Source organism: Eucalyptus grandis, chromosome 1 (assembly GCF_016545825.1).
Source record: "Eucalyptus grandis isolate ANBG69807.140 chromosome 1, ASM1654582v1, whole genome shotgun sequence".
NCBI classification, from domain to species: domain Eukaryota; kingdom Viridiplantae; phylum Streptophyta; class Magnoliopsida; order Myrtales; family Myrtaceae; genus Eucalyptus; species Eucalyptus grandis.
In genome coordinates this window covers 37,166,537-37,308,840 of record NC_052612.1, presented here as the reverse complement: position 1 = coordinate 37,308,840, position 142,304 = coordinate 37,166,537, and the positions used below count along the sequence as shown (strand labels likewise).

The 142,304-nt window shown below is 40.1% G+C and overlaps 13 protein-coding genes, 2 long non-coding RNA genes and 1 pseudogene across 19 annotated transcripts; 6 read left to right on the top strand and 10 right to left on the bottom strand.

Annotated features, from left to right (window-relative positions):
* Positions 1-14,385: 14,385 nt before the first annotated feature.
* Positions 14,386-15,615, top strand: LOC104456921 (annotated as a pseudogene).
* Positions 15,616-16,211: 596 nt separating this feature from the next.
* LOC120290294 lies at positions 16,212-16,989 on the bottom strand. Its single transcript, XR_005548160.1, has 3 exons — positions 16,950-16,989; positions 16,694-16,836; positions 16,212-16,461 (listed from the first exon to the last, which is right to left on the bottom strand). It is a non-coding gene; the product is annotated as an uncharacterized LOC120290294 (long non-coding RNA).
* A 2,882-nt stretch (positions 16,990-19,871) lies between these two features.
* Positions 19,872-22,273, bottom strand: LOC108960413 (U-box domain-containing protein 32-like). Its single transcript, XM_039298914.1, has 5 exons — positions 22,190-22,273; positions 21,247-21,270; positions 20,764-21,114; positions 20,369-20,668; positions 19,872-20,054 (listed from the first exon to the last, which is right to left on the bottom strand). Exons 1-5 carry the CDS (start codon positions 22,271-22,273, stop codon positions 19,872-19,874), a joined length of 942 nt encoding a protein of 313 aa, XP_039154848.1.
* A 2,263-nt stretch (positions 22,274-24,536) lies between these two features.
* On the bottom strand, positions 24,537-26,053 carry LOC104441017 (probable O-methyltransferase 3). The gene is given in 3 exon segments (XM_010054016.3): positions 24,537-24,854; positions 25,276-25,445; positions 25,448-26,053. Coding segments are annotated over 3 exon segments (1,071 nt in total). The 5' UTR covers positions 26,037-26,053; the 3' UTR covers positions 24,537-24,542.
* A 6,482-nt stretch (positions 26,054-32,535) lies between these two features.
* On the top strand, positions 32,536-35,856 carry LOC104441001 (protein N-lysine methyltransferase METTL21A). 2 transcript variants are annotated; one of them, XM_010054004.3, is made up of 2 exons: positions 32,536-33,268; positions 35,565-35,856. In XM_010054004.3, the coding sequence occupies exons 1-2, from the start codon at positions 32,571-32,573 to the stop codon at positions 35,566-35,568; spliced, it is 702 nt and encodes a 233-aa protein (XP_010052306.1). In that variant the 5' UTR covers positions 32,536-32,570; the 3' UTR covers positions 35,569-35,856. The 2 variants fall into 2 exon arrangements, with proteins under 2 accessions (XP_010052306.1, XP_018731244.1); XM_018875699.2 differs by lacking the exon at positions 35,565-35,856 and adding an exon at positions 33,926-34,306.
* A 2,167-nt stretch (positions 35,857-38,023) lies between these two features.
* On the bottom strand, positions 38,024-41,587 carry LOC104440986 (dnaJ homolog subfamily B member 1). The gene is made up of 3 exons (XM_010053966.3): positions 41,258-41,587; positions 40,471-40,892; positions 38,024-38,693 (listed from the first exon to the last, which is right to left on the bottom strand). The coding sequence occupies exons 1-3, from the start codon at positions 41,351-41,353 to the stop codon at positions 38,228-38,230; spliced, it is 984 nt and encodes a 327-aa protein (XP_010052268.2). The 5' UTR covers positions 41,354-41,587; the 3' UTR covers positions 38,024-38,227.
* Positions 41,588-45,459: 3,872 nt separating this feature from the next.
* On the top strand, positions 45,460-46,053 carry LOC104456912 (protein DMP7). Its single transcript, XM_010071817.3, has one exon. It carries the CDS (start codon positions 45,460-45,462, stop codon positions 46,051-46,053), a length of 594 nt encoding a protein of 197 aa, XP_010070119.1.
* A 798-nt stretch (positions 46,054-46,851) lies between these two features.
* On the bottom strand, positions 46,852-50,372 carry LOC104440975 (dnaJ protein homolog 1). The gene is made up of 3 exons (XM_010053955.3): positions 49,919-50,372; positions 49,166-49,626; positions 46,852-47,629 (listed from the first exon to the last, which is right to left on the bottom strand). The coding sequence occupies exons 1-3, from the start codon at positions 50,081-50,083 to the stop codon at positions 47,191-47,193; spliced, it is 1,065 nt and encodes a 354-aa protein (XP_010052257.1). The 5' UTR covers positions 50,084-50,372; the 3' UTR covers positions 46,852-47,190.
* An 18,166-nt stretch (positions 50,373-68,538) lies between these two features.
* Positions 68,539-73,021, top strand: LOC104440966 (transcription activator GLK1). The gene is made up of 6 exons (XM_010053945.3): positions 68,539-69,337; positions 69,737-69,877; positions 70,546-70,905; positions 71,347-71,406; positions 71,598-71,756; positions 72,442-73,021. The coding sequence occupies exons 1-6, from the start codon at positions 68,825-68,827 to the stop codon at positions 72,610-72,612; spliced, it is 1,404 nt and encodes a 467-aa protein (XP_010052247.1). The 5' UTR covers positions 68,539-68,824; the 3' UTR covers positions 72,613-73,021.
* Positions 73,022-77,767: 4,746 nt separating this feature from the next.
* LOC104440954 (protein E6) lies at positions 77,768-79,058 on the top strand. The gene has a single exon (XM_010053936.3). It carries the CDS (start codon positions 77,876-77,878, stop codon positions 78,779-78,781), a length of 906 nt encoding a protein of 301 aa, XP_010052238.1. The 5' UTR covers positions 77,768-77,875; the 3' UTR covers positions 78,782-79,058.
* A 1,032-nt stretch (positions 79,059-80,090) lies between these two features.
* On the bottom strand, positions 80,091-82,709 carry LOC104440946 (uncharacterized protein At4g28440). Its single transcript, XM_010053934.3, has 2 exons — positions 82,266-82,709; positions 80,091-80,668 (listed from the first exon to the last, which is right to left on the bottom strand). Exons 1-2 carry the CDS (start codon positions 82,579-82,581, stop codon positions 80,478-80,480), a joined length of 507 nt encoding a protein of 168 aa, XP_010052236.1. The 5' UTR covers positions 82,582-82,709; the 3' UTR covers positions 80,091-80,477.
* A 601-nt stretch (positions 82,710-83,310) lies between these two features.
* On the bottom strand, positions 83,311-86,032 carry LOC104440936 (reticulon-like protein B18). Its single transcript, XM_010053929.3, is given in 9 exon segments — positions 83,311-83,969; positions 84,105-84,227; positions 84,305-84,370; positions 84,464-84,533; positions 84,633-84,774; positions 84,851-84,925; positions 85,040-85,199; positions 85,315-85,746; positions 85,749-86,032. Coding segments are annotated over 9 exon segments (1,248 nt in total). The 5' UTR covers positions 85,840-86,032; the 3' UTR covers positions 83,311-83,880.
* A 2,920-nt stretch (positions 86,033-88,952) lies between these two features.
* Positions 88,953-93,492, bottom strand: LOC104440877 (probable aminotransferase TAT2). The gene is given in 9 exon segments (XM_010053866.3): positions 88,953-89,587; positions 89,983-90,076; positions 90,201-90,331; positions 90,334-90,355; positions 90,877-90,936; positions 91,152-91,370; positions 91,644-91,983; positions 93,077-93,203; positions 93,206-93,492. Coding segments are annotated over 9 exon segments (1,248 nt in total). The 5' UTR covers positions 93,345-93,492; the 3' UTR covers positions 88,953-89,471.
* Positions 93,493-103,773: 10,281 nt separating this feature from the next.
* LOC104430485 (CRM-domain containing factor CFM3, chloroplastic/mitochondrial) lies at positions 103,774-108,670 on the top strand. The gene is made up of 11 exons (XM_039298903.1): positions 103,774-103,800; positions 104,038-104,262; positions 104,530-104,983; positions 105,107-105,237; positions 105,723-106,073; positions 106,172-106,328; positions 106,418-106,710; positions 106,806-106,865; positions 106,948-107,034; positions 107,355-107,445; positions 107,938-108,670. The coding sequence occupies exons 1-10, from the start codon at positions 103,774-103,776 to the stop codon at positions 107,409-107,411; spliced, it is 1,842 nt and encodes a 613-aa protein (XP_039154837.1). The 3' UTR covers positions 107,412-107,445; positions 107,938-108,670.
* A 1,200-nt stretch (positions 108,671-109,870) lies between these two features.
* LOC104440896 lies at positions 109,871-113,686 on the bottom strand. Of its 4 annotated transcripts, none has more exons than XR_005551558.1 (8): positions 113,672-113,686; positions 112,354-113,446; positions 111,867-111,935; positions 111,689-111,769; positions 111,527-111,599; positions 110,981-111,127; positions 110,691-110,814; positions 109,871-110,540 (listed from the first exon to the last, which is right to left on the bottom strand). It is a non-coding gene; the product is annotated as an uncharacterized LOC104440896 (long non-coding RNA). The 4 variants fall into 4 exon arrangements; XR_005551559.1 differs by having other exon boundaries at positions 110,691-111,127; positions 112,354-112,528; positions 113,080-113,446; XR_005551555.1 differs by having other exon boundaries at positions 110,691-111,127.
* A 43-nt stretch (positions 113,687-113,729) lies between these two features.
* On the bottom strand, positions 113,730-115,569 carry LOC120293548. Its single transcript, XM_039313198.1, has 4 exons — positions 115,199-115,569; positions 114,846-115,083; positions 114,226-114,296; positions 113,730-114,008 (listed from the first exon to the last, which is right to left on the bottom strand). Exons 1-4 carry the CDS (start codon positions 115,216-115,218, stop codon positions 113,861-113,863), a joined length of 477 nt encoding a protein of 158 aa, XP_039169132.1. The 5' UTR covers positions 115,219-115,569; the 3' UTR covers positions 113,730-113,860.
* Between the last annotated feature and the right edge of the window lie 26,735 nt (positions 115,570-142,304).

The following is a 142,304-nucleotide window of genomic DNA, read 5'->3' as shown; positions in this document are numbered from 1 at the left end:
AAGAAAGAATAGATCTCTTCAAGAAATGGCTAGAACACTTTTAATTGAAAGTAAAATTTCTTCACGATTTTGGGCTGAAGCTGTTTCAACCGCTTGCTATATTATAAATAGAGTCTTTCTAAGACCTATTCTTGACAAAACCCCTATGAATTGTTCAAAGGTAAGAAGCCTATTGTTTCATACTTTCATGTGTTCAGTTGCAAATGCTTTATTTTGAAAATGCAAATGATCGAGTTGGTAAGTTTGAAGAAAGATCGATGAAGGCATCTTCCTTGGATATTCTACATCAAGCAAAGCCTACAGAGTCTACAACAAAAAAGCCACCATGGAAGAATCAATGAATGTCAAATTCCAAGACTCAAGTGCAAGATGAATCCGCCGTACTTAGTACGAAGAGACTCGAATCCGCTCTAGATCTTCAAATGTCTACATCTCAAGAAGCATCTCGATTCCGGGAAGTCCATCATCAAGACGCTCATGGAGAATCAAATAAAGAAAGAGATCATCAACCCGGTAACCGGAAGCACAAATCCAGTCATCCCAAAGATCTTATTATTGGCGAACTTAATGAAGGAATCCGCACTGATCAAAAAGGCATGAAGAATCTAGTGCTGTGGCTCTCATCTCCGAAATTGAACCAAAAGCATAGAAGAAGCTTTATCTCGATGAAAGCTGGATCGAAGCTATGCAAGAAGAGCTAAGACAGTTCAAAATCAATGATGTCCGGGAATTGACATCCAAACCAAAAGGTAAAACCATTATTGGAACCAAATGGGTATTCAGAACAAAATGAACGAAAAGGAAAAGTCGTACGAAACAAAGCAAGACTCGTGGCCAAAGGGTATACGCAAGAAGAAGGAATAGACTATGACGAGACTTACGCACCCGTTGCAAGGTTAGAAGCTATTCGTCTATTACTTGCGTTTGCTTGTTACAAAAATTTCAGGTTATTCCAAATGGACGTCAAAAGTGCTTTCCTAAATGGATTTATCCATGAGGAAGTTTATGTGGAACAACCGCCTGGATTTGAAGACCCAAAGAAGCGACTCGCCCTTGACCGAAAAAGGCTCGTATGGTCTAAAGCAAGCACCTCGAGCTTGGTACGACGACTAAGTAAGTTTTTATTACAAAATGGTTTTGTCAAAGGTAAAGTAGATACTACTTTGTTTATCAAAAAGGAAAACAAAAACTTTTTACTTGTTCAAATATATGTTGATGACATTATTTTTGGATCCTCTAATGAAAGTCTTTGCAAGAAATTTTCTAAGTCTATGCAGGGATGAATTTGAAATGAGTATGATGGGAGAGTTAACATTCTTTCTTGGACTCCAAGTGAAACAAATGAAGGAAGGAACTTTCATCCATCAAGAAAAATAATGATCTTGTCAAAAGGTTTGATTGGAAAAATGCAAAAGATCGACATACCAATGTCAAAAGATAGTGAAGAAGGGAAGAAAGTTGGATTGATCGGTTCACTTTTAAAATGCAAATTTTGTTTAGTGTTTGTATTCTGTGCTAGGTTTCAATCGGATCCTGAGAATCACATCTCATTGCCGTGAAACGAATTATCAAATACGTTGCTTCATCTTCAAGCATCGGTCTTTGGTATCCAAAGAGGGGAGACTTTAATCTTCTAGGATACTCGTATGCGGATCTCGGCTGGTTGCGAGTCGATAGAAAGAGCACTTCTCGAACTTGTCAACTACTTGGAAACAGAACGGTGTCTTGGTTTTCGAGGAAGCAAAGCACTAGCTCTTTCAACGATGAAGCGAGTATGTAGCTCTTGGAAGTCAGCTGCTCGCAAATTCTATGGATAAAACAACAGCTACAAGACTTTGGCATTGAAGACTCATGCACGAAATCGAGATGTGACAACACCGGTGCGATAAATCTCACCAAAAATCCAATCCTTCATTCAAGAGCAAAGCATATTGAGATTCGACATCACTTTATTAGAGATCATATTCAAAAATGGAGAAATCTCGATTCAATTTGTTGATTCACAAAGTCAACTAGCGGACATATTCACAAAGCCTTTGGAGAAGAATCGGTTGACTTTATCCGCTCGAGACTCAACATTTTGAAGCTTGAAGAAGTTAAAGTCTAGAGACTCACCAACTCTAAGACTCGATCTCTTAGACTCTAAGTCCCGAGACTCGGACATTCATGGCTAAAGATCGTAAGTTGTATTTCATCTAAAAGGTACTAATTATCATTTAGTTATAATTAACTCGAAAAGGTACGATCTTTTGCTTAATAATTTTGGCAGTTATCGATTTTGAAAGAAGTAATCGTTCACTTTCCTTGCACCGATTGAACTTCCTTTTCAAAAACTCGACAAAGTCTATGTGGTAGATGTGAATATGTTGGCAAATCAATTTTCAAGAGGGAATATGTTATCGGGCACCATCAACATTGTGCTTCAAAGACTTTTTTGTCACCATCAAAAAGGGGGAGATTGTTGGAGAAATCTTTCGGAATATTTTGAAGCCGACAAAACATTTCATTCATGGGCCGAAGACATGGAAATATCTACCTCTTGGATGTGAAACCAGATGAATCGCAATGTCTAATCTCAATTCAAGATGAAGCAAGCTTATGGCACAAAAAGCTTGGGCACATCAATATGAAGTAGATAGCCAAAATTTCGGCAAAGAAGCTTGTTCGTGGTCTACCCAAATTATCATACCAAAAGTCTTATCTATGTACACCATGCATATTGGGAAAGCAGGTAAGAAATTCCTTTAAACCAATAAATCAGGTTTCCACTAATCGTGTTTTTTTTATATACTATTCACCCCCCTCTAGCAGCAGCAATTTTCTCTAGCATATGGACCTTTTTTCAAGGGCATACCGTAACTTCGGGCCGAGTATTGGAGGTAAGAAATATTGCCTAGTAATTGTGGATGATTACTCACGATTTACTTGGGTATATTTCCTGACAAGTAAGTCTGAAACTTTCTCTTACTTTGAAATGTTTGCAAAAAAGGTTCAAAATGAAAAATTGTATGTTATCTTGAGTATAAGAACATACCATGGAGGTGAATTTGAAAATCAAGATTTTACAAAATTCTGTGATGAATCTGGTTTTCAGCATGTGTTCTCCTCTCCATATACTCCAGAGCAAAATGGAGTTGTGGAAAGAAAGAACAGATCGCTTCAAGAAATGGCTAGAACTCTTTTAATTGAAAGTAATATCTCTTCACGTTTTTGGGCTGAAGCAGTTTCAACAGCATGTTACATTATAAATAGAGTTTTTCTAAGGTCTATTCTGAAAAAACCCCCTATGAGTTATTCAAAGGAAAGAAGCCTATCGTTTCATATTTTCATGTGTTCGGATGCAAATGCTTTATATTGAAAAATGCAAATGATAGAGTTGGTAAGTTTGAAGAAAAATCAGATGAAGGAATCTTCCTTGGATATTCTATCTCAAGAAAAACCTATAGAGTCTATAACAAGAAGAGTCAATCTGTGGAGGAATCAATGAATATTAAATTCCAGGATTCTATGCAAGCTGAATCTGCTCAGACTCATCTTGAAGAATCTGAACCTACTCTAGACTTTACAAAGTCTAAATCTCAAGAAGCAACTCAGACTCTGAAAGACCAGCAACAAATGGTTATTGAAGATTCAAATTAAGGAAGTGATCATCAACCTGACAAATCAACTAGTAATTGGAAGCATAAGTCCAGTCATCCCAAAGACCTCATTATTGGCGACATTAATGAAGGAATTCGCACAAGATCCAAAAGGCGCGAAGAGTCTAGCGTTGTGGCTCTTATTTCTGAAATAAAACCAAAAAGCATAGAAGAAACTTTATCTGATGAAAGCTGGATTGAAGCTATGCAAGAAGAACTCAGACAATTCAGTATTAATGATGTCTGGGAGTTAACTCCTAAACAAAAAGGTAAATCTATTATTGGAGCTAAATGGGTTTTCAGGAACAAGATGAACGAAAAAGGTAAAGTCTTAAGAAACAAAGCAAGACTCGTGGCCAAGGGATATACGCAAAAAGAAGGGATAGACTATGACGAGACTTACGCACCAGTAGTAAGGTTAGAAGCAATTCGATTATTACTTGCTTTTGCTTGTTATAAGAATTTCAGGTTATTCCAAATGGACGTCAAAAGTGCTTTCCTGAATGGATTTATCCATGAGGAAGTCTATGTGGAACAACCACCCGGTTTGAAGACCCAAGGAAGCCGAGACTTCGATTCGAGACTAAAAAAGCCTTGTATGGATTAAAGCAAGCACCTCGAGCTTGGTACGACAGGCTGAGTAAGTTTTTAATTCAAAATGGCTTTGAAAAATGTAAAGTAGACACTACTCTGTTTATCAAAAGAGAAAGCAAACGTTTTTTGCTTGTTCAAAAATATGTTGATGATATCATTTTTGGATTATCTAATGAAAGTTTGTGCAAGAAATTCTTTAAGTCTATGCAGAATGAATTTGAAATGAGCATGATGGGTGAACTAACCTTCTTTCTTGGGCTTCAAGTGAAACAATTGAAGGAAGGGACTTTTATTCATCAAGAAAAATATGCTAATGATCTTGTCAAAAAGTTTGGACTGAAAAACTGCAAAAAGACTGATATACCAATGTCAAGTTCCTTGAAGATAGACAAAGATGAAGGATGAAAGAAAGTTGACCAGAAGCTATACAAGAGTATCATCGGTTCACTTCTCTATCTTACTGCTTCTAGACCTGATATTTTGTTTAGTGTTTGCATTTGTGCCAGATTTCAAGTAGACCCTAAAGAATCTCATCTAAGTGCTGCAAAGCGTATTATCAAATACATTGCTTCAACTTCAAGCATCGGCCTTTGGTATCCTAAAAAGGGAGGCTTTACTCTTCTTGGATATTCAAACGCAGATCTAACCGGTTGCAGAGTTGATAGAAAGAGCACCTCGGGTACCTATCAGTTACTTGGAAGCAGGACAGTGTCTTGGTTTTCAAGGAAGCAAAATACAGTAGCTCTTTCTACAGCAGAAGCAGAATATGTAGCTCTCGGAAGTTGTTGTTCACAAATTCTGTGGATAAAACAACAATTAAGAGATTTTGGAATTGAAGATTCATGCACGGAGATTAACTGTGACAACACCAGTGCAATCAATCTTACCAAAAATCCAATTCTTCACTCAAGAGCAAAGCATATAGAGATTCGACATCACTTCATTAGAGATCGTGTTCAAAATGGAGAAGTTTCGATTCAGTTTGTTGACTCAAAGAACCAACTGGCAGATATATTTACGAAGCCTTTGGAGAAGAATCAATTTGAAATCATCCGTTCCAAACTCAACATCTTGAAGCTTGAAGAAGTTAAAGTCTAGAGACTCTCAGTCTCAGACAATCATGGTTCTTGCCTGTAAGTCATTTTATTTTCTCTTTTATTAAATCTCATAAAGGTACGATCATTTATCCATTCATAATTGATTTATGCTATCTTCAATTTCCGTGAAAAGTGCAATTTTTCCTTTTCAAAAGAGTTAATGGCAGTTATCTATTTTTTGAAAAAGGCAGTTATTTTTTTTTCAAATGTATCTTTTAACATTCCTTTACGACGTTTGGCATTCCCCCGTTTCGACTAAGTTATATACAATCGATTTCTCTTCACTTAACTCCAAAACCCTAAAAAAGCATCGATCTTCCATTCATGTCTTTCTCCCTTGTTTAATCTTCGAAAAAGTTGTCATCTTTCTTGGGAAAGTCAAGCAAGGAATCTCTTAAAAACTGAGGAAGATGTCATCTTCAAGAAAGTCTTCGATGATTGCAAGCAGGGGACCACGACGAATGAGTAAGGGGCCTACTCACTTTGATCTCACCGAGGAAGAGGAGTCACCAAGTCAACAGCAGAGCCCACAACATTCTCAGCAGTTTCATTCTCCATCATCTAGTCCACAGAATGATGTTCATCAACAAGAGGAAGAAATCGTCGAAGATGCAGATCTTGTAAGAGTTCAAAAGCCCTCTTTTATTTATAAGCTTTACCGTGCTTTAAAGAGCATTGGTACTCCATTGAACTACATCGATGAGTTTCTTAAGGACAAGGGATATGGGAATGAGTACATCTTTTTGCGAAAAATGGAGAGTTTGGAAATTGCTCCTAAGGGGTTGGCAGAAAAACCCTTGCAAATATCCCAAGTGATCCGCGTGTTGGGGGATTTAATCCGATAGATGGAAATGATGATGACAGATTGTACAAAGAATTTCAACCGAGAATGGGTGTTGCGTCGAAAATTCGAGGAAAAAGAACAAAGTTGTTTAGATCAAAGGAACATAAGGATTTATACTCCAAATTGTTGAAACGTGGGGTAATAAACCCTAGGAGTGTAGATTTTGATTTCCTTGATGCTGTGAATGTCAATTTAAGGGAAAAGTTTAGTTTTCTTCAACTTGAACAGTTCTATTCTAACACCACAGAAGGCTATGCTCAATTAACTGCATATTTCTATTCAAATATTAGTTTCTTGGATGCAAATAGAATCTTCTTCAGTGTCCGAGATCAAGACTTTGTAGTGGATGTGGATATGTTGGCAGATGTTATTGGGGTTGAGAGAGGGAGATATCAACCCATCAGTGTCTCTATAGCTCGTGCCACATTGGAACTTGTTAAAGACAGAATGACAAAGGGAAGGATTTTCTACTCAAGGATGCATGCGTTCAACATTCTGCTTCACAAGATTGTTATCAATTGCCTCAGACCCAAATCAACTTCCAAGACTAATGTTTCTAACTCAAAGGCAAAGCTGATGTACGCCATCAATGCTGGGAAAAAGTTTTCTCTTCCTCACACTATTCTGTTTCACATGTATAGAGCAGTGGTGAAGGACAAGGGTCAACTTCCTTATCCAAGTCTTGTGTCAAAGATATTCAAACATTTGAATATTCAGCCTCCACAAATTCTCTGAGTTCGACCCTGTGACAAAATGGTGGTAGGACTGAAAATGGTGTCCAAAATGCGTCTGAAAGAACTTGACAAGGCGTTGGAGAAATTTAAGGAGAAAACCCTTGTCAAATCTCATCAAGTCTCTTTAGCAGCAAAAAGAAAAGGGAAGGAACCCATGGTTGCTCAATCTAAGAAGAGAAAAGCTCTCATTACTGATGAAGATGATGAGGATGACCTCACAATTTCTGCTATAGCATTAAAGAATCTTAGTCGTTCTGTTCCAGAATCAATGGAACGACAGGAGAAAGAAGCAGAGGAGAGAGAAGAACATGAGAAAGAAGAAGAAGAAACAAAAATAGAGAAGCAAGAAGCAGAGGAGAAGGAAGAAGAGGAGAGAGAAGCTAGAGAAAGAGAAGCAGAGAAGGAAAGGTTTGAAGAAGAAAAAGACAAAGAAAATCAACAGGAAGGAGAGCATGAGGAAATCTCTTCTCCACCTAAAGCCATAGAAACAGGGGGAGATGGTGAAAACAAAGAAATGTCCTCATATCCTGTTACCAGTGAAAGAGTCAATCGCTCCTCCAGCAGATCCAGAAGACATTCATGCCTCTCAATTTCCTGAGGAGGGACATGGCGCTTCATCGCCAAATCCGCGTGATTATGCTGATATACCATCATCTGCCTTTACTCCATCGATCGTGCCGAAGCCGATGCATCGATATAACTCAGCAGATTTTCGCAGAATTATTGATGTTCTTTTGGAAATGCGGGGTCAGATATATGCTTTGGAAAGCGAAGTTCATAACTTGAAGAATGCAGGACAAGCTTCCTCCGTTTCATGGTCTGATCAGATCCAAGCCCTTGCTCTTCAGATTCAAGCAAATGCTAAAGGTGAAGAGGTGGATCATCTAAAGGAAGAATTAAAAAAGCTTGAAGGCATCATCTAGTCCATGGGAGATTTCCAGCTTGTTCGCATTCCCAAGCAAACTTGACTCCATTCTATTCCCATCTCAACCTTTTTTTTTATCATGACAAAAAGGGGGATAGATGCGAGATTTGAAATCTTTGAACTTAAACTTGTTGAATTTTTAGTTTGTTTTGATGTTTGACTTGTGTGTCTGTGTCTGGATGAGGATTGACTGAACGTGGATTTGGATTTGACTGCTGTTTATATTAAGTACTATTGATATCTTATGAATGGTTAAGCTCTCACGAAAGACTAACATATTTTCTGTGGTTGCAGACTCTAGTGTTATCATTAAGCTATTAATCTTTATGAGATATCCATATTTGCTTGAGTAATGTTTTGCAAGTCAAAGTTATTCAAATCTGCAGGAAAGTTTTGTCACCATCAAAAAGGGGGAGATTGTTGGAGAAATCTTTCTGGAGCATTTTGAAGCTGACAAAACGTTTTTATCAGTCTAGTCTGAAGTTTTGCAGACTCTACTATTAAAGTCTGAAGACCTCCGGATCTACCAGACTCAAGACTCAAAGTCTATTCTCATTGACAGTCTCTAATCCGTTGAAGAAAGGTTATCCAAATCTACTTCATTAAGGATTTGGCCTTATCGACTGGAGAAGATCTCGTGGCTGGATATGACATAACGAATTCCTTTGTTCAAATTTAAAATGATTAAAGATCCGATGATTGGCGAAGTATTCTTGGAAGGTTCTACTTATGGAAACCAAGATCCTGATTGTATGGGCGAGCAGGATTGATGGGCTATCAACATGTTCCTTTAATAGCTCGAATAATCTTCCTAATTGATTCTGTCCAACGGGAGGATTGGAAGAATTCCTTTGGTAAGTGCCAACGGGTATGATGGCACAAAGGAGTATAAAAGGAAGACGTTCCAGGTGTTCGAGGTGTGTACGATAGAAGAATTCCAAAATTTGAAGCTCTTTGATTCTTAGTCAATTCATTTGCTGAGCGAAATCTTGTACGCAAAAGAGAGTCTATACTTTGAGATACCTTGAGGAAGTGTGATAGAATATCTACACTGTGGAATCAAGGGAAATCAGTGCTGTAACATCTCTTTTATTCATAGTGAAATCTAGCCAGTGGGCTGTCAGTGCAGAAGAGTGGACGTAGGCTTGAAATAAGTCGAACCACTATAAACCTTGTGTTCAACTTTTCTCTTCCCTACTCTCTATTTTACTTTAATCGTAGTTCGATTTGTTAACCAAAGGAGAGCTTCCTTTCTGATTTGTCTAGTATTGCTTTCATACCTCGAGAAATTATTTAAACACCTATTCACCCCCTCTAGGTGCTATTACTAGCTATATCAAAAACAACGACATAACTTAGCAGCGTCAGCGTGAAACTATAACATCAGAGCAACATTGGGTGGGATCGTCGGTTTCCTTTCCCCAAACCTTACATTCTCTTTCAGATCTCTCTTACCTAATCTCTCTTAGGTCTCTCTTTCTCTCGGCCTTATTTTTTCTTTCTAGTTATTCCCTCTTTCTCACTCACAGCCCCAGATCTTGCTCGCTCTTCTCCAATGTCTCTCCTCTCCGGCTTGCTCACTCTTGGACCTCCCCTGAAGTCTCTTAGGGGAAGTCTTTTGAGCTCGTTACCCTTTCCGTCTATGTGTGTTCTTTGGCCTCCACCCGATGCCCTATTTATAGGCAAGGAGGCTGATCGGCAAGGTGCTCGGACTGCCGATCCTTGGCACATCGATAAGCCTTATTGCGGTCAAACCGGCGTCCCCTCAACTGCCTACCTGCTCTACTCTACACTGCCTACTCTACTACATTGAAGGCCTGCCCCCTTCGTCATTGGTTTATGCACGTTGGTTGTAGGGAAGAGGAAAGAATGAGGAAGGAGGGGAAGAGAGGTCGGGCCGGGCTAAGGAAAAAAGGCTAGGCCTTGGGCTAGCGTGGGGGGAGAAAAAGAAGAAGAGGGGTGGGCATGAAGGCCCGGCCCCCATGGGATTTGTTTTTAATTATCCAAAAATAGAATAAGAAAAAAAAAAAAAAACTTAGTAGATGCAAATAATGTCCATACCTAAGTGAAGTGAAAATAATTTTTGTTAGGGTTAAATTGATCCATAATCTTCTGTGCAATTTAATCCTAAATACTTAGACAAAATTTAAGTGTCAACAAACACTGATGATGTATTGGTGACGATAATGAAGTTGAAGAAGAGATAGGAACAGGGACAATCACTGATTAGACAGAGGAAGTCATTGCTGAAAAACAACAAAAGGATGCTGAAGATCAACTCAAAACAATATATGATTAGACAAATTTGGTAAATGTTGATCTGACTAATGATTAAGAGAGTGATGATATTGGTGCTGAGCATCAGGAGCCTACCAGGGATCAGGACATCACTAAGCATTAAGAACCTGCTCAGGATCAAATCGTAGCCGGTGAGCAGGGTTCAGTATCAAATGTAGGCGTTGCTGAAGCTGACTCTTCCCAAGTGAAAGCACCTATTAAGGGGGAGCTTAATCATATAGAAGATACTATGGAATCTCTAACTAAAAACATTCCCATGGAATTAAATCATGTAGAAGATCCTAATCATGCTGACAAAGAAGCCATTGATAGTACTAATGTTGTTCAAGAATATTAAGAAATATCTGACGTAATGACTAGAGTTCTTCCTAATCTTCTAGTTACTCAGGAAATTCATGCGAACACTCCTCTAGCTCTAGAACCTACTGTGGAAAATGCCCTTGCAACTGAATTACCTTCCATCCCTATTGGAACTCCTAGCATAACTGGTGAGCAAATTGCTGATCCTGATCATTCTTCTGACTTAGTTATGCTAGATAAAGGGAAATGAGTTGCAAGTATTGAAGAGGAGTCCGAAACTGCTAGACAGAGGTAAGAGGACATTGATATGGTGATGAAACTTAGGGTAGAAACTGACCCTTCAAGAATTCCTGTCATTGATAGCATTGGAGACATGTTATTTCTGCGTACTCTACTTAGAATGATGGAGTATAAGGATAGGATGGAGAGAGATTTGAAGAACTTAAATGTCTTCCTACCAACTTAGCTTGAAGCACTAGACATCGTGGAGCGTACTTTAGAAAATATGCAATACTATGTTCTTGTTCAATTGCCTCTTGTTTATAGAGTTCCATCTCCTGCTCCAATTCCGTCTCTAGCTCTCATTCCAGACCCTAACCTAAACTAACCATCCTCTTCTAAATAATTTTCTATGATTGCATTATTTCTCGAAGTTTAGATTGTTTTGTCGTTTGGTTTGTAATGATTGTGGATTGTTTTGTTAAACTAATCTTCTTACTTTGGTTTGCTCATAATATTGTACTTTATCTAGTGTATTTTTTATTGTTGACAAAAAGGGGGAGAAAGTGGACCAGCAGAATTAAGATTGCAAACTTTACTACACTAACACTTTTTTGCAGATTCTCAAAAGACTCCAAGCATCGCAAAAGCTAAGGGGATTGGTTAAATTGTTCTTATCCCTTATCTTTAAATTCAGAATATTAGCTATAAGAGTTTCGCTAAAATTCTTTTGATCCAGATATTCTTATAATTTGATAGCGCCTCATTTCAAAATTGGCTTTATTCAAGGGCTATTTAAGTTTCACAATTTTTTTATCTTCTTAAAAATTCTGCTCGTGCAAGTTTTGTCATCATAAAAAAATGGGGAGATTATTGAGAAAACATTCCTTAAATGCTTTCGATGATTGACAAAGCTTAGAGATCTTATTTCTAACAAAAAGTATTTTCCTATGGAAAGTTTGATGAAATAAGATCGGACGATATCAATTAGAATCAGAGTTGTGGTTTATTCTTCCTTCCTTATATATTTTGTCAAACAGCTAGGAATGAGTCAAATACATTCGTGCAACGGCTAATGGCGATTGGTTAGATTCCTTGCCATTTTTATAAGAAGTTTCAAAAGGAAAGTCTTCCTAATATCTATCAGAGATTCAATCTTCCTGGAATTTCTTATTAGAGGCGAAACATTCTTTCCATTTATAAACACTTAACTTTTGGAAACTCGAATTACCGTATGAGATGCAGATCATATGGGAAGCTTCACCATCGGTGATCCTGAGGCAATCAAATCTTCTCAACCAAATCTAAGATCAATAGGTAAATTGGCTGGATGATCCTTTTGGAGATATGTCCTATGGGTAGCTTGGACTAGAAGGAATATAAGAGGAGGTCTCGAAGCTGAGAGAATTGAAGCTTTTAAGTCCAAAGTTTGAAGAGCGTTTTGTGATCTTAGACATTTGCCTCTATTGAGCATATTGTGTAAACCTTTTAAAGGCTGAGAGTGTGAGGAGTTGTTTAAACAAACTTGAGTGTTCAAAGCTCAGGACTTGTAACCTCCGATCGGTTTTTCTAGTGGATTCTAGCCAATAGGCTGTAGTGCGAGAGAGTGGACCAAAAGCCAAACCACTATAATCTTGAGTGTACAATCCTCTATCCCTTACTCTTCTATTTATTGTAATAGAATTGTGTACTGGTAAGATTTGACAACTTCATAAAAAGTTGTCTCATTGCAATATTTGTTTAAAGTCTTTCATTTCCGCACAATCACCCATTCACTTCCCTCTAGGTGATAGTTATAGTTATAACATCTTGTACCTTACTCTGCTTCATTTGTGATCGAAGTACCTCATAATATATATGCATCTCTTTGAAAATTTGGTGCTTCTCTTTATACGTACAATCCGATGCAGCAGAGAAAATGAAGTTGGAGGATATACTTGGCCACAAACGAGTCACCACATCTAATCTTTCATCGATTCTCTGCAGGAAATTTTACAATGACAAATCGACTACCCGTCTATTTTCTTATACAAAAATCCCTAAACTGTTTGGATTGAAATTTGACTGCGTATAAATTAGCATGTCCTGATCATCCATGCAAGCTCACGCTCATGTCTAGTCCCATTTTGATAGATTAAGCCCAACAGACTTGACAATACTTGCAGTGTGAACTCATTTACGGCTAATCAAACAGGTACTGACGTTTGAATTGCTAAAGTTAGTGAGAAGCAATGAAATTTGCCGTTTGTCACTCGAAAACGAAAATGCAAGGTAAAGAAGCTTTTAGTTTTCTTGCAATTCTCGTTGTGTTGCCAACAACATCAAGTCCAGGGGGATGAGGACACTCTTCCTGGTGTTCTAAACTTTGAAGAAAGATCATTGATATTCGGATTTAGATTTGGAGACGGACGGCTCATTGCTGCTCAATGCAGCTAATTTCACTGGGGACCGGCACAAAATTAATTGTCCCTAAAAATGTAAGTCCATCAACCAATGTTTTAAAGACTGATGCCTCCTCCCTCAACGTGTAAATTGTTGGGGCTCCCTACTTGCTCTTTAGTGGATTTACCTTGGAAAATATCATACCGTAATACAGTTACCAAACCATGATCATGTTGCATGTTTAATGTCTTACTTTGCCACCGAACAACTCATCATTATTGCAACCCCTAATAAGATGAGAAAATTACAAAACATTGATAGAAGGATGACTAAAAATAATTCATTTTTTACTAAGACGTGATCCTACAAATAAAGTAATGTGACAATCGACCAAGGAAGAGATGGAGGGATCGAATTTAAGTGTTACTTGATTATTCATTAACAGAGCACACACTGAACTATATCATCGATATAAGTTCCAGGGACTTATTTAAGTCGCCATGTCCAATACAATCCAAACAAGGAATTAACGGCAAAAGTAGAACAAGGATTCACCAAACAAAGCAAATGAGCAGAAAGATAATAATCAAGGATAAATCTCAACGAGGGATCAGAGGTCCAAGCGAGAGATTATCTTAGTAGCATTGGACTTTCAATTTTTACAATGCTGATTTTTACTTGAAAGATACTTCAAAATGGTTGACAGACGGTCCATCATTTCTCCAAGGGACTTTGGAGGCTGAAAGCTCCTTAGGAATGCTAAACCAAATGCACCCATCTTGATCAGTAGGACTAGCATCTTCCCTCTGTCTAATCGGGTACTTCTTTTTTTTTTTTAGTAGAATACAGGCATTGATACGAACATGATACGTGGTAGACAGGAAACTTAAATACGATGCTGCGATTTTATTGTGATTCTCTTTTAAATTTGTATTGTAAAGATTTATATTAACGAATGTTGAGAACGAACTTATACGAGTTATGTGTACGGTTACAACACATCAACAACGCAAACTGCAAGCTCTACACATCTGGACTTAATAGCATGGAGACAAAACGGTAATGGGAAGTCCTGAGAATTTGCGTATCGTCTTGGTGATGTAGTCATGCAAAACAAATGATGGCAATAACGCCACGCTCCAACGAAACCCCACCAAAATACCGTGAACGACAATAATCCGCATATTGCTAGGTTGACCAAAGTTCATGTTTCAGCCAAACTCCAGGATTTGCACGCCCCATCAGATCGTCATACAAGCTGAACTTGACTTTGAACCATCAATTTTTGGAACGAGTACTTGAGCTTTTGGGACTGACTAAGCGTAGGAGGATTGATTTCATCTGATTCAGTCCGATGTTTAAGCAAATACTAGAGAGATGGAGGGAGTTAAGTGGTCAGAACAACTGGAAGAACCTCCTGACCTCCTCGACCTTGACCTGAGGCGGTACCTCATCCACTATGGCAAACGGGCCTAAGCAACTCACAACACATTCGATGCCGAGGTCAAGTTCAAGTACGCCGGCGACAGCCAGTACGGCTTGAAAGATTTGTTCTCGAAGGTCGGCTTGTCAATCGCCAACCCTTTCGAGTACACTACCACCAAGTGCTTATACGCGACATCTTCCGTCAAGGTTCCCGGATGTTTTTTTGCTGAGGTCCTGTCCAGGGAAGCCTGGAACAAGGAGTCCAACTGGGCCGGGTATGTTGCGGGGGCGACTGACCAAGGCAAGGCTGTGTTGGGACGAAGGGATATATTGATCGCCTAGAGAGGTACTATTTAGGTCCTGGAATGGGCTAGCGATTTCAATTTTCCGTTGACGCCTGCTACAAAGATACTTGGGGCAAACACCCCGATGCAGATGCAGACACCGCCGCAGATGCAGTCGCAAACGATGTTGATGGTATAATTCCTAAAGTGCACGGCAGGTTCCCCTCCATCTACACCTCGGACGATCCTCACTCAGAGTTCAATAGAACCAGGGCCAGGAAGCAGGTAAGTGTCGTCCTCATCAAAGCATTGAAGAGAGGATTTGGTGCAAAACTCATTATACCTCATGTAGCTCATGTTTTCTCTACTGTGTTTCTAGGCATTGCTCTCACAGTCGCGGTGTTTCTGATGGTTTCTTCACCCGAAATTCCAGGTCCTGACGGAAGTGCAGTGGTTGGTTGACCAATACAAGCAGGAGGAAAATCAGCATAACTATTGCGGGCCACAGCCTAGGAGCAGTGCTTGCATCGCTGAACGCTATCGACATAGCTTGGAACGGTTACAACGGGTCGTGCGGCATCCAATCACAACACCCTGCCCCGAGCCCCCGTGTAGGAGATCTCAAATTCTGCAATATTGCCAACTCCATCCCAAGCCTGCACCTCCTGCGCACTGCCAACTTGCCCGACATGGTCCTGAAGGTCCCAGTGACGGTACTTCAACGCCGGACAAGAGTTGCTTATCAACACTCAACTGTCCAAGTACCTCAAGTACCTCAAGAACATTTACAATTGGCATTCACTAGAGGCGTATTTGCATGGGTTGGCGGGGAGGCAAGGGACGAAAGGAGGATTCAAGTTGGAAGTGAAGAGTGACATGGCACTGGTGAACAAGCACCACTCGTTCCTTAGGGATGAGTATCTGGTGCCGGACGAGTGGTGGGTGATGATGAACAGAAGGATGGTTCAGATATAGGACGGCTCGTGGGAGCTAGAGGATCCTGAGATGGACGTACTATTCATCCAACGATGAGTCTTGAACCTGTGATCCTCTGATCATTTTCCCGTAGCCGGATATGAATCTCTAAAACCCAGGCACCCTAAGTGCCTGACTGCCTGCACAGAGCTAGGTTCGGGACACCTATCCTAATTCCTTATAGAGCAATGTTTGTGAGCTTTGTGAGCAGTGACAAGATGGTTGATGATACAACGAAGGGACTCTTGGTGAAGAATTACAATCAAGCGTGGAGACAATTGGTGCTTGCAAAAGGCAAACTATGCCGATCCATATGGTATTCAATCGTCAATCTCTTGTATGTTCATACATCCACAGGCAAAATCCTCGTACTTTGACGTCAGCTAAGAATTCTCGCTAACCTTTCCCTATCCACATTCCAAGTGAAGAACTTCGTGTGTAGAGAGGGCAGTTAAGTAGTGTATCAACCAACGGGAAGCTGCACACGATGGCCAAATTACTAGACATCTCCAACGTAGAAAATCAGATAAGCCTTGGCCAGAAGAGGGCAAGACTAAGTCAAAAACACATAATAAAACCAAATTTCAAGACGAAAGACATGGAAGGAGTTAATAAAACCAAATTTCAAGACGAAAGACATGGAAAGAGTTGGTTGGCCGAAACAACTGGAGAGGTCAACCTCTGGATCTTCGTAAAAGGACAGGGTCCACATAATTTCTCGGGCCACCTTAACAGCAGATAAATTTCTGCAAAAAGAGAAGGCGGCATAAAAAAATCAATTGCGGGCACAACACATTTCATAAGCAGGGCGCAATGGGTTTTACAACACCAATCAAACCGGCAGGCGCAGAAAATTTGCGAAAGCATTCCAATTCCATTGGTGTGACAACCATCATCTAAACCTTTTAAGTTATTCTATGCAGACTGCAGAATCCTAGTAAGAGAAATAATCATGACGCAATAAATAGAGGAAATTACCTAAAAATGTACCAAAAATTCTTGCTGGATCATTTAGCTGCTTCTAAGTCCGCAGCTTCAACCCCCAGCTTGTTATATATCTCCAGACCTTTCATAATGGATGCAACTCTCTCCATGGCTTTCTTTTGATACGTCATCTTCTCCTGCATAAACAGTAAGGCTGAATCAATATTGATTGTATTCAATCGAATTGGTTTTTATTCTTGGGCTTTACAGCTTTTATGAGCTAATATTGCATTGACAAGCGGTATCTTACCTCTTCAAGTAGGGAATCCCACTCCTTTGGAGAATCTTTTTGGAGCTGCATGCTACCAAGAATTGAGACTTAATCAGATCGACTCAATTCAATGATCGAGAGCTGAGAAAAATTAGAGTTCCGAAACTCACCGCAGATTCGAACTCCTCCATTCGACGTCTTAAAATCCTCCCTATATTTAAGAACAAACAGCCACTTAACACAAAAAAAAAAAAAAAAAAAAAAAAAAAAAACCATTATGTCAAAATCAATCCAACGCACTCACAAGAAAAGGGAAAAAGCTATGGGATGATACTTTCTGCTTCCTTCCATCTTCAATTGACGCTTGCGTGGACTCCTTCACAACAAAGAGATACGGATGGAAATTGAGACGACAGATAATTGATCACATAAATTCTACCTAATAAAGCAACATCTATGAAACGAAACGAAACGAAAGAGAAGCGATTGCGTAGCTCCTCGGAGTGAGCATGACCACCTTATGCTTCGTTGCTTGCTCTTGAAGGGTTTTTTTACACAGATCTGTACTCCAAATATGGTTGAAACGAAACGAAACGAAAGAGAAGCGATTGCGTAGACCACCTTATGCTTCGGGGTTTTTTTACACAGATCTGTACTCCAAATATGGTTGCTGTGTTCAAATCACAGTTTCGAAAAGCACAAATATATCCTAGCTAAAGTGAACAAATCCATTTACCACCAAACTTCTCAACCCAAATCACAAATATTTACAAACCCATTGGGAGAACCAATTTCTCAGATATAATTAAACAAGCGACTCTCGACAGAAAAGGAGAAAAAATATGCGTAACAGGAAAAGGCCCGAAACCTTTAAGAGCCATTGTATGTCCGGCAAACAAATTATGGCCCTCCCACATCATGACAACCTAAGATATGACCATCCATCAAATCTCCAAGACCAATTGGCACAATACCATATCTGCTCGAACGACAACTTACATACTTCATAAAGAAAATTTAAAATCACCCAATCTTATCTAAAATAACTCAAGCATCGATCTTTAACCAACGAACATCACATCAGTTTTTGCTTATAACACTATGAGATTGGAATTGGAAAAAAAAAAACACGGTCATATCTACATTAAGTAAAATCATTAACAATAAACCAGCCACGATTCAATCAAACTCCACACACGACGAAATTCATCGAATTGCAAAAATCTGAAAATCACATCACATAAAACCACCCAGCTTTATAGAATACAATAAGCACATATAACCTTCGTGAACATCACATCAGCAGTCTGTTATTGGAATTGGAAAAAGAAACAATATCTACATTAAGTAACATCATTAACAATGAACCAGCCGCGATTCAATCAACCTCCACAAATGAAAACTCATAGAATTGCAAAAATTTGGAAATTTGGAGAATCTCTAATTCCTCCCCTCTAATCATCCCCTTATTTCGTTCTCCTGACCGGCCGCGGAGGGCATGGAATTGATCGGAAAATCGTCGAAACCAGATTACCGCAGAGCGAGCTGAGATGAGACTATCCAAGTGCACGATCTATCGGAGATAATTGAAGGCGAAAACGGAAATAGCAGACGGGATCAATTCACTCACCAGTCCGTACGTAGGAAGGGGAGATCACTGAGCCGCGGGGGAGGCGACGGAGATCGGCGCCAAATTAGGCGACGGAGCCCCGTGCTGACGTGGAGCCCTGCCTCAATGGCCGCTTGCCATCACGTGGTCAAACGCTGACTCCGCGCTTGATAAATTGTCTGAGGGTTGAGAATTTGTTTAGAAAAGAGGAAAAAAGAGTGAATTTTTCCCCTTTTTTTCCGAAATTAATAAATAATTCCAGGGTGAATTTCGCATTTTTACTAATTCTTTTAAACCCCATTATCCGCTGACAAATGCATGGCCTTACAATCTAACATTTTATCTTGCACAAGTAAATGACGTCAGGATCATTATCCCTTGAGCAAACAAAATAAAAAAATCAATTAATTCAATGGCAATTCGAAAGAATCCTAATAAAATGCATTTCATTTAGAAATTATGGATGAAGAATTTTATCCAAAATTAAGCAAGAGGACTTGTTACGTTTTCATGATTTTTAGACAGAAATGAAAAGGGCATCCATATTTTGCATAATGATGAGGTTGGGCTAGAGAAAGTTGCCGCTTTCCCCTCTCCATCCCAGCGCATTCCAAATCACGGTGCTGCACATTAAATAGTCTAATGCATCATCAGCATGTATGTGCCTAATGTTCGTTACAGGAATGATGATGATGATGCTTATGTTTAACCATTGTCATTATTGTTTCCAGGTATGTTTGGTGCACTCATTATTCAGCTAATGTATCAAGTAATATTAACCAATATATGAGTGACATTGCTAGGAGGTACAAGAAAAAAAGAGAATAACGTTCAAGGAGATGTACTTGGAAGAACATTGCCGCTGAGAGGGAATTTATTTTGCTGTTCTTTTTCTAGAAAACATGAGGTTCTATTGCAGCCTTTAGACTAAAAAGGGAAATAACAGATTTCAAAAGGGGCTGCAGCTCGCACTCCTCATCCATATCTTTGCTCGTCTCTGCCACGCCTGACACAAATGTGATGCTGTAGTAACAGAGATATCCTACAACAAAGCGTCTGTGTTAAATGCCTCTACTGGCTCTTTGATTGCACTACGAAGTGGATATGAAGTTCGAAATTAGCTGTCCTAAGCCATAGTCCACTAGATCAACGTATAAATGACAGCAATTCCCAATGAAAACTCATTAACAGGAGGAAAATAACTATCCCATTGGCGGAACTAAAACAATTCTTTGTTCTGTTCAGCAAGGATTTATATGCAAATCAGCATAACTAATTGGCATCGAGGCTCAAGGGATCATATGAGAATATTTTGGGTAGACAAGTAGATGTACATGAAGGGAGGAACGATTTTACAGCAGCTCTTGCCATACTTGAATGGCATGGAGGAGGGCGTGGTTCGGGACTAAGTTGTTGTGCCCCAACATGAGATTGGTCATACGGGAAGTGTTGTGACCGCTTTGCAACCATCCTTGTATCACTTCTGCTTCGTATGTAATTCCATCAGCCGCTATAAGTGGATTTTTCATGACTTCCTGAAAACCCATGGAGAACCCATCACTCAGAAATTCACAAAGATATGTACTGATGTTTAATGCATATGCCATTTTATTACAGTGATTAAACTCATAAAAGCCCCATTTACTATACCCAACAACATGGCAAATTAGGTATCATGACCAGATAGAGCGTAGTTGGACTTCTGTGTTTCTCTCACCCTGTGCAATTGAAAATTCTAGCTTCTCTGCCTAAATGAGTCACTGTACCCTGTAAACTGGATGCAAATGGAACAAGAGCTGAGCTGCTCCATGACTAAATGTATGTAAAGAGAGAGAACCGAATCCTTTACCTGTAAAATGGGACAGACAAAATGAGCGGGCGCCTTGCTAGGCTCCTTCGAACGAGAACTTGAAGCTAATTCCATAGACAAAGTCCTTATTGACTCGATCACGCTGGAAATTTCCGATACAAGGTCTGGGCAGTCCAGCTTGTTCTGTTCACAGCACCTCAAGCCCAATTGAGCCAACCATTTGGCTTGATCGAGTGGCCAGTCCCCAGCTGAAAAATCGACTACTTTATTGAAATTTCCCTTATCTAGTGCACATTTCACTTCTTTCACAGTACTTAAAGCTGATCTTCCAGTAACAAGCTGTAACAAGATGATTCCAAAAGAATACACATCTGATTCAGGAGTAAGCTGTCCACACTCACTAAAAATTCTGGATCCTCGTAAAGTGAAGTTACCTCAGAATCTGATTTAGCAATGTTAGAATTTTCATACTTGGGAACTAAGCAATAGATGCCAAGGTTGCCAACTTTAGCAACAAAATTGGCATTGAGGAGGACTTTGGAGGATTTTAAATTCCCATGAATAATTGGAAGCTTATGGCAGTGAAGGTAGACAAGTGGAGAGCAAATGTCAGTGGCAATTTGGGTTCGAACTATCCACGGAAGCGGGGCAGTTTTGTTTTTGCCTTTGCACGATAGGCATTCTTCAAGGCTGCCTGCTTTTAGGTATTCGTATGCAAGTGACTGAGATTCTGGACATGCTCCGATAAGTGTGACCAAATTTGGATGCCTCCTTAACACCTCAACCTGCAGTTGAATCAAGAAGCATAATATAAAATCAGTATTAGTGCAAAATTTTAGGTTTAAATGCTCTTTTCTTTTCTTTTCTTTTCTTTCCAAAAAGGAAATAGATAATAGTTGTTCATGCGATCAATGTACCACACGTTTCGAAATCCACTGTTCCTGCAGAACCAAAAGAGAACAGAATCCTTATGGCGACATGTACATGTCAAAGTAGGCCTTTATAAACGGTTCCATATTTTCCTTCTCCAATCCTTTGGGATGGGTCAAAATTGTGCGTTGCCTCAATGATCTTGGCAAAAGAAAAGGAGAGGATCCATGGGCCACGCAAGCTTGGAGTTCTAACTTGTACTGATCTCCTCAGATCTCTTACATTTTTCAGGGCATCTTGATGCTCTACACGTAGTTTGTCTCGTTCTCTCCTTGAAAGTTATCAAGAGTTCTACAGCTAATAGGATCTTCTCCTCCAGCTCTTCACTGCCAACTTGGATTCTTCAACTTGTTTCTCAAGTATGGTGTTCTGTTCCCGAACTATTAGGAGTTCTCGTGTTGTCTCATGGCACTAGCTTTGAAATTCGAAAGTTCAAAATATGCACTTGTCTTTGTGATCTGTTATTAAAATATCTTAAGAGGCAATTGACTGTGTGAATTAGAGAAAACAATCACACATACTTGAGAAGTGAATACTCAGCTCTATAACCTCTTATTGATTTTCTAGTGAAATTCAGGCATTAAATAGTTAGCATGAGAAAGTGGATATAGTCTTGCAATAAGCCAAACTACTATAATTACGATGTGCAAATCCCTTTAATTTTCTATTGTTTTATGGGGAAAAGTAACAAAATAGTCATAAACATTTTATATCGGTATCAATTCAATATTAAACTTTTTATTTGGACCAATTTAGTTCTAAACATTTTCACATTAGTATCAATTCAGTCAATCCCGCTAATTTAAGCCAGAAATTGCTGATGTGGCCACCAGCAATCTTATAATTTTTTTATATTTTTTTCAGATTTTTTAAATTATTTTTTTCTTTTTTTTTCTTTTTCTTTTCTTTTCTCCTTAACCCTTGGCCAACGATGTTGCCGTGGCCGACCATCGTTGGCCATATGCTAGTTGAGGCGAGGGCCGCCGCGCCCTCGCTGGCCACAAGCAAGGGCATTGGCCCTCGCCCAAATCCAAGCGGGGGCCGAAACCCTCACCCATTGGCCGCGGCCCTCGCCCAAATCCGGACAAGGGCCACAGCGGCCTCACTGTGGCCAACGAGGGCGTTGAGCCGTCGCTTGTGGTGAGCGAGGGCCGCCACACCTCGCCTAGATCCAGTGAGGGCCACGGTGGCCAAACCACTATAATTACGATGTGCAAATCCCTTTAATTTTCTATTGTTTTATGGGGAAAAGTAACAAAATAGTCATAAACATTTTATATCGGTACCAATTCAATATTAAACTTTTTATTTGGACCAATTTGGTTCTAAACATTTTCACATTAGTATCAATTTAGTCAATCCGGCTAATTTAAGCCGAAATTGCTGATGTGGCCGCCAAATCTTATAATTTTTTTATATTTTTTTCAGATTTTTTAAATTATTTTTTTCTCTTTTTTTTTTTTTCTTTTTCTTTTCTCCTTAACCCTTGGCCAACGACGTCGCCGGCTGGCCGACCATCGTTGGCCATATGCTAGTCGAGGCGAGGGCCACCGCGCCCTCGCTGGCCACAAGCAAGGGCATTGGCCCTCGCCCAAATCCAAGCGGGGGCCGAAACCCTCACCTGTTGGCCGGCAGCCCTCACCCAAATCCAGACGAGGGCCACAGCAGCCTCACCTGTGGCCAACGAGGGCGTCGAGCCCTCGCTTGTGGTGAGCGAGGGCTGCCACACCCTCGCCTAGATCCAGGTGAGGGCCACGGTGGCCAAACCACTATAATTACAATGTGCAAATCCCTTTAATTTTCTATTGTTTTATGGGGAAAAGTAACAAAATAGTCATAAACATTTTATATTGGTATCAATTCAATATTAAACTTTTTATTTGGACCAATTTAGTTCTAAACATTTTCATATTAATATCAATTCAGTCAATCCGGCTAATTTAAGCCGAAATTGCTGATGTGGCCGCCGGCAATCTTATAATTTTTTTATATTTTTTCATATTTTTTAAATTATTTTTTTCTTTTTTTTCTTTTTCTTTTCTTTTCTCCTTAACCCTTGGCCAACGACGTCGCCGGCTGGCCGACCATCGTTGGCCATATGCTAGTCGAGGCGAGGGCCGCGCGCCCTCGGCCACAAGCAAGGGCATTGGCCCTCGCCCAAATCAAGCGGGGCCGAAACCCTTACCCGTTGGTGGCGGCCCTCGCCCAAATCCAAACAAGGGCCACGCGGCCTCACCTGTGGCCAACGAGGGCGTCGAGCCCTCGCTTGTGGTGAGCGAGGGCTGCCACACCCTCACCTAGATCCGGTGAGGGCCACGGTGGCCTCACCTGTGGCCGGCGATGGCGTTAGGCCCTCGCCTATGGCAAGCGAGCCGCCATGGCCCTCCCTTGGATCTGAGCGAGGGCCTAACGCCCTCATCAGCCACGGGCGAGGGCTATCGCGCCCTCACTGGCCAATGGGTGAGGGTTTAGGCCCTCGCTTGGATTTGGCCAGGGGCTGACGCCCTCGCTTGTGGCCGGTGAGGGCACGGCGACCCTCTCCTTGACCAGCTTGTGGCTGGTGATGGTTGGTCAACCGACAATGTCATCGGCCAAGGGTTAAGGAGAAAAGAAAAAGATTAAAAAAAAAGATAAAGAAAAGATTAAATAAAGGAAAAAATTAAAAAATCTGAAAAAAAAATTATAAAATTTGTCTACATGGTGCCACATAAGACCACCGATGGCCACATCAGCAATTTTCGACTTAATTTAGCTAGATGAACTGAATTAGTACCAATATGAAAAAGTTTAGAATTAAATTGGTTCAAATAAAAAGACTACGACTGAATTAGTACCGATACAAAAGGTTTAGAACTATTTTGGTACTTTTCCCTTGTTTTATGTAATAGCTTACTGCACACAAGAGAATCTGATCACAGCATAGTTTCTCTTCAGACTTTGTTCATTTGTAATTGGAATTTTGACCGTCTTAATTCCTTTTTGATTTGTTATGTTTGTGCATAATCACATATTCATCCTTCTCTAAGTGATAGTGTTAGCCACTCAAAAATAATTTTTGTCCTGACCAACCAAAAGTAGCTGTATTAAATTATATATGATTAGATTAATGTTAAAATAGTGAATACTTAGGCCTTGAATTATTAAACGGAATGCTGCATGTTTATTGCAACACTCACAAGAGTAGCATCAGTACACGATCACAAAAAGCCAACAGCCAAATCAAGTTATTACCCAGAACAACGACAAAGGGAAAAAAAGAAGAAGAACAACAACAACCCAATCATCAAGGATAAACCTCAATGAGGGACCGAAAACCTAATACAGGATACATCTTATAACCTCCAAAGCCGGCATCGAAAAAGAGCTCTGCCCATTCCTTTTCGGTCCTCTCTCTCGATGCATGGGCCATCATCATCGCTATGTCGACTGCAAGCTCCAATTCCATAAACTTCTCATCCTTGGCATTGTCATGGTTTTTCATAACTGTTTCCACGATGATCACCTTACCTACTTTGTCCTTGGTCGACGATATTGCTGATTTGCATTGCTTCAATATCTTAATGCAGTCTTCATCGTTCCAATCATGCAAGACCATCTGCAATGTTTCATTTTTATTGATGAGATTTACAAACTCGTTAGGTTTTTTTTTTTTTTTTAATGGACTTGTGACAGTCTAGTAATAACGCCCTTGCTATTTCCATTAAAGAAAATAAATGAGAGAACCATTAGTAGTTCGTGTTGACGGCGTTAACAGGATTTCGAGAAGAAGAGGAGCGTAACACAGCTTGACCCTCAGGCTCGGGAAGTATGGTCAGATTCGTAGGACCAAAACTATCTCAGCTCATAACGGTTGTTGTCAGCCGACTGAAAATGCTCTGTAATCACGAAGCCTATAAATTCTAAAGGAGTACTTGACATATTTCAAACCATTTGTAATTATTGTGCGATGTAATTAAAATATCTCCATTAAGTTAAATTCAATGAGGATATCAACAAATTATGCGTTCCTTACTTACCTTCAAAATGATTGCGTCAGCAGGTGGAATTCCCTTGAACATGTCTCCTCCAACATACTTCATGTTGTTACTTCCTGGTAAGTCGGCCACCACATGTGGAAGATCGAAGACGGTGCATTCCAACGTGAACGCATCAGCGATGGCCTTGGCCATCAGCCCCGTCCCTCCCCGACATCAACCAGCGAATTTATATCCTCAAACACCCCGGCGCACTCATTAATCACCACGGTCGCCAGTAATCGACTATCGCTAGCCATGGCATCGTTGAACAACTGGTTGAACTTGGGGTCTTGAGCAGTGTATTCCCAGACCTTCATTCCATATGCCGTCTCAAATGTGGTACGGTCGTTGTTCAAGAACCAAGCGCTCAGGCAATCGTACGCCTTCATGACGCTAGGGTCAAGCATGGCCAGTACCATAGCCGCTGAATTGAAGGGACTGTCCTTAACTAGGAGCTCGGATGCGTGGTTCAGCGCGTAACCAATTTGATCACTCGGCTCAAGCCTTCTCTCTTCAAAGAAGCCAGAGTGAACAAGAACACGCATCAGACGGTGGACGCAACCGGACTTTGTTGGTTGAATTTGAAGTGCGGCAACAAGCTCGGACACAGTCATGGGTTGGCCGTGTTTGTGGATAGCGTCTGGTATGTTTAGCTGAACGGCACATTTCAAGAACATGCCCGTGAGGTTGAATACGGAGTTCCATACGTGAGCTTGAGCTTTGAGAAGCTCTCCAGTGTGCTCTCCAGTAGGACAATCCATGTTCACTTCTCTCTTGGGTTTGCGCCTAATTCAGACACTATCGAGATCTGAAGAAAGTATGATGTTAAATATTGAAAGCTAACGCTAAACAAGAAAAATCTAAAATTAAAAGAAAAAAGGCGGAAAATGTTCGAGTTCCATTAGGATAACATGGGTCCTACTACTTACCGTTTAGGGTGCAGCTTAGCTGACCGCCCTCCGTCACAGCTAAGGACCGCACAATTTGGATTTCCATCTTTTACCGAATTTTTATTTTTTCTTTTTGTAAGCTTAAATTGAGAGATAAAATTGTAAGTGGGCCTACACAATCAATTTTCATGAATATGATGAAGGAAAAAATAAATTAGATACCGAAATATAAATTATTACTAGTAAAAAATATTATCACCTACAAAAAATAAATCCTTAGTGTTTTCATGTTCTCCAGTATCATGATGCTTTCATGATTAGCATCTTCAGTTGCATTGTTCATCTTGTCTTCATCACCACCATTATTTTCATTGGTGATGTTGCTTTCAATACAAACTCCATCCATTTGAATGAGAAGTCAACAAAAATTTAAGAAATTAATGAATCTTTTAAGAAATTAAATTTAAGAAAAATTTAAGAAATGAACTCCATCCATTTGAACTCCATATATCTAAAATATATAGATACAAACTAAAATTCAACAACAATAAGTACCTCTTACTTTCTTGCAATAGGAAAATTAGAAATTAATAAATCTTTCTCCATGGTTATGACTTATTCAATCACAAAATTGTATAACAATCGATGTTCAAAGCATACAAGATAATTACACATTCTACCAAAAAAAAAAAAAGTAATTACATTTCTATTTTTGAGTTATAAAGTTTTTTTTTATTTGGGAATAATATCTACATAATCTCTTCCTTTGGCTAGAGAATAATATCCACTATTTTAAAAGTTGCAACTATCTTCATATATTTCTTACTATTTAATAGTATTGTAGGATTTGTTTCTTATTGTGTGAATATTATTACTTTAATTTTGTTTCTCAATTTGAGCTTGCAGTAAAGAATTATACAAATCTAAAAAAAAAGTAGGGTAAAAATGAAATCGGTTGAGGAAAACATTTAATAGATGTATATAATGATATTAACAATTTCTTTTAGCATGTGATAATATTTTTTAACTTGACATTATTTATATTTCGGCATCTAATATATTTTTTCTTTAATCATATTCATGAAAAATTGATTCTGTAGGCCAATTTACAGTTTTATCTCTCAATTTAAGCTTGCAATAAGAAAACATTAAGAAAAAAAAAAGGTAGAAGACGGAAACCAGTTGAAAAAGAGCCGGTTTCCATCCAAAACGAGGGTCCTTAGCCGAACGTTACTCCATCGTTGACAAAGTGACGGTCAGTTAAGCTGTCACGTTTGCTCTGTGCTCTCCACCATTTGTGGCTGGATCTCCACAGATTTGAAAAAGTCGATGTTCAGATGAAAAATCAACTTCCTTGCCATTTCCAATAGGGCTGAGAAATTTCATCAACTGTCATCCGCTAAATACCGCGATTCATCCTAGCGGGGGCCAATAACCCAAGAAAATAGAAAAAGGCACAACAATATCCATCGTGACTAATCTAAGCCGACCCTTCAGACATGCAAGAGAGATGCAACATTTCACCAAAGTGACAAATTCAACAAAAATTTTCATACTCACAAAAGAAATACACGACCTTTGGTCCGTGTAAAATATATAGTAATTGTTAGTATTTCATCCATAATCGATAAGTTCAAACCTTCATTCAAAAAGTCTTATTCTAGAAAAAAGATTATAAGTACTTGTTATAGGGAAAGAGAAAGGGAGATGATTTTTTTTCACTTAAGTTTAGAGAAAATAATGTCATTTTAGTATCGAGAAAACACTATAAACTCACTATTAATTTTTTTTTTTTTTTTTGGGGTGTCAAGTTATTCAAACTCAGCATGATAACGTATTTTATTATTTTGAGTTGAAATACATGGCTTCTTTGGAAGACACTTTTCCACGAAGACCCAATCATCGTGGCTCTGCAAAGCTGAATCCCGTCTGGTATGTGTATAATCCAGCATGCCTTCAAAGGGAAAAGTAGATTTCCACTCTCTAAAATCATTACACATTCACCCCTAGATTAATTAGGTTGCGCATGTCAAAAGCACATTTTTATATTCTATTCTCTATACGAGTTTCTGAGTAAAGTAACACATTTGGTAATTGCATAAAAATTTTATCTTCGGAATAGAAATGCATTTGTTACGATCCCGATTTTTTTGTGACTTGGAATTTCTTTAAATTTTTAAAATAATTTTATTATATTTTTCTCTTTTTTATTTTAGAGTCAATACCCTAAAAAACCCCAAACTAGTACATGTGTACCAAATTTATCTCAAACTAATTTTTTATCATGAAAAATTCTAAACCGATACACTTGTGACAAATTTACCCCAACTAATCATAAAAAAAATCACAAACTGATATGTTTGTGATAAATTTATCCCAATAGTTTATTCGACCACCAAAAACCCTAAATTGGTACATTGTTAAATTGAATTAATACCACTAAAAATTACAAAAAAATGTATAATTGTGACAAATGGAAAGTAAAATCACAAACTAGTATGCACGCGAAAAGCAACTTGATATGGGCACCAAGGGCGGCCGTTTAGTTCTGCTTTGATGAAATGATTTTAGAAAAATATAAATATTTTTGAGGTAAAGGATTTTTCAAAATGCTATATAGTTTTGTAAATTGTAACTACATATAGCATTGGAAAATAGTTTTGGCGTAAATACCGTTTGGTAAACCCACATTTATAAAAGATTTTTGATATTTTTAATTTTTTTTTAATTTGAAAAATTAATCTGACAAAACTTGACCATTAACCAACCATCGGCGGTTAGATCTAGCTACTAGATGGCTAGATCTGATGGCCTGAGGTCGCATCTCCAGGCGACACCACTTGAGTTGCGGGTTGTGCCACCCCGGGCGATGGTCGCCGGGGATATACAACCCTTAGCAGTAGTGGTGGTTGCAAGAGAAGTTTGACTCTTAGGTGGCGGATTGAGGAAGACAAATGGTCATGGACAAAGGAGAAAGAAAATGAACATTGACGATGGACAGTGGACTTATATTTCAAAAATATAGCATTGGCTTTTTAGCATTTCAAAAACACTTGTCAAACGCTTTGAACCAAATGAGGCCCAAGTCATGGAAGGCAAGATCCAATAAGGTTTCTATCATCTATATGTCGATTACAAGGAAAAATAAAATGGGGTTCGACTTTTATGTGCCAACCAAAAAGGTCTTAGTTTTCTTGTAAGCTCTAACCCGTCAATTATTCTATTCCATGAATCGGATCCTTTATCAACTCTCAAAATGATCAAAAGATTCTCATTTTTTATGTAATTCTATTAAAAAAAAAAATCCCTAACACCCTCTTCCCCCGGCTTCCTCTCTCTTACTCCCCTCGACCTCCACTAACACCCGTCCCTCCCTCGACCGCCACCATTGCCAATCGCTAGCCTCTCTTTTTCCAACAACACACTTCGCTACGACACCAACCCCCCGGCCCCCGGGGGCCCTCTCTACCCCCGGCCTTCACCCTGTTAGAACTAATGCGTTAGCATGCAAAGGCAGTGAAGGATCGCAACCTCGAGTTGGTAGGCCATACCACAATGCGCGTAGCAGCACCGTGATAAAAGTGATGTCCGCATGAAGGAGGAGGTGGCATTATAAGGGCTTGCTCGGGGAATAAGAAAGAAAAAGGGGGGAAAAAGGGAAAAACATATCTCAATCTTTCATTTTAAGTTGATGATACGTCATTTATTTGGAAGGTAAATTGATGATATAAATTTACCCAACTAAATCGAGAAGATCCTAATCTTTGTTCAATGATCAATACATTCGTAATGTGACCCAAGACATGTAATGAACTCCTGCATAAGCTTTTTATTGATTCATTAAGCACAAACACAGCCCACACAAACTTAACTCGTCATTTTCTGAGAGTGACCTGATGTTGCATGTAGTCCATTGACTTTACATAAGAACAGTAGCGTGCCTTGATATTCTAGGATTCTCTCTTTCGCTCGGAGGATACTAACGACACGTAAATAAAGTCGAGAATTACTCGAAAATAAGGAGAAGGAGAATTGCCATGGCACCAAAACAAAGCTCGTGATCCAAGAAACGGAAAAAGTCTTGCCCACTGACTCCGTTCTCTTCATAATCTGTAAGCCAGATTGTATTAATGCAGAATTAATGTTTCTGCAGCAAACAGATTCAGAAGTTCACTCCCCGCCGAACTAAGCTACCAGATTTGATCTAAGCCTTGCCTCATTTCCCTCGTGAAGTCAACTCAACGGAGAACTCATTTCCCACATCCATCAGTCCGAAGACACGTAAGAATTGATATCGATCTGCAAAGCAGTTGACTACTAAAGTGGATATAGATGGGAGACTTTCGGTACAGGCAATTAATGGGTCTAATTAACTACATGTGCCTCTTCGACGTGGCTAGGGTTTGGTTCTCAATGGTTTAATTAGGTGTAGCTTATGTCAAATTGATAGAAAACGTGAGCTGCAACATACCACTAGGTTGATGGGAATGTCTATTTTCTTCTCCTAAACTTTGGTGAGGGAAGAAAATAATGGTTTGCAATGACGTTGTTCATGATGAAAGGTGTGGCTGCAGCAAGCATTTACTAGAGGTTTGGAGTCAAACCTAGCTGCCAACGCTCAAAAGGGAGGCAATTCGGCACATCATGAATAGAATTGTGGTCCCTCATAACTAGTCATGACGTAAATTTACGTCTTTGATTTGTTCCTTTTGACTATTTTTTCACATTGCACCGTTCAAAATCTTGACGGTCCAACTTTCTCTAACTCACTAATAACCACAAAAAATACTAAACTCAAATCATCAATTTATGTGGCAAAAAAGTAATCCCATATGACCACTATTTTCCGGCAACTGCATCCACAAGAGGTTGGATGAATGATCAGCGTAACAAGATCATTAGATCAATCAATTACTCATTTAATTGCTAAGGCTCTATATATTTAGCAAAAATGAATGATTTTAAAAATATTTCCAAAAAGTAATTGCTTGTATTGATTGGAACAATTAATTAATAAAAAATATTTTTATTATCAATAACAATTTATATATCTAATTATTTTTTGTAAGCAATGAAAATATTCTCCATTTATTCATATTTATAAGCAATATAACTGATCGTTTTTAGGAAAATATTATGCAAACTATTTATTTTCCATGAAAAAAAGAAAAACAAAGCAAGTTCAAACCAAGTTCCATGAATTGGCAAATCATTTTTAGGAAAATAGTGTTTTTTTTTTAATCTTTTTAAATGCCAACCAACGCAGTATTCTTATCCCTACCGATTGTGCAAAAGCAGACCCATGTCAGAAAGTCCAAACCAAGTTCCATGAATTGGCATATAAAATCATTATTTGGAGGAAAATCTTCCAAAAAATTCTAAACCTATTACACTTTTGCCTATTTGGTTGTAAACTTTACAATTTTGCTAATTAAATACTAAACATTTTTATGTTTTGCCAATTGAATCGATTCAACCAATTTTGTTTGGAAATTATTGATGTGGGTGATAGCCGTCTTATATGGCATGGCCGTCGCTTATGTAGATAATTTTTTGAATTTTTTCTTTCTTTTTTTTTTGCTTTTTTTTTCTTCCTTTTCTTTTTGTTTTTCTTAGATTGAGGGCCAACGACCCTTGCTAGCCAAAGCAAGGGTGTGGTAGCCCTCATTCAGACCTTGCAAGGACCACCAAGCCCTATCGCAACCATTGATTTGGCTAGTGAGGGCATCACAATAGTCACCTAGGCCCTCAACAGCCATAGGCGTGAACCCTCGTGGCAATTGCGAGGGCTATGACACCCTCACCTAGTGCTGGCAAGATTCGCTAGCTTTGGCAAGGGTCAACCTCCTCAAATCTAGTGAGGCCAAGCCTTATCGAAGTTGGCAAGGTCGCCCTTTACCAGATCTCGACAAGGTCAAGCCTCACCCCAAAAGTCTATGAGGCCAACCCTTGCTAGCCTTTGGTAAGGGGTGAGCCTTGCCAATCATCGCCTTTTATCAACGGACATAGATAGAAAGAAAAAAAAAAAAGTAGAAAGATAATAAAATTTGCAAAAATTGTCCACATTTGCATGGCTTTGCCACATGAGAAACCCGGCGTCCATGTTCCGGCAAAAAGTGGTTAGGTTAATTAAATTGAAAAAATTTCAAAAAATTTAGAACTAGATTGACACAAGTGTAATAAGTTTATATATATTTTTTCTGTTTTGTGATGTTCCTCATTATTGGCTGAAAACTTGAGTTTAGCATTTTTGCAAATGGATTTCCTATGAACGAATGCGAATGAAAGGTCCATGTCGAAGGCCCATTTTCAGATCCACGCCGGGAAGCCCATAAACAAAACCCTCGAGTCTCAACCCGACAAACACACACAATCGCAGAGGGAGAGAGAGTAGAGAGAGAGAGGATGAAGTTCACGGACTCGCCGGTGATCGAGCTCCCGGTGGGCGACGCCCGCCTCTCCGTCCAGCAAGACAACGGCTCCATGCACGTCGGCACCTCCGTCTGGCCCTGCTCCCTCGTCCTCGTCAAGTTCCTCGACCGCTGGGCCCGCCCCGACCCGGCCCACAACCCCTACGCCCACCTCCTCGACTTCCGCGGCAAGCGCGCCGTCGAGCTCGGCACCGGCTGCGGCGCCGCCGGCATGGGCCTCTACCTCCTCGGCCTCGCCGACATCGTCCTCACCGACATCGCCCCCGTCATGCCGGCCCTCCGCCACAACCTCAAGCGCAACAAGCCCGTCCTCCGCAAGACCCTGAAGACCGCCGTCCTCTACTGGAACAACGGCGACCAGATCAAATCCCTGAACCCGCCCTTCGACATCGTGGTCGCCACCGACGTGGTGTACATCGAAGAGTCGGTGGGGCACCTGGTGGGGGCGATGGCGGCGCTGGTGAAGAGCGACGGCTTGGTGCTGCTGGGGTACCAGTTGAGGTCGCCGGAGGCCGATAAGCGGTTCTGGGAGCTGTGTGAGGAGGTGTTCGTGAAGGAGAAGGTGAGGCACGAGGATCTGCATCCCGACTACGCGTACGAGGAGGCTGATGTTTTCATTCTTAGGAAGAAGAAGGAGGACAAGGACATGGACAAGGACAAGGAGGACGAGTTGTGAGTTCTCTTTGTTCTTCCGGAGATTCTGATACTGTTGTACCTTGCTTGTTGCTACCATTTTCCATTAGTGATACGCGATTGTATGTCGTCGGCTAGAAATATTGCAATGGTGTGTAAACACTCATAGATGGATTAAAAAAAAATTAGACTTTCTTCTGATAAATCTTGCTCTTGTGAATTTTTGGATTGCCTATTCTCTTGGTTCTTCTCGGGGACTTATCTGGTGGTTTCGGTGGATTGCTGGATCGTTGAAGTTGAAATGTAGGGTGCGTTAAGTTGATTCAGACGAGTTGATGGCTTCATTCCCTTGGTTCAAAAAACAATGACCAACCTTTGTTTGAATGTATAGGATTTAAGATATAGGGTAAGCTAGATTGTATAAAAGTAGCTAATACATGCCTGCCAATTTTGCTGACTGCAAATGCAAGTCTGGAACGACTTTAGCATTCAAATTGTCCTGTGCTTCGGAGAAATGGGTGGATCCTATACATAAGGTATTTCGTGTTTTCCCTGATGTTTTAGAATCTATGAACGAATGAAACATATCCTAATCAGTAGTTTGGTGAGTCGAGCTCTGGATTGCTTGTGTTTTAGAATCTTTGAACGAATGAAACATATCCTAATCAGTACTTTGGTGATGAATGGTTATTACAGGAATGATTATGGCCCGCAGGAAGGCAGTGAAAGTGTAGTGCCTGGTTGAACTATTCGTATTTCAGGTCAAGTTCTTAAAAGTGAAAAGGCAGATAGAAAATCATCTGGTGATGGTACTCATGATGCCAATTTGCTGTGATAATTCTTCACTTCTCACGGACCATCTATTATAAGTCCTAGTGCCAACTGCCAACTAAAGCTAGTATTGTCAGAGGGGTAGTTCCAGGATACGGATGCACAGATGAGCCAATGGGGGTGCTCCGCCTTGATTTCTAAATCAATGTCAATCAACGATGAAAGTTATGAGATCATGAATGTCATGTCAGATTTTACTAATGAAATGGCAGAAATGGTAATTCAATGTGTTATTATCTGTGGTGAGCCAGTGATATCATCCTATTATCACAATATTTTCACCCTTTCCTGAATGTACATTTTCATTCTTTCTCATAAAACTAAACTCTACTTAAGTAACACAGATCATTTTCATAGGGGAAGAGGAACATTGAAAGGGCTGAAAGAGTAGTGACAGGATGTAAATGTTGATATCTAAACAAAAGGAAAACAAAAGCTCTTACAAGAATTTGCTCCTGCTTCAGACCCAGAAATAAAAGTTAGATGGGACTAACAGAATATTGACCCTAGATAAAGTGAAGGTTTGGACGTTCAGCTTGGGGTAGGGCTGGTAGTTGGTCCATTGCCCCTCTCCCAAGCGCTGCGTTACCATGATACCCCCACTAAAACCCCCACTATTCTTTTTGACATCACCATGAGCTAAGATCATGTCTATGGCTTTTTGCTGTGAAACAAATGTAAAAACGTCAAGACCACCATCCAAGAGAACATTGGGGAAAAAAATTTATGATGATCATGATTTTGAATGCTCCGCCCATCACAAAGACTGGTGATGACCGTGGGGAAGAAAAATGATGTGTGATAAACATTGGAATTGACTGTGTTGCTTATGAACTCAGTTAAATAACTGTGTGTCTGTTGTTGTAAGCTACCATTCAGCTGCAGTCATTACCACAGCTTTCATATTTCTAAGTGAGATTAAGTCAACCTGTGTCTCTGTGAGAAGGTCTGGAAAGAGTAGTGTTAAACTAGTCATATCAGAAGTCACAAAGAGCAACCTCAGGAGATTTCATTATGAAGTAGATATGGACATTTTGCACGCGCTAGTGCTAATGGCTTCCTTTACAAAAGTTGACCTGCAGCTTAGTCTAGTCCAGGACAATCTGGGGACCAACGCACAAATGAAATCGTTAGTAGTCATGAGTCAGAAAAGCTCAAATGTCCACTTTGAAAACACATCCTGATGTTGCACAGAGGAAGTTTATTGCAATGGTTAATAATGTTCTTTTGCATATTAACTCGAGTTATTGAGTAGCCTAGCCCAGGCTTATGTGCTGCTCCATTTCTCTGTTAATTACTACCATATTTCTTTGTTAAATAAGAAAGACGCATCAAGTCCTCAGGTAGATTAGTCGAGCATGTCATCTATCAGACATGAAAGATTGATCAGGTTCCCTTCAAGTTAATCTATTATCATGCCTATCAATTTTGCTTCACCTCTGTCTTATCCTGTTCCACATGCTTGTCTTTGTCGAAGTAATGTTTCTTTTCCTTTTATGCCCAGGTAAGAGAACGATGAACTCATCCCACCATATCACATTCATCAAATTGTTATAGCTTCTGTGCACCACAGACATCATATATGTGCTTTTCTCTTTGTATATACAAGTATGGTATTAAGCAAGTTTTTCGATTTATCAACTATTCTCATACACAGGACTGAAAAATTATAACTAGATCAACTCTCTCGTATCTCCTTCCTACTGGCACAATATTCGTCTTCTTGCTTCTCTCTCCTATTTTCAATAGCAGAGGCCAATGCACCAGCTCTCTCACTCATATCCTCACCATAAGCCTTCTTTCAGTCTCTGCGATTGCATGTTCCCTTTTATGCTTAACTGACAGCATCAGGGACACAAAAGGCAAGGTCCGGTATGGATTTGCCAAAACTAAAGGGCTGTGGGCGATTGCTGCATCGGTGAAGCTCTCACGTGCTGATGCAGAGAAATATAAGTTGAAGGTGATGGACTCTTTTGCACGCATTCATGTCAGCACTGGTCTTTGCGGTGGCTGCGTGCTTTTTATCAGATTGTTATCAAGTGAGCTGGCCAAGTGGCTCCTAGAGGTCCGAGGTGTTTGTGCCGTTTTCCTTTTGCTGTGTCCGACCTTGCGCCATGGAATTGGCTTTCTTCTTTCACGCTGAGTAGTAGAACCAGTAACAATAACATCATAGTACATTCGATGCCTTATAGTGTGTGCATGTCTGGTACCTTACTCCGTGGTTCATCTGTGATCTATGTATCTCATAGTATGTATGTATCGCTTCAAAAATTCGGTGCTTCTCTTTTATACGTACAATGCAATGCAGCAGAGGAAAAATGGAGTTGGAGGGTATACTTGGCAACAACTCATTTACCAACAACTGAGTCACCATATATAATCTTCATCGATTCTCTGCAGGAAATTTTTCGATGATAAACCGACTACCCTTCTGTTTTCTTAAAGAAAAATCCCTGAACTGTATGGATTGAATTTTGGCTACGTATAAATTAGCCTGTTCTGATCATCCATGCAATGTCACGCTTATTTCTAATCACATTTTGATAGATTAAGCCCAACAGAAGCATGATCTGAAACTTGAAATATTTGCAGGGTAAACACTCGTTTAATTCTAATTCCATCACTCTCGTTAAACTTGACTTCTCAAACACGTACTATCGTCTGAATTACTACAAAGACAGTGAACAGGCAATGAAGTTTGCCGTTTTAAACAAAAATGAGCGAAGGTAAAGAAGCTTTTAGTTTTCTTTTTCCTTTTTTTTTCCTCCTTTTTCATCATACTTTTATTTTCTAAAATTCTAACGTGGCTGGCGAGGCTTGCGGCAGCGAGTGCGAGGCCATGGCTGCTTTTGCCGCCTTCACTTGCAGCTGGTGAGGTTGGCCTCACCCAGATTTAGCTTTGTAATGGTCTGGGCGGGCAAGGCCAGGGCCTTGCTGGTCATAGGCAAGGGTGGCCATGGCCTTGCCCAGATTTGGGGAGGCAACCTCGCCCGCGGCGGCAATAGCTGAATAAATTTAATTGACAAAATAAAAAAGATGTATAATTAAATTAGTACAATTAAAATACTGAAGACCGAGTTGACAGGAGTGCAATAAATTTAGAATTTTTTTTGTTATTTTTCTCAACAACATCAAGGGGGTGAGTGTCGCGGGTCAAACACCACCACGTCATTAATCTAAAGAAATGCCAAGTCATCAGTCCAAGAAGGCTCATCAAAGTCATTAGATTCTAAGGGGACTCCATCGGATTTGCTTGACAAGGATGGATTTACTTTATCTTTTGATAGAGCCAATCTCCATCGTCAGAATAATATGACAAGGATCGATGTCCTCTATCATTAGATCAAGTGGATCTCTACTGTCGGATTGATTAGACGAGAATTGACATCATCTACCGTTAGTTCGTGTAGAATATCAATTGTTGTAATCAGATGAACTTTTTTCATAAATAAGAGACCCTCTCTCTCATTTGTATTTTCTATTTCATTTGAGCAATAGAGGCATTTTAGAGCATCTCTCTCTACTTTCTATCTCTAAGACTTGAGTATGAGAATGAGAGCAAGGCTTACTGCCAAACAAAGCGATTCCGGGTTTAAGTGTCACACGGGTCATGATCAAAAGAATCGTCCGGTGTCATGAGGACATTCTTCCAATTGATAATGAAAATGCATCTCAATTGTTATTGTAAGAAAAATATCCGACTAATCAAGTTGCGCTCACAACATGACATATTCAGTTCGTGTCATGTAACCATTTACCAGTGTCGATCTTCATTCCTCAAATTTTGATTTAGCCTACACATCTCTTTTAGCTAAACACGAAGACTAACACGAATGAAAGGAACATGACAGCCTCACTATCACCGTTTCGTCTTGGCATCAGTGATTAAGTTATATAAAATAAGTCATGCATAGATACGTGGTACATTATTACATACATACAAGCAGCAGCATCAACCTTGTCTGCTTGAATCTACAGATATTGCCTCTTAGACACAACCGAAACTATCATTTTCCATAAACCTGTCTGTAACTCTTGATTAGGACTGCAACCTAAGTATACCAATAAACTAAACCCCAAATTGCTGCCAAAAAAAAAAAAAAAAAAAAACATCAGGTGCGATTTCTCTGACCTTGCAATACCAAGCACCTTGACCTGATATTCAAATTAGCTCCGTTGGACATCAACTACTTCTCGAGCCCCTAAAAGTTTCTTGATTCCAGCCTTCTGATCCGAGGTCAGCCTCTTTAGAAACTTGATGTTGAACTTGATCCTCAAGTTACCCTTCTTTGTTAGGTCCTTCTGGAGAGGCATCCCCTCCCTCGGAACCACCTCCTCATAGTTTGGATGGATCACACTGTTGATTGGGATGGTCAAATTCCTGCCATCTAAGGTTGTGAGATAGACTGTGAGGCCTGTTAAGCCCTCGACCATGGATATATGTTTCGTGACAATCAAGTCGTTTCCATCTCGAGTGAACACATTGTGAGGCTTTTCGTCAATTATGAAGACAAGATCGGCCGGTATGACGTTTGGTTGCTTATTACCTTTCTCAGGGAAGGTAATTTTGGTTCCAGTCTTCCAGCCTGGCTTTATGTCAATGGTTAAGATCTCCTCTACCTGCATAGTTCTTCTGCATCAATCCATAACATGCAAAAGTCAGAAGGATGGGTTAGAAAAAAAGCACCGAGGCAAAGTGGACCGCCTAAGTTCAAGACCTTCACAGAATGAAAGGCCACCCTGAAAAAATCATTATACGGGGTTCTCATAAACTTCACACGTTTCCAACATCACAACATGATCTGCATTTAAAAACCTCAGAAGAAATTAATTTTTGAAAGCAAGAGTACTCATGCAACAACGCCTATTCGAAGCTGAACGTGTCGCATAAATCTTTCCATATAGACTCAACACGTGATGTGATACTCTTGCAAGTTTAGATCATGGTCCCAGTTACTCTAACATGGAGTATAAGCCTCTAGCAGAGGAAACAAGACAGCAATACTTTCTTGCAAACATTCCCAAAGAAATCCTCCTGCAGAGCATGCACAAATCTTGTCGGTAACTCCCCTCGCACAAATTCCGATTTATTCGGGATACACAAATTCCGATTTATTCGGGATATGCAAATATATCGAAACAATCAACAAAGGCAAATTTTCTTGTTTGCGAATAACGTGCCATATTTGCATCATATAATTGCAGAAAATACTGGAGAATTATCAAAAAAAAAAAATTAAATCCATTACAATTGTATCAATTCAGTTCATCTGGCCAAATTTAGCCTTTGGCACTAATGTGGACAATATTTTAATATTCTTTTCTTTTCTTTCTTCCTCTTTTTTTTTCTCCCTTCTTCATCCTTTTTCCTTTGGCCAATTTGGCGATTGGCCCAACGACGGCAAGCTCGACTCAATCCGGCGACCGGCTTGAGGAAAGAGGAAAGAGGAAGAAGGAAAAAGAAAAGAATAAATAAATAATTCAAAAATATATATTATTAAATAATTGTCTATGTCAATCGGCCCAATAGCTAGTCCCCACTAGCCAAATTTGGCCGGTTTTTCTAAATTGATATAATTACAAAATGTTTATGACTCAATTGGCCAATAATAAGTTTATGATTAAATTAGCACAATTACAATAGATTTATGATTTTTTTTTTTGGTAACTTTTCTTAGAAAATACAGCTATCCCTATAGAAAGTTAGGAGTGGCAATAAGAACATGCCGTTTTATTCTTTTCACGAATATGTTCATTCGTAAGGGCATGGACTATCTCTCGCTACTGACGCCTATTTAACTAGTTCTCAACTATATGGAATCATATTGGCCGCATTTCCAATACCAATCCACAGCAGAAAGTTCATCGACAACTAGAGATTGCGGCTCCATGCCAAATGATGACCGGTAAACACCGAAACCTACACGTCCAGTCTACATATCCATGGCAAAGCGCTTAACTAGTAAATACAACTCTGTGCAGTGGCATAGAAAACATGAACTATCTACAGAAGGCGCATAAACCAATTACAGTAATATTTCATTTGTGGGTTGCACCAAGCTGCATTGTCTCAGCTAGGAAGAAGGAAAAAGTAGGCTAACCAAGGACACAACCACAGAAATTTGAGGTACCTCAAGGGCATGAGGCTAACAAGGGCACTGGCACAAAATTGTGTCCGTTATCGATGCTTTTCTTATTGAACCCGTTGTCTAGTTCTTAGTTCTATCCGAAAAGACGAACGAGCAGCACTAGACATTTGATGCATTCCTAAAATCGTTTCCATCTTTCAGTTATATTCTCTCACCCAATGCTGACCCAAAAGTCGTATAATTTCTGATGAACAAAGAAAAATACAGTATTTGACAAACCAACAAGTAATTTCTTGAAATGAGATAGCCTCTCCGACTTACCCGCTCGTGTCAGCAATCTCCCTGGAGATCTTCATCTTCTTGGTAGTCCCTCTATAGAGGTCTTCTAGACTGCCGGGCAACCTGTTCTGAACAGGAGGAGCTTTCCTGGGAGCTGCTTGTTGGAATAAGGAGATGAAGATATCGTCCCCAGGAGAAATACTGTAGGACCTTGACCCTCTAATTTGACCCCCGCTGCCGCCAGCCATCCCTCTCATGCCGCCGAGGGAGTTCACAAACTCAAAATACTCAACAAGATCGTCCACGTTTTGGGGGTTGAACAACGTTGGCTCCTCTCCTGTCGAGAAATGGGTAGCACCGCCAGGGGCACTGGCATTAGGTGGCGGCACTCGACCCTTTAGACCCTTTAAACCCTCCTCGCCATACTGATCATACACTGCTCTCTTCAAGGGGTCACTGAGGACCTACAAGCAATTCAATTGAAACAACACTACCATTCATCACGAGCTCAGAACGGTCATTAACGTGCAAAAGCATCAAAAGCAACGACACCAATTGTCTAGATGCATGAATTATACCGTCAGATTTTCAATCTAGAACGAAATTCGCTTAGAGAGAAACTTCAAATTCCAACTTCAATCAATCCCAACAGAGAAGCATACAAGATTAACTTCAAATCAGTATCATCCAAAAACATCAGAGCTCTCGACTAATGCCGACAAAAATAAAAAAGAATCTACCAATCAGATAGGGGGAAAAAGAACTTGCTGGAAACGAAACAAGTCAAAAAAACAAGAACGGCGATTATTGCAAGAATAACGGTTGTCACCTCATAAGCCTCGGAGATCTTTCTGTAGGCCTTCTTCAAGTGGTCGTCTTTGACGCTCCTATCCACCCCCAACATTTTGTAATAATCCATCCCCATCTTTCTAACCCACCAATCCCCTTGTCTTGAAGTTGAGGACTATACCAGGGGGTTCTTATATCCAAACAATCTGTGAAAGCTAGCTTGGCAAAAACGAAAAGAGAGAGAAAAATGAAAGAAAGAAAGTGCTAAAAGGTGATCCATTTTTGGGAAGTCCTTGAACAGACTAGCCTACACATGCTTAGGGAGGAAGTATGCTTACCAAGGAGAGAGTTGGCAGAAATAATTTGCCAAGTCGGGAACAAAGAAATGCAACAGGCAGGAGCAAGGGAAGTCGGTTAATATTTGCTGTGGGAATCTTGAAGTCATTAAGGAACTTCCAGCAGTAACATACAAAAAGACAACTTGCAAGTTGAAATTTCAAGTCTACAAATACACCTCAAGTAGTCAACCTATAGTCTACATCAACTTGAAACTAAGGGTGAATTTGGTGACATTTTTGTACCTGATAATAATTTTTGCTCAAAATATTTTTGTTCCCACCATCTAGCGTCGTCAATTAAGTTCCAGCATTGTGTCATGCCCATTTAAAGACAGTGCCTTCCCCATGTTGTTTGCATCATTCAGCGTCGTCGATTAGGTTCTGGCATTGTGTCCTCATACCCACCTAGGAGCAGTGCTCTCCCAATATTGTTTCCATCGGTCAGCATCGTTGATTAGATTCTAACTTTATGTTCACTAATCTACCTAGTCATAATTGACTCTCAATAGCATGTTGGAGTTGAGCCATTGATTAATTCTGGTGAAGTCTAAATTCGATATTGTTGATTCTAGATTCGTATTGAATGATTTCATTGGAATCAAAATATATGTATATGTGTCATTGCATTTGACCTTTCTGTCCAAAACTAGCCCAAAACCTAACTCTTTTTAAATAAAAACCAAAGATAATAGTTAGTAAAGATATTTTGTTGTGAGATCCAAAACCGGCGAAACACATCTTGAGAAAGAAGACAAGGACAAGGAGGACTAGTTGTCAGTTCTTTTTGTTCTTTCGGAGATTTTGATAGTTTTGTACTTCGCTTGTTGTCACGATTTTCCGATGGTAGAAATATTGCAATGGGTTGTATTCGTTCATTAACGGATAAAATAATTAGACTTTCCTCAGATAAATCTTGTTCCCATGAATTTTTGGATTGCCAATTCTCTTAGTTCTTCTTGGGGACTTGTCTGGTGGTTCCGTCTGATTGCTGGATCGTCGAAGTTGAAATGTTGGGTGCGTTAGTCGATTCAGATGAGTCGATGGCTTACTTCCCTTGGCGTCCATGAGTCTTACTTGGAAAGAAAGGCATGTTTTGTTTCAAAAAACAAAGGCCGACTTATGTTTGAATGTATAACATTTGACGTTGTTACTCCGTTCACCTTCCGCAATACTTTGCCAGCGGATCATCCGAAGCAGAGTTCTCTGATAATTTTCTTTCGGGGTTGGATGGAACCAATGATTCTAGATATTGACCTTGCATCATGTGATTTTGGGATAAATCCAGTGATTCTCCCTGAGATGTTCTCTCTTCAACTGTAGTAACCTTATCATCTTTCCCTGATGTTTTTTCATCTTTTGCCTATCTTGTAGAATGTTAAAGTCTTCCGGTTCGAACAATCCGTGCTTTAGTTGAAAAATATCTCTAGGAGTTCAGTGAGTGCAGAGTGTAGATTGGCAAGTGACATAAATCCCTTTATATTGCGCAACGCCCATTATGCTTGATTCTTGAAGACACGTCCTCCGATCTCATAATAGGTGCTCCATAGCCCTTTTTTTATTAGTTAATTCTTTTAATGAGATATAACGACATAGAGTAAGCTAGATTGTATAAGAGTAGCTAGTACATGCTTACCAATTTTGCTGACTGCACATGCAAGTCTGGAACAACTTTAGCGTTCAAATCATCCTGTACTTCAGAGAAATTGATGGATCCTATACATAAGCTATCTTATGTTTTCCCTGATATTTTAGAGTCTATGAGCGAATAAAACATATCCTAATCAGCAGTTTGGTTAGTCGACTCTCGATTGCTTATGTTTACTTTAGTGGTGAATGGTTATCGTAGGATTGATTGTGGGAAGGCAGTGAAAATGTTGTGCCTAGTTGAATTATTCATATTTCGCTAGGAAGGCCTCCTTTAAAATTTTCTTGTCAAGTTCTGAAAAGTGAAAAGGCAGATAGAATATCATGTGGTGATGGTGCTCATGCTACCAATTTGCTTTGATTAAATTTCGATTCTTATAGACCGTACTGGTGACAACCAAAGCAAGCATTCGTGCGATGCCTTAGTATTGATGGAGGTAGTACCAAGATAGAGATGCACGGATGAACCTATGAGGCACGCCACCTTAGTGTCTAAATCAACGTCAATTGTTGATGAAAGTCCTGACATCATGAATGTCATGTTAAATTTTACTTATTAAATGACAGAGTAATCATGTTCTGGAGAAACCATTTATTAGAGAATTATCTTGGCTAGGCTACCGAGCAAAAGATCCGGTTGCAAATTAGAAAATTTCTGCCTCTTTACTTTCCTTCGGCCAATTCATTATGTATACTAAGTAAATCATGCGATAAAATGGACAATTATTCCCGAGGCTAGCATGGTATGAAGTTAAAGTACTTGTCAGAGTGGCTTCCTTGAAGGTTTAATGGCAGTGTTGATACCCCCTTGCGTGGAAGCATCAGTTTTTCACAAAATGGGGATTGTTGAAGATGATAATAACTCGTCTTGTGAGTAATGGGCAGAAATAGTAATTAAATGTCTTATTATCTATGGTGAGCCAGTGATATCATCCTAGTACCAGAACATTTTCACCTTTTCCTGAACGTACTTTTTCATTCTTTCTCATAAAACTAAACTCTGCTTCGAGTAACACTGATCACTCTCATAGGGGAAGATGAACATTGAAAGGGCTGAAAGAGTGGTGACGGGATGTCAATGTTGATTTTTTGAACAAAAGAAAACGAAAATGCTCTTACAAGGACTTGCTCCTGATTCAGGCCCAGAAGTAAAAGTTAGATGGGAACTAAAAGAATTTTGACCCTAGAAAAAGTGAAGGCTTGGACGTTCAGCTTGGGGTTGGGCTGGTAGTTGGTCCTTTGCCAGTCTCTCTAGTGCTGCATTACCTCGATTCCCCCACTAAAATGTTGAGGCCATTGTCCAAGAGAACATTGGACATGATGATTTTGATTTTGATTTTGAATGCTCTGCCCATCACACGACAGGTGACCATTTTGGAAAAGGACACTTATGTCCGATAAACATTGGAGTGGACTATGATTGCTTTCCTGTAACTCAGTTACATGACTGTCCTTGTGTCGTTGTAAACTATCATCCCGCTGAAGTCATTACTACAGCTTTTGTATTGCTAAGTGAGATTAAATCATCCTGTTGCTCTGAGAGAATGTCCAGAAAGAGTAGTGTTAAACTAGTCAAATCAGAAGTAATGAAAATCAGTCTTATGGGATTTCAGTATAAAGTACTTTAGTAGATTTGCATGTGCTAGTGCTAATGACTTCCTTACTAAAGTTGCCCTGCAGCTTAATCTCATCCAGGACAATTTGGGGACCGATGCGCAGATGATATCGTTTGATGGTAGTGGGTTGTTATTTCTCAGAGAAGCTTGCATCCGGACGTTGCCCAGATGAAGTTCCTTAAAAAGGCTAATGTATCAAATTTTTGGCATAATAACTTGAGTTATCGAGTGGCCTAGCCTATGCTCATGTGCTGCTCTATCCCTTTGTTAACAACTACTCTATTTCTTTGTTAAATGGAAACAGAAAGATCGAGCCCTGAGATAGACTACTCAAGCATATTATCTATCGGCCGCTAAAGATGGGTCAGGTTCCATTCAATTTAATCAATTATCATGCCTATCAATTTTGTCACCTCAGTCTTATCCTGTTCCAGTGTGAGTCTTTGCCGAAGTAATTTTCCTTTCCCCTTTACGCACAAGAAAGAGACTGGTGAACTCATCCCATCATGTCACGTTCATCAAATTGTTAAGAGCTTTTGTGCGTCGCATACATCATATATGATGCTTTTCTACATCTATAAATAGTTCTTCGAATTTTTGACTATTCACATACACTGGACTGAAAAATTATACCTAGGCCAACCATGCCAGAAGGCCAAGATCATTTGCTACCCGTCCAAAAAGAACCAAAAACCCGGAGCCAGAAGACCTTGAGGAAAACCCTGAAAGGCACAGCAACTCTCTCCAATCTCCTTCCCACGGGCACGACCTTCGTCTTTTCGCTTCTCTCTCCTGTTTTCACTAACAAAGGCCAATGCACCAGCTTTCTCACCCACATCCTCACCATATGCCTTCTTGCAGTCTGTGCGACTGCATGTTCCCTTTTATGCTTCACTGACAGTGTCCGGGACGCAAAAGGCAAGGTCCGGTATGGATTCGCCACAACTAAGGGGCTGTGGGTGATTGCTGCGTCATTGAAGCTCTCACAAGCTGATGCAGATAAATATAAGTTGAAGGCGATCGACTATTGGCACGCATTCATGTCGGCGCTGGTCTTTATGGCCGTCGCGTTTTTTGATCAGAATGTGATCAAGTGCTTCTTCCCAGTGGAGTCGGAGCTGGCCAAGGGGCTCCTGGAGGCGGTGCCTTTGGCAGTCGGAGGTGTTTGTTCCATCTTCTTTTTGCTGTGTCCAACTACACGCCATGGAATTGGCTTTCCTCTTTCACGTGAGAAGTAGAAGCAGCAACAATAAGTGCCTGATGCCTCACATCGTGTGCATGTATCGTTACCTTACTCTCTGCTTCATTTGTGATCTATGTGTATCTGTATCTCGAAATGCGCGTGTATCGCTTCATATAATTTGATGCCCCTCTTTATACGAACAATGCAATGCAGCAGCGGAAAAATGAAGTTGGAGGGTGTACTTAGCAACAACTGAGTCACCAAATCTAATCTTCATTGATTCTCCGTTTGGTAATTTTACGGTGACAGAAATAATCGTACGGGTTGAAATTTGGCTGCGTAGAAATAGTGTGTCCTGGTCGTCCTTTCAATCTCGCTTATATGTCTAGTCACATTTTGATAGATTAAGCATAACAGAAGCTTGATCTGCAACTTGACCATACTTGCAGTGTAAACTCGTCCATAGCCAATTCCATCACTTACGCTCAACCAAACTCCTCAAACTTGGACTGAGGTTTGAATTACCGCAGAGATAGTGAGCAAGCAATGAAGTTTGCCGCTGTTCACTCATCGAATAAGAAAAGCGAGCAAGGCAAAGAAGCCTTCGCTTTTCTTGCAATTCTCGTCGTTGCCAACAAACATCAAGGGGGATTGAAGGATCTCGCAGCTCCCTATCTTCTTTGTCCAAGCTAAGTTCTGGACAGTCCCTTCAATCGGTAACCAAAATCCACACATAACATATTCATATCCGGTAACCATTTCCCACGGTCCCTCTTCATTCCATAAACTTTGACTCAGACCAGCACATCTCTTTTTGCTAAATGCAAGGACTAATACGGTTACAAGGAACATGTAAAGCCTCACTATCAGCAGATTGTGCCGGTATCAACAATTTAAGTAAAACATAATTTCTAATACATTGTTACATACATACAGGTAACAACATCAATCGACCGGACAGTAATCTGCTTGAATCTGCGGATACCGCCTCTAAAACACAACCGAGACTATTATTTTTATGTTTAAAGAACCTGTAACTCTCAATTAAGATTGTAATTCAAGTATAACAATAAACTAAACCCCAAATTAATGCCAGAAAGAACATCCCATATAATTTCGTTGACTTGCAAAACCAAGCAACTTGACCTAATATTCACATTAGCTCGTTTGGACTCCCATCAACTACATCTTCTCAAGCACCCAAAAGTTTCTTGATTCCAGCCTTCTGCTCCGATGTCAGCCTCGTTGGAAACTTGATGTTGAACTTCATCCTCAAGTTACCCTTCTTTGTTGGGTCCTTCTGGTGAGGCATCCCCTCCCTCGGAACTACCTCTTCATAGTTTGGATGGATCACATTGCTGATAGGGATGGTCAAACTCCTGCCATCTAACGTTGTGAGATGGACCGTGAGACCTGTTAAGGCCTCGGCCAGGGATATGGTTTTTGTGATGATCAAGTCGTTTCCATCGCGGGTGAACACACTGTGAGGCTTCTCATCAATTATGAAGACAAGATCGGCTGGTATGACATTTGGCTGCTCATTGCCTTTCTCAGGGAAGGTAATTTTGGTTCCCTTTTTCCAACCCGGCTTTATATCAATGGTTAAGATCTCCTCTACCTGCATAGTTCTTCTGCATCAATCCATAATATGCAGAAGTCAGAAGGATACATCATGGCCAAAAAAAGAAAAAAAGGCAGCAAGGTAATGTAAATCACCCAAAATGAAAGTGATTGCCTAAGTTCAAGAGTGTGAAGGCCATATCCCTATAAAATCATCATACAAGAAGCTCATAAACCTCACAAAATTCCAATATCACATGGTTCACATTTAAAAACCTAAGAGGGTGCAGGAGTAGTTATGCAATGACCCTATTCAGAGCTGAACATGCACCATCTAATCTCAGGATATCCATAGACTCAAATGTGATACTCTTTCATAAGCATAGCATAGATCAAAAGTTGATATGTTGCCAGCTTTCAGAATTCGTTGCCCCAGTTAATCAAACATGGAGCGTAAGAATTCAGCTGAGGAAAAAAGACAGCAATAGTTTCTTTCAAACATTCCCGACAAATCCTCATGCATCTGCATGCACAAAAGATTGTCTATCATGAATATGCCAGTAACCAAACAACCATCAGTAATTCCTCCCGCACAAACTCTGCCTTATTCAGGGTATGCAATTATATTGACACTAACAGATGCTTTTCCGCGAATAACGTGCCAAATTTGCATCATATAATTGCAGAAAATGCAGACATTCCTGCAAAGAGTTGAGAGTGGCAATGCAAGAACATGGCACTCAGCAATTGCTGTATATATTCCAAAAGACAGGATGTCTTTCGCTGCACACCCATTTAACTACTCAACTATATGGCATCATATTGGCAGCAAGTTCAATACTAATCCATAAAAGAAAGTTCATTGGACAACAAGAGATTGCGGCTCCATTCTAGAATGATGACCAATAATCATTGAAACCCACACGTCCACACTGCATATCCATGGCAAAGCACCTGTAGGAAATTTATTTACCGGTATTTTACCTTGTAAATACAACTCTGTACAGTGGCATAGACAACACGGACTATCTACAGAAGGTGCATAAACCAATTACAGTGATATTTCAAATTATATTAATATTACAGCTTTTAGCCAAAAACTTCTTCATGATGTCACTGAAGACAAAGTGCTCCAACTCAAGGATTTACCCTGCCAAGGTTCCTAGTCACCCAATATGTAAGATAGTATTTAACAGAAACTGTTTGATGAACCCAAGCAATCATTCGTGGGTTACACCAAGCTGCATTGTCTCAGTTGTGAAGAAGGAAAAAAGTAGGCTAACCAACAAAATGATCAGCCCTGGATACAACCACGTAAATTTAGGTACCCCAAGTGCATGAGGTTAACATGGACAACGTCACGAAATTAATTGTCTCCGATATCAAATTTCCTTATTAAGCCCGTTGTCGTGTTCTTAGTTCTATCCAAAAAGACAAATGAGTAGCACTAGACAATTAATGCATTCCTAAAATAGTTTCCAGCTTTCCGTCATATTCTCTCCGCCGACACTGAACAAAAACTCGTGGATTTCTCGTGAACAAAGAAATATACATTTTTGACAAACTAACAAGTAATTTCTTTAAATGAGATAGCCTCTCAGACTTACCCACTCATGTCAGCAATCTCCCTGGAAATCTTCATCTTCTTGGTAGTCCCTTTATAGAGATCCTCTAGACTACAGGGCAACCTGTTCTCAATAGGAGAAGCTTTCCTGGGAGCTACTTGGTGCATCGACCCTCCTCCTTCTCCAAAGGAGCCAAAGAAATCATCCCCAAAAATACTACTTGAGAACCTCGACCCTCTCATTCCACCACCGCTGCCACCACCCATCCCTCCCATGCCGCTACCCATCCCTCCCATGCCGCCAAAGGGGCCTGAGTACCCAAAAAACTCAGCGAAGATGTCGTCCGCGTTCCGGGGGTTGAACCGGAACGACATAGGCCCCTCTCCTGTTGAGAAGTAGGTAGCGCCGCCAGGGCCACCCGCATCAGGTGGCGGCACTTGACCCTTCAGACCCTCCTCGCCATACTGATCATACACTGCTCTCTTCTGTGGGTCACTGAGGACCTACAAGCAATTCAATTGAAACAACACCATCATTCATCACAAGCTCAGAAGCGTCATTGATTTGCAAAACCATCAAAACAACAACATCAATCATCTGGGTGCACGATCATACTGTCAAGACTTTTAATCTAGAAGGAAATTCGCATAGAGACACTTCAAATTTCCAACTTCAATCAATGCCGACAGAGAAGCAAACAAGATTAACTTCGAATCAGTCTCATGACCGAGACCGACCCAAATAAAAAAGAATCCACCAATCGAACTGGGGGCAAAAAGAGAACTTGCGGATCACCTCATAAGCCTCGGAGATCTGCTTGAACTTGGCCTCAGCTTCCTTCTTGTTGTTGGGGTTCTTGTCGGGATGCCACTTCATGGCCAGCTTCCTGTAGGCCTTCTTCAAGTCGTCGTCTTTGGCGCCCCTCTCCACCCCCAACATCTTGTAGTAATCCACCCCCATCTCTCCAAACCCAACCCAACCCAACCCACCAATCCCCCCTCGCCCTAGAAGTTAGCTCTTATGTCCAAAACAATCTGCCAAATCTGAACTGCTCCTGTTATGCCGGCGGTGGTCGTGGTCGTGGTCGTGGTCGTGGTCGTGGTGATTTTGTGCGGTGCCTGTTGCGGTGGAGCTCAGGACTTATGTCCGGTGATGAATTGAGAGAATGCAGCGGAAGCTTCCAGAACCCCCGCGCCTCCCCAATTGTCTATATCGTCACCCCGGTCTCTCAATCTCTATTGGCGACCCTGGTGCTCTGATTTCCCTTCCTTTTTACGACCTTCCCATAACTCTATTTCTCGTCCATTACTACTCACAATTCATGTCCTGATTTTGGCATCACCAGAATTTTAAATAAAGATAAGGTATCATTAGACATTAACGACAAGAAAAACATACCATACCAATTGGCGGCGCATAATATGTGGACACCAACACATTAAAATGAAAAATAGATTTGCGAAGCCCACCGTCATTTACATATTTAATGAACATGTAGAGAATAATTCTCATCAATAAATGAACACTCTCCTTGGATGTAAAATGAAGAGAGGATATTACTGAGCACAAGTTAAATAAATACATCGTGAGTATCAACACGTTAAAATAAAGAAGGCATACATATTAATTTCAGCCTGATACTTCACCTCCTCTGCTCACTGGACTTTAGCATTCCTCTGCCCACAAATATTCAAGCCAGAAGGATCGGTACACGTGGCTGTCGCTCCCGATGACAATCAATCATTGGTGCATACCCCCAGCGCCAGTGGCTAGATTTTTTACGACCCTCCCCTCCCCCTTGGTCGGATGGGATGGGGTCGAAGAGCTATCCGTGTCCGAGAAGAAAGCCACTGATTTTTGCCTTTTTCTTGTACAAAACAGTGCAATAGAAGCTGCGTCAGTTAAGATCCGACCAGTTCGCATGTTTCTACATACGAATCTTTGTCTTAGCTTTTAGTAGATAATCTCTTTGTAGGCTGATCATCGTCCTTAGGTTGCGATTTCTAATGTAGCAAGAAGAGCAAATCCCGAATTATCGCATCGCTCTGAATAAGGAAAAATTATTTGAAAAAAAAAATCATAACTTACATTTTTATCAATTCAATTATAAATATTTTAATATATTAATTAAAATTTTAAATATTTTCATATTTTATTAAATGAATTAAATTATGATCGAAATCGCTAATATGAACACCATCATCTCATATAAAACTTTCAATGTCAATGTCGACAATTTTAATAATATTTTCATTTTAAAAAGTATTTATTTTTTTCCTTTCTTTAATTTTTCCTCTTTTCTCTTCTTTTCTTTTTCTTGTTTAACTTTTTCCCTCAAGGACAATCCTTCGCCAGATTAAGAGAAGGCGAGGGTTGCCCACACCCCACCCCCTAGTAAGGAATGCCCTCACCTCAGGTTAGTGGAGGTGAGGTGAGGTGATGGCTAGCGGAAGGAAAAAGGAATAAAGACATAAGTTAAAAAGAAAAAAATTAATTGAAAAAATTATCAAAAGTTATTAAAATTTATCAACATCAATGTTAGTCATGTCAAGTAGGATAATTAGCATCTATGTTAACAATTTTCAGTCAAAATTAATGATATTGACTCGATTAATAAAATATGAAAATATTTAAAATTCAATTGACACAATTAAAATATTTGTAATTGAATTAGTAAAAATGTAATAAATTTAAGATTTTTAAATAATCTTTTTCTCTGAATAAAGAATTGTTGTCCTTGATTTACTTCTCCCTCAACTATTTGTTCATAGGATGTTGCTGACAGATTCCAAAAGGAGAAAAGCTAGCACAGAGATTGTCATGAACATGTTCGCATGTTCATAGTTCCATAGTGCAATTTACTACGCTATATATATATAGACACACATACACACATATATATATATGCACCCAAATCCAACGTATTCATGGGAATGAAGTTTTTTAGTGCTCTCGAAAGATCACGTCGCTGTCCACTTAATCAATTGCTAAGTATAAAATAATGAGCCTATAACACTTTTTTGGTGAAAGACACCATAATGCATAATGTTCTTTGCTGTGTCATTGATTAGTTAAATCGATGACAAGTATCTTCGCTCAAAGCGTTTAATTACCTCCACGAATCCGTCCCTATGCTTGTGAACACTTGGGATATCCACGCTAATCCCTTCAACTACGCATGGCATATAGCTCGGACATTAGATATATAAAGGATATCTATTTTATTTTTTTTGTTTTCCCTACTCTCGAGTTTTTAATGAATGGTAATTGTTTTTTCATTTTTATGATGATCATTTTTCCTTGTAAAGACAATTATCACTCTATGATCTAGTCTAGCACATCCAGACATGCCTTTTCTTTTATGGTCAAACATGCCTTCAAATAGAGGTGAACACGTCGGATCGCCCAAATCGAGAATTACCTGAACCAGACCAAATTGGAATGGACCGACTAAACGGCCCTTTTTTTTAAAAAAAAAAAATTCTTAATTTCTTTAAAATAGTAACAATTCTTGTGTTTTTCTTAATTTTTAGTTTTTTGGCTAAGAAATTGGTTCCATGGGACGGTCCAGTTCCCAATCCCAAAAATTGGGAACTGTTCTCCCTGTCCGGTTCCTAGTTCCTAGGTGAAGTTGGACCAGACTGGGAACCGATCACCCCTATCTTTGAAGTAGTGAACATTTTATACACTCTTCTATAGGTAGACCCCACATAGGCAAAGTTAAATCAAAATTAGCACTTTTTAGCAACATTTGTCCCTGGATATGGAAGATTGACTAGATCTTTAGTCGGTCTAAAAGAATCTTGATTCGTTCGGTCTTAAGTTCATTAGCAGCTCCATTAATGGCAAATTAGGCTATAGCAAGGACTTAATGTGCGACAAATCGGATCAAAATACATAGATCAAGCCTATTCTTAGTGATTATTTTTGGAGGACCACACTACTGTCTCTCTTCCCTTTTCTAATTGTTCATGAGGATAATAGATTGAGTGAGATAAAAATAAAAATTGCTAAATAAAATGGGTAAAAGGTGTCTGTTCTAACGATTCCGCCTCCTGACCAATGGGAAATCAAAATTGCATAAAGGGAAACAAAAATAAAAATTAAAAAAGAAATTGGATGTTAATAATGAGTTGCGAGTAATGGACGTAGTTGTCGTGCAGACAAAAATCTGTTATCGAAGTGAATGCCTCGACTCCTTTTTTTCGTATGATTATATTAGTATTAAAAAGATCCACTTTTCCTTTTTCTTGGCTCCACCTTGTCGCGACTAAACCCAGTTAATCACAAAAAGGAAATGGCACGCAAGTCAAGACAGCAGTTGGGCCTGGGTTGGACTGAACTTCTAATAACATTATGGACCCGGAAATGTTTTGGGCTAAGCCCTAAGCACTTGTGAACATTCTATTTTGGGAATCACATATATGGTCCATGAACTCCGGCCAAATATACAACGTCGTTCGTAAATTTTAATTTATTTAGTATGCCATTGAATTTTAGCTCAATGTGTAATACCTTCTTAGAACTTTTCATTTATTCAATGTGATTTTCTAAATTTTGGTACATGAGCCTAAACTATATAAAAATGCTCAATATTATCATTTTATTAATTTAAGTTCAGAAACAATATTGAATATTTTCATATAATATAGGAACTAGATTGCATATGTACCAAAATTTCAATGACTACATTGAACAAATTAAAAATTTAAGGACGACATTGCACATTTGGTCAAAATTGATGGATCATTTATGTAATTATTACTTTTATTTTACTTTAAAAACTGAACACTTTTGTTAGCATTTACCACACCTTAATGACTATTAAGCAAAATTTAAAAAGGAAAAAAAAAGCCTATTAAAAAAAACAAAATCTAGGACAAACGAAAGAGGCATTGACAATTTCTGATGCTTTTTTAGATCTGAATTGGGTATAGACCAATAGCGTAACAGACAAAATGTATCTTATAGCGATTGCCAATCGACACGCAGAAAACTTAAGTAGCTACGATTAATTTGTCATGGGTATGGAAATTCTATGAATAAATGTCGTGCATTCCGGTGTATCGCCATTCGTTCACTGTGATCCCAATAGCATGTTATGCTACATTAGAAGAACCAAAATGACGCAGTGGAAATGAAAAAAGTCACAAGTCGCAACCCATAAACACGCGTGCCCGAAGCACACAGATAAATATCCCGAATTTCTATACTTCTGAAATGAGGTTAACTGAGTGCTCCAACAAAAAATACATTACAAATAGTGTTGCCACCTTAACCCTAGGAATTACTAAACAAGAAAGTAGTAGGACAAGGAAATAAAGAGACAATAATGAAACCTTAGATAAAGCTAAAGAACAACTAGATTCCCCGGGATCTTCCAATCAACGATACACGCTTAACAAATTTGAAAACTTAGAATAATGATGACAATGTATTCAAATTTCCTTTACTATATAAATATCCTACACTTAACTTAGTTAAAGAAGAAAGTAACAAGTTTCCAGTATCTTAATTCTATCAAATATACAAATATCTGAGTATAACTCGTTTATTAACATTTACTTGCAACTTGTCATATAAATTTGACAAGCCGCTCGAGTCAAACTGAGGAGAGAGCTTTCATATCCCTTCCCGTGAAGACGAGACATGAAAGTCATCTCCGATGTGCTGCGGAAACCTGCCCCCACACAGGCAAGCTGAGAAAGAGAACAGCATCTAAGGACCACACCTAAACTAAATCCATGTTCATCTTTTCCTCTTCTGAATGGTCTGAACTTGTGCAAGATCCAAAAAAACATCAAGTAGCGAATAAATTATTGTTATTGTTAAATTTTGCTAGGCACTATGGTCTTATTTATTGTGTGCCCCACGATTCTCCTAAGGGTCTAACCAAACTGCTGCTCGCCACACAACCTTCTCTAGATTTTTGTTTTTTGGTGCGAGAGAGAGACAAAAAGTAGAAAGAAAGGGTTATTGGCACTTTCTTCCTCCTTAAAATATCAGTCTATTTCGTGCCCTAACTAGACAACGCTTTGATTTGGCACCATGCGAAGATGCTGGCAGCAATGGTAGATACCTTAGTTAAGGTCTTGAGTTGAGAGAGCTTGGCACGATCAGGCTGAAGACGCATGCCAGTCACATCCTCCGACCGCTGTGCCCGTAGTGATGATGGAGCTAGAGCTAATGTATATAGCAAAACTCCGCAGTAGAGTCGATTCATTTTGAATATTAAACTGAAATCTAAACAGAGTCTTAGCTCGTGAATTGATGTAATTTTGTGAAGTTCTTTGAACTTTCAAGACTATAGGTTGTTTGGCACTTCAAATTCTCTTAGCAATTCTCCTATTTGGATCTACACTGGAGTATAAAATTGGAAAAGTAAGGGTTTAGTGTCTATTAAAGGTTTCTCACTTTCGGAGGACGACATTCCTTGAGCAGATGCCGTATAAGCCTCGGCTCATAAAAAATTTCGGTCATGCTAAACAAAAAAGATGGGATGGTACAAGTGCAACTAGCGCGTCTACTATAAAATGCTCTAATTTAAGGCTAGGAAGCTCAACGCCCAACATTACTAGACGATTTTTGTCACCATAACCTCAAAATTAATCAAAACTTAGTAGGTGTAGGAAGGACAGAAAAGTAGAGGATGCTAAACGAACGAGCCAATCTTTCCATATGGAGATATGCTGGATCTACTTGAAAACACTCTTCAGAAAACAATGTGGCATACTCTCATGAGTGAATCAAACGATGTTGTCCACTTTTTTTAGATCACACATCTTAAGAAATCAATTCACGTGGGTCGGGTCACAGTATTTTGTATGTATTTCAGCAAATATCCAATATCCTAAAAATATTCGATTCTTTTAGGAGAAGTTATTATGTACACTTAATTTAGTACATTAAGCATGTCATATATCAACACATATCATATTTATCTATAAAAAAAAATAAAAAAAAAAGCTCACATAGTTCATATATCACAGATAAAGTAAATACTGTAGATAGTTTGTTTGTAAAACAAAAGGAGGGGCATCTTGTCCCACGTAAAAGAGATGAGTGTGTTCAATATATAAGTGTAGAAGTCTTCCAACCTAATAATTGAAGACTATGGGTTAAGTGGGCGGGACCCTATAGTAAAAGTGAACGTCTCTTGTTCAATATTTTCTTACTTTTAATTTTCAGTCTTCATTTTTTCTTTTGAGAATTCTTGAAGAAATACTACAATTAATATTTAGTATTCTTATTTTGAGATTTTGTTGATCATTGAGGCTTTTTTCCAGTACCAATAGCAATATTGTGAAGCAAACAATTCCTTAAAGGTAGTGTATTCATGTTTCAAAGTCCGATTCACTTCTTCCTTCTTTTTTTATCAGCTACCACATCAACTCTATATTATTTTCTTTTAAATAAGAGGAGTGATAAGACGGACATTCTTCCAATAATATATAGTTATGTTTTGCCAGTTTTGGTTCTCGCGAAAATGTTTCACCAAACTTTGCATTTTGGTTTTATTATAAGAGACTCAAGTTTTGTGTTGAGTTTGGACAGAACGTCAAATGCAAGGAAATTTTATTATCAACTTATATATACAACCTTGACAACTGATACTTAGATGGCTCAAAGACTAACTATTTTTTACCATGGATTACAACATAGTCTAATTAATGATGCAGTCTAAACACAAGTAGCTAGATAGTCTAAGCTTCGAACTCAAACTATGCTGAAATTTAATATACGACATAGCTTGTTTTAAGCGTAAAACTGTAATCTAATCAACAGCAATAATCCTGGATAGGAAACATAACGTCGGAATTTATTCAACAACATTGAGCTTGTGAAACAACACCGAAATCTAATCGACAATGTTGGACCGGATAGAGATGCATGTCGGAATTTAATCAACGACAAAAATCTTGAAAACTACAACTAAAATGCGAAAAAGTAAAGATAGTTGTTGTATGTTCGGGAGGGGCCTCCTCATTCGATAGGTTGTGGTATTTATAGGGCAGACTGGTAGCTATTAGTTGGTTACCTCTTCCTTGTCTTGACATTCTCCATGTTTTCCATTTCTTCTTAGCACTCTTATCCATAGGTAACTGCTTTCTAACATATCAACGATGCTCACGTGGCTTGCTCATCAAGTAAATAACAGCTCCCTATTTTTATGTGTATTTCACGTAGCAGTTATTCTTGCTTGAGCTTCAATACTAATTTCACTTAAACTTCAAATTTGATGCATTATCCCCATAGCTTGACATGTGGCAATTAACTACTTAGCCATCGACTTTGGAATTCGCTTCTAGAATTATGTTGACGATCAGCTCAAGTAACCTTCACGAACCCCATTTATCTTTAACTTTTATGAACAAAACGGGGCGTTTTGCTCTTATTATTTCCTCATGGCTAACATGTGATGTCAGTAGTAATTTTAGGTGTCAACAAGTTTAATAGAGCTCAACCTCTCGATAATAAATGACTTGCATTTGAAGCACCTTTTCAATTTTCTTTTTCCTTTTTTCCACATACATAGGAGTTTTCCTGAAGTTGAAATTTTTACTGCACAGCACGAAAAAAAGATCTGCCCGTTTAAGAGTAGAAACTTTTAATTAGGTGGCTGCTAGAGAGCTGTGTTCGTTCAATAGATTTGTCTAGGGCCAAAGGGTGGGGGGACCCCAGCACTGAAAAAGACTCATAGATTCTCTTACTCACGATCTCATCAAAGAAGCAATTATTGCTATTTTCGGGAGGACCCATCTGAAATAAAACATACAGTATATGATGCATGCCATTATCTTCTTCCATTGTAGGACCATCGCCAAGGACAACCAACCCTTGTCCTTTCTTGTTGGTACCAACAAATGCGTCACGAATCGTGTCGCGCGGATCGGAGAAGATGGTCCCTTTTGATCCACATGGCTGAAAATAAAAGCCCCATTTGTCCTGGCCCTTCGCGAGGTTGCAGAGATTTTGACTCCAAAATCCACAAAAACGTTTCGCAAAAGTGCCTCCGACATTGTATGGTGGTAGTGGCCACGCCCCAAGGCCTAAAAGCCAGAGGGACAGTGTGTACTTTGCACTGTTACTGCATTGAGCAGTCGGCGACTGCCTCTCTCATGAATTAATTTCCGGTCCGTAAAGAGAGAGAGGGAGGCCGACGTTAATACTTGTTTGAGTACTTCCCTTGCCAAGAACTTGCTAAGTGAAAAGTTTGATGTTATGCATGCAGCTGTGTTTGTGTTGGTTGTACAACTGTTTAAATGAGATATAACAGCCAAAAGGATGAAAACAACCTATAATTTTCAAAGCTTTAGAGTGATAAATTATTAAATGCTTGGTTTTGGTGATGTCCATCTGTGTTGAGATTGCAATATCATCCCTTCAGAGTAATCTTACTTTTGATGCATATAGACAGGATAGTTTGTATATGCATCTTTAGGGTTTGCCAAGTTGAAAGACTTCGATTGCCCCGATCATGTTATCACAAAACAAAACTTTATAATTCTTTGCTTCCTTCATATTTTGGTCAATACAAATATTTCTAAAATTCTTCCTGGTTCAGTAGGACCCACCACGAGTAGGATAGATTCTTTATACATATCGTTGTCACTTATCCAATAAAGTTAGTTTAAAATCTACTCCGACTCTATCGTTTGCATACCAAATATGCCTAGTTTATTAGCTAGCATGTAAGTGCACCTAAGGGTCTCCAAGTGCTTAACTACCAATAATTTTTTAAGTACAAACCTTTCCTATCCGCCTATAAAGACATCTTATAAAATCTAGGATAGGTATACTAAAAGTTTTGAAACTTGTCACAAAAGTACAATTATATTTAAAATTATCAAAAACTACAATTCATTCTTAAAACTTGTTATGAAAGTGTAATCAAGTCCTAAAATTTTTTAAAGTGTAATTGAGTCCTAAAAATTATCATGAAAGTACAATCAATGGAAATACTTAATTAGATTAATCTAACAAATTTTAAGACTTAATTACACTTTTTGAAATTTTTAAGACTTAATTGCACATTTTGAAATTTTTTTAATCCTTTTACACTTTTGTAAGAAGTCTTAAGACTCCCAAAGCACTCATCCTTAACATCCAATAGATTGAAAAGTTTTAAAAACTAAGACTCTATTTGTTTTATGGAAAATGAATGGTTACTTATATTGCTTACATAATTTACCCATAAAAGGGTTGGGCTCTCGGTTTTGGAGACCTTTAGCTTTTCTTTTTTCCATTAACGTTTAGAATGTAAATTATACATTCTTTCAGTATTTGCTCACTCACGATTTTTGAATCATGTAAGTGTTAAAGTGGCTTAAAGCGTATCATAGTTTCTTTACAAAACGAAATTTGCTTTACTTTAAACGTTACTAATTGGGTCCGGGCTCAAATCCATCCCAAACAAGCAGCTCTCGATATTTCTTGGTACATATAGGATTTGATGAGCGTGTTATGGGTATTACTTTCTTCCAAACTGTCTCGATAATCCATTTAAAAGCTATAGAGTTGATAAAAGGAAATAGAATATACTGTTTAAACTCTCTACTAAACTCGCATAGGTTCTCCTATGATTTCAACCACAAAATAGACTTAAATAGTAAAATATAATAGAAATTAAAAGATGATTCGGGAATGGCATTCTAGTCGAAAGAAAATGTTAAGGAAACGAATGTCTCTCAATAGAAAGAGTAAACTCTCTTGAAAAGAAGAGAATAAAAAATAATAAAAATCTGGAAAAAAATTAAAAATGATAAAATTTATCTATGTTAACACCTGTAATGCCCCGTTGATAAATTGATCAGACAAATTATATTGATAAATTGTTAAAAGATTTAAGATTCAATTTATATAATAAAAAGAGTTATGATTAAATTGATGTAAGTTTAACATGTTTAAGCCGTTTTGGATACTCCTTCCCACCTCTTCATGCACAATGGTGTAGAAACCGTTATATGGCCTTCAATTTTCCTTGTAAAAAAATTAAGTTTGAAAAGAATTGTTTCTTCCGCTCGTTGTCCTTCCATTTTTATGGTGAAACGCAAACTCAAATCCCTATTTCTTCTCAATTCCATGACCTAAGAGCGTTCTTCCTTTTGGATTCGTGCCCTTCGCACCGTACGTAACCCCAATCATCGGAGGTGATTCTCACGGTGGCCGTCATTGACCAACCACAAAAGCAGAGGCTTTCTGGAAGTGTTGAGCTGCGAAAACTTAAAAGCAAGTCAAGTCAAGAAAAGACAGCCTTATCCACAACCGGAACTCAATTCATCTCGTGCTAGCTTTACTCGTGATCCGACGTCGGCCTTATCTTTATGGCGCTATGTTTATCATCGTACCATCGAGCCGAGATACCTACGTTGATGTTGCTTGACGACTAGTAAGGTTTTGACATATGTTTTGCTTGAAGTTTCCTATATCAAAAGTCGAGACTTGATTTCGAAAATTGAATGGGCAAGAAAAGGTTTTGAAAGTTCAAACCTAAGAGAGGAGCATTAGCGAAGTCCATGTTTCCGACATAAAAGATGCGAAGGGTAATATTTTTATTTTGAAAAATAATTTCTTTTTATAAATATTTTTCTATTTTTACTTTTTGAAATAATATTTGAGTAAAATGGCACATTTAATAACTATATAAATTTTTATTTTCAAAATAAATAAATAGGAATGCATTTGATATGATTTATAATTTTTTTTAAACGTAGTTATTCTTTTTATTTTTTAAGATTTTTTTCTTTTCTTGTTCTTTTTTTGCCACCACCTGACGCCGGACGCTAGGCGGCGGGGTCAGGTGGCAGGTGGTGGTGAGAAAGAATAAGAAAAGAAAAAGAATGTTTTTAAAAATTGTTTCTAATAACAAGAAATCATTTTTTTGTAATTTTTATTTCTATTCCAAATCTATTTTTCGGCTACTTTTTTTTTAATTTTGATAATATAAAAATTAGTTGACGTTACCAAATGAATTTCTATTCTTTTTTATTTTTATTTCGAAGAGTAAAAAAATAGAGGAATAGATCCAATGCCATGTAAGTCCTAGGTCGGGGGCACGGACGATTTCATATGCCCAACACCAATTATTGGCTCGGATGCCCAACGTGTCAAAGAAAGGAGTACGAATCATTCACGAGGAAGGAAAACACACGTCAAAACGATGGCCATCGAAAAGACAAAATCTAAGTCGATCGAGGCCGAAAGACAAGTATTGCACATGCAATGTCAGGCTCAAGATCTCCGTATTTAGAATCTAAGTGATATCATCATCAGTTTAAGCCATTTTACCTTACTGACCCCAGCTTTCTAGACCTACAATGCTCATTTCCAGACAAAACCCGCAAGTTGTAAAGTCATCTAATTACTACTCTACCTCTCAAATACACCCAAACCCTCGCCAACTCACCATTCACTCGACCAATCCCGGGCAATCACCGAGGCCGTCGCCGACCTCGACCGACGCCAGTCCACCCCGGCCTATAGAAATCAGCCTACTTTGTCGAGCGCGGCCTCCTCTGTGTAAATGTGTCTCTCTCTTTCCTCTGTCCAGACTCGGCAACCGTGGCATCAAGCTTTCGACCAGGTTTGGCGTGGTCGACAAAGCGGCGAAGCTCAACCAGATCCAAAGGTGATAGCCCCAACTTGGCTGTCGAGATTAACATTGTGGCCAAGATCTTGACAGTCACGGAGGAGCCGCTGAGCTCGAGGCGTCGGACGATGATGAATGTGAGAGATAGGGGGAGGGAAAGACGAAACACTGTCGGGGGAGGCTATATGGGCAACGAGGCGGCGGCCCTGCTCGTGGCCGCGAGCCTCAGTGATGCCGAGGAGGGGAGGGAGTGAGTTGTGGGTAGGGTTTTGGATGAGCGGGTTTCCATGTTAAGATGGTTTGGAATGGTGGTAACATTCTCATGAAAAGAACCAAAACCATAATCATTGTCAGATGCAACTGGAAATGAAATCATGTAAGTAGCCGAGCTATTTGTAAATTTAAAAAAGAAAAAGAAAAACACAGGAGGAGGGTATTCGAATATTTTAATTTAAATAATATGTTGGCCTGGACCAATGAAAAATTAATGTTTTCGGACACACGTAATTAGACTTTTGGTGTGGTTTTGACCTAATTTCTCTTGTGCACACCACAGAACCACGAAAGGAGGAGTAGAAAGGCGTCGGCAAGAGCTTGTGAGCGACATGAACCGGATCTCTTGGATTAATATCTGCGAGTATTATTACTTGCAACCGTGGTTTGAAAAATACTTAAAGTGCAAATGATCACCATTATATTTCTTTATTTTTCTATTTTTCTATTCTCAAAAACAGATTTAGAACATAAATCCGTTTAGTAATACAATTTCATTTTTCTATTTCTGGAATAAATTTTAAATTCAGAAATAAGTTTAGAATAGAATTAAGAAATAGAAATTCTTACATATTTTATAAATAAATGAGAAATAAAAACTTTTCTCATCTTTGCCCTTATCGCCTGCTCAGCAGCCGTTGCTGGCAGTCCATCGTTCGCCACTACCATTGCACACCCCCCTGGGGAGCCGCTCAAGAAGGAGATATTTAAGAAGGTTTTTTAAACAAATTTCTATTCCGATGACAAAAAATTTGTATTATTATCAAACACATATTTTTCTCATAAACTTGTCCAAGAAATAGAAATAGGGTCTGGGAAGAGAATGATTATTACTTGCACCCTCATCATTCTCTTTCCTAGATAAAACCATTCGAACCACACAGATTGCAGCATGCATCTATTTTCTGCATTTATTTCTCGCTACTAATAATATATTTGTTCTATGCTTTAGCAACAACAATGTCTTTTATGTTTATTTGATACCTATTTGGTAAAAAGGAACACAATAAAAATTTTCCTAAATGTACTTCTTTTGTGCATAAATCTCTATTCACATTATTGAGATGGCAACTATTTGCTTCATTCCTAGTTAGAGGAAATTTCCTCTAGTCATATGTCTGGTTGGTGAGTTACAAGTTATGGACATCATACACATGCAAATTTAGGTATAATGTTAAACGTGATTGATATCATACTTGTAACCCATTAATTAGAGCCCTTCTCCAACTAAGGATGGATGATGCTATAAGATTTTGAGTCTAGCATAGCCGAGTTTATTACATAGTTATAGTTTTGTATTATGAAATAGTTTCATCTTTTTTAGGAAAAATTGTCCAAAATGTCATAAACATTTTAATTTTGCCAATTAAATCATAAAACTTTTTGCATTTTACGAATTGAGTCTATTTGATTAATTTTAGTTAAAAAGCATTGATGTAGATGCCAATAGTCTTACGAGACGTGACTAGCACTGATGTGGATAATTTTTAATATTTTTATTATTAAATTGATTTTTTTATTAAATTAATTTTTTATTAATTTTTATTTTCTTTTTCCTTTGCTTTTCTCTTTCTTTCTGTTTTTTTTTTCCTTTCATTCTTTCTCTAGCATGTCGTAGGGGCGATTGGCTTGATGTGAGCACTTTACTAGCCTCTAGCGAAGCTCGCCCTCGCCAGCCATTGACAAGGTCGAGCCTCACCTATCTTTGGTGAGGTTGACCTTGGCCAACAATGGCGAGGTCTCCTTAGCCCTTGCCCTTGACCGGTTGTCTGTCGTTGCCAAAGCATAGTGACTAACCAGAGGAAGATGAGAAGGCAAAAAAAAAGAAAAAAAAAAAGAAAAAATTAAAAATTAAAAAAATATATATTATTAAAAATTATCTATGTTAGCACTCATCGTGCAATGTAGGACGGCTGACATCTATGTTGGCAATTTTGACTAAAATTAGCTTGATTGATTCAATTGGTTAAATGTGAAAAGATTTAGGACTTAATTTGCAAAACTAAAAATGTTTAGGGTTTTCCCTCATTTTTTACAACTTAGTATGGTGTATCCTCCCTGTTGAAAAAGATGCTACAAGTACATATTTGAACCGTTTTCTAATAGTTTGAATTTTTAGCTTGTCTGACATGATATCAAATTACATGTCAAATGTTCAAATCTTGTTACTTTCTCTCAATTTTCTCCATCCTTTTATAATGCTTGTGTTTTGTTCCATCCCTGCTTATCCATGAGGGGAGTGTTAAGAAATATGCTATAAATATATTGGTGACCCGTTTTTCTAACGGTTTAGATTTTGGGGAAAAAGAGGTATTCTTAACAATTCCATGTCACAAACCAATAATTAGGAAGTAAACCTGGCTTCCACGCATGGAAAATAAAAGCAGTGAAACTGGATATGTTCTCAATATCACAGTACATCATCGTCTACTGCAATGGCAGGAAGTGCCCTTCAGAAATTCGAACGACATTGACAATGCGTCGGTCGGAGGGAGGGAGGGAGAGAGAGAGAGAGAGAGAGAGAATTTACCGTTAAAGGTAGAAAGCGATGGGTTTAGATAATTATAGAAAGAAAGACAACGAGAATTCAAGTCGCTAATGGGGAGAAAGAAACATGGCCCTACCTCGAATTGGTGGTTTCCTCAATTGACCTATGATTAAGACATTGGGGTCCCTCCCGTTTCGAAAGTGGTATATTCTAACATGCGGTATGACCCGCTAACACGGTTTCATAAATCAACCCGAAATTTGTTTTCATTCGCACTAGTCTTCGAACACGAGAAGAGCCTATGCATACTTTCATGATGTCCTGAAGTGAGAATTTTGACAGCCGATTGTGAAGTGACGTAAGTTTGCCTCCTTTGGTTCTTTTTTATTTTTTACTGTGTATCTATTTCCCATTAAGATAAATGATTAATATGAGTCGACAATGTTAACTTTTGATCCATTTGTATCAGGACAATTGCTTGTTCTCTTTTCTCGCTGTCGACCGGTTTATAACTGCATCAAGTAATATAGGTTATACATGGAAAGAATATACCTCATAAGACCAAACGAAAAAATGTTTGAATGGTCTTTGTATAGATTATATGTGGTGCATAAAAACTGATTCGAGAATCACTTGATCGCTAACCGAAAGAAAAAAAAATTACAATAATTGGTCACTTTAGATACCTTACTTAATATAAGGCAACAATGTGGAACATATAAGATGAACATGAGTGTGACCATGATCAAGGTGACAAGACCCGACAATATTAACATGCATTTTTTAAAGCAACCAAACGTTTGAGTACAATATTTATGCATCAATGAAAGAACAAATATACAATCAATGCAGACAGTACAATATTCTTCCGCTTATCTTGCCCAATGAGATGAGCAAATAAAAAAAATTACACTTAGAAAGAAAAAAATATTTTAGAAAAATGAATTTAGAATCCTCCCAACTTAAAAGATGAAGCAACCATTCATCTCTACAATTATTAAACATTACCTAAAGTACTAATGGACTATTGACATGTAAGCCAATACAAATTAGTGTCGTTTATAATCATCTTAGTCCTTTAGATCCTTCTCAAGATGATAATGTACGTGCATGCCGGCCCAAGATCCGAGTTCTAAATTACCTATTGAAAAGCGTAAAAGTGGAATGGTGCATCATGCAGTCGGGTGAATCTGAACGGACACTGCCATGAAAAACAAAGGGAAGACGTTGGATAGCCTGCAGTGCGTGCCTTGCCTGTTCCTGTCGAAGCACACTTCTCTATGCAACATTTATGTATTGCTAGCACATGAAATTAAACAAAAAGGGAAGACAAGGTCCGTAGTCATTTACCCTCAAATGACTTCTTGAAAGAGGAAGAAAGCAATTGAAACGAACCATTCTTTTCTTTTATGGGCTCGTATAACAAATGAAATGGTAGTGCGAGTCGATTTTGATGCATGGGATTAACTTTTCTCTCATTGGTCCAGTTAAAGGCAAGTCATTGATGTTTGGACTAGAAAATCCACTCTCGACTAAATTTTTAAGATACTCAATATATTGGAAAGAGGAGTACGACACTTTACAATATTAGGACGGCTTAAACCATGGAAAGATCCTAACATAAAAGTAGTGAATGTATGTGTGCGATTATACCATTATCTTTATGATGGTATCGTATTGTACTATGGTTTGCATGGCGCAAATGATGTTTTTGAAGAAGTGACATGAAAATGTACTCAAAGCACACAAGCCCTATATGTCAGATATTATTTAATAAGGTGGACTTTTCCATCATCCAGCGGCGGTTCTACTTACACCTCTGACTTCATTTATTGAAAGAATGGGCAGAGTCACGTCGTTGAAGACATTGATGACACCGGTACTCTCTAAAATCTTATGGAGTTGATGTTTTTCCGTAGGATGCTCAGCTGATATTTGACAGTCAATGTTTTCTCATCCAGACATAACATTAACCTTCTAAACCTGGCCAACAGCAAACCGTCCACTTCTAAAGCAAGGGATCTGGGATATAAAACTCAGTCTCGGCCTTTTAATTGTGAAAACTAATTGACCAGAAACAGCAAAATAGAGCCTAGAGACTTATCTGGTGTGCTTCATGTAATCCATGGCTACATAGAGGTTAATAAGAGCATATTTGTTAAAAAGTGTTTATGTTCCTCACAACAAAATTTTTTGTTCTTTTGTTCCGGAAACAAAAAAAAAACAAAAACATGTTTGGTAAAATTTTTATTATCGGAAAAAAAAATATTTTTTTTTATTCCCGAGAATAGATTTGGAATAGAAATAAAAATGGAATAAAAGTAATTTCTTGTTCTCGTAACAATTCCTAAATCAATTTTTTTCTTTTATTTTTTCTTCTATTTTCTTTCCTTTTTCTTCCTTTTGGCTGATCGCCGGCCTCGGCCATGGCCGGCGACCAATCGATGAGGGCCGACGACCTCACCAAAGCATCGCCGGCCCCTGGCAAGGCCAAGTTCACCCAGCCACTAGCAGGCCACCAACAGGTCGCCAAATCTGGGTGAGCTCGAGCTCCAACGAGCCTCGTTAGGCCAGGGCAAGGCCAACCTCACGCCACCTGGGCGAGGCTCCTAGCCATTGAGGCCACTGGCAAGGCTTGGCCTTGCCCAAATTTGGCGAGGCCGAGCCTCGCGATGGTTTGGTGAGGCTCCGGTGAGACCTCACCCAGTCAGTCGCCAATTATTGTCGTGGCCAACGATTGGCCACAAAGGAGGAAGAAGGAAAATATATATATAATAAAAATATTGAAAATTAAAAGAAAAAAATAAAATTATACAAGTTTACTAAACACATTTATATTCCTAGGATAGAAATTTTTTGCAATTATCAAGTGCGTTCTTATACTCAGAAATTGTTCCCAGTAACAGAAATTAAAAAAAAAAACTATTTCTATTCAAAAATTGTTTCCCGGATCAGAATGTTTACCAAACAACCCTAAGATTTCTGAAAATCGAAAAGAAAATTGCAATCTCAAGTCTCAAACCTATCCCTTGGTGATGCCATTCCTCAAAAAAAAAAAAAAAAAAAAAAAAAAAAAGCTTAAACTTTAAGCCCCCAGAAACATGGTAAGTCTAAACCATCTCACTTAAGAAAAAAAAAATATTTTTATGTTTAAGAGGATTTCGTTAAAAAGTACTTCAAAGACACCATTTAAATGACTAATGAGAAAATTTCATAGTTTTTTCCCTATGTATTGTATATTTAAAATAGCAAATGATTTAAATTAGTTGTATCCATTATGGATTGAACTCGTGACAAAAGAAAAACGTGCAATCGTAATACCAAAGGATCTTGTGACGATGTGCTAGAAAGTGTGATATTTTTCCTCAGAAAAATCGAAATTAAGATTTCTTATGATGAGTAAGAGACATGCAAATTATTTATTAACAAAGTAATGACCTTAACCAGTTATATTGTATAGATAAAAAGCTCACATACAAATGAAAGATTACAACAAAAACATTTAAGAGTCGATAGATAAATGACTATATAAATTCATTCCCTCAACATTTCGTAATTTTCACGCAATATATTTCAATCATGAGCTAATAAGCATATCGAGAGGAGATTATCTCACTCTTGATATCGCGAGAGCTTCTATTAAATCATCCACTTGGGCACATCACTATCGTTCTCACTGTACAGCGAGTAGCGACAGACGAGCCTATGTCAATCCAAATCCAGTTCTACTCACTGACATCAACTTGACCCTCTCTCTCTCTCTCTCTCTCGCTCTCTCTCTAGAGACATGAGATGAAAGGAATATTAAATGAAGCTCAAATGCCACTCCACCAGATTTTCAAAACCTTCGAAAAAAGAGCAACCACAAACCCTAAAAGACAGAAGAAATAATAATATGCAACTGCGAGAACGAACAAAAACAAAAACATAAAAACAAAAATCACACAGAGATGTCAAATACACGAGTGGTGGAGATCCAATCTCTCCACAATCATTCTCACACTTCAAACTTTAGAAAAGGAAGCAGCAATAATAATAATAATAATAATAATAACAACAATAATTAACTTCATCAAAATGCCATTTCAACCCACGCTCTCATTCATTGTCCCTCTCGTTTTCGCCTTCTTCTTGCAACACCCCAGAGACTTAAAAAGCATTCATCAAACACCCACTTTTCAACAGCAATCTTTCTACTAAAAGTTTGCTGTTTACACACTTTCATGCATTAGAACGCAATTGCACCAGCTATATAGTGCCTCTATATAGCGGGCTCATATAGTTTTTGACCTGACTAGGTTGAGCTTACACAATTTTTGTTGCTTCGAGAGGAGTCTTGAGTTTGGGATTAATGCTTGCTGTGTCACCTCTGAGGAACCCGAACGATGGCAGCAACAACAACCAAGGAGAGATGGAGAGCTTTTCAATCGGAGGCGGCGTTGGCGGCAGCGACGACTTCCCTGACTTCTCCGACGGGAGCCTGCTCGACAGCATTGACTTCGACGACCTCTTCATGGTGATCAACGATGGGGACGTGTTGCCCGACCTGGAGATGGACCCAGAGCTGCTTGCTGAGTTCTCTGCCAGCTGCGGCGAGGAGTCGGGGACAGGGTGCTCGTCGATATCTGTCGAGAGGGCCGAGGTCAACAACGGCTCCAAGAGAGAAGTCGACGAGGACAAGGCCTCGGAGCTGGATAACATCTCTAGCGTGAGCCGAGGGGAAGAAATTGTGAGCAAGAGGGATGATTCTGTGGTGGTCAATCCAGTCCCCAATAATAATGAAGAGACTGACAACAAGAGAAAGAAATCATCAGCTCAATCATCTAAGAGTAACCGTCAAGCTCAAGGGAAGCGAAAAGTGAAGGTAATTAAATGATGATGGGATGAATTTTCTTTCTTTCTTTCTTTCTTTCTTTGTCTTTTTGAGTAATCTTGAATAGGTCTAGAAGTCGGTATGCATTTATTCTTCACGAAGTAGATAGATGGCATTCACGTGAACCTTTGGAGCTTTCTCGAGCAAGATCTGCAAGTTCCAGCGCTTCTTGGCGCAGAAAGAAAGAGCTAAGAACCCGTAAACAGCAGCTCATCTGTTCCAATAGACTAATTTTCTCTTCAAAGTCGCAAGTAAATCATATGAATTTGGAACGAATATAACTCCTCTTTTTCGAAGTGAGCGAAATCTAGGGTTTCTTTCTTTTCTTCTTATTTTTACTTTTTTGCTTCACTCGAATTTTATATCTTGAAGTGTGTGACATGTATTTAGGTGGATTGGACGCCAGAGTTGCACAGGAGGTTTGTACAAGCAGTGGAGCAGCTTGGGTTGGACAAGGCGGTGCCTTCAAGAATCCTGGAGCTCATGGGCATCGATTGTCTCACTCGCCACAACATCGCCAGCCACCTCCAAGTACTTGTCTCTCTCTAGTCCTTCATAATTGATTTGCATATGTTCGTATGGATAGTTCATGATGATGTTCATGGCATGAATTGCTGACTCTTTTTTCTCCCCAATGGGTGGACGTTAACTGTCTATCTTCATTTTGTGTTTGCGTCTGTGACAATCCATGCGAGAGCAAAATGATGCATTGCTTCTTCTAGTTTCGTGAAAATGGGGTTGGGAGAAAGAGTATATCCTGAAAAGGCATAGGGTAATAAGAAGGTGGGTTTCCTTCCAAATCCACGAGAAAGTCGAGCTCGAGAACCTTTCCATCTTTTCTTGTGGACAGACGTGTCTGCTAAGAATAGTCAAACAATTGGGGAGAGAGAGAGAGAGAGAGAGAGAGAGAGAGAGAAGACTTTTAGCTGCTTAGTTCATCAGATTATATTCGAATCTGTAAAAACATTCTAATCAGTATCTCATGACTGAGAGAAGAGAACAATGAATTAACCATCCCGGAGTCGAGATAAAAGGTTTTTTCACTATTCATAGTTTGACAAATTAAGCTGATGAGTGGATGGCTTGATATATAGGGAGGGGAAGTAGAGTAGAATGCACAATTTCTCCCTTTTCACAGAGGTTTTTAAGCAGCTGCATCGTCGCAACGAAAGTGATTTGCTGAATCGTCATGTTTACAGAAGTATAGATCGCATAGAAAGCACATGCTGGCCCGTGAGGCGGAGGCTGCGAACTGGAGTCAGAGGCGACACATGCACGGCAATGGAGGTCACAAGATGAGGCCTGACACGATGCTGGTGATGAGCCACTCCACCACCCCCACCAACGGGAGTCCTTGGCTCGCACCGGCCACCCTCGGATTCCCACCCGTGACCCCCATGCCTCCCCACTTCCGACCCCTCCACGTGTGGGGCCACCCTCCCGCGGACCATTCCCTCATGCACGTGTGGCCCAAGCACTCACCTTCCCTGCTCCCGCCCCCGCTGCCGTCCGCCTGGGCCTCCCCACCGCAAGGCGCTGCTCCCTACGGCCACCAACGGGTAAGAGACTCGGACCTGATTCCATCTTCTTATGAGCCATGCATTGTGAATTAAGGATGCCTCCGAGCTAATAGCGGACCGTTCAAGAGCTGTGTAACCAGCCCCGCGTTTCACATTGCCTGATAATTTGAATTTGGCTTGACCAAAATCATCGAAAACCCCACCATTAAAGCATCAGACCGGGCCATTTAGCGTGCTTGGACATGAATGCGAGTCGTTGCTAGCAAGCTCAATTTCAACTGGGTCAATGTTTGTAATCTCCATTATTTCATCTGACAAGTAGTTTGAGTTCCTCTCAAATTAACTCCTATCCCCAAAAAATTTTCAAGTTGACTTGAGAATTCGAATTGCACAGGCTCCCATAGCAATGATATCAACTTTGTCCTTTTCTTGTCCTCACGTATATGAAGTTGGCTTATTCCCTTCGTGGTGGTGGTGCAGGTACCAAATCCGCCAATGCCGGGAACGCCGTGCTTTGTCAACCCACCCCTGCCAGCGACGGTGACTACTCAGTCCTTACCCTTGTCCTTACACTTTATAATTTTCTTCTTTCGTAGCTTAGCATCGTCCACGGGAAAAAAGACGATATACCCCGCATCCTTGGCATTTATCCAAGTTTGGTCACGGAGAGAACGAATTCTCGGCTTATGTCGGACGGTCAATTATTGGAGTGTCGGAATTTTCTTTTGCAGAGGTTCGGAGCTCCACCGGTGCCGGGCATCCCACCCCACGCCATGTACAAAGTCGAGAGAAAGCACAATAATAATAATAACAACGACAACAATAATCGGGGCTATGGTGTGCCGCCACCTGGACCATTAGCCTCCCATCCTCCTTTCGATTTTCATCCGGTTAGTACTGCTTGCATTTTTTCTAAGTTTCATGTTGTTTGCTCTTGATTTTTCAGCTTTGGTTTTCGATGAGGCACTGTTAGTTTGCTTTCGGACATGATTGTCTAGTACGCTAGCAGCCGAATTTAATGTGGATATAGATTCTCCTAGGTCAATGCACTACTGTTTGAGCATATGATTGACTATTATTATTACATGGTAAAACCAATTCGGTTCATGCCACATCTAGTAGCTTATAGTCTCAGGGACATTTTTGGAAATAGTTGACGAGAAGCATTCTATAAACTCGTGGAGAATAAAATAAGAAGTGAAGTGACGAAAGTTTATTTGATAGGTGAATAAGAGTCACTAGCTCAAATACATATCTCCAATATATCTCATTATTGCTTGAATCAATCTAGGAAACCGATCTTTTTATCTCTAGCATTACTCAAAGGATACCCCATTTTTTGCCGTTACGAATACCCAAAAGATGAAACTCTAATTCCTCATGCTATTACTTTAGGTTCACAATCCCGGGTCTGTTATCTATCTTTAAATTTTCACTAGAAGAATCTCTAATTTTCAAGTAATGAAAATATGGTTTACCCTACCTGATTTCGATAATCAGATTTAGCCTTTTGTTGTATACTATGCATGGACTTTGCAATTGCATGACTGACGAATTTTTTAAATGGTTATATAGGATTATGCGTTCGATGAACACTCGAAGGAGACATTAGATGCAGCTATCGGAGATGTTTTAGCGAAGCCGTGGCTGCCGCTTCCACTCGGTCTGAAGCCTCCTTCCACGGAGAGTGTTGTGGGAGAGCTTCAACGCCAAGGAGTACCCAAAATCCCCCCTTCTTGTGCTTGAAAAAAAAACCTTAAAGGACATCCTTCGGTTGCAAAGGTTGTTCCCCAACAGCGCTTTCAAGCCTAAAATTCGACGACATTTCCTGCGTTAGACGCAAACATCTAATCGGCAAGTACCCACCTTTTCCCGACCCCTTTGGTGCTCATTTGTAGCTCGATTGGTTGCCGGAGATGAAATCATTTCCAGATAACATGCCCTCGTCTGTTTCCCCGTCTTTTTGTAGTGGTTGTCGTGGATGTGAGACTGATCTCATGGCCATGAGAACTATCTAATCTAAAGAGTTACCCTGTTTTGCTTCTCAAGAAGTTATTGACCGAATAATTCAGGTTTGTAGAGTTTGTAACTGTTGACGACTTGGCCAATTTGTCATTTAGCTTCTTGACATTGATAATTCTCGTGCTATGAGTTTCTTCACGTTGTGTCGTGCTGGAAAACGTTAACTACCTAATCATAAGTTCATGGATTAATTCTCAATTCAAGTATGAGGGGTTATGTCAAACTAATAGAGAATGATAAATCAGAACAGGCTTCACTTGAAATGGATAATGCATACAAGAATCGTCATAGTAGGTGTGCGTGCTTGTGGCCACCGTCGCGTCCTAGCACGCTGACGCACACCGATGCAATTGCACACTACCGTCGCTGCAACATATGGATGTCCATCTCTCTCTCTCTCTATCTCACGCGCGCACCCAAACTTGCGTTCGTGCCAAGTCCGTTTGGTGTAACTCTTACTGATGAAGTCTTATGTTCTTTTGTTTATGTGGTGATATTTCATGGCTCATTGCTGCAACATCTCAACTCCTAGTTGCCGTGACGATAGGCAATTGTAAAGTATTTCCTCAAACACCTTATAAAAATTGCGACAATTTCCTTTTCACAGTTGTGGATGCTGCAAGATACTTGTACCATCTATCGACACTATACAAAGTTGAATTAGATATGTTAAAGACGTATTTGTGAGGGCATTAACCGAAAGAATTCCTCCTCAGATAATATGATTAGGAATTAATGGAGTGAATTAAGAGATCGAATTGGCTCATAACTTGATAGCTTGGCTAAGTTACATGAGGCTAAGTTACATGACGAATGATAAGACCTTTTTCTTGTTAACTCCTTAAGTTAATAAATCTGGCTAGAGTTTCTTTTTCGTTGGTTTTCTTTGTTGTTGTCTAAATGATGTGCGCGAGGTCCTATCTCACGTCAAAGTGACTTTGAGGTATCATGCTTTCGCTCATAGCAAGATAACTATTATCTCAGGTGACTCTACTAATTCAAGAGTTACATATTAAGATTCAGTTCAACACATAGCTACTGTCAAGAAAAATATTGCATGGTTTATAAATCATGTAGACTGCCACGTATTATTGTTCATGGGAACTCAATACCCCATGCAACAACTTCTCTTGGCAAGTGTCGGGGCCGAAAATGCGACGCGGTAACTAATGACCAAACCTCAAGAGCCATCCCTTGATGCGTTCGGATCATGTGAGTGGAGTTCACATCCACCGTTCGATCATGGGAATCTCATGCAAAGACTTAGCTTAGCTCGGCTTGGCTTGTTTAACGGTATATGTGAATCTGGTTCCCGTGCACGGGGCGCCATGAAGCACGAATCCGAGGTCGACGAGGGGCTTTAGGTTTTCGAAATGGGAGAAGAAGGGAGAGCCACAAGAGGAGGGGTGGCCCCCCTCCTTTCGTCGGGATGAATGGCCGTACCCTAAAATCCAACGTCGAAGCCCATGCAATTCGCACTCCTTTCCTTGGCACGTGACCGACCGCGACACCCCGGCCGCCGTGGACCGGCACAGCGACTTACAATGATTTTCTTCTTTTCTTTCCATACAGTCTTTGTCTTTGACAGAAAACTCCCACTAGCGAGAGAGAAGTTGTTTTTGGGGTATGTGATAGACTCGCCGTTTCAAGTACAACTTGGTCATAAATTTTGGGTAAGTTGCTTCGAACAATCGATTAATTCGAAATTATTATATAGAAAAATTTATATGGACTCAAAATTATGGTTCGTAGTTTTCTGCTTACCACCTTGGTAAGTTACACGGATGAATATTGATAATCTATAGTTCAAAATAATCAGATTGATCTTCAATACTTTCAGCAAAATTATTGGCAAGTTACTAATATATCACAGATTTTATAACTATTGGCACTTCATAATAACTAAGAATAATTGATTTTTGGTCCGGTCTAATCCTACCGGAGGATCAGTTCCTCGTTTCTAGGATCGGGAACAAACTGGTTGCGAAACAAGGACCAGTGAATTACGATGATAAACCGATTCAAGCATTTGCTCTTTACCCCCAAAATGCTTCAAAAACTGTGTGAGCATCATATAGTTAACAAATACCATACTTAACCTCAGCCAAGAGTCAGCAATTGGAGCATGGTTTGGCTTTTAGTCACAACTCTTCTTATAGTCTTTGCATGCCTATTTGATGTGGGACTTTCGGCATTCATATGGAAGGCTAGATGCAACAACAGAGACAAGCCAAGAGTCTCACATTGAAGACATTTGCATGGAAGGCTGGATGCCACAGAAGAGACAAGTCAAACATGTTGAGAGTCCTACATCGAACGAGAGCGCAAATATCATAAGAGGGGTTCTGACTAAAAGTCAAGCCATGCACCTAAGCAAAGCATACCATACTTGGCTTTTTGTCAAATCCTTAATAATTAAGAGTTCAAATAATTTCTTTAATAATTTTGAAGAATAATTTTTTTTAAAATATAATCGATCTAATACGGGCATATGGAATCAGGAATTGGACCAGCACCCCCCTAAACTGGTCCAAGCGATTCCCAGTTTGTTCAATTCCTTTTACTCACCCCTAATAATAACCGTTGGTAAGTTACTAATGCCTAATGGGCCGAAGAAGCTTTCGGCCCGAATTTAGTCGCCGACCCATTTTGGAATTTACCAAAAGCCTTTTAAAGCATTACCGGTACGCTAAAACTCTGCTGCGGGGATAGGGCTTCAGCCCGCAAGTGGGTCATTGGGCTTGGAACCTTTGGAATGGGCCCTGAAAACAGCCCATTCCCCAAAATTGAAATGACAATCGCCTTCCATCATCCGCCAGACATTTGAAATCTTGAGAAATGATGATGATAGATCCGCGAGTCTTTCGAGCGGATCAACCGTGATATCTATTTTCTATAATATGCCTTCTCACAAGTAGATCGATGTGCATGAGAAATTAACTCCGTGATAGTTAGTATTGAAGTATAATCAAAGTGTATTTAGAATTGCATTAGATTCAACCGAATTATGAAATTATTGGTTCTTCGGTTATCTTTATGTCAAGAAGGATCATCCTAAACAGAAGCGATAATAGGCATGTTAATGAGATCGATGCATTTCGGCTCAACGGATGGGTTCGGGCCAGACCCGATGCCCGTGCTTGATTCTATTTCATGAACCATCCTTTAACAATTTTCCAAATCAAATCGGGGCAGTAATTTTTCGGGCCATGGGCCCGTTCTCGCCACAAAAATGTACCAAGCCGATCCAGGCTCGCCCATGGATCGGGTCTCGGTCGAAGCTGTCTCTAGTCGACGTGTGTTGCGTGGTTGATCCTAGAATGTAGGGCAAGTCGAGATCAACCCTCAAGAGAAAGCTTTTTCCTTGGCAACCTTCTCCAGTCCTCCAGATCTAAAGTCAAAAGTAGCTGGTTTCCAAATTAACAAATTAAGCACAGGAACGCACAGGAGTCAACAGCTTTGAAATCATTGGATGCGCTAGGCCCATCCTCTCTTTGACTAATACGCCCGCCTTTCCCTCCAATCATGGCGCTTCCTAACCGACCAGGACTAATTTGCTTTGCTTCAGAGAGCGTCAACAATCAAACCGAACTTTCCCCTTTAATAGTTCGCACCTTCCACAATCAATTGTCATAAAACCCGCTTGCTTTTCCCGCCTATTGAATACAGATCTGGTCCCGCCGGGGTACATGATGAGTAGCGCCAAATCGAGGGCAATCGACTGTCGAGCTAAGAAACTTCAGCTTCATGCCGCACAGCCGTATGTATGAGCACAGTCCATACCCAGTTCATGCTCTTTAGAAAACTTACATCATAACTGTTGGATAAAAGTCGAAGAAGAAAGGACTAACCTTTCGATGCACAACAAAAGCAATTATCAAGAATATACATTGAATCGTTAACGCATAATAAACGAACCAACGACTTCATAATAGTTCGAATACAATAAAAAGAAAGTATTATTATTCCACAATATTAATGCTAATTGCCCTCTCAAAGTAGTAATAAAATCATTTGTATATTTTCTAGTGGAGAGGAAAGAAACGTCATTTTCATGAATGTTTTTTTCTTATCTCGGGATTGCAATGTGAGGGACTTACCGGAACTTCCCTTAAGAGACAAAACACCCTCAACTCTTTAAAAGGTGTCTCTCAAATGCACCCGCATCATAGGTGAACAGGTGCCCTTTGAACACATCCCATCACGGGCGAACCATTGTAATATTGCAATAACCATCGTCGGAATTCACTTACATTTTGTAGGATTAGCAATAGGTCAGCGACAGCTTATCGAGATGCGGACTTTAGTTGAGTAACAAATGTTGAACACTACCTACACTACAACTCCTATGGGACATAGACATAGGGTTCTTCCATGACGAGAAGCTTCCTCACCAACCCCATAATTACAGGGAATCCGAGCTTTCGATCCGACAAGATCATTCCGTCTTTCTTTCTCTTTTTTTCTCCTTTTCTCTTTTCCCCCTTCTCTCTCCCCCGCCCCCCTCCTCTTAGATGCCCAACAAACTTAACTGCTAAAGGTGAAGAAGCTTAAAAGCCTGCTACGAAGGTGAAGAAGCAGTAGGACCCTCCAAAAGCCTCCATTCCAATCGAGTGATTACAGCAGAGGAAGACGGAGGGAGGCGTCTTCCTTTAATAACCAGAAAAAGAAAAGAAACCTGCAAGCTCTTTTGACCGTGACACCATGTCGTTCCTTTAATTAAGTGCGGGTGTCTCTCCCCTGCTGGACACTCTTGTCAAAGAAATGCACATGGAGCGTGCGCTACGTGACATGATATATCTCGACCCCACACGACCCCTTTTATCTCCCTCAATCACCGCATCGTTCCTCGGCCAAATTTCAGACTGGGGCTTCCATAAAAGAGGACTGACCAGACATCACGTAGCAGTAGTGTAGCAAACAACCAGCTCGAGATCTCGCCACTTTCCTTCTTCCTTTGCTCCGTTTCTCGATCTGTTGCCCGCAAATGGCGGCCTCGACGAAACTCCTGTCCGTTCTGTTCCTTGCGTTGGTCCTTGCTCATTCCCAGGTCCAAGCCAGGTTTAAGCTCACTCGTTATGAAGAGAAGAAGCCGCAACAAGTCGAGATCCCTGCGCCTGCGCCTGCGCCGGAGTATAGCCTCGCGCCTGGCCCTGCCCCGGCTTATGTTGAGAAGGAGTACGGTTACGGCCTGTACGGCCACGACTCCGACATCCTCCCGCCGGCTAGAGAGACGTACACTCCCGTGACCACCACCACCACCGACGTCAACAAGAGGGAAACCACCGCCACTCCGGCCACTGCCACCACGGCTAAGGACGACAAATTCGAGGAAAAATTCGTGCGTGAAGAGCTCAGCGGCGAAAGCTTCCAGACGGGCTACACGAACAACAACAACAACTACAACTACAACAACGACAATGGCTACTCCAACAACGAGAACTACAACAACAATGGCTACTCCAACAATGAGAACTATAACAACAACAACAATGGCTACTCCAACAACAACAAATACAATGGCTACGTGAACACCAGGGAAACCAACGGATACGCCAACAACTACAAACCCAACACCTTCACAAGCACGTACAGCACCACCGGCCAGTCCGACAATTACAACACCAATGGTTACTCCGGCAACTACAACAACAATGGCTATGGGACGGAGAGGCAAGGGATGAGCGACACCAGGTACATGGCGAATGGCAAGTACTACTACCATGTGGGCAGCGACAATAGTTACCTCAACGGGCACGAGACAGAAAAGGCGGCTACTGGGAATTACGTCAACTATGATGAGAACAGTTCGAACTCGAACGAGTTCGATACAATGGAAGAGTACTACAAGAAGCAGGGGTACCAAGAGAGCGAGGAGGTGCACGAGCCCTGAGAGCGATCGGTCCGCGAGCGATGGAGAAAGAGAGAGAGCTCTGGACATGGATTGCAGATTAGGACATTAAGCTAAATTAAGAAAGAGAGGATGTGTGTTCCTTGTGTTGATGCTTTCAAAGTTGGGTTTTTTTCTTCTTCTTCTTCTTTTTTCCCTCTTGGGCACTTTTTATTGCTTTGCATATGGAAGAACGATACGAGTTGTCTGCAACAATTGATGTTGTTATGCTTTTAAAAAGAACGTAACTTAAGGATATGCTTTCAATCTTTGATGGCAAGCAGCTTGTTCCAATGACGGTCTTTTTGTCCCAAGTTTTTCCTTTGATGATGATGACGACGACGACGACGACGATACATAAAATTAATGAAAGATGAGAAAACACCTGTGCTCCAAATTGCCACCGACATCGCCGTGGTCGATAAAGAGTGGGACGACGTGACGGTACTGACAGTCCTTTGGGCTTGGAGCAAATTGCTAGGCCCGGTCCGCCCGAGCCCGGGAATTTCTACTTAAACTGAAGAAGAGTGATCAGTTTGAAAACAGGTCCTGGCGGAGGCCTAATCTTTGGCCTTAACCCATCAACTGGACCTACTACATTTATCTCACCAAGCTCAGCTCCAGCCCGCTAGTTAATCATGTTACTTAATTTCAGTTGATTACGTGAACTGGAGTCCTCCACCCAGTGAGAAGTTTTTCAGTGAAAAAGAGCTGTCTCAAAACAACCGGAAATCCAGTGATCAATGCGCCTTTATGTAGTTTTCAGCATCGCTCATTGATTAATTCCCTTTCTTCTGGAATTCGAATGAGGTTAATTTCCTTCGACCAGCAACACGAGGCACTCGACAATCTACACTCTCAGCTAGATAATTCATCGTAAAGCTTGAGTTCGCTATGCCACTACCCCCAGCAAACCAACCGCCAAATTCCGCCATCGATCCATTAATTTCAGAAATAACTGAGCTTTTCCTCATTATTTTCCTCGATATCCAATGTTCTTCACAAGCAACACCGATCCAATCCCAACTTCAACAAGAAAATGCAAAAGATCAAAGAAAATTTAGGTTCATGCGACAGAACACAGCATGTCGGCCGAGTCTTTATGCATCTGCGAAGACTATTTTGAACTGCACTAGTGGGGAAGTTCCTCATACAGAGTTTCAAAAGAGGCAGAAGTTATAGTCCCATCAGACTCGCCCCATTAAGCTTGGATGCATCGGCAGTTCAACACATACTTTACGCGATGCCAAATCGATCAGTTAGCACATACTTTACACGATACCGAATCGATCTTAAAAAGACCAACAAAAGGTTTGGAAGAGAAAAGTGCACAAAAGTATCATATTATAAACAGTCACTGAACGAGTAGAAAAAAAAAAAAGACAGGGCAACTCTCCACGTAACTGATACCACCACTTAATTTGTCTAAATTCAACGTCATGACAGCATAGAACAATATTTAACCACGTAGCTTCTTCTTTTTTTTCTTTTTCTTTTTTTTTCGTTCGGAAATCCAATGAGTTACCCAGTCAAACTCCCATCTTTTACACCAAGCATAGCAATATCCCCAAAAGCTTTATCCAGGAAACCTTTTGTGCAGGACATTCATCATAACCAACCCCAACATAACTCTTGATGGCCAGGAAAAAACAATCAAGCCTCTAATGTCCCCCTTATATTCACCTCCATAGATGCTGAATCACTCTTCAGTAACATTGACAAGTTCATACTCAACCAGAGACAGATTATTGTCCTCCTTAACTTCGAAACTGGCAGGTTCAGTGACTTCAACACGCCCCCATTTGTCAACTGCCAGCCTCATAGTCCCCTTAAACATGTCAATTTTTGCATTACGAAGAATCACAGTGGTGCCTGGCTTCATCATATCGACTGCAATATATCAAATTAATACATTGTAAGAATTACACATATGGACATCCACGCATCAATGAGCGGATATAATGAACCTAAATGAAGAGATCAATTTGAAAAGAAAAGAACAAGAGATATAAGGAAATAGGAGAACAGCAAAAACACAAAGCAATTCCATCATCATTCACCGGTATGACCATAAAGAAATCTCTTATTATGATCTCTGAATATAGAGAAGGCAGAGTCAGAGAAGCATGGTCAAATTTCAGAGGAACGAGAGAAACTAATAAATGATGCATTGGAAAGTGAAGGAACCCAATTGAAAATATAACAGTACACTTGCTTCTCCATTTCAGAAAAGACAACCCAGATATCTAGGCCATCAGAGATCTAACAGATAGGGTTCGAAAAATCAGCTGCACTGCTCGCAAACATGAGCGTGTTAATTCACTAAGCATTTAACTATTCCTCATTATATATGTATACAGTCACCATTTCCATTCTTTTCCACGAGTCTACCTCTAAAGATAGAAGTTCATCACAATGAGACACAGCAAAAGGGCACTCATAAAATCCACATAATCAACAAAGGCAGTTTAAAATCCTTAGAAAAAAGAATTTCTAGAAGTAGTCGTCCTCTTAGCAACACATTTACAAGTTATTGTAGATATTGATGAGGAAATGAAGAAAATGACAAACTAATGTCTCAAATTTTCCTGCTGAAATCAAGATAACTACAGCAACAACTGACTGTAAGCATAGCTCAGCACTTCACTCTTATTTAAATGAGAAACTTTTAGCTTATCTCAGTTATACTCGATGGTTGTTAAAAGTACCATTCAACCTAAAAGGTCACACCTGAACCAATACAAGATAGTGTCCACATGTGATCAAAGCACTGTGCTGAGAACATATGAATAAGTCCTTCGAGTGCTGGTGCAGAAGTAAAATATTTTAAGCAGTTTGAGGGGATAAATCTTGTCCCCCAAGCAACGGATGAGTGGCGCATCTGGCCCCACCACCACTCACCAGATCACATTTTTCTGCGTAACAAAGAATGGCAAAAGGGTCCTATTATCCAGCAAAGGCAAGCCGAACAGGTAGCATTCACAGTAATTCAAATTCAGGGAGTAGTTTAATAATCCGTAGGGCCTGCATTGGCGCTCAGAAAACGAGATATGAAAGGAACATTTTGCAGCAACAATGTCAGGTCTTCCGAGAATAACCCCCTTTATTGGTGTCTGAATGCAACTTTCCTTACAACTATCAAGGACAAGTACCATGACCTCGAAATTTTCTAATTGCGCATGCCTTCGTCGCTTTTCATTCTCTTGCGGATCTAATCCTTCTTATCCTTCATTTTGAACCCTAAACACATCTAAATTCTAACATTCTTCGCAAACGCAAATCCAGAACAGTAAGATAACTGGGAAAAGTCAAACTTCTACAATAAAGCAGACGAAAGCACCGAGGGAAAAGTGGAAACTCCAACTCCGATAATCGCCAAAGGCAAGACAACATCAGAAACCAAAATCAACCGGAAACGGACAACAGGACGCGCGCGATCGGACCCAACAAATCACACAGGCGAGCGAAGCGCAAACCCTAACAATACCTTGCTCGTTGCGAGCTGTGAAGACGATGCAGCCGGTCTCGTCCCCGACGAGGCACTCGGCGATGCGGGTGTTGCGCGGGGGCGGGCGGGAGAGGACGGCGTTGGACGACGGCCGGTTGGCCCGGGCGTTGACGGGGACGCTCTTGGAGCTGACCACCTTCACGGTCAGGGTGTGGCCGTTGGTGCCGGGCTGGAGGCGATCGACCTTGGTGAAGACGGGCTTCCGCTTCTCCACCGCCGCCGCTGCCGCCGCCGACGCCGCCGGCGGGGCCGCGGCGCTGCCGGTGCTCTTCGCCGACGGGGTCTTGCTGGCCATGTAGCCGGAATCGGCGACGGAAAGGGAGGATCTTGGGGAGGAAATGGGGGAGGAGGAGGGGAGAATCGGAGACGAGAGGTTTTCTAGGGTTTTTTCGAACGGGACTGAGGTTTGGTTCTGATCTGCGTTTTTTTTTTAAAGTCGTGGAATTTTTTTGGTAAAGCGCTTGGGGGGAGGGCTAGGATACTGTGGGAGCAGGGCCAGCGGAACATTTTCCAACGCGCCACGTGTCCGGAGAGCATTGGCTGGTGGGGGCATATGTCGTTTTGGAGCCTGGAATCTCATGAGAGGAGCCCAATCAACTCCCAGGATTTTTCTTTTTCTTTATCTTTTTTTCTTTTGACTTTTTAACTTTTGAAAAGTAGGGGTTAAACCCCCCGATGGAAGGTACCCAAAAGTTATCGATTTTTTGTTGAGGATCCCGTTCGAATACAAGAAAAAAGGTTTCCTAGACGCATGAATTGGAAAAAGTTTACAATTCGTTATTTATGTCATGATTATTTATGTCATGAAATAAACTCAAATGATCGGTGAAAGCTCAATAGATAATAAGATTCGTTGGTCAGTGTAGCTCCACAATCAAATGCACTTGGCAAAACAACCATTCCCATGATATTCGTGATCAAGTTAGACCTATGTTTGATCTTCTGATATATTGATTTCTCGATCGAAAATGTTGATGAAAAAGAAAAAGTGAAATCTCAAGGATATCATGCAGCACCAGAGATATAATCTCAAAGGATCATAACACATTTCCAGTAGTTCTGTGTACTGAGTCGGCACAAGACTTTCTACCACTACCGTCAGGCTGTGTTTCTCTTTCTCTAAGCCTTGCCATTTGGACACATGAACATGATGAAGTCTAGAGGAGATTCAAAGCAGAATTCAAAAGGAGCTTCAAAGCAGAGTTCAAAAGGAGCTCTTTTCGCGTCTCTTTCCACATGTCGTTCCCTAGGAATCGAGCTCAGCCTTCTCGAGTAAGAAACTGACCATCGACTCCTTTTAGGTCATATTTGAAAATCACAATGGTTCGACTTCAAGTGTAGTCATCCACATTACTACAATTAAAGAGGTGGTTTACGAATAAAACCTCTTATTATACAGGAAAGGTATTAGTTTTACAGACAGATCGGATTGATTATTCACCGGAGGGGGGAGAACCCATTTTTCGCATTGCAAGATCTACAACGCTCCTCGGACAGTACAACACGGTGTCTCGGATGTCGCTGATAAAGCCTCGGCACTAGTCACAGGACATCTTTTCTGCGACAACTATAGCCTTGTCCGGCTGCTCCTGTGCTAAATCTTCCTTTCAGCTTCTGCAGCTACTTCAAGATTTGCTTCCGAATGTTGTCGATGGTAACGCAGAACCACGACAGATATGAACGCTGTCAAGAGACCAATACCAAACAGTCAAGTTAGGTAGACACTGATGCTCTGAACAAGTTTAGTCGTCAACAACTACTTCACAAAAGTCTACACCGCGTCTTAAATTTCAGAGACTCTCGTCTTTTGAAGTTCACCTGTGAGCAAGCGAGTTTTTATGGTCGTCAGGTTCCAGAAGGCCATGATTGCTGATGCGGCCACGATTTTCTTGTGGGAGCAAGCACCCCACGCTTCAAGAACCCACCATTTGGAGCACTCAACTATACAAACCGAGGTACGCTTAGTCTATAAGCATGAGCAGGTAACATTTATATACGTTATCAGCAAACGTATGTACCTTTTTGGCTTATCCGAGCTGAATAGCGCAAGTATAGTTTCGGGGCGGTGAAGCTGACAAAGAACCCTGCTCAAAGTCAAAAAGAATAAGCCATTAATATCTATTGCAAAACAGGTTCTCACTTTGGTGCAGTACAATTATGAGCTTGCTCTCACTAACCAATTGCGCATAGCCTCCGAAGCGTGATGAGATGGCCATATTCAGCTCCAAGAAGGAGAAACGGAGCTACCTGATCAGGAAAAAACAGAAAAGTCGATCAAGGATGAACAACCTAAGCAATCTGCATATAAGGATTGAACATGAATACTAGCCCACCACCACGACGTACTTTTAGGGTCATGGATGGCTCCCCCGAGAAAAGCTCTCTCGTCTTCGAAATTGCGAGATTAGCAGCAGGAAGTATCAATCTAGCCACTCTCAAGATGTCATCTTCTTTTAACTGGATGTCACGCCTCTTCTCAATATTATTCCTGCATCAGCGCTGCACCTTAGCTCACAAATTTATCCAAATGGAGAAACAGAGCAAACGCTAGAGTGAGACTATACCTTTGACAGATGGAATTGGAGAAGAAAGATAACCCCAACAAGAGAAGCCCCAGTTGGGAAATTGCAGAGAAAATGCTGATAACATAAGCCATCACGAAGATAATCAGATATCACCCTTCACCAGGTGTTCTTGCAATCAAAAACCCATGTAGACATAAGCCAAACAAACAAAAAAAGACTTCATCACACCTGAAGCTGATTCCTTGAGCAAAGCAAGAAGACAAGAAGCAGAGAGACCCTACACCAAACCAGAGTGTCGATTTCGCGACATCTCTCCACATTACCAAATCAGTAATCGCCTGTCCGATTCGGTCCAGATTCCCATTGTCCCCATCATCATTTTCTGTATCTGAAATTTTCGACAGTACTAAAGATGAGCCATTGAATCTCTCTAGTAGCAACAACAGAGAAAAACCCAAAACCCAAGATTGATCATCCGAGCAGAAAGTGAGACGTGACATTACTCAGAGACAAACTAGAAGAGGTGTTCACGAGGGGCACCAAGCTGAGCCTCTCCTTCCTCGACCTCCCGCCGTGCCTCCTCCTCTGCTTCCCGGCCTCCTCGACGAGCCCCGAATCCCGCTCCTCCCGGGCCTCCACCTCGGCTCGCCTCCGCGACCGCCGATGGCCCCTCGGCGAGGCGCACGCCGGGAGGCCCGCCTGCCCCTCCCTCCTCTTGCACCGCTTGCGCAGCGCCGCGCGGCCCTCGGCCGGCTCGTCGGCGGCCTCGAGCCGATCCGCGAGGCGGGTCTTGGATCTCTTGTAAGGCGAAGGCGAGAGCAGCAGCAGCTCCTGGAGGGGGAGGGAGTTGTTGGAGGACCTGAGGGAGAGAGGGGAAGGGGAGGGGGTCTTCCGGGGCGGGGACGAAGGGACCAGGTCGAGGACAGGCTCAGGGACCCGTCGGTGTCGATGCTCGTGTCGACGACCCGCGCGAGGCGCGAGACGACGGACTTGGTCCGCGACCGGTGCGAGAGCGGCGTCGAGTCCATGGCTTTTTCTTGAATTTGGGTATCGAGAGCGAAGTCTCTAGTGAATGATGAAGCGAAAAAGATGGAAGATTGATGATGGGAACTGGGAAGGGTTGTTTGTTGGGTTCTTTATTATTGCAGAGAGTGGAGGTGGAGGAGATGGGTGGGGGTTGAAGGAGCCGTTGGAGATGATATGAAAGGGAAGGAAAGATCAAGATCAAGATCAAGATTCGTATTTTCTCTCTCTTCTTCCTTTTCTTTTTTTTCTTTTTTTTTCTTGGGGAAATTTTTTGAATGTGGGATGGGAGGAAGGGAAAGAAATTGGGGGAATGGTCTGCTGGGCCGTATGGAGCTTCAACGGTAAGAAAGCATGGGTCAACATTCTCGGACATTGTTCCTTTTTTTTTTTTTCCGTCGTTGCTTGTCGTTTGGGGCCCATTTCGCATGAGCTGAATCCGACCCGTCCGGCGATCACTTTCTAGGGGACTAGAGACGCCGGCATAGAAACGCCGGCATAGAAAGAGAGACCAAAAACCCAAACCCGATCCCAATCCCAATCCCAGGCGGTACTTGTAGTTTCAACCAGAGTTTGGAGATGGGTCTTAGGATGATTTAGACATGTATCCTGATTGGCTGCCACCTCAATTGTCACGCTTTGAAGATGAAGTTCAACTGGAGGACTCCTTTTATTGGCAATTAACTTCACAATCAGCGGTTGAGCAGAACCCATTATTACATATCAGCTGTTGATTATCTCCTAGCTGTGGATGAGCACGGATGCTGACGGACTATACACATTCCAACAAGGTTGCCCGAATTTAGGGAAAATTTCAAATAATGACATAATAAAGCCATTTTCTCAACAAAAAAAAAAAAAAAATTGGGAGACAGAGTGGATGTTATCTCAAAATGGTCAAAAGTGGCTAGATTAATATTAAATAAGGCCTGAACTTGATTTACATCCAAATCTTCACCGGACGGCTTTTTCCAACAAGTAGGGTGTGGGCAATTTTGCATATAGGTATTTGAAATCCTCGAACAAACAAAAATCCCAAACTAAACTCTTGTTAATTCTTCATGAAATCATTGAGTCTTTGAAGCTTGAACTCTAAGTCCGTTGATTCTCGACTGTACCGTGTTTTCTTCCTATCTTCGATGCTAGAGGGAATGGATGTACTTACTAATGAGGGAGCTTGTGACAATGGGGCAAGGAGGTATTTGGTGTGGATGAAGGACTTGAGATGGAATTGAAGAACCCAAGCCCCATCTAAACTCAGGAGATGGAATTGACATTCCTCCTCCTCCAGCTGATAATGGAGCTCGAGACAACAGACTACAAAATCAATTTGCTCTTGGGAATTGACTTGAAGACTCAACGATTTCATGAAGAACCAATGAGATTTCAATTTGGGATTTTTATTTGTTCAAGAATTTTAAAGCATTTTGACCTAGTTGGACTTTTTTGGGACAAAATTGCCCACACTCTACTCGCCGAAAAAGTAATATGACGAAGATTTGGCCGGAAAATAAGTTCAAACCCTTATTTGATACTAACTTAACCATTTTAGATCTTTATTTAAAATAAACTTACTTTGAACTAATGAGGAAAATGGCTTTCCGGAAAGCATTTCCTAAAAATACGTTTATTTTCTTTATTGGGCAATGTATAATTGTAAATTTTTTCTGCCGGGCTTTGTATCCCATTAAAAATAATCACATTTCATCACCGGTTTGAAAAAAATGAAGTGAAGCAAAACTTTGACTGGCAACTCCTTGTGGCCGCTGGTGATGAAGAAAAAGCAAAACGAAAAGGAAGAAAAGAAAACATCGCGCGAATTTTTTGGCGATTGATTTAAAAATGACAGCAGCAAAATAAAAAACCAAAAATTCAAATTCATTTTTTTCAAAATATATTTCTAAAAGAACTAATTGTTTGGGTCTGAAACCAAAGCCCATCAAAATTGCTACAGGAACATTCACTTTGGAAAAAGGAAAGAAGAAAAAGGGGAACTTAAGAAACTTTTCATTTGAAATTTTCACCCAGATTTATTACGATGGATGCTTGATGGTACAGTGCCCTTGAATGGCATATTCAAGACAACAAAAACATGAACGTGAGATGATGACTCCATTAAAAAGATGACAATACAAGAACGACATGGTAATAGCGGACTTGAGCTGACTAACAGCGGCACAAACAGCTGTATGACCGAAGGGAAGGAAAAGACCACAACCTCCGTACTTGAAGAAGACCTACAGGAGGGGCATAAGAGTTGGATGGCAACTTTGAGCCGAACTGGTGATTTGAAGACATCATCCGGTGATAACTTGGCGACTGGGGATCGCGCGAAGAATGGGAACGATTGAAGGCAAACATGACAGCCGAGCAAAAATGGAAGGTCAACTGGGGTGGCATTAAGACCTTATTTGGTAACCGACAAAATAGCTAAAAATTTTTATGCTGCTTTTAATTCCATGCTCTTCGCGGATCCCAATCTACTCCATCTGTTCTCCATTTTACTCTCTTTGAGTCTTTCCTCTGGTTTTTTGTTCCAACTTAGTAGGACTGGCTAATAACTGCTAAAATGGAAAACCGAAGAAGTAAGTCTGATCCTGCCCCGTGAACAATTTTACAATCCACTAATCGTTTTCTTTTTTTACATTTATAATTTTTTGTTCTTCAAACATAAAATATCATTTCAGCAGCTGGCGGCAAGAGCCATCACGTTGACATTCAACCCATCTGTTCAATCCAGCTTAAACATCAGTGATTTTCCAAACATTGCCCGATCTTTATTCTATTTGACCTTATCATTTCCAATAGGAATGTCCAGGCAAAGACCGACCTTAATACACAATAGTAGAATTCGCTTTACTCGTTCAGAGATTAAGTTTGATGGGAAGGTACCTTTGGACAACAAGGCTAATTTACTTCATGTAGAATTTTCTAGGAATCACGTGCAGCAACATGCATGCAGGCGAGAGCACATGTCAACAAATTTCGAGGGAGTTCATATGTTTTCGTTCAATTAGAGATATCCTCATGAGCTTTCTAGGAGTTTCCCTCAATGTAATTAGCTCCGCCAATAGAAATTATTGGCGAGTCGCGGCACATTTCGAAATTGGAACGTTCATATCTGATGCCATAACATCTTTATTTCTAAAGAGACGATTAAAGTACAAGCACAGGACAACATGAGACCGACAACAGGGAGTTGTTGATCACCTAATGACACTGCTTCTTGGCATTTTGCCGAGCAGCAAAATAAGAAGCCCTTAATCGAAGTTTTTTATTCAAGCCAAAGCTAATGCAACGGAGGTTTCAGATCGAATCAACAGTCAGGTTGATTTCCTCCTCCTCCATCCCCTGCTTCCGGGCACGAGCAGCAAAATAATAAGCCCTTAATCGAAGTTTTTTATTCAAGCCAAAGCTAATGCTACGGAAGTTTCGGATCGAATCAACAGTCAGGTTGATTTCTTCCTCCTCCATCCCCTGCTTCCGGGCAAATGCCCGGATAATTAGCTTTCTTATGGATTTACTAATCTTGTTTCACACATTGCAATGGTCTTCGACATGGCCACAGAGGCATCTCGAGATCCAACGAGCAGTTGATGATCTCAGCCCTTTGTGGCACCGGCATGGACCGGCTCATTTATTTTTTGGCATGCCTTCCATAGAAGGCCTTAATCCTCTCCAGGCCATCTTCGAGAGAAGATATATCGATGGCGAAAGTGATGCGAAGCCAGTTCTTCATTCCAACAGCTATCCCTGCAAAAACGAATGTCATCGATTATTATCTGATGGATACGGACATTGCACAAGTAAGAAGCAAGTGGCGAAAATGGGATGGGATTGCTCCGGAATTATCTGAGCATTGGCTTGCAAGAGTTCCACGAGTAAATTCAAATGAAATCACTAGGATCCCTTCTATTTCTCCAAAATTTTATGATCCTTCGAAAACTGTGAAGTAAGTTGGTCATCGGGACTCTCACTCTGAAGCCCCTTATAGCATTCTTAACCAATGTGCATTTCAAGAAACAAAAGTCAGAAGATGCGTTTGAAAAATTCAAAAAGCTGAAATAAGTTAGAAAAATGAAACAGATGCATAAAAAGTAACATCAATATATTTTCCTTTCACCAGCAATTGGAGAGGCTGAGTTTACCAGGCAGAACAATAACAGATTCTTCTTTAGCCAGTTTTAAGCAGAACTCCTGATCATCCTTTATGCCCTCCAACAATGATAAATTCAACTTGACCTGTCACAATGACATCTTTCACTTATCGAGAAAAAAATAAATTGCATAACAGTGTACACTATACCGATGAAAAAATAAAAATACATGCATACATACTGTATGTATGTGTATAGTATGCCCATACCATTACAAACATGCCTCCTTGTGGCTTTTTTGGGCACGTGATGCAAGGTATCTCTTGAATCTTCTCATAACATATATCTGCAGCCTCTCTTAGTATGCAAATGATTTTTGAAAAAAAATCATCATTTGTTTTTCAAGAATGTGAGGGACCGCTGCCTGTTAGAATCACAACGAAGAGCAGAAAATAATTAGCTGTTATTTGATAAGGATGCTAGTTGTCACAAATAAAAGGTAGCAAGCACTCTTGCAAGGATTAAATGAAGAACAATACTTTATCAAGTGAAAGTGAGTTCAGATAAATCAAGCCCAATGACTGAGACGGAATATCGATCACTTCTAAAAGCAATATGCACAGCTTGTGCATTACAGCCTAAAATCACTGAGAAAAATAACATAAACCAGGTGACTGTAGAGAGGAAACACGTAAATCATTGGGGTTCTGCTTGGGGTGCAACTCTACATTGCTATGCAGTATCCATTGTTTTAATTATCCATCTTCAAGAGAAAAAGCTCTCATTAACTTGTCATTTCCTGAATGAATAGCCAAGAATATGCACAACTAACTCTGGCAGTGATACAAAAATAGTGCAGACAAGCCTACCAAATAAATCATTTTGAAAAACACCACGTCTTCAAATCTGAAAGTCACTGGTTGATTATCTGGAGTAGTTACCTACCTGGATAAATGTTGGAGGATCAGAGGATATATCCAGAAATCCTTTAAGGGACTTAAGAACCTGTAAAGAGAAAAGGAACAATCTAAGTATCCTGTGACAAACCCTAGTAGTCAAATAATTTGGCCCAAATAGATATACAATCAAGCAAGCGATCGCGTTCGTGCTCACGCGTCCACACAGAGAGAGAGAGAGAGAGAGAGAGAGAGAGAGAGAGAGAGAGAGAGAGAGAGAGAGAGAGAGAGAGAGAGAGAGAGAGAGAAGAGAGAGAGAGAGACCCCAGTGTCTTTCAGAAAACCATTTGGATCATTTGTCACAAGCCAACCAAGTCGCCAACCTGGAACAATCCACCTCTTTGATATTGATCCCAACGTCAAGACAGGTGCGATGGATCCAAAAACACCCATGGGAACAAATGGTGTATCCCCAAAAGCTAGATGACCATAGACTTCATCTGCAATTACCATAATCCCAAGCTTCCTTGCTGTTTCGGCAACCTTTTTCAAAAATGAAAGAAAGAAAATGATGAACAACAGCTGAAGCAACACAAATGCGGATACCAAAGATTATAAAAGTGACTGGCAACAAATCTATCGAGCTTCCACTGCCTTGAGATAAACGAGCATCTCAAGAGGCAAGGTAGCTCTCTAGATTAAGCTCCATCAGAATCTATTAGCTCCATTCCAGCTTATAATCATAGATTTTTCCATGTTCACAATTCATCTACTTGCTAAGATATGAAGAAATCTCAAACAAAATGCAAAAGCAACCTTCTTTAGATGCTGGTAGCTATAGACACTTCCACAAGGATTGCCAGGATTGATGATAACCATGGCGACAGTACTCTCGTCTGCAAGATCCTCAACACCCTTGAGATCAACCTCCCAACCCTTATCTGGAAGAAGATCGAAATACCGCATCTCAAGATGGCTGTGTTTAGCACGTGCATCATAGTATGGGAATCCAGGTCTTGGAAGCAATATATTGGCCCCAGGGCAAGCAAGAACTGTTAATATGGCTTCAATTGCTTGTGTGCACCCGAGTGTCAGATTAACATCATCTGGTGATAATTTGTACGGGAGATCACAAGAGAGATAATCAGCAATAGCCCTGTAGAATTTGGTGCCCCCAATTAGTCTAGCTCACTCAAACATGTCGTCTGGAAATAAATTGCTATTCAACCTACAGAAAGCACCTAGATCAACACATTCATAGCGGCCTTTCCATAAAATTCAATCATTATCCAAACAATTAACAATGACTACTTCCTATAGTCACTAATAAAGCTTGGTTTCATCATTTACTCTCTGTTTTCAATACACTGTCTTTACTAGCAATATGATGATTCGAGTTGATTGACGAGACAGTTGATATTGATCGGCAATAACAGCTACTCTGCTGTTAAGATACAACCATGAACAAACCAAAATGGTTTGTACAATTGAAGCAAAACAACTGCCAGAACTAGGCATTTTGCATTCGACCGCCTGCAGTCGTTGCAAAGGAAACAGAACACGCAATAAGGTCCAAAAACCTCAATTGAGTCACCTTCCAAACTAGCCACTCGTCAGCCTCTCAATCATTGACTATTTAACTATACGATTTCTTAAATCTTGTACGACCACATGAACGTAAATCCTGGCAATTTGTGAGTACATGACTCCGTCAGTACCTTAAACGCATCAACAATCGACTCATAGGTACTGGGAAGATTGAGGATGCGAAATAACTTGCTTAGGTAATATTGCTGCGCAGCTAAACAAACGGTACAGACCATAAGAAGCACCAGTCGATCCATGCTATCACCAAGCTTAGACAGAGCATATCATCTGCTCATCTCAAGATTTCACAAGACAGATAACTAATCTAAAGCTCAAGCTCTGAAAATAAATGATTTCAAAAATATTTTTCTAAAAATGATTACTTATGTCATTTAAAATAATGAATTAATAGAGAATATTTTTTCATTAGCAGCGGTAATATATCATATTCGTGAAAAATGAAAATATCTTTTGGCCATTCAGTTTTAAAAGCCATATAAGCTATGGAACACGATTTCCAAACCATCCATTTTTCACGAAACAAAAAGACCTCCAGACTCTCCTCATTTTTCCCTATTCCCCTTTTGAGTCAAGCCAAAAAGGGTCGCGAACATAAACGAGAAATCTAATCCTGATAATCTCAAGCGACACCGCCTTCTTACCTCCTGGCGGGAAGAATACCGACGGTCGGACCGTAGCAGTTGAACTTGCCGGAGCGGACAGCGTCGACGACGGCGTCCTCGGCGGCGGGGGCCGTGCGGAAGCAAGGGAAGGCGGAAGGGTCGCCGTGCCGAGCGGGACCATGGTGCGGCCGTCGTCGGCGTTGAGATTCGCCATCAGCTCGAAGAGGATGCCGCGGACGGTGATGGCCGACGCGGCCGAGAGCCCCTCGTTGGCCCGGAACTTCCAGGCCGGCGCCCCGTTCTCCATGCTCGCCTCTTTCCCCTTGCCCGCCCCCGCGGCCCCCGTCGAGCTCGGGAGGTCGATGATGGCGGTGGCGGTGGAGGAGACGAAGAAGGACAAGAGCGTCCTTTCGTTTTTCTCGTGAGTCTGTGGTGGTACGGTGCTCTTGCGCTTGCATTATATAGAATGATCCCGCGAGCTTCGCAAGCCGGCGGAAGAGTTGTCGTTTTGTGAGGGCCGCTCGCGAGGCGGCCAACTTATGGGGAAGAGACCACGTGATTGTGATCTGACATAAATATATTAATTGAGTAATTATATAAATTAGTTATATTCAATAAATTACTTATAAATTTAAAATAATAAATTTCAAAATAATATAAAATTAAATGAGTTCAAGATTTATTTAAATTCAAATTCTTCCATTCTCATTTGATCTCGTATTCGTTCACTTTATATTTTCACCTCAATTTGAATATCAATTATCCTAAATTGAGTTAAAAGGAATTGGGACAATTTGGGTATAGTTATCAAATTCGTAATCAAATTGGATTGGACTATTTTCGACTTGATCCATCCATTTAATGGATCTATCAATCATTATTATGGGATACATTATGAATATATAGTCTTACTTAAGGTCGTATATCTATTAAGGTCAATTTTGATTGAAATGATGCATGTGCATCTATTACTTTAAATGCAACTCGACTTTAAGCAAATACTTAATCGAATGAGTTGCAATCATGTACAGTGTAATCTCATGTCTCGCAAAGTTGATCGACGCCCTCAATCGCTCATTCTCATATTTCATCTATTACTGTTCGGCCTCAAGAAAGAAACGAGAGGAACCGAAGAATCCAGGCATTCCTTCGTTCGCTTGAATTCTTTTGTACTTTTTGAATTTCTAAAAATTTACCAATAATGCATGTCGTCATTCTACAATAATTGACACGGGGGGAGACAAAAGGAAAGCGACCTTCTTTCGGTTGCCGCTTGTTTGGCTGTTTCTGCTTATTCTTATTCACCCTTCCCCTCGAGTTGAATTTTGACATCCTTATTGGCTATAAAGCTTTTGGTTTAGTTCAATATACCTCTTACCTTCACCAAAAAAAAAAAAAGAAAAAAAAGGAAAGCGCGAAGGACAGCACCATCTGCTGATAAAAGCTACAACATCGGTGTGCAAAGAAACATAATGGATTTCATTGCATTTAAATACGATTACCTGTTAAAATGGGCAATTATGATCCATTATATTACTTAATATATCAATTTCATGTAACGGAAAAGGGTTACAAAAAAACTTCAAGTTATGTTCACCTAACACATTTGTTTCAACTTTTTTGTAACATAAAAAATCATAAACTATGCTTTCTATTACACATTTACTTTAAACTTATATTTATGTAACACATTTGCACTTTGTCAAAATTCTGTCCAATGATATTTTTTTATCAAAATAACATTGTTTTTGTTTCCATGTTAATATTATTTGCTTTCTAATCAAAATAACATTGTTTTTGTTTCCATGTTAATATTATTTGCTTTCTAGAGTCTATGTAAGCATATTTTGACCCCCAAAAAAAAAAAGTCTATGTAAGCATTTTTTAACGGTGCTCATGGTCAAGTAAATATGTCACACGAGTATAATTTTGGGATTTTTAGTATCATAATGAGAATTTCCGATAAATATGTCACAATTGGTATAATTTAGAGTTTTTATCATTCTCCTATTCTTAACTATTCACTTTTCACCATGCACCGATCATTAGCAACACATGCACAAAACACCAACGATTTACCTAGTCTCTCTCTATCCCCTAGGACCACATGATTCCTCCTAGGAGATGCAACCTGACCAGATCTAACTCAAAAAATTGGACCAAATCGCTTTGAAAGTTGGTCCAACTCTGAGTTCTCATTAGAACCGATCCGATTTCCTGTTTCAATTGAAGAGCCACTTGGAAACTAGACCAGATTTAGAAGCGACTTCATAAAGTCTAAAGACCTTAGTTTTTCTCTTGGCACCTCTCTCTCTCTCTACTCAAATCTCATTTAAACACTTAACGATTCCCTCTCTCACTCGTGACTCACCCTCCTCCTTGCTTGCTCGTGGCTTGCCCTCACTCGTTCCTAACTTGTCTTCATTTGCTGGCTTTTGTTTATTTTTTACTTTAAACCGTTTTGTTGCTTATATTATTTGTTTAAAAATGAAATCCAAAAAAGGAACAAAATGAAAATAGGTTCCCAAGTAAACCCTCAAATCAAACCAAAAAAACATGGTGAGTTGTAGGGTTGATTCCAAAACAAACATGGTAGGTTGTAGATTCCAAAAACTGTGAATAGATTCTAATAAAATAGTTCCAAGTTTCAAATCTGACTAGAATATTATTTAAATCAATCACCCCTAATTCCTCTATGTTAATAGACCGACTCAAGTCATTCAAATTTTAATCAAAGACCCAACATTTCTTCTTCTTCTTTTTCTTCATTATTATTGTTGTTGTTGTTGTTGTTGTTGTTGTTATATGTTCCATCTTTTTTGAATCTTGAAATTGATTGCCATATCTTGACTTAGATCCACATGAACGATGAGCATCAAGGTCCGTCACTAGCATGCTAAGCACTGTCCTAACATCAGACAGGTTTTTTTCGGATCATCCTATGATTCTTATTAATTATGTTTGCGAGCGCTTCCTAGTGAAACACGGAGTCAAAGAAACGAGAATAAAATAAGATGGCGTGTTCCAATCTGCTTGCTAAGGAGACTGGAGAGAGTTGTCTTCCTAATATGAGCGCATTATGGTGGTCGACTAAGACTTCAATACACCGGAATACCTTTCCGTACCTTTTATTTTACTTTATTTTATTTTCATATTTGAATTCCGCTTAAGTGGGTAATAATGTTATTGCTGATATTATCCAACATTACAAAATGACGACATGTGGTCCTAAAATCTAATGGTAGTATAAAGTTGGGATCAAGACAATGGGAGATTAAATTTGACATAGATATTGGTAATATTTAACGAATCAACTATCTTGTCATAGCATATCAAGAAATTCTGAAATACGAATGCACTACTTTCATAATTGTTGAATCCTCATGGAAAAGACATATAATACACGTTTCTCTACACGAAAAATGGAGACAAAGGGACTATGGAATCCCTCAAATCATTAGCCACTTTAATGCCAAATTTATATATATATATATATAAACAAATTTGGAAATCAATTGGTTGAAAATTCAACTTTAAACAACATTAAACATGCTTAATGGACGTCTCAAGATCACATAAAATGAAGAAGATTCAATAGATGACCGTATGACCATATAATCTTAATAAATTTCATTAGAGAAGTAAATTGAGACTCAGAATTACTATTTTTGACATTGATATTTTACCATGTAATCAAATATGCACATTTCAAAAAGAGTTCATGTAACGTGACTCGTGAGCAGGTGATTCAATATATTAGGGGTGAGCAGCGGTTTAGGGCAGGTGATTCAACATATCAGAGAGTTTTGGGTTGGTCCAACCCTGACCAACCCCGTATATTATATTATATTATTTATAATTCTTTTATATATTCAAACCTAAGTAAAATGTCTATTATATTATAATATATTGAGATGTTCTATCAATAGCACTAATAGTAATTTCAATTTAAAACTTTTGTTAAGTATTAATTATGTGTCGTTGTTTTGTTTTCAAGTGTTTAGAAGTTCAAGTGAATTAACAAGATGTGAAGTTATATATTAATGGTTTATATTAAGTATTTTGAACTTTTTATGATTAATTTGTATTTTACTAATGAATTTCAGCTGCACTTTGCTTTTCAATTTGTGTCAAATGATAGAAGTTTTTGAAGAGTAGAGTAAGATCTTTGCTTCTTGCTACGGTGATTTGCTAGTCAAGTGGTGTAAAGCTTATTTTTTTGTTTGAGTAGACTCTACATGATTAAATACTAGTCAAGTGGTGCAAGCTCATTTTTTGTTAAGTGGACTCTACATGATCGAAAAACGCTTTTGCATATGGTGTTATAAATATTAAAGATAGATGATTACAAGAATTTTCCATCTTATCCCATATCTCGATGAGCGCTAGCGGATATGAAATTTCTATTATTGTGTCATCTTAAATTTGCTAAATATGTATTGATATTTTATAGTTTAGTTGCACAATACCGTATTGTTGATGGATGTGTAATTTGAATTTGTAGGTTTACTTTTTTAGGAAGTATAAAAATAAGACGAAAAAATTATCGATCGGTCACTGGTTGAGCCTGGACCCGGGCCGAACCCATCGGGTCTGGTCCGGTCCTGTCCTGGTCTCAATAGGCTCGGTCCTCTGTCAAAAATTGAGGACCGACACCTTGTACGGAGTTGGTCCTAGGGTTAGGGGTGGCCTGGACCAACCGGACCATGCTCACCCCTACAATATATCAGTGAGAATAATTAATTTGCTAATCATTAAAAAAAAAAAAAAAAGAGGAAAGAGACTTTACGTATTTTCCCTAAATCTCGACGACTTAGGGCAAGAATGGACAAGTAATACATTGTTTAAGCATTGGAAAGCGACGAGCGTAGATTCCCATCCTCATAGTCTGCTGCCTGCTTGTCTACTGCAGTAATCTTTGATTTGTCTCTGAGCTCAACACATCGTTTAACCATTTGATTCTCTCGAATTCCCGAATATCTAAACAGGGTCGACGCTTGGGAAAGAGGAGAGAGAAAAGACAATCTGGGAAATTAATTTAGGGGAAGAAACGTGACGTGGCATCAGATGACGCTGCTGTCTCGGGCCCACCAGACGTCAGACTTTGTCGGTCTACGATCTTGGAGAGCAAGAAAGGGAGGGAAGCAAACGGGAGGAATCCTCCGATTCGCACGACCGAGGAGGACCTTAGTAATAATATCATCCTTTTTTCCTCCTTATACTATTCTACGAATACGACAGAGGCCGATAGCCTCGTGGTCTTCATCAGATTGAGAAAGATACCTCTCCAAATCTTGTCTTACGAAAAATTACTAAAAAAATTCTTCAATCTATTATACTTATACTAATTCAGTTATATTTTTATTGTGATAATTTAGTGATATACTTTTTCTTTTTTTCATATTTTGTCACTTCACTTAATCCGGATAATTTAATCTGAAAATTACTAACGTGAATGTCGACGTTCCTATATAATATAATCGATGTTGATGTCAACATGGACATTCTCTTTTATATATTTTTTAATAGTTATTTTGGTTTTCTTCTTTTCTTTTCTTTTCTTTTCCAATAGGGCCGGCCAGCAACTTTTGTTGGCCCTCAGTTCAAAATAAATAAATAAAGAAGATAGAAAATAAAAATAAAAAATTACTATAAAAACTCTAAAAGATTTTTAATAGGATGACTAGCGTTCAAATTAATGATTTTCGGTCTAAATTAGCAAAACGTGAAAATATTTAGGGTTAAATTGGTTTTAGGATTGAATTGATATAAATGCAATGAATTAGATTTTTTCTTAATAATTTTCCCCCTTGGCTTGTATAATGCATCTTCTATTTTCTCACTCCAGAATCAAAATTGGAATTTGAGAATGGACGAAGGGTGTGACCAAAACCCTCCCTAAAAAGTTAAAAATGCAAAATCATTCCTAATGATCATCAGCGACGACACATTGCGAGTCGCCCCATCTTCTCCCGAAGAGAAATGGCGATTGCTTTGTGAAGCCCATTGACGTGCCTTTAGGAACAACTACCGTGGCTGTACCTAGAGAAATGCATTAGGGATGGCTGCCTCTTGTCCCCAATAGCTACTTTAAAATTTCGTCAATTTGACATCTTGATCATACATTCGACGCAAATGAGAGTAAATTGAACAAATTTGAAGTGTATGGACACGTTTACTCCATGATGCGATCGTATTAGGATAAGCTGAATGAATTTTAAGGAAGATACATTTCCAATTCTTTGGAAATGACTTCACCTTCTCAGTCTTTTCTAATTGCCTTATATAAACATTTTAGGTGGCTTGAAGCACTTGTTTGCTAAGATAATTGAGCAGCGATCAGTTACGTGTTGGACCTGCGAGTGACTAAGAGAAGACAAACTCAAATTGTTCTTTTCCATTTGAGAAGGGACAGCGCTCCAACGTGGAGCGCAAGCCAAATTTCCATGTAATGGACTTCCATTCATTCTTGGGAGTTACTCCTTAACCGTGCGATTAGGACATCTTTTTAATTATTCATCTAAACGAAATGCTGATGTTCGGTATCATTTTGATCAATTGGCAACGGAAAAGAGTGATAGCTAGCTTCTTTCTAGAGATTCGAAACTATATACGTCTTCCTTCCAAATAAGGATGGAAGATCATATTTACACTATATCTCTCAATCCCCCCAAAAAGAGGAGCTTTCTTGGCGACCTTACCTGTAATTGGTAATTTTTTAGTCAAATCAATATTTTTATCTGAAGCGCTAATCTTTTGGCTGTATCGGTAAATGGCCGCCTGCGAAGGAGAGAAAGAGAAGTAGGAGGAGTTAGTCTTCTTTGAAAATCAAGGAAGAAATTGCACAATTATGCTTTTGGGAGACGTCTTATACAGAGGGAAAGCCTGTTATGAATAGAGCTGTCAAATAGGTAAGTCAGGTCAAAAATGGTCAAACCCATGTTAACCCATTTAACCTATTTTGATTCATTTTCATATAATGTAAATTTAATAACATCGGGTCAGCCGATCCAGGTGAGCCCAAAATCCGTCATGGCTCGCCAGATCCAGGCGAACCCGACCTCAGCCAAGGCCGACAAGCTCGAGGCTCACTGGATCTGGCGAGCTTCGGCTCCGTCTAGGTCGGAGAGCTTGTTGCTTGCCCGATCCCGGCGATGACGATGAGGCAGAGCTTGCCTATGGGCATCGCCAGCATCTCCATCGCCATCTCCACCACCGTGCACCAAAACACCTACACGTCCAAGGGCGAGCTCGAGAAACTGGGAGGGGTCGAGGTCGACTAGGCCGCCGAAGGAATATGTAGACCGTGCAGCGGGGCGGATGGCCGTGGAGCCAGGTGGAAACGATGGAGGTGGTGGTCGGGGTGAAAGGGTTGATGCCGCGAGAGGCATTGTCGAGGAGGAGTTCATCCGGGTAGGGGAGAAAAAGGAGAGAGAGGGTGGACATCGGTAAACCATATCCAACCCAAATAAGACCTACTTTGTTTGGATTTTTTCATTTTTAAACCCATCTCTGTCCATATCTTAATTTTAAGATGAGTCACATATGAACCACTTTCATAAATGTGGGTTAAAATATGGCTCTCTAACCCATTTTAACAGCCCTAGTTATGAGTAAGTGGAAAAGAGGGTCTTGCGGGAGCATTTCCATAGCTATCCGAACACAGACTTTTCTCGATACTATGCACGCTTGGTAAAAAGAGCCGCCAAATGTTTTGCATTAGTCTTTCTCTATGGGATGAAGACAAGAAACTAACAAATGCCAAGATCTTTTCTTACTAGAAAACGCATCCCACCAAATGGTCAAAGTGGGAGGGGTTGGTGCTAAGAATGCCCTCTTGTCTATCTTTCAAAGGATAGATTGTTAGATGCGGGCATTTTCCCATGCTGAAGGAAGCAAGGAGTAGGAGTTCCCTTTATAAAGTAGGCCTTTTGAGAACTAACTAGAGTCACGTGAAACGGATCACAGAAGAAGACGTATCCCATGAATGAATGATCGTTGCTCCTCTCACTCACACGGGTTCTTCCATTGAATGGAGAGGTTCCCCTTCTTCCATATGAGGTGGGGCCTACGTAAGAGCAGAATCTAGGTAGAACGCTTATTCCCACCTTGTTTTAGTGCTCTTTCTTGATGGTATTTAGGGGCGCTATACCTCGGAAAGTATGAAGCTAAGGAAGTAATTAGATACATATCTACTTCCTTTCGATGGATAATCAAGAATAGATAGTTGTCTCGTTAATAGCTAAAATCAACACACTTCCAATCAATTCGAACTACTTGGATTCTTGAGCAACTTGCTTAGTCGTACGCGGATGAGATTGTGAGGCCGCATGGCGTACCTATAAGAATACTATCTGACTGATATGCTAGGTTTACTTTGCAATTTTGGAGTAGATTTCAACAAGTCGTGGGAACTAAACTACACTTTATTATTGCTTTTTACCTATAAATAGATGGACAATCTGAGCGAGTTATCCAAACGTTAGAGGATATGCAAATAGCTTGTTTAAAAATGTTTTTGTCTTTTCCTATAGAAAGTATATAGGAAATTTATCAAAAAAAAATCAAAATTTATTACAATTATGCTAGATTAGTTCTAAACCTTTTGATTCAATTAATTTAATCATAAAATTTTTGATAATTTCCCAATTTAGTTCATCCAACCAATTGTGGTAGGAAATTGCTAACTAAATTGGTCTAATTGAAAAATTTATGATTAAATTGACACTAATGCAATAAATTTAAGAATTGCATAATACCTTTCTCCAAGATTCTCCCATTACTCTCTTTCGAAAATTAAGTTAATTTTTTCAATATTCAAATTACTTTTGATATTTTTCTGCATGGACCTAGTAGATAGTATGTCATTCTCTTTTTAAAATCATTATCTGCGCAATAGGCAATGCACAAGGCTCCCACTACGCCAATTTTGGACTTAATCCACAGTCCCATAAATTACTAGAAACTAATGATGTACCGCTTTAATTTTCGAGTTACTATGTCAGATCGATCGCTTCATGCTCTACTAGATATAAATTTACACAAGATACTTATACAAAAAGAGGGATGTCGCATGCCCTATAAATGGTACATAAGATACTTATCTCACATTTAGCAAGTCAATCCATTGAAACAAAGTCTACTTACCAGATTTGTTATCCAATAATAATAGGTACTTTCAATAATTTTGATTCACGTCAATTGTAACTGTGCATAAGGTTCAATAACACAAATTACAAGTGCATAAATAATAAGAAACTGTTTACCAAATTATGCTCCAATCCCCGATGATGAGATTAAGGAAGATGAATGCAAATGTGAGCAAATCTCCAAATCGTTAAGGACGATGCTAGATACCTTAGCTCTCACTAATGTTTTCTCTATTCAAGGATGTATGATGGAGGTTTTGGCTGAACATGGAAAGAGGGAGAGACTTGACCAAAAGGAATCATCGCGTGGCTGCTCCAAGGAAAAGTGAAAAATGAAAAATTCATCCAACTTCCTATGAACAAAAATATTATTAATAATGAAAAAAATTCGTTAATTACTTAGAATGATACGAGCAATTTTCTAAATTATTTTAAACAAATGAAATCTAAATGCGTGAATAAGACTGGTGATGATCCCTTCTCTCTGAGAAAATATTCAGTAGTTCGTGAGCTCCACGTCATCTGCTGACGTGGCGCGCGCGTATCACCCAGATATCGACACGCGTCCTATGGGGGACCCACCGGAAAATGGAGAGCTGGTTCTCTCGGCTGGCTTGGCTCGGCTCGCTGGCAGAAGAAAGGACAGACAGCTCAGTGGGTCAATAAATGCGTAACACTCCCGCTCAAATAATCTCTCTCCTCACTTGAATTTGCTGGGTTTTTTCTCGCTCTCTCTCTCTCCTCTCCTCGCAAACAGATAACAATCGACACCTCCTCTGTTTCTTCTCCGCGCATCCCACCCTTCCACTTCTGCCTCCGTCTCCAACTCCGGCTCCGCCTCCCCCAAAAGCCTCGCCGCCATCTGCCTCTGGCACGTCGCCTCGTCCAAGAGCGCCGCCAGTCGCAGCTGGTCCCAACCCCCTCCACCTCCGATCGTTTCCAACGCGGAGATCGAGCACAAGTTTTGTGCTCGCGTTGGTCTCTCGGCAACTTCTGGACCTCCGTCCGATTGCGTCCCTCTGACGAACTCGTCATCAGCTTCGACTCCGTGCATTGCGTTTGTCAAGCCGCCGTTCCCCGCCGTCGCCCGGCGCTTTCTCGCTGGGTCCTGTCGCTTCCTCCGTCTCTGCTTCGGCGCTCGCTCTTTGCTCCGTTGCTCGCTCCATCTCTGCTCCGGCGCCGTTCCTTCGCGCATTAATCTGCTTGGGCGGCCGAGATTTGGGGGATCCCATTTCTGCAACCACCTGCAGAGCAGCGTCGACGCCCTCCAGACTCTAGGATCTTCAAGATGATATGCTCGTTCCAATTATCTCAGACTCTAAGATCTTCATGCTAAAGGCGTATATCTGTGGTTACTCATGTTCGCCGTGATGTTCTCCTGTATGTTTCCCTACCTATGACAGTTAGATGAATATACGCCATGATCAACATGAGAACGCAAAAGTAATGGATGATGGGAATGCTTCTGTGCACTGAAGGAGCTTCTTGCCTTGATCAATCGCAAGATGTTCTGCTTGTTTTGTGGTCCTGTTTGAATATTGCATACTCAGGAGCTCCAATTGCATGTCCCCATCCTCTGTTGCAAACATGGCCGATGGATTGCAGCATCCGTCGGTGATTCAGAAAATTCACGGGCAGTCTCACTTTATATCTCTTCTTTCGCGTGCCATCTGTGCGAGAAATTACGGACCGCACGATTTCGCAAGCATTGTAGGCTTGTAGCCATGGAGCGTTGCGGAGTTCTCTATCTCCAGCATTCCGGGGGCAGTGGTCTGGCTCTTCTGTCCTCTCTCCCATTTGGGTTCAAGCTCCGGCTTCCTTATGGAAGCTGTTTCTGCAGCTGTTTCCTAGTCGAGGAAGCATGTGGACTTGGCGGAGAGAGTAATTCCGCAACATGAGCTCAGGAGGCTTAGGAAAATTGCTCTCAGGATGGAGAGGATGGAAGTTGGGGATGCAGGGATTACCCAGGCTTTGGTGGATTCTATACATGAGAAGTGGAGAGAGGATGAAGTGGTGAAGTTGAAATTTGAAGGTCCCCAGTCACTTAACATGAAAAGAACCCATGAAACTTTGGAGGTTAGTGCTGGTCTCTTCTTTGCTTATGGATAAGTAAGTAAATGAAGGTTGAATCTTGATGAGCCTGGAACTTTCATGAGTTTGCTGATTGCTTGCGTGCATTTAAGTGCCGTATTTGACATCTGGAATGGATATAAAATCATGACTTCAAAAGATGCAATCACTTGAATAAATCTGCGTTGGCGTTGGAGACTTGAGAGTCTTTATTTTAATCATGAATCATTGATGCACTGAGATAATGAGCCTCTAATACACTTGCCTTGTCAGAGTAGGACTGGAGGCTTTGTTATATGGAGATCTGGAAGTTCAGTGGTGTTGTACCGAGGGATGGTGTATACGCTTTCTTGTGTCCAATCATACAACGAAAAAATACAGACCAGTGTGAATTCTCTGAAAAATGAGGACACAGCCAGTAATGTTTTTCATAGCAAAGGAGGCCGGATTTTATGTGGTTCTGCAGAATATATGAAGGATCTGTCTAAGGAAAAACGCATGGATATGAATGATCCTAACAGTTTATTAGATGAGTTGGGTCCACGGTTCAAGGATTGGTCAGGCTGTGAGCCAGTTCCAGTTGATGCTGACTTGCTCCCTTCAGAGGTTCCTGGATATAAACCTCCAGTTAAGCTTCTTCCTTATGGGGTTAGACATTGTCTGAGAAACAAAGAGATGACCAGGTTTCGTAGACTTGCAAGAACGATGCCTTCACGTTTTGCCCTGGGTATGTGTGCATCAATGGCAATAAAGTTTGTGCTTTTCTGCCATTGCTGGTTAATGGCTGACAAACTGGTTTGATTATACTATGTCTCAAAATTGTTCAAAACTAATCCTACTTTTTTTGTAGGAAAAAACAGAAAGCTGCAAGGTCTTGCTGAGGTCATGGTAAAGTTGTGGGAGAGCAGTGCTATTGCAAAAATAGCAATTAAACACGGCATGCTAAATACTTGCAATGATAGAATGGCTGAGGAACTGAAGGTTGGACAATCTACATATGTTGACTTTTTAGCATATATGTATGAGCTAATTATTGTTGAAAATGGGTGTTCTGTTGCTTTCATCGAGCACAGAACCTTTCAGATTCTGTACTTTATTTGATTTGCCTGACAGAAAGAATTGCCTACTATTTGCCATAGAGTGGTAGTTTGACTAAATCATTATCCTTCAAGCCCACAGTACAATGCTGAATTTTCTATTTCATTTCTGACCATGGAATTTATAATTGTTATCATAATGGTAAAACTCAGCCAAGGTTAGTGTGTCACCATTCTGGGACATACTTGTGTAGTGTTGTGAAGGATTGGTTATGCAAGTTCTTATCTCTCCGAGCATTTTGTTCCAATCTTAATGTTCTGGCATTATGATAATATCAACTTCTGTTTAGTGTTGCATATTCCGTCCTTTTTCTTTAGGTAAGGGAAATTTGGTGCTCTTGTTATTGATTTGTGTCATTTTGAATGCAGAATTTAACTGGGGGAACACTACTTCCTAGGAACAAAGATTATATTGTGTTTTACAGGGGCAATGACTTCTTGCCTCCTGTGGTGGTAGAAGCATTGAAAGAGAGAGAAAAACTAACAGATGTGCAGGCAAATGAGGAAGACCAAGCACGTCAGAGGGCCTCAGCTGCAATTGAATCAAAATTAAAAGCTTCTAAAAGCCCACTTGTTGCTGGCACTCTTACTGAAACTCTGGCTGCCACCTATCGGTGGGGGAATGAAATAAGTAGCAAAGATGTTGAGCATATGCGTAGAGATGAATCACTCAATAAGCACGCTGCACTCTTGAAATATCTTGAGAAGAAACTTGCTCTTGTAAGTTACGAGATTGAACAAACTTATGCTATAAAATTCTGCTCCATTTCCTTAATTATTTATCACATTTTCCATTTATTTTTTCCTCTTCTTTCCAGGCTAAAGGGAAGGTCAAAAGGGCTGAGAAAGCTCTAGCAAAAGTGCAGGAGAATCTTAGACCAGCAGACCTTCCAGTTGATCTGGAAACCATAAGTGATGAGGAGAGATCTTTACTACGTAAGATTGGTCTGAGTATGAAGCCCTTCCTGCTTATCGGTAAGAATAGCTGGTTTGCCTCTTGATTGAACAATGTAAAAAGTCAGCTTTCATGACTAGCTTTTCATCTTCTGTTTGGTTTAATCCAGGAAGGCGTGGCATTTTTTATGGTACCGTAGAGAACATGCACTTGCATTGGATGTATTGCGAGTTGGTGAAACTAATAGTGAGGGGAAAAAGTTTTGCACAAGTGAAGCATCTTGTAGTTTCTTTAGAGGCTGAAAGTGGTGGAGTGCTGGTATCCTTAGATAAGACTATGAAAAGCTATGCTATCATCATTTATCATGGGAAGAATTATCAAAGGACTCATGCAGTGAGACCCAGAAATTTGCTGACTAGAAGGCAGGCATTGGCTCGCTCTATTGAACTTCAGAGACGTGAGGTGAAACTGATTGAAAGACTATTCTTAATCCCTTATCCTTAAGCTTGTCACAATGCTTATCCTATTCTATGTTATTAAATTTTCTTTTACTGCAGACACTTAAGCATCATATTTCAGACTTGCAGGAGCGGATTGAGCTACTAAATTACGAACTTGTACGAGCTCTTGCCTTTAGAAATTTGATGAGACAAAAAACTAGCATTTATTTCAGTAATGCATTCTCTTCCTCCTTCTCAGGAAGATATGAGAGTAAACAACCAAATTGATGAAGAAAAACTTTCTAGATCATTTAATGCCGGAGCGACAATAGATGACACATCTGAGGTATCTGTCTCTCATCCTTTGGAGTACATTTGCTCCTCTACATGTAGAATCAGCATGTATCTCGAGGCAATTAACCTTAAAAGGCTTACTTTTGTATTAACTTGTAGAATGTTGCTATCTGAACTTAGATTCAGTTTTCTTTTCTTTGGTAGCAATACTCTCTAAAGGTGATGTCCTAATGCATGGTTCAGTTGTTTGGCTTTACTTCTATCTGGATGACATTTGGTGGAAGTTTGCAAGATCTTTCTGTCGCAGCAATCCTTAGTAATTTCTAGCATAACCTTCGTATGATTGATACCTTTTCTATAATTCGAAATCAGGATGAAGGAGAGGAGGCATATCTTAAAGTTTATGACAGTGGTGTGGAGGACACTTGAAGGAATTAAGAAGCTTGTTCATGAAAAAAAATTGGTAATTTTTACTGCTGGTTATACCTTCCCCTCTTTGCAAATTGTCTGAGGAAGACTAGCTCAGAAGAAGTTGAGCATATTATTGAATCAGAAATATGTCTCAAACATATTTGGTCACCTTCTTTTATCCTTTTGGCTGTAGAATATAGTTGGTCAGTTCATCACTGAGGTTCTGATGGAATGTTCGTCTGGGCACATACATAGCTTCCTTGCTTGATTAGGCAAGCAACATATTATATGCACTCGTCTTCACTTACTTACATAGCTTCCTTGCTTGATTAGGCAAGCAACATATCATATGCACTCATCTTCACTTAGGTTCATTATGCTATGGAACATTAAGTCACTAGTTCCTGCATCATCGATCAAGAGTCGGGCAATATGTTGCTTTCACACGGGTATTTGGTTTAGTCGTGCCTTTGCTACAGTGATCATTGATGTTTGCAAATGAGTTAGCTTCTTTATTTTTCTTCTAATTCCATCATCCTCGCAGATTGTCCAGGCACCCCTGCTTGTGGTCAGAAGCAGATTTCTTGGATGTTGTGAAACATTTTTGACCTGAGAGGAGTCTTTCTAATCACATGTAAGAAGAAAATTGAAATGCAAGGTGGGTGTGTCTTGTAGGGGTGAGACGAGGATTTCCTTATTGATGGTTAAGATGTGTTGTTCATTGTTCCTCATTTCCAGGACCTAGTCCCATGTGTGTTAATCTCATTTGAAGATGAGCACATACTTATGTGGAGACGAAGAGAGTGGAAGTCTTCCTTTCCAACTCTCGAAGTTTATTACAAGGATTATCCATCTAGTGTTGATCGTGCATGTGAAGGATCTCCTCTTCCAGTAATCTCAGAACAGGATGAAAACAGGAAGTTCCTGGCAAAACTAGTCCTCCTTCTGTTCAAGAAAACGAGGTATATGGAGTTACTGATGCAGATTCAATTTTGAGGGAGGTTGATGGAAATAAAATCACTGTAGGCAGCAAAAGCAGTGAAGCAGAAGAATCAGAAGATGCAAAGAGCATCAATGCAGCTGCTGCTATGCACGATGTTGTTGCGGAAGAATCCGAGACCATGGTGGAAATAGAGAAACTGCACGATGTTAAGGCAGGCTGTTGAGAACGGCAGTGCACTTATCTTGATTAGTAATTCATTGGATGTTGACATTGCTTACCAAAGGGCGGTTGCTTTTGCAAAGACTGCTCCACCTGGCCCCATTTTCAGGCACCGACCTAGAGAGCTGTGTCCAAGAAGATTGTGAAGGAAGAAGATGGAAATGTAGATGCCGAAGGCGAACCTTCTTCTACACTTACGGAGAGAGGAAACAAGTAGAGAGATACGAAAATTCAAAGGAAAAAAGAGTTGGATAAACACCACTTGTATGTATCACCACTAGGAAGCTTGAGGGTTGATGAACTCGCCAAGTTGTTGGCATGAGTTTTAATGCTTGTTGACATTTCATGGGGATGCATGTATCAGCTTCTCCACAAAATTTTGTCAATGCGATTGATGTTAATCTGTTGATTCTTGATGCCATGGTCTCTTTTCTCAAAAGCAATTTGTTACTTCGCTCTTTTCCGTTTACCCTTTCACTATCGAATTGAAATATTGAAATATAACGCACTTTTCTTTTCAAGTGAACACTTGATCAAATGAGACGTTTAACTTTCCTGCCTAATTAGCTTTACACTCATCATGAGACGTTTAACTCTCCCGCCTCATTAGCTTTTACACTCATCATCATCAAGGAGTATGGAGGACAGTGTGGCTTAAGAAGGAGAGATTGCACAATGCTTTGCCAAAGGTCATGGCAATGCATGAAGCGAAAGGGGCGACTAATGAGTATCAGTGCCGATCCTGATTCTTAAAATCTCTTTTTCTAGTCAAAAGATTTACGAGGAGAATGTGGATTGAAGCATTCCAGTCTGTACTCAATCTAAATAACGAATTTTCATGACTCCAGTGATCACTTCATGGAACTAAGCATATAAAATTTGCACGCACCAAAAAAAAAAAAAAATTTACACACACCTAGTTTAAAATAAACTTGGCATCCAAATCTGATACCTCATTTTTTTTTTTTAATTTCTTGCTTAACAACCTTTTTTGAAATAAACTTGGGCAACTCTTTTTTTTTTTCTTTAAAGCTTTCAAAAATAAATTCATACACGCTCCCATACTCAAAGCACTCAAAATCAAATGCTAAGGTCCTATGAAAGATTTATATGCTAACATCATCTGACCTCAATAGGTTGACAGAATTACTAGATCGTTCTGGTTCTTGTAATACTGATTTTAGCATCCGCTAGACAAAGGTTAACTAGCAGGTGGTCATTCTTTTTCTGCCTCCTTAATGTTTCCTCCTAAAATATGTTCTTTGCCTGCTCCATGATACTCAGACTGCTGTGATGGGAGTGACGAATACAGTGATAAAGTGAAGTGCCTGAATACATGTCGGGTTTGCAGTCACATTAAAGCAATAAAATCAAAAGAGTTGAGAAAAAGTACTTCTGCATCTATATAACCATTAGCCACCTTGCTTTCAGCATCAACAATAGGTTCAGATGATACAATTGACTCTTCCTCATTTGCCGGTGTTAAGAACTCATCTTTCTCTTCCACAGCGTGCTATACAGAACAACAAATGTCCAGATTCTTGGAATCATGTTGACTACAGAGAATCAATTGTGTGTACTGCATGATTAAACTTTTGATGACTTGCCGTAATTCCCTTATCTTGGACTCCAGTTGATAGATGATCATGTTCTGCTGCCAAATCTTCTTCCAAATCCTATCAAAAGTGGACACATGTAAAGAACTGGGAGGAAGTTTATTGCATAGGAAGTTAACATACTAATATGCATCCAGAACTTTGTAAGCATGGCTTACTATTAGGAAAAAAAGAAAAAAGAAAAGAAAAAGAAAGGCTTGAGCTTCCCTCATCCTCTCTGCAGACAAAGAAAGGCGTGTCTGAATTCTTCGTCTGCTTCAACTTCAATTCTTCCTGGTATTGCTTCATGCGCTTCTCTTGCTTCATTTTGCCAGGCCCTTTTCCATGAAATTTACGGGAAAGCAATCGGAAAGCTTCCTTTGGGGTTAACTGTTGCAAAACATTCAAAACAAGAAGATTGGCATAAAAACATCAAAGTAATGAATTGGTGTTTCTTTGTCAGACGCAAAAGAAATTATAATGGACAATTTAGTATTACAAGGCTTTATGATTAATATCTTTTTTTCGTTGAAAACTTACTATTTGGCCAAATTCATCTGTCCTTTCAATGCGGATCTCTTTCTATCCATCATCTGCAATGCCTACGAGCTTGCTTTTCTTCTTATCCATGTTTCTGCTGCTGCCTCTTTCCCAGCTTCGACACCTAAGAATTTCAGTCGCACATCGGGGGCCAAGAGAAAAGACAGCCAGTTGGATGAATTGATTTGATTTCTTGACTCAGAGAGGCCACACATATTCTCAACAGCAACAAGCCCAAAACATATAGCAATCATCTAATTTAAATAAGAATTATAAGGTAAACTATTTACCAGGTTGATGATAGGCATGAATGAGGCGTATATCTCAACTGCTCACTCATACAATGCTATAAGAGCCCCCACTGATCTAGGGGTCACTTCTTCAACAGTGACTGTTATAGACTCACGATCATTGGCATATAGAGCATAGCCCGTTCCCTACAGAAGTTCACCATATCTAAAAGGGATCAATTGCAGAAAACAACCGAGTGACTATAAGTAAATCATCCACTGAACTCATGTCTCCTTTCCAAGAGAAGTGTGAGATCTTAAACTTCAGAAACAATAGACATAAGAACTTTGACTATTGCTAGAATCTTCTTAAAGTTAAATATTAGTAGCTCTTATTGTAAACTAACTTGAAGCATTCCAAACAGATAGTCACCACAGGTAACACTAGGTTCAAGCTCCCAATCATCACAAAGCACTTCAATGAATGTTACGAAGAAGTTGTGCACACCCTCTCTCAGCTGTTGTTTGTAGCTATATGGAAATTAGACAATAACATGCATCAGGAATAATCACGTCACCAGCATGTAAAAGTAATAGTGGCATTACTTTATCAAAAAATTACTTATGCATGCTGATCTGTGCTTCCTTTATTCCCATAAACAGTAAGCCCTTGATTGACCTGTGAAATGAACAATTTGAGATTTAACATTTTGGAAACTAGAGATGGAGATGGAACTCCTTATTTTCACCAAAAAATTAAACACATACCCGATTGCCATCCAAATCAAATTGTTGCAGATACCAACTGAATAACAGAAGGCTGTCTTTGTAAGGAAGAATTACCATGTCCTGACAGCAATTTAAATAGTGAAACAATTGTCAATGACTGCAAACTGAAAGGGAAAAAAACAACAATTCAAAAGACACTCTCATTCAAATATAACACCTTAGATCCTACGCCATCAGAAGCCCAATACCAACATAAAGCAAGCAATGCAGCAGGGTTGTTCTTCACCTGGAAAAGAAAAAAGTTATTTCTGCTGACACAGGACTACAAAAGGCAAGAACCATCCTTTGATCAGTGTCAGTAGAGAAGCCACTCAGACAGCTACGGAAAACTACCGATAGTTCTTATGTTGTAACTTCTTCTTTTGTGTGTGTTTTCGTTTTTTTTTTTTTTTCGTTTTTGTTTTTTGCACTGAGGGGGGAATGATAGGGACTGCACATCAGGTATTATGGCTTTTGGTCACTCAAAGTTATTATATGCTTCATTTTAGAAGTAAAATTATCCAAGAATCCAAACATCTATGATTTAAGGTTCAGCGTTCAGTACTATTAAATTCTCAAAATGAGCCAGTCACTTTCAAGTTAGAAGTTATGTCTTCTACCAACTTCATTTCTTTAAAGTCAAAGCTAAAGCCAAAAACTCAAACCCATTAGCCTAGAGAATTCTTCATGGTCGTACTTCAGTTTTGCTCTTCCTCCGAACTCAGTAGGAAGGTTCTCCTCATCAAAGAATGATCTCATGAGCTCAACACTGTCGTTGTTCTTCAGGTACACAAACTTAACCTTTTGAAAAGTCTTAGCATCCAAGAAGTACTTCACAACCTGCGCCAAAAAATGTGAAGCGTCAGTCTTGGATCAGGAGAATTCTCGTAACTTGGATTTAAAAAGAGGAGGAAATACATCCTCTCATATTTGTTCTTCAGGTACACAAACTTAACCTTTTGAAAAGTCTTAGCATCCAAGAAGTACTTCACAGCCTGTGCCAAAAAATGTGAAGAGTCAGTCTTGGATCAGGAGAATTCTCGTAACTTGGATTTAAAAAGAGGAGGAAATACATCCTCTCATATTAACAGCATAACGAAGTGAGAGAATAAGGAGTCTCGGGATATTAGCCTTCAAAATGATGGATTTAAAGCATTTCTACAACTGTAACAGCATCTCATGCACAGATAAATGATGTACCAAGCCAAAGATGAAACAAGAGCCAAGAGCAATGCAAAAAGAGACGGGCATGGCATGAGAGAGCAGGCAAACTTTAAAATGGGACTAATCTATGTTGTTCTATTCTTTGCTGGCCGCTGGACTACGAGATAAGTTGAATATGGCCTCTTGGTGGTGCACCAAAAAAGTAGTGTCTGCTAGTGTATCTCTACCAGGAATTGGACCAACTAATGACTGCCTCAAGAGTGTTTGATAGAATATTGAATTCATATCAACACAGTTGTTTGACACTTGGCACAAGAGAATTGGCACCAAGCGAGCAAGCCACGGCCGTGCCATAGAATCTTAGGAGCTCGTTCCCATCAGCCAAACAGCGGGGGTGCTTCTTGGATAACTTGCTGGCTCTGATCTTGACCATCTCTCACTATTCTTTGAACCGGGCGAGGGTCCTTTGCATGTTGTGGACTTTCAAGACCCTCTCAATCTGTTCACAACTGCTGTGCTCAGACTTCAACCAGCTCGTTTGGCAGATTATTTCCACTATCCTTTTGGATGAATCTCCATCACTTAGTTCAGTTACTGGAAAAAGAAAAAGTTGCAATGAAATTAATCAAATTGACAGTTCAGTCTAAGAATTTCCATCCTCAGATAAGCTAAAAACCAGAAGTTCAACCCCCAGTTCGTTCAGGCTACTCCAAAATTAAACAAACGATTTTATATTTATCTAGACCAGAGAATGAGAAACTGCTAAGGCAATGCAGAAACAGATATGATCATGTGGTTCAAGGTAAGATGTTATTTTACCAGCATGTTTGGAGATGATGAGCTTCAACAGCATCCAACTTCTTGAATTGCTCCCGCACTTGTGGCAGATGAGAACCGAAGATCCTGAATGAGCATCAGGGCCCACCATAGTCCTGGACTTTGGGAAACCACCGCTTCTGGAACCGCCAGACGTGGCCGAACTCCCTTCAATCTTCCTTGAGGGAGTACTCATCGACCTTGGGAAACAGTAACTGCTTGGAACCATGTACTGGCCTCTAGGACCAGGCGTTCCGGGATGAAGTGTCCTGACGAAAGTCGACGAAGTCGAATCACTCCCGCTGTAATTCCTGCCAACTTTGCCTCCGATGCCCATGATCTGCAAAAAGGGGTACAGATAAGGGGGTGTATTGACAGTAAAGTATTATCTGCAAAAAGGGCCACTTCATGGTTTCTAATGGCCAGAAAAACTACTGACTCAGGTCAACCACATGGTCAGCCATGGAAATCAGATAAATATGAGCAATTGATCAAGGAGATACACTCTGCGAAAATTCCAGTACTTACAAGCACTGCAATTTTGAAATCTTAATTACCTTAGATTCAAACTGCAGCGAGTCATCTTCCTCACTGTGGTGAGAGTTACTCCATCGACAAAACATGGTGCCTGAAGCCACAAAAATTGAAGGAATTAATAATATATCTTTAAAGAACTATTGATGGCCTACTATAGAAGTAACAATTCACACCATATAAGAACATGTACAGATATTCAAAAGACTAGGAATGAGAGCATATTTCCTATAGGTAAAACAGACGGGAAAATAAATTGCAGAGGCAAATGGAGCCTTCGCTCTCTAGTTTTTAACAGAACAAAAAGGAAGGGCAAGTGAACTAAGCCCTTAATTTTAAGGAAAGAACAACCTAATAATTGAGCAATGTAGATGTATTGCAATTCAACCACATTGATGCTATGGTGCAAAAAGTAAAGCCCGTATATAGGATAGGCGGCACTGCAACATCAACTATCAATAGTGTCACTGTGCTTGAACCTGTAAAACAATTGCAGCTCCCCCGAAGGAAACATGCTCTCAAATTCTTAATTTGTGAGATATTCATGAACTAGAACCAATGTGCACATTGCATACGCGTATCTAGACAGATTAAAAAAAAGAAATTTCCCAAGAAAGCACTAGAAATGCTACAAGAAAAATACCAAATTTGTCTCCATCGCCGTACTGTCGGAAGCTTCTGTTCTATCAGCATTCTGGTTCTCCACATCAATCACGACTCCATCGGAATCATCGTCCTCAGAATCATCAGCCACAACTTCCCAATCAGCGCTACGCACGCTCTCCGCCAAAGGAGCGTCCTCTTTGCCCTCTCCATTAACCACAATCGACGGCGGCCTATCCGGCGAAGCCTTCTTGACCTGCGGCCTCCTGCTCCCAGAACTAGTAGTCATCCACACATGAAACAAAAACAAAAACACAAACAAAAACAAAAACAAAATGAGAATCCCGAACACGCGCCATGGAAACCAAGGAAATCAGCCAGCTAGCGGAGCACCTGAGGCCGCGCTGCCGCATCTTGAAGCAGGCGGGGAGAAGCCGGCGGCGAGGGGCCGGGGAAGCGAAGGTCCGCGGTTCGTCGATTGTTCGCGGTCCTCTCGCCCGTGCGGTGGTTCGTCGGTCGGAAAGAGGGAATGCACAGAGAGAGAGAGAGGTCGCGGTCCTCTCGCCGGCCCCGTGCGATGGTTCGCCGGTCGGAAAGAGGGAGGGCAGAGGGAGGGAGCTAGATCTCGCGGTCCTCTCGCCGGTCCGGTGCGGTGGTTCGTCGGTTGCTGGCTGTGGTTCGCCGGTCGGAAAGAAGGAGGGCACAGAGAGACTGGGAGGTCGCGTCTTGTTCGTCGGAGAGAGAGAGGGCGGGTAGATTGAGAGGCGCGAAGAAAGAGAAGAAGAAGAAGAAACCCTCGCTCGGTCCGAATTTTTTTAAAAATGGCGCCTGATTTTCTCCTCAGTCTGACCAGATTGTGGGTCCCATGCCGAGCCGAGCCTAGCCGAGCGGAGAAAGTCTTTTCATTTTCCTGTGGATCCCCCAGGACAGGTGTCGAAATCTGAGTGGTATGTGTGCGCCACGTCAGCGATGACGTGGCGCGCACGAACCACTGAATATTTTCTCCTTCTCTCTTCTCGGTCATGATTGCACTGTGCACTTTGGGTGCGTTTGGAATTAGCATTTCCAAACCCCTTTAGACCTCAAAGCCCTTTGGGCTAAAAAAATTGGTGTTTGGCAAAATATTTTGTAAGGCATTTGGTGAAAGCCTGCGCGGGCATTTCGAGCTTTCTCGGTAGGCTGATACTCTGTTCATATTTTTTTTTCCAAAATTATCCTTACGAACTATTTGTTTTTCCGTTTTCGCCCTTGTGAAGATCACTGTTCATCTTCTCCGTCGCCGAGGTCCCCGGCGGTTTGCTCGGTCGCGCGACCACGGCGAGGTCGCGCGACCGCCGGGCGAGGTCGCCCGACATCCGGCGAGGTCGCGCCACCGCCGGCGAGGTCGCGCGACCCGGCGCGGCCGTTCTTAGAGGGTTGCGTAGCCTCGGCGACGATCGGCCGTCGCCGAGGTTGCGCGACCCGGGCGCGGCGCGTCGCCGCCGAGGTCGCGCGACCCGGGCGCGGCCCTCGCCGAGGTCGCGCGACCCGCGCGGCCCTCGCCGAGGTCCCCGACCTCGGCGCGGCCCTCGCCGAGGTCCCCGACCTCGGGCGCGACCACGCCGGCCCTCGCGACGGCGTCGTGCGACCTCGCGGGCCCGGATCCGGGTCGCCGGAGGTCGCGACGGCGTCACGCGACCTCGCCGGCCCGATCCGGGTCGCCCGGAGGTTGCGGCGGCGTCGCGCGACCCGCCGGCCCCGGATCGAGGTCGCCGGAGGTCGCGAGGGCCGCGCCGACGCGCCGGATGCCGCCCCGCCCTCGCCGGGTTTTCATTTTTTGTTTTTTGTTTTTATTTTTCTTTTGATATTTTTTTTTTCACAAAAGCCCTTTGTCCCCCAAACACCATTTTAGCCAAAGGTACTTCACAAAGGGCTTTTAAATTACAATTTACCAAACACAATTTGCATTTTGAAAACACATTCAACTCAGGTGCTTTCGTTTTCCCAAAGACTTTCCCAAAAGTCTTCCCAAACGCACCCTTTGTCATGGTCCAAAAGGAGAGAAATGAAAATTGCACCCAGAACATTCAACCTGAAAGTGCCGACCAAGATAATAGCTTACGAAATTTGCCAATATTTAAAAGGTGATCCACAATACTCGAAAATTAATTAAATTCAGATGCATCTAATAGATTTCCGGACGCGGACAAAGTGGCGTTATTTCCCAAGCAATGGCCAGAGCGAAGGGGCTATCCAGAGAAAGATGCCACTTAACTGTGACGACGTGACGTTTTTAGTGGTTGACAATGAGTTGCTGAACCCTCGCACGTGCAACGATCATCAGCAACCCGCGCACAAGATCACCAAACAGGATTCTATTTTTCAGCTTGTCCGAGTGCAATCGAACTGGATCTTCCACATCATCCCATGTAGTGCTTGATTGGGGTTGACTTCAATTAGAATTATCAAACGAATAATTTGGATTGAGTCATAAATGGTTCAGTCCAAATTAATTCATTTATCATAATGTAAATTTCTCAATACATACTCAATATGATTTGTATTGTTAAAATACTTTCATATTTAACTAAATTTAGGAAATTCATTTCTTGTGATTTTTTTAAAAAGTATTGCTAAAACATTTTCATGCAATACAATATAGTTGATAATTTTTATAACTTTAACGATTTTCAAAATTTATAATTTATAATTTTTTATTTACTTAAAATTTCTCAACTTTTATATTTTATATTTTCTTTATTTTCTATTTTTTTTAAGAAATTAAGAAATAGAATATTATTTAATGTGTCCTTGTCAGTGTTGGCCAAACCGCAAGCTGTCCATTTAATATTGTTTTGTTTTTAAAAGCAAAAACAATCCATTTATGACCTATACCATTAAATATGAGTTAAGATATGGGTTCTAGACCCATTTTGCCACCATTAGAACACTTTCCCATAAAACACACCCCCCCAGGGGCGGGGCGGCCGGAGTCAACTTAAGTGCGTAATCAACCATATTCTTGCTAATATTGTGCATCAGACCGAGAAATCATAGCCAAACAGTACAAGGTTAACTACGGTAGAAAATCGAGTTCAAGGTTTTATTCCTAGCCAAAGCCATTGCAACCAACACGACCAAGAAGGGACCATTCTAATGGAGGTTCGGATCGGATCAACGGTCAGGTTAATTTTCTGCTCCTCCTCCATCCCCTACTTCCGGGCAAATGCTCGGACGATTAGCTTCCTTATGGATTGACTTATCTTGTTTCACCCTTTGCAATGATCTTCGACGCGACAACAAAGACAACTCAAGATCCAACAAGCAGTTGATGATCTCAGCCCTTTGCGGCACCGGGGTGGACCGGCTCGTTTATCTTTTGGCATGCCTTTCGTGGAAGGCCTTAATCCGCCCCAGGCCATCTTGGAGAGAAAATGGCTCGACAGCAAAAGTGACGCGAAGCCAGTTCTTCATTCCAAAAGCTATCCCTGCAAACCCGAATGTCATATATTATTATCTGATGGATACGGATGGTGCTTGAGAAAAGCAAGAACCCTGCAGCGAAAACGGGATGGGTTTGCTATGGAATTATCTGAGCATTAGTTCGCAAGAATGCCGCGAGTGAATTCAAATGAAATCAATGATCCTTTTTTCTTCCAAAATCAAAGTCCTTGGAAAACTGTGAAGAAGTTATTCATCAGGTCTTTCGCTCTGAAACCCCTTATAGCATCCTTAGCCAGTGTTCATTACACGAAACAAACGTCAGGGGCGCTTTTGAAAAATTCAAAAAGCCGAAAGAAGTTAGAAAAATGAAGCAGATGCATAAAAAAAAGCATCTACATATTTTCCTTTCACCGGCAATTGGAGAGGCTGAGTTTTTTTTTTTGGTCTGAGAAGAGAGGCTGAGTTTACCGGGCAGAACAATGACAGATTCTTCTTTAGCCAGTTTTATGCAGAACTCCGTATCATCCTCAATGCCCTCCAACAATGATAAATTCAACTTGACCTGTCATGATGGCATCTAAATTTCTACTAGAGCGGGTGCTATCCGAGAACAATTAGCCGATCTCGATTTGCAAATTATTATAGATTATTCATTGGTAGAATGGAAGGAATTAGGAGAAGAAAGACCTTATCAACAAAAATATACATCACATAATTGTATACACCATACCGATGAAAAAAAAAATACATGCATACATAATGAACGTATGTGTATATTACGCCCGTACCAATACAGACATGCCTCCTGGCTTTTTTGGGCACGTGATACAAGGAATCTCTTGAATCTTCTCAGAACATATGTCTGCAGCTTCTCTTAGTATGGCAAATGATTTTTGAAAAAAAATCATCATCTGTTTTCTCAAGTATGTGGGACCGCCCCCGTTAGAATTACAACGAAGAGCGGAAAATAATTAGCTATTATTTGATAAGGAAGCTAGTTGTCCACAAAAAAGGGTTAGCAAGCATTCTCGCAAGGATTAAATGAAGAACAATATCTTATCAAGTGAAAATGAGTTGAGATTAATCAAGCCCAAAGACTGAGACAGAATATCGATCACTTCTAAAAGGAATATGCACAGCTTGTGCATTACAGTCTAAAATCACGGAGAAAAGTAACATATACTTCGAACTTAAGAAAAAAAGGGTAACATACACAAGGCATCGTCATGTTGTTACAAGTTTGTTGAATTTTGTTAAATGACACTTAAGTTCAGCTGATAGCAGAGTTCAAGATGCGGCACGGTGTTGTTCAAGGGGTTGTGGAATTTAGTAGTTTAGTGGCTTGAGTTTTCGTTTTGTGGGCATCTTTTACAAGTTAAGGGTCAACAAGCACGAAAATTATTCGAAATCTTCCTTTGAGATGAAAGTGCTCCGGGGTTCATCCTGAATTTATAAACGGGAATCACATATAAAGTTGTTCCTGGACTTTATGCGGAGACATTTGATTCTTGACATATTGTGAAATATGACAAGTACTTGGAGTATTTCTTTTATTTGCTCTCTTCTGTGAGAGATTCAAGAAATCTACCTCCGTTAACTCAATACCTTGTGGCTTTTTTGTCGCATTGAGATGCATGATAATTGAGGGATCTAGACACATAAAAAGCTAATGACATGCATAATTTTCTGGATCTTAACATGTAAGATCTTGATGTTGTTGTTTTGTCATGTGAATATGCACAGATCGGAGAGCTAAAGAAGCTCGTTGAAGAGGGTAAGATAAAGTACATCGGTTTATCTGAGGCCTCTGCATCAACAATCAGAAGAGCACATGCTCTTCATCCCATCACAGCGGTGCAATTGGAGTGGTCGCTTTGTTTATGCAGCAACAGCAGCTTCCTTCTGACTCTGCTTTTCCTTTAAAATGTTGACTAGGGAGCTTGGCATTGGAATTGTTGCCTACAGTCCTTTAGGACGAGGATTCTTTTCCGTTGGCTCCAAGTTGGTGGAGAATCTCTCTAAGGATGACTTCAGATAGGTTTGTTCCTGCTTGTCAACGTAATTAGATGCTTACAGTGATTGTCATTCTTATTGAAGTGCTGGAAACCTGTTCTTGTGGTATAAAGAGAAAGTATCTGGATGGGATGAATAAAACTTGGTGACACGAATGCTTCGTGTTCTTATATGTGTTTAATCCAGCACTTGCCACACATCCCACCTCTCTCGATTCTAGATAAATGTAAAATCACAAGTAATGGCTTTAGTGAGCCTGAAAGAGGCAGTTTCCTAGATTCTCGTGCTTTTGGGAATGAATACGTAAAAGTGTATTATGTGTATCACCTGGAGTAGTCCAAACCAACATTGTAAGTATGCTGAAATAGTTTTCATTTTGAATACATAAAAGTGAGTACACGAGTAGACTTTGGATGCATATATGTGGCGTTGTGTCTATGTGCAATGGTAAGCAGCTTACCACCTTTGGCTGCCTTGGAAAACTGGCGTTGGAGCTCATCAGCCCTGCCTCTTTCTTATGTCACTTAACTCCATTTTAGTAGGTGTTGGGATTAACTGATTCCCCAAAACCGGATTCGACACTAAATCGAACCCCTAAAATGAATGCGGAAGAAAAGCCCGGGAAAATCACGTATCACAAATCGTAAAGCACACCACGGATTCGAGCGTACTTTGTTAGCCACAGATTAAACACCAACGCCGATAAGAGGAAGAGAAATCCGATCCCGTTCGATCCGAAGACGTCAATTGGCCTTGAAGCGAAGATGGCGTCGCCTTAAGCGCTTATTTTTCTTTTTGGAGGGAGAGGGAGAGGAAACGTACGCACATTATGCCAACTAGTGTCTTCATCTCTCTCTTTCCTCCTTTATATATGTTCCCTCAAAAATAGAAACGTACCCCTTCATCCATGGGCCCTAATTTTGTGGGCCGGGCTTTTAGGTCCATCATGGGTGGACGGGCCAACTTAGGCCCATCACCTAAAACCATCATCTCTCACTCGCACATGGTGGGCCGAACATAATTCTCTTTACCTCTCTTCAACATTCATACCGGTGAATAATCCGTGCGACCAACATACTTTGAGAGCTCATTGCCATATATCTGTTAGGAATGCATAGCAGCTCATAATGGGCATCGCACTTTGAGTAGATTTTGTATGCAGTACCCTAGATCGATCGATCACATTTATATCTCTCTTGATCTCTTTCAAACAATGATATATATATATTGTATTCACAATTATGATTATCCCAAAGACAGTCATAATTGGTTAACCAGTAAATATAAAACTACAATGTGATTCTCCAAATTTGATCTTCCTCTTCCATTCAAACTCTCAATTTCAGTTCAGCTTGCTTTTCTAGAAATGTCCCATTAGATCGAATCAACTCATGACCATTGGCAAACATCCTAAAATAGCAAACACTAAATAAAAATCTTGAGAATAAGTAAGAGTCATGAGGGGACTAAAAAAATTGAGGAACTCTTTTCTTCAAGAGTCTCACACGACATAAAAGTTGAGATCAAACTTTTGCCACTTTTATTGGTCGTCTCATGCATACGTAGTATGAAATACATATTACGGTAATAACTCCTTTCCCATGGAGCGTATGTCTACACCTTCAATACCGTACAGATGATAGTTCATACATACCCAATGTCTAACTTGAATTCACGTATCTACTTATTCACAAAATTCATTAAAACTCACATATGGCATCATAGACAAATAAAGTAAAATATGTGGGTTATTTTACTTTTGGACATAGTAAGTATTATGTCTTCATCTTAACACTCAGTTAAGGCGATATACGTATTTTAAGCTTTAGCTCTCGATTATCACCTAGATAATAAGCTTAAAAAACAGTCTCATCTCTATTTATCACACAGTAAATAGAGGCGATTACCCGTGTGAGTGGGCTAATCTTATATCTGTCCGACATACTTTCTCAACTTAAAATAATACACTAAGCATTAAGATGCATAAAGATCAAACAAAGATTCATAAGCATTAATGATGAAAAACACAAATTCATCAAATGTGAACACTTCAGGGAAATTACAATCCAGTACATCAGACTCTACGCAATCCTAGAGATTTCATATGGTCACAAAACACATTTCTAGGTATTGGCTTTGTCATAGGATCTGCTACCATTCAATGCATAGATATGTACTGTAAGTTTGCATCATTTCGTGCAACCATATCTTTGACAAAATTATATTTGGTATCTATATGTTTGGTCTTGCCATGATATTTTGGATCTTTGGTGTACGTTTTTGCTGCTTGGCTATCACAGTTAACTAACAATGAATCTGCTACACTTCTAATAACACCTAAATGATCCAATAATCTCTTAAGCCAAACATCTTCTTATATTGCTGCTGATAATGCCACGAACTCAGTTTCCATCGTGGACAAGGCTATACACTTTTGTTTCTTACTGCTCCAATATATGGTGCCATTATTCGGCAAGAAAATAAACCCAAAAGTAGATTTTCTTTCATCTAAATCTCCTCTACAGTCAGCATCAGAATAGCCTTAGAGTCGCAGATCCTTTCCATAATAACTCAGCGTATAATTAGCAGTCCCCTTTAGATACCTCAGTATTATCTTAACAGCCTTCCAATGTGCTGGACTTGGATTGGATTGGTATTTGCTCACCATTCCAACTGCAAAAAAACATATGTTGGGTCTTGTATACATCATAGCGTACATCAAGCTCCCAACAGCACTAGCATAAGGAACATATTTCGTTTGTTCCTTCTCTTGTGGAGTCCTTTGACACAATCTGTGGCTCAATCCTTCACCTTTTGCAATAAGAGTATCTATGGGTTTACAATCCCATATCATTCATCTCAAAGTTGGAAGACAACCAACTTTTGACAGTATTGACAAGTTCCATATTGCTTCCGGCAATTAGTATATCATCAACATATAATGATATGATCACAAATTGATCATTGGATCTTTTGATATATATACAATGATCCTCATCTATCATTGTAAAATCATATGCCATTATGGCATTATGAAATCGTATATACCATTGTCTTGACGACTGCTTAAGGCCATATATCGACCTCAAAAGTCGACATACTTTTTCTTCTTGGCCTTTCACTATGAAACCAGCATGTTGTTCCATATATATTCCTTCCTCTAATTCTCCATTGAGGAAAGCAGTTTTTACATTCATTTGATGTAACTCAAGATCCATACTAACCACTATTGCCAAAATTATGCGAATCGAGGTAAATCTCACTACAGGAAAATGTTTCTTCATAATCAATTCCTTCCTGTTGATTATACCCATTCGCCACAAGGCGAGCCTTATGCCTTTATATTGAGCCATCAGCTTTACGCTTTATTTTGAGAACCCACTTGTTCCCAATAGCTTTGCGTCCTTTTGGAATATCAACCAGTTCCAAACTTGGTTTGACTTCATTGACTCCATCTCCTCTTTCATTGCATAAATCCATTTTTCCTTACTAGGGCAATTCAGAGCCTCATTAATATTTCTTAGCTCATCCTCATCTTGTGGAGCAATTATAAAGGTTTCCCCTTCAATGTCAAAACGTCGACCGGGAATACTTTGGCGACTTGTTCGCCGTATAGGAGATTGTACACTTTGCACATCATTCCCTATTATGCTCCCACTAGGATTAGATAATGATAACATTGTCTCATCATGTGGTTGCAATTGAGAATGAGTTGAATTCAATTCATCACTTCTCATATTACTCCCACTTGGACGAACTCCACTAATATCATTATCTTGATCAAATGTTTCAAATAGGGTAATCTTCCCTATTTCGCCCTTCTTAGGAAATTCATCCTCTAAGAATGTGACATCCCGTGATTCAAATTCAGTTATACTCCCACTTTCCTGCTCACCTATGAACACATACCCTTTCGAGTGTTCGGAGTATCTCATTAAAATACTCTTCTTTCCTTCGGGACCCAATTTCCCAAACTTGTGAGAGGACTCATGAGTATAGGCAGCACAACCCCATGGCTTAAGAAAACTTAAGTCCGGTTTTCTACCTGTCCATAACTCATATGGAGTGGAACTAACTAATTTGAAAGGCACCCGGTTAAGTATATATGCAGCAGTTAACAATGCATCACTCCAAAAAGTGATATGTAAATTAGCATGCGCCATCATAGACCTAACCATTTCCAGTAGGGTTCTTTCTTCTCTCTACAACATCATTTTGTTGATGAGTATTTGGAATAGGCAACTGTCTTTCTATTCCTTTTTCACCACATAATTTTCTGAACTCATCAAATAAATATTCTCGACCTCGATCGGATCTCAATGCTTTTATTTTCTTGTCTAATTGATTTTCTACCAAGTTCATAAACCTTTTGAAACGACTTAATGCTTCAGATTTATGATAAATCAAATAGACATATCCGAATCGAGTATAATCATCTATAAAAATGATGAAATAAACAGTCCAATGCCTTCCTTTCACATTCATTGCACCACAGACGTCAGAATGGATTAAATGCAGAGAAAATTCAGCTCTTTTACCTTTTCCAAATGGTTTCCTTGTCGTTTTCCCTACTAGGCAATGCTCACATATTGGCAAATCGACATTTTCAATGTTGCCCAACAAGCCCTCTTTGGCTAGTCTATTCATATGTTGTTGGCCAATATGACCAAGTCTAGCATGCCACATAATCACATCATTATCATATTAAGTAGAAGACGTGAAACAAGGGAATAACAAACATTGACATCACCACAATCAACATTTAGTACAATAAAACCATCCAGAAAGTGACCATAACCATAGTAGTTTGTATCCAAATACAAATCTACACCGCTATTACGGAAGTTCACACTAAAACCAAGTTTAACCAACACCAAAACAAACACAAAATTTCGACGAATCTCCAGAGCATATAGAACATCATGTAGGAACAAGTTGCGTCCATCACGCATGTTCAATTGGCAGGTGCCAATCCCTTTAACTTCAGCTCTAGAGTTGTTTCCCACATAGATCCACTTAGTTCCAGTTGGTATTCGTCGGAATTCCACGAAGGATCATCTATCCTTCGCTACATCGTCTGTTGCTCCTGAATCTACAGTACACAAAGGATTGGATTCAGCTAATAATGCAGAACTTGACACATAAGCAAAGTTCTCAAATGTACAAGAGGTGTTTACCTTCTTTGGCTCACGACAGTCGTGAGCATAGTGACCCTTCTTGTCACAATTGTAACACCTCACCCTTGACATTTTCTTCACTTGAGGACGTTTTCCTCTCTTGCGTTGGTTAACTCTTGATCTCTTGCAATAAGGATTCCCACATATTGAACGAATCAATATGCTTGCGCTTAGAGCTCAAAGCCCTTTCTGAGCTAGAACCAGCATTGCAAATATCTATTTTCGGCTCACATGCTGTTAAGCGGTCCTCTACCAGCTCAAGGTGGCGTACAACATCCTCAAGATCTTCCATAACATAGTCAAGAGCTTCTAGTACTTCTTGCTTTTCCAGCACATATTGAATCTTCATATTCAATATTTCACAATTGTTGCCGTTCATATCAGCAATTATGTTCTTAGTTGTTGAAACCATCGATCTGAACACATCAGACATATATGCATAAATAATTAATGCCTATCATTTATGCATCCACTTTGCATAGACTCATCATATCAATGAACAATTTCAAGTAAGGTTTCAAAATCAAAATGTCACTATGTTTCCAATCTTCCTCCAAAAATCCTAACTCAAAATTATCATTAATATAATTGTCTTATGCAAAATAAATTTTATGAAGTTATAAAAAACTTTATGAACTACCCACAGTAGTCAATAATAATAGAAAGCAAATAATATCTAACATCCAATAGAATAACAATGTTTTCACATAATACAACAATCAATTACACTAAGTAATATATTCAAAGAAGAAATATCAACATAGAAAGATATATTCACATTTAAAAAACATCTCAAACTAATCTAAGAAATAAATAGGGAATGTCCCTTCTAATCTATCAGTCAAAATATTTAAGAAATTTGTAGGCACATTTGCCAACCATGGAAAAACTTTTGAAGAGCTCTCATGTCGCCTCCAAGGCGCATTCACTCTGCGTTATGTGGCGCTCAATCTAAGGGTTGAAGTTTTGGTTAACTCAACCCTATAGTACTCTCTAACAAAAGCTACCATTAGCCTCCTATAACCCGGGACCACGCTGACCTTCCATAGCCGATCTAACACTGCTTGCCATTCAGGTGGAAGAGTGTTCATCAAAGCCGACACCTTCTCAAAATCCGGCATAAGATAACCATTCCGGATGATTTCCTGTATCATCGATTGACCCGATCACGTGTGATACTAAATCACCATCATGCCACCGATAATCAGTTAACTCTGTCATCAGCCTTTTAAGTCTTGCTTTTCCTTCGTCCATTCTTGGGATTGCAGGTATCCGTGCATCACGCATCATAGTTCCTGCAACAAATGCAGAACTAAAAATGGATCACTTATAATCCACAATAAAAAAAAATGAAAAATACATAATTTTCCATGATTCATGCAACAAATGCAGAATAAAAAATAGATTACCTCTAACCCACACAGACATAATTGAAAAAGAAACAATTTTTTTTTTCGGGTCAACGGTCAACGGTCGTCGGTCAACGGGTCAACGACGGTCAATGGTCGCCGATCGTTGGGGCTTGCCGGTCGGACCGGACGGGTCGGTCAGATGGGCCGGACGAACCGGCACGTGCCGCGCGTGTGCGGGCTGACGTCACGCGGCGTCGGCCCGGCACGTGCGTGACACGCGCCAGGCTTCCGCGCATGTTGGGTCGGGTTGGGTCGCCGGCTGGCCAACGGTCGTCAGCGATGACGTCATCCTAGCAGTTACTGACCGTTGGGTGACGTCACGGTGACGTTAGCACGCGTTGGTTTGCCGACCGGCGCGTGCCGGTTCGCTGGCCGGCGGCGTTGCGCACGTGCCGGTCCGTCACCGGCACATGTGGTGCATGCGATGGCCGAGCCAGCGCTTTAGGCGCGTGGCTCCCACGCACAGCGGCTTCTGGCCGCATGTGTGGGCGCGTGCGGCGTCTCCCGGTGGCGGTCGACATGTCGACGGACTCGTCTCGATGAGCCCTTTCACCCTATGCCTTCAGAAATCAATTTCGACTTACAGAAAGTCGAAAAAATGGATGAACAGTGCTCGAGTGTTGGGATTTTTCGCCCCGATCCGTGTCGATAGAATATTTTCACTAAAAATCAATCATAAAACATAAAAGGGGTCGGGAAAACATGAACTAGGGCTTTGATACCAATGTTGGGATTAACTGATTCCCCAAAAACTGGATTTGACACTAAATCAAACCCCTAAAACGAATGCGGAAGAAAAGCCCGGGAAAATCACGTATCACTGATCGTAAAGCACACCATGGATTTGAGCGTATCTTGTTAGCCACAGATTAAACATCAACGCCAATAAGAGGAAGAGAAATTCGATCCTGTTCGATCCGAAGACGTCAATTGGCCTTGAAGCGAAGATGGCATTGCCTTAAGCGCTTATTTTTCTTTTTGGAGGGAGAGGGAGAGGAAACGTACGCACGTTATGCAAACTAGTGTCTTCGTCTCTCTCTTTCCTCCTTTATATACGTTCGCTCAAAAATAGAAACGTACCCCTTCATCCATGGGCCCTAATCCTGTGGGCCGGGCTTTTAGGCCCATCATGGGCGGACGGGCCAACTTAGGCCCATCACCTAAAACTATCAGTAGGGAACTTTGTGATCCCGATCAAAGTTGGACATCTTCTCTGTGAAGAAGATGATCCGAAAGAGGCGGCAGCCAAGGTGATAGAGCTCCTCAACCATGTCACTTGGAGCAAGTGGTACCGATGGTGCTACCACTCATAAAGCAGATCCGCACGCCGTCTCAGGGGAAGCTGTTGAAGCGACTGAACAATTCGGGGCACGGTAATAGGGAATCAACACAGTATTCACACTCGTCGAAAGGGATGGATTCATCGCAGGAAAAGGCGTTGAAAGTAAAGATGGCTAGACCAGCGGAGAACTCAAACCCAAGGGCCTCTCAATGTGGTGAAGTCAAAGGTAGAGCGAGCGTAATCCATCAAGTTGATCAAGGACAGCGAAAGGGGTGTTGCAGAAGGAGCGAGCGTCATTGAAGTCACATGGAACGGGGGTGTTTGATATGGATGAAGATTGTGAAAGGATGAATTGTATTTACGACTTCCATGGTTTATTTTTAATTTTAATTATACAAATTAAACACTCATTTAATTTTTTTTATTTGAATTATGTTATATCTAGACGTCAAGAAATATTAGATGGGATTTTTATCCTATCATTAACCCATATAGCAAAGATGTTCGAACGACCAAACACATCATCATTGGATTTATCTAGCCTAGGATTTAAATTAAACATGTACAAAAAATTCGACAACCACACTAAATAAATTAAAAGTTCAGTAAGAACATAACACATTGGACTAAAGTTCAATGACTATTTGCGTTATTTTCCTAAACCAAAACAAAACAACATTGCTCCACTCTAACTCCAAATAAAAAACAATAGAAGTGTCGTTTCTAATTTTAGGAAACTTGCGCAATATCTCCAACTGTTTTATAATAATGTAGAGGCATGAGCGAAGGTATCGAGCTACATAAAAGCTCATGAACCGTAGGTGGTGAAACTTGAATAAGAAACCTTTGATTTCCTCGACACTCATATCAACAGCGCCAGCATTTTATCCCCAACTTCGTTTTCGCGAGAACATCAGGTAACATTTTACTGTTTCTTAACTTCGCTGCCAAACCAAACACATAGCGAAGCTTTGTATCTATGTGTAGCATCCAGTCTTAAGAGCATGTTGCACACGGTGTTAGTATTGAACTCATGGTTGGAGGAGAATAAAGCATCACTCTAGTATGTGCGACTGAGTTTGAATTCTTCAAAATCCCGACTTCTCAGATTCTAAAAGTCACCCCAATAAAGTCGGCACGGCGGGCTCACTTCGTATTCAACTCGCTCTCATGTTTATCGAGTGATCTTTCCCCAGTAAGGTAAGTACACATCCATAATCTCTTCATAGTGAATGTCACATGTACAAAATGAAAACAGTCACTCTCTTATTACACATACTTATAACAGCCACACAACATAAACTCAAATTACTTCAACGGCAAATGCTCAAACTCTGCACATCAAAGATGTAGCACCAGAAGCAAACACGCTTTTACATAGGTTTCCAAGAAGAAAGGGGTGGAGTGTCGGAGTTTTCCCATGTAGACATGCTTCCATCGTACCTGCCACCCTTGACATTGTCCGCAGAAGCAATCGATTCAAGCTCGGCCATTTCTTCCAGTGTAAGCTTCATGTTGACATGCTTCCACGTGGCGCCGCGTGAATGGTCGGGGACCACATGCACACGGTTTCTGCACGCCATCGGCCTCCTTAATAGCAAGAACCGTGTATATAAGAAGCGCATGTATCTCTCTTCATCACCCTCCTCACCCTCCTTGGTTCTCTCTTCAAAAGTCTCTCTTGTCTCCCTCTTTGGAAACTTCTCTGAAAATGAGTGCAGCTGACAATTTGCGGCGGAAGTGTGAACTCTTGGACATGCATCGGGCTGCCTGGATAAAAGCCCAAAATGATCCGCAACTTACGTGAGTTACATTTTTTTCTTAAAATTTTTTTTTTTCCAGCTCTTATGTATGGGTTTTTTATTTTCTTTTTTATTATCGTTTTTAGACAAGCTGAAAAGCATGATCATCGTCATGCCTACCAGCAAGCTCGAGAAAATGTCAATCAGGCCATTCAATGGATCCGACAAAATGAAGTTTTGGTCCTCTCTTCCACCGCTGAGGCTAGGGAATTTCAAAGCATTTGGGATGATTTAAAGAACAATTGCGGTGTTTTGTGCATTGTTCAAATTGCGAACGTGAATACGCGTGACAGAAGAGCCATTGAATGCTGGTTGGTAGAGCATCGATTCATTGTTCGTAATGTTTGTTTTGACTTGCCATCAAACTAATAGTCCACTTTTTTTTTAAGACCATACTAGCCCGATTATATATTGTGGTTTGTTTCTCCATGTAAATAGATCTTTGGAACCTTAAACCAATAATCCATCCTCTTTTTTTCTAGATCATAACAGCCCGTTTATATATTGCAGTTTGTTTTTCCATGTAAATAGATCTGCACTTTATTTATCCGAACGAGTCTAAAGCTGTTTAATATATATTTTTAAGATATTATCTCGCATTCTTATTCTGGTCCCTTCTGTCAACAGCAAAAGCAATAAAATCAGTTGACCAAAAAAGATATCCTCTTATAAATCTAAAGGTACACAAAATCTCAACCGACCAAGAGCAATTTATGTAACTCCTTGGGAGAAGTCGCAGTCAAAGCCAAGAAAAAGAAAAAAATATCAATAGGTTGTCGTTTTCTAGCAACTAGGCAATGAGAGAGTGGAGGGGTGGCTGGGGCTAGGGGTTCGGTAAGTCAGAGTCCAAGGACGTGCACATCACAAAATAAATTGATACCGATAGGAAACCTCATACTGAGGATGGTATCAGAAAATAGAAACGAGCATCGTCCTGTTCACGTTCCTTACTCTACTTCCTCGCTAAGAATCCTTTCAGAGACGACAAATGCGGTTAGTGATCAAAAGAATGCATTTTCATCTTGGTCACTCGCGTGAGTTAATTGGATCTGTTGGTTTTATTTATTTGTATGACGATGGGCTTAAGGCCCGTCCGCCCATGTTGGGCCTAAAAGCCCGGCCCACAAGATTAGGGCCCATGGATGGAGGGATATGTTGAAGGGTTATAACTTTTGGGGGAACGTCTTTTACCGAAGGGACACGTCTTTTGGAGAAGACATATTTAAGGGGAGAAAAGAAAAAGAAAATACACCTTTTGGACGAACGTACGCTTTTCTTTTCTCCTCTCCCAAAACCAACATAAGTTTTCTCCCCTTGAACTAACAGTACGCTCCTTGATAGAATGAGATCAGAATTTCTTCCTCAATTGTCAGCATTGGTGTTTAATCTATGGACAATAAGATCACTCGATTCCGTGGTGTGTCTTTGATTGGTGATACATGTTCTCCTTGGGCTCGTCTTCCGCATTCGTTTTAGGGGTTCGATTTAGTGTCAAATCCGGTTTTTGAGAATCCGTTATTCCCTTCATTGGTATCAGAGCCGTAGTTCTTGTTTCCCGATCCTTTTTCATGTTTATGAATGATTTTTGATTGAATTTTCATAAAAAATCGGCCGACACCAATCGGGGGAGAAAAAAAATCCCGACACCCGATTCTGTATGCCCCGTTTTTTGTTTTTCTGTAAGTTGAAATTTTTTTCTAAAAGCGTAGGATTGAAGCCCTCGTCAAGACGAGAAAAACGAGTGGCGGATCGCCGCCGGGGGCTGCTGGACGCGCCACCACGCGCGGTCGGAACGAGCGGGGGTCATCGGCACGTGCGAACGCACGCGCCGATTCGGTCCCCCGCAGGCGCGTGCGTCGCAAGCGCCATTTCGGCCTCAAGTGCGTGCAACGCACGAGCGGGGTGCTGGCACGTGCCACGCATGCACCGGCTAACATCATCGTGACGTCAGCCAGGCACGAGCGTGGCATGTGTCAGTTGGTTTGTCCGACCCGGCCCGCTCGGCCGACCGGTCCGTCCGGTCCGTCCGGACCGGTCCGTCCGGCCCGACCCGCCGCCCATTGACTTCGACCCGGTTGACCGTTGACTTTGACCGTTGACAAAAAAAAGAGAGAGGAAAAGAATGTGTTTCTTTTTCCAATTAAGTCTATGTGGATTATATGTGATCCCTTATTTGTTCTGCATTTGTTATAGGAACAATGCCTCCCCTTAGGTTGCGCACACATATTCGCGCAATTACCGATGAACAAAAGGAAAGGCTTTTTAAGTTGATAGCTGAGCTGACTAATCATCCATGAAAGAGTAGCGACTTAATTGATCACCTTTTTGAAGTCAATGGGAAAATTCAAAATGTGATATGGAATGGTCGTCCCATGTCACAGTCTGAGATTGTGCGATTTTTTCATAAACATTCTTCCACCAGAATGACAAGGAGTGTTGAATCGCATATGGGATGTCAACAAAGCCGCTTCATACAGGAAAATTGTGATGGATTTTATAGATGATTATTACTGGATTGTTACAAGGGAAAAGATCAAGAAATTGAACAAAAGAGGATCTTTCCCAGTTCGTGTATTGATTTGGTGTTAGATGTATTGGCTGGTCTTTGTTTAGTGTGCTTTGTGGACATCTTATGTAATGTTTTTCTACCTAGTTATTGTTGGTGTGGCAACTAATACGTTAGTTGTATTATGTGAAAGCATTATTATTCTATTGAATGTCAAATATTATTTGCTTTCTATTATTGTTGACTGATGTGGGTAGTTCATAGAAGTTTTTGTAGCTTCATAGAATTTATTTGCATGGACAATTATATTAATGATAGTTTTAAGTTAGGATTTTTTTAGAATGATTGGAAACATAGTGACTTTTTGATTCCGAAACCTTACTTGAAATTATTCATTAATATGATGGTTTTGTGCAAAGTGGATGCATAAATATTAGGCATTAATTATTCGTGCATATATATCAATGTGTTCAGATTAATGGCTTCAGCCACAAAGAGCATAGTTGCCGAGCTGAACAAAGGTGAAAAGCTCAATGGCGATAACTATGAAATATGGCACATGAAAATCCAATATGTGCTAGAAGAGCAAGAGGCACTAGAAGCTCTTAACCTAACCATGGTAGAACCTGAAGAAGGAAACACTACACAGCACAAGAGAGATAAGGAAGCATTTGTTGCATGGAAAAGAAAGAACTCTCTTGCTCGCATTACGTTACTGAGTAGCATGGAAAATGGCGTCATACAAGAGTTTAGGCATTTTAAGAATGCCAAGAAAATGTGGGAAGCATTGGCAGCAAGATTTGGTCATACTTCGGTGACCAGACTGAGGCAGCTCACTATTAGGTTTGACTCTTATAAGAAACCTCATGGTCAAATCATAAAGTAACATTTTAGAAAGATGTCAAACATGATTAATGAGCTGAAAGATGATGGCCATGTCCTGACTGATGAGCAGCATGTGCAAGCAGTGATTCGTTCCTTGCCTCAGAGTTGTGAGCATATGAAGGTGCACCTGACTCATAATGAGAATATCAAAACCTTGAGGATGCAGTGCGTCATCTTGAGCTGGAAGAGGACCGCCTCTTGGCGGCTAAGCCAAAAGCTGAAATCTATCATATTGGTTCTAGTTCACATGGAGCTTCGAGCTCCAAGCGCAAATGTCCTAACTGGTTCGATAAAGGGAAAGGCAAGGAAACAGGTCCTTCAGGGAAGACCTCTAAGCTTAACCAACATGAAAGAGGAAAGCGTCCTCGAATGAAGAAGCTTACAAGGGTGAAGTGTTACAATTGTGACAAGAATGGTCACTATACTCGTGACTGTCGTGAGCCAAAGAAGGTATACACCCCTTGTACTTTTTAGAACTTTGCTTATGTGTCGAGTTCTGTATTCTTAACTGAGTCTAATCCTTTGTGGACTGTAGATTCAGGAGCGACAGACCATGTAACGAAGGATAGAGGATCCTTCATGGAATTCCGACGAGTACCAACTGGAACTAAGTGGATCTATGTGGGAAACAACTTCAGAGCTAAAGTAAAAGGAATTGGCACCTGCCAACTGAACATGCGTGGTGGACGCACTTTATTCCTACATGGTGTATTGTATGCTTCGGAGATTCGTCGGAATTTAGTATCTGTTTTAGTGTTGGTCAAGTTAGGTTTTAATATGAACTTTCATAATAGAGGTGTGGATTTGTTTTTGGATACAAATTTCTATGGGTATAGTTATTTTCTGGATGGTTTCATTATATTAGATATTGACTATGTTAATGCAAATGTTTGTTATTCCCTTCTCACGTCTCCTAATTCATATGATAATGATGTGAATGTGTGGCATGCTAGACTTGGTCATATTGGCCAACAACGTATGAATAGACTAGCCAAAGAGGGCTTGTTGGGTAATATTGAAAAAGTTGATTTGTCTATATGTGAGCATTGGCCAGTAGAGAAAATGACAATGAAACCATTTGGAAAAAGGTAAAAGAGCTGAATTTCCTCTACATTTAATCCATTCTGACGTATATGGTCCAATGAATGTGAGAGGAAGGCATGGGGCTATTTATTTCATCACTTTTATAGATGATTATATTCGATTCGGATGTCTATTTGATTTCTCATAAATCTGAAGCATTAAGTTGTTTCAAAAGGTTTATGAACTTGGTAGAAAATCAATTAGACAAGAAAATAAAAGCATTGAGATCCGATCGAGGTCGAGAATATTTATCTGATGAGTTCAGAAAATTATGTGATGAAAAAGGAATAGAAAAAGGAATAGAAAGACAGTTGTCTATTTCATATACTCCTCAACAAAATGTTGTTGCGGAGAGAAGGAACATAATCCTATTGGAAATGGTTAGGTCCATGATGGCACATGCTAACTTACCTATCACTTTTTGGAGTGATGCGTTGTTAACTGCTGCCTATATACTTAACCGAGTGCCTTCCAAATCAGTTACTTCCACTCCATATGAGTTATGGACGGGTAGAAAACCGGACTTAAGTTTTCTTAAGTCATGGGGATGTGCTGCCTATACTCATGAGCCCTCTCACAAGTTTAGGAAATTGGGTCCCAAAGGAAAGAATAGTATTTTAATAAGATACTCCGAACACTCGAAAGGGTATGTGTTCATAGGTGAGCAGGAAAGTGGGAGTATAACTGAATTTGAATCACGGGATGTTACATTCTTAGAGGATGAATTTCCTAAGAAGGACGAAATAGGAGAAGATTACTCCCTATTTGAAACCTTGGATCAAGATAATGATATTAGTGGAGTTCGTCCAAGTGGAAGTAATATGAGAAGTGATGAATTAAACTCAACTCATTCTCAATTACAACCACATGATGAGACGACATCATCATTATCCAATCCTAGTAGGAGCATAATGGGGAATGATGTGCAAAGTGTACAATCTCCCATACGGCGAACAAGTCGTAAAAGTATTCCCCGTCGACGTTTTGACATTGAAGGGGAAACTTTTATGATTGCTCCGCAAGATGAAGATGAGCCAAGAAATATTAATGAGGCTCTGAATTGCCCTAGTAAGGAAAAATGGATTCATATAATGGAAGAGGAGATTGAGTCAATGAAGTCAAACCAAGTTTGGGAACTGGTTGATCTTCCAAAAGGACGCAAAGGCTGTTGGGAACAAGTTGGTTCTCAAAATAAAGTGAAAAGCTGATGGCTCGATAGAAAGGCATAAGGCTTGCCAAAATAAAGTGGCGATGGCTCGATAGGGCTATAATCAAATGGATAAATGAATTGATTATGAAGAAACATTTTCTCCTATAGTGAGATTTACCTCGATTCGCATTATTCTGGCAATAGTGGCTAGTATGGATCTTGAGTTACATCAAATGGATGTAAAGACTACTTTCCTCAATGGAGAATTAGATGAAGAAATATATATAAAACAACCTACTGGTTTCATTACAAAAGGCCAAAAAGGAAAGGTATGTCGACTTTTGAGATCGATATACGGCCTTAAGTAGTCATCGAGACAATGGTATATACGTTTTCATAATGCCATAATGGCATATGATTTTACAATGATAGATGAGGATCATTGTGTATATATCAAAAGATCCAAAGATCAATTTGTGATCATATCATTATATGTTGATGATATACTAATTGCCGAAAGCAATAGGGAGTTTATAAACACCGTCAAGAGTTGGTTATCTTCCAACTTTGAGATGAAAGATATGGGTGAGGCTGCATACATTCTTGGAGTTAAGATTTCAAGAGATCGTTCGAAGAGGTTGTTATCTCTTTCGCAAGAAACATATATAAATAAGGTTCTTGAATGATTTCGTATGCAAGATTGTAAACCCATAGACACTCCTATTGCAAAAGGTGAAGGATTGAGTCATAGACTATGTCCAAGGACTCCACAAGAAAATGAACAAATGAAACATGTTCCTTATGCTAGTGCCATTGGGAGTTTGATGTACGCTATGATATGTACAAGACCTGACATATATTTTGCAATTGGAATGGTGAGTAGATACCAATCCAACCCAAGTCAAGCACATTGGAAGGCCGTTAAGAGAATACTGAGGTATCTGAAGGGAACTGCTGATTACAAGCTGAATTATCAAGGAAAGGATCTGCGACTTGAAGGCTATTCAGATGCTGATTGGGGAGGAGATTTAGATGAAAGGAAATCTACCTTTGGATTTGCTTTCTTACTGAATAATGGCACCGTATCATGGAGTAGTTAGAAGCAAACATGTATAGCCTTGTCCATGATGAAAGCTAAGTTCGTGGCATTGTCAGCAGCGGTATAAGAAGGGGTTTGGCTTAAGAGATTTTCGGATCACTTATGTGTTATTAAGAAAGCTGCAAATCCACTATTGGTTAACTGTGATAGCCAAGCAGCTATAGCGTACACCAAAGATCCAAAATATTATGACAAGACCAAACATATAGATACCAAGTATAACTTTGTCAAAGATATGGTTGCACGAAAGGATGTGAACTTACAGTACATATCTATACATAAAATGGTAGCAGATCCTATGACAAAGCCAATACCTAGAGATGTGTTTTGTGGTCATGTAAAATCTCTAGGATTGCGTAGAGTCTGATATACTAGATATTGTAATTTTCCTAAGTTGTTCACATTAATGAACTTGCGTTTTTCATTATTAATGCCTATAAGTCTTTGTTTGATCTTTATGCATCTTAATGCTCATTGCATTACTTTAAGTTGAGAAAGTATGTTGGACAGATATAAGATTGGCCTACTCACACGGGTAATTGCCTCTATTTACTATGTGATGAATAGAGATGAAACGGTTTTTAAGCTTATTATGTAGGTGATAATCGAGAGCTCAAGTTTAAAATATATTTGTCGCCTTAACTGGGTGTTAAGATGATGACATAATATTTATTATGTCCAAAAGTAAAATAACCCACATATTTTACTTTATCTGTCTATGATGCCAGATGTGAGTTCCGATGAATTTTGTGAATTGAATGAGTAGATACATGAACTCAAGTTAGACATTGGATATGTCTAAACTATCATATGTACGGTATTGAAAGTGTAAACATATGCTCCATGGGAAAGGAGTTAATACCATGATACGTATTTCATACTATGTATGCATGAGACGACCAATAAGAGTGGCAAAAGTTTGATCTAAACTTTTATGCTGTGTGAGACTCTTGAAAAGAGTTCCTCAATTTTTTAGTGTCCTAATGACTTTTACTTATTCTAAAGATTTCTATTTAGTGTCTACTATTTTAGGATGTTGCCAATGGTCATGAGTTGATTCGATCTAATGGGACATTTCTAAAAAAAGCAAGTTGAACTGAAATTGAGAGTTTGAAGGAAAGAGGAAGATTGAATTTGGAGAATCACATTGTAGTTTTGTATTCACTAGTCAACTAATTATGACTGTCTTTGGGATAATCATAATTGTGAATACTGAGAGTGCTAGTATGAACACCTAGAGGGGGGTGAATAGGTGTTTAAGATAAATCTTGGCAAATATATGCGTAATAAAATAAACTTTAAACAAAGGAGTTAGGGAAGAGAATAAGAACACAGAAATTATAGTGGTTCGACTTAATCCAAGCCTACGTCCACTCTCCCACACTAACAACCTTCTTGGCTGGATTCCACTATGCAATCAACAAGAGATTACAACTTTGAGTGCAAACACTTAGTAGATCACACTATCTCACTAAGTCACTCTCTTGGTATTTCTCTCACGATCACAAACGTTTAAGCTCTCAAGAGACAAGTATATGATCGAAGGTCGCTCAGACTTTGGAATTATAAATTCTACGCTCTATCTCTTACTTGCTCATCGGTCCTTCATCTCCTTAAATACTTCTCCACTTCCAAACTAGCCGTTGGACAGTATCCCAGAGAATCGTTTTCCAATATACTTATTGGACAGCTCTGTATCTAGAAGATTTGGTAGCCGTTGAGTGACAAAGGTAGAATCCCAAATTGATTCCGATCGCCCATACAAATGAAATCTTGGTTTCCATAAGTAAAGCTTCTTCGTATAGAAAGATCTTGTCTTCAAGATCCAATCGTCAATCAAATAGATTGAGTCAATCAAATCAATCTTGATGTGGAATCCAAACCAGATCACTAGCCGTTATATGATTGGGCTTGAGTTACGTTCTGTCGAGTTCTGGATGTAAAGTCTCGAGAGCAATAGACTTTACAATCTGAATCTGAGTGCGATAGACTTTGCAATGCGAGTCTGAACATATTCTCGCTTCGAACAGATTTAGCTTTAAGGTCTGTACCCGTTCGGCTTCAGCATAGAGTCTGTCTTCTGGTTCATCATTCACGTTCGATGCCGGAATTTGTCGAGTGAGCAGACTTCGATGTAGAAAGACTTTGACACTAAAGTCGCGCGGCCTTCGGACTTTGACACGAAGTCTGGAAATCTTCAGAATATACTTTGGGCACATGTTACGTTCGGTCTTCGGTCGTCTTCCCACTTTGACAATATCCTTTACATGTTCTATCATCTGCATGGTCTATTACTTAACCATTAAACATGTTAGTAGCCTTTGATTTATTTTGTCATCTTTAAAACATCATAAGGGATTTCCCTAACAAATACAATATATATATATATATATATATATATATATATATATATATAATTATTTAAAAAAGATCAAGAGAGATATAAATGTGATTGATCGATCTACTCAAAGTGTGATGCCCATTATGAGTTGCTATATATTTCTAACAGATGTATAGCAATGAGCTCTCAAAGTATGTTGATCGCACGGATTATTCACCGGTATGAATGTTGAAGAGAGGTAAAGAGGATCCTGTTCAGCCCACCATGTGCGAGTGGGAGATGTTGGTTTTATTTATTTGTATGACGATGGGCTTAAGGCCCGTCCGCCCAAAGCCCGGCCCACAAGATTAAGGCCTAAAAGCCCGACCCACAAGATTAAGGCCCATGGATGGAGGGATATGTTGAAGGGTTATAACTTTGGGGGAATGTCTTTTACCGAAGGGACACGTCTTTTGGAGAAGACATATTTAAAGGGAGAAAAGAAAAAGAAAACGCACCTTTTGGACGAACGTACGTTTTTCTTTTCTCCTCTCCCAAAACCAACGTAAGTTTTCTCCCCCTTGAACTAACAGTACGCTCCTTGATAGAACGGGATCAAAAATTTTTCCTCGATCGTCAGCATTGGTGTTTAATCTGTGGACAATAAGGTACGCTCGATTCCATGGTGTGTCTTTGATCGGTGATACATGTTCTTCCTGGGCTCGTCTTCCGCATTCGTTTTAGGGGTTCGATTTAGTGTCGAATCCGGTTTTTGGGAATCCACTATTCTCTTCAGGATCCAATCTATTGCATCGTACACCATCAATTTCCCATCTAAGGAACGACCATATTGTATAAAAAATCCCAATGTTTCTTGTTTCTTGAGACCATCAAAATACCTCTTACCTCAATATAATACCATGATAGAATTGAACACAATTTAGACACTCAAACTGTAAAAAATAAAATACTCCAAATTAGTTTATTCCTTCCCGAGATATGAAAGATTGTTTCGTTAGAAATTAGTAGAATACCTTTCGCCAATGGTTAACCTTTGAGTGTTTGTGAATCCGGTTAAGTGATTAATTCGGATGGTACATTGAATTGCATAACAATGATCAAGAACAATCGAATCTAAAGGGAAAGGAAGTGCAAGTATCGAAAATGAAAATATATTGATAAACTGAAAGTGAGAAAATAGATAGATTTGAGTTTGTGACGTGGTTCCCTTACTCACACGTCAACTTCTATATTTTGCACATCTTATCTACTTCCAAGCAATTAATGTTCAATATGCGATTACAAATGAAGCTACAATCGCTTGACTTTAGGCCTCGATATTTTGCACATCTTATCTACTTCCAAGCAGTTAATGTTCAATATGCGATTACAAATGAAGCTACAATCGCTTGACTTTAGGCCTTGTGATCGCACGACAATGTTATCTACAAGTGATTACGACTCTTCGAATGCCAGGATGCGCATTTTCACTTTGGGCATTTCTTTCACCCTCTGTACTTTTCTCTTTGGCAGTGCAGTGCAACCTTTGTACTTCATGCAGTGCATAATTTAACAAAAAGAATAACAAGATTATTAAAAAAAAGGGGGGGGATATCAACGAAATTTATTTGCCATGGACAGAGAGATATTGGATGTAAATGTAATATATTGGACGAAATTTATCTACATTCATGTTTTTGTGAGTGAGTTCAAGATATTGAATACACCTACAATGTCAAAGGAGGTCGCTCCAGAATCCCCCGCTTCAAAAACAAATTGGCCTGCCAAGCATATATTGACAGAGAAACAGTTTCTACAAGCAGCCTCCTCTTCAGGCGATCCCAATAATGTCAATGCATCTTCAAAAGGTAACACCCGTTGCCAGAGAGAGAAAGAAATCAGAAGGAAGAACAGCGAAACCCAAAAAGTTAACACTCGAGAAATCTTGATGAGATATGCTTCACAATCACAAAATCTGGTCGATCAGGATTGTAACACAATCAACCCTGCGGTAGGTGCCACTTCTTATTACCTCGGGATTAAAACTTAGGATTCAGGGAAAGAACGTCATGCATTAGAAAACACAACTACAGCTTGAGGAGAACCTCTGGGAAAACTCAACAACTTGTCGGAAAATTCCTTCGACTCCTTGACTGAAATGGAAGAATCGTTCGGCCCTGTAGAGACGACAAGCTTCTGCAAAACAAATGCCTCACGGAGTAAAAACTGCACTAATTGAATCACATGATCCTCCTTTATGTCACTGGACGCTGTGACAATTCTGAGGCAGTTTGCAAGACATCTAAAAGAGCGATCTTGTAAATCCCAGTAGTTCCCCTCGCAAATCTTGTACAAATGCAGCCATGCTTCTTGGGCCTAGAAAATCAGAACAGACAGTTACACAAAATTTTGCACACCCCCAGAATAGCATGTAGAGGACAGCTTTGAATGGGGATAAATTTACTTACATCCATGGAAGGCACTTCGCCTGGGATGATGTGTATATCTAGCACTTCCGAGCTAGGGGAGCTTCTCAATACATTGGCAATTCCAGGGAGGTGCCATTTGGTCAGCATCGTCCTAAGAATCAAGCGCTGCCAACTGTTGGATGGGCAAGACAAGTTCATCAACTCCCATACCGTGAGAACCTGATTTATTCCGCAATCACAAGCCATTACCCAGTGGAACGAAATGTATAATCATGACACGTTACATAAAAGAGGTAAAATCATCTGAATGAGTCCATGATATTCCCCTCGCGGAAATGACAAGCAATTACTGAGATGATATTCTGAAGCTGATCACATACTTCAGCAAGGAAGAGAACAATGTGATGATTTGAGATGATTTACAGGACTACTTCTTGTAGTCACTAAGGCTGGGTTTCATCATTTACTCCCTGTTTTCAAAGCACACTGCTTTTGCTAGTAATATGATGATTTGAGATGATTTACAGGACAATCGATACTGATCGGCAATAACAGCTACCGTGCTTATTAAGATACAACCATGAATGAACCAAAATGGTTCGTAAAAAACGAAGCAAAACAACCGCCAGAACTAGGCATTTTGCATTCGACCCCTTGCGGTTGTTGCGAACGAAACGAAACGCACAATAAGGTCCAAGAACCTCTATTGGGTCGCCTTTCAAACTAGCCAGTCATCAGCCTCCCCATCATTGACTCTTTAACCTATAATTTCTTAAGTCTTGCATGACCACATGAACGTAAATCCCGGTGATTTTTAGGGACACAGCTCTGTCGGTACCTTAAACACATCGACAATCGCGACTTATAGGTACGAGGAAGATCGAGAATGCGAAATGACATGCTTAGCGAATATGGCGG

Excerpts from the sequence above, each read along its gene's own strand:
- LOC108960413 (XM_039298914.1), bottom strand. The coding sequence starts at position 22,273 with ATGCCCTTGCTTGTGGCCAGCGAGGGCGCGGCGGCCCTCGCCTCAACT. Across the intron at positions 21,271-22,189 it reads TGGTCGGCCACGGCAACATC|GAACAGTGGATTTCGAAACG; the intron begins GTTGGCCAAGGG and ends TTGGTTCTGCAG. Across the intron at positions 21,115-21,246 it reads AGTGGATTTCGAAACGTGTG|GTTGAGGTGTTAAGGAGGCA; the intron begins GTACATTGATCG and ends ATTCAACTGCAG.
- LOC104441001 (XM_018875699.2), top strand. The coding sequence starts at position 32,571 with ATGAAGTTCACGGACTCGCCGGTGATCGAGCTCCCGGTGGGCGACGCC. Across the intron at positions 33,269-33,925 it reads AAGGACAAGGAGGACGAGTT|GAATGATTATGGCCCGCAGG; the intron begins GTGAGTTCTCTT and ends TGGTTATTACAG.
- LOC104440986 (XM_010053966.3), bottom strand. The coding sequence starts at position 41,353 with ATGGGGATGGATTATTACAAAATGTTGGGGGTGGATAGGAGCGTCAAA. Across the intron at positions 40,893-41,257 it reads AGATCTCCGAGGCTTATGAG|GTCCTCAGTGACCCCTTGAA; the intron begins GTGACAACCGTT and ends AATTGCTTGTAG. Across the intron at positions 38,694-40,470 it reads GAGATTGCTGACACGAGCGG|AAGAACTATGCAGGTAGAGG; the intron begins GTAAGTCGGAGA and ends GGATTGATGCAG.
- LOC104456912 (XM_010071817.3), top strand. The coding sequence starts at position 45,460 with ATGCCAGAAGGCCAAGATCATTTGCTACCCGTCCAAAAAGAACCAAAA.
- LOC104440975 (XM_010053955.3), bottom strand. The coding sequence starts at position 50,083 with ATGGGGGTGGATTACTACAAGATGTTGGGGGTGGAGAGGGGCGCCAAA. Across the intron at positions 49,627-49,918 it reads AGATCTCCGAGGCTTATGAG|GTCCTCAGTGACCCACAGAA; the intron begins GTGATCCGCAAG and ends AATTGCTTGTAG. Across the intron at positions 47,630-49,165 it reads GAGATTGCTGACATGAGTGG|AAGAACTATGCAGGTAGAGG; the intron begins GTAAGTCTGAGA and ends GGATTGATGCAG.
- LOC104440966 (XM_010053945.3), top strand. The coding sequence starts at position 68,825 with ATGCTTGCTGTGTCACCTCTGAGGAACCCGAACGATGGCAGCAACAAC. Across the intron at positions 70,906-71,346 it reads CTCCCTACGGCCACCAACGG|GTACCAAATCCGCCAATGCC; the intron begins GTAAGAGACTCG and ends GTGGTGGTGCAG. Across the intron at positions 71,757-72,441 it reads CTCCTTTCGATTTTCATCCG|GATTATGCGTTCGATGAACA; the intron begins GTTAGTACTGCT and ends ATGGTTATATAG.
- LOC104440954 (XM_010053936.3), top strand. The coding sequence starts at position 77,876 with ATGGCGGCCTCGACGAAACTCCTGTCCGTTCTGTTCCTTGCGTTGGTC.
- LOC104440946 (XM_010053934.3), bottom strand. The coding sequence starts at position 82,581 with ATGGCCAGCAAGACCCCGTCGGCGAAGAGCACCGGCAGCGCCGCGGCC. Across the intron at positions 80,669-82,265 it reads CACAGCTCGCAACGAGCAAG|TCGATATGATGAAGCCAGGC; the intron begins GTATTGTTAGGG and ends GATATATTGCAG.
- LOC104430485 (XM_039298903.1), top strand. The coding sequence starts at position 103,774 with ATGGCCGATGGATTGCAGCATCCGTCG. Across the intron at positions 103,801-104,037 it reads ATGGATTGCAGCATCCGTCG|TCGAGGAAGCATGTGGACTT; the intron begins GTGATTCAGAAA and ends GCTGTTTCCTAG. Across the intron at positions 106,711-106,805 it reads TTGAACTTCAGAGACGTGAG|ACACTTAAGCATCATATTTC; the intron begins GTGAAACTGATT and ends CTTTTACTGCAG.
- LOC120293548 (XM_039313198.1), bottom strand. The coding sequence starts at position 115,218 with ATGCGGCAGCGCGGCCTCAG. Across the intron at positions 115,084-115,198 it reads ATGCGGCAGCGCGGCCTCAG|TTCTGGGAGCAGGAGGCCGC; the intron begins GTGCTCCGCTAG and ends GATGACTACTAG. Across the intron at positions 114,297-114,845 it reads CGGCGATGGAGACAAATTTG|GCACCATGTTTTGTCGATGG; the intron begins GTATTTTTCTTG and ends TTGTGGCTTCAG.